The following is a 144,179-nucleotide window of genomic DNA, read 5'->3' on the forward strand; positions in this document are numbered from 1 at the left end:
ATGGATCAATTGCTAGTGTTGTCAAATTTTTTATCAGTCTTTACATAACTTTAGTGAGTTGAATGGTTTCTTTAGACCAAAATTTGAATGCTTTATGATTGAGCTTGGTTGGTAGAGGTAATTTGATGATAGGAGCTAACTTTACAGCTACTTCCATACTCATATCTCCTATGTTTTCAGTTGGATTTCAGATTGTTACTATTGTCTTTTCATTTCCATGTTGGTTATGATAACATCTTTTTATGAGAAGTTTGTTATTAAGCCTTGGTAGGCTTTCAACCAACTAGTAATGAGAGTTTTTTCAGACGCAGTTCATTTTTTCATTGTTTCCACTTGGATGTGTGATAATTGTTGTAGATACTAAATGAAGATGACATGCTTAATTCAAATCATGCCTTATTAACTATAGTAGTTTGGGTATTTAGATATGTTCAGAATCATTCCTTTGACACTCAAAGGTCTAAGCGTTGATGTTATGATTTAAGGCAACATAACTAGAGGCAATCTCTAGTTGGCATATTGCAAAGTAAGATAGTGATTAATTTCCTTCAATTTTGGGATGTCGGAAGAGGATGTACTGAGCTTGGTTCCTTATAAAATAGAGATTTATTTTCTCTATTTTCTAGGATCATTATTGACAATGTGATTGTAGATGCGTTAATCTTTGAGATACCTTGGTGGGATATATTTAAGGATTTAGAGTTTAATCCTTTTAGATATTTTAGTTTTTTTTTTTATGATGGTTACATTTTGGGGTTCTAGGAGAGGGGAGTGTTGTGGCATGATGGTTATGTAGTTTTTATTGGTGGAATAATGTCACTGTGGTGGTTCCTTTTTAGAGATTGACTTATAACCCAAAGATCATTTCAATTTGTAGTTTCATAGTTATTACATCTAAGAGCTAGCCTTGACTTACTAGAGTTTAGTCCTGTTGTTGATTGGAATTTCTTGAAAAGAAATTCATTAAGGGGTTGACCAAGTCTTGCAATATTTGTTGTCTATTCTCATAGTGGGTTCATAAGAGGTCAATAATCTTAGTACACTTTGGGATAGTTCTTTCACTAGATGGTGTTATAGATCTCCTAGGTTGAGTTGGGATCATGAGATAATTCTTAGTTTTAGTTTAGATCAATTAGATAATTGTTGAATTATTTTGGAATTGCTTGAGAACAAGCAATCTTTGGAAAGGGTAGACTAAAATTTCTCAAATTTTGGATTCCCTTGCAATGTAGTAGAATCTAGATTTCAAGGTTTGTGCCAACTAGTTTAAAGTATTTTGACATCAGCATACAATTTTTTGGAGATGTTTGACACTTTGGAAGGGTTTTTAGACAATTTGTCCATACACAATATTCAAAGTAAATGTTAGTTTAGGTCATAGACATTGGTATTTTGAGTTATTATTTTTAAATAATGCTAAAATATAAAGTTAAATCTAATGTTTTTAATTAAGAAACATTATTAATATAATAAAGTAACTTTATTGGCAACACAAGGTGATTTTTAATCTTAAAATTAAAAGGTTGCACAACTTTAATTAGAGTTGAGCTTGAAGTTATAAAAAGATGTTTGGAAGCTCATTTGAGGTGTGTCAAAAGATTATTGTTCCTCATATTTAGCCGATAGGCTATTATATGTTGAAGTGTCACTAGAATGATCATGTTAGACACAAGGGGAAAACTTGTGAGAGATTTATGAGCAAAAAGTTGGCTAGACACATCTCATTGCATTGAATAATTGTATTCATGCAAAATAGAACTTTTATTACTATTGAAGCAAGACAAAGAATCCATGATACATTTGGTGGTGTGTTCCTTTGATAATGGTGATTGTATGTTGATACACTCTATCATATCATGACATGTAGCAAATAGATTTACATCAAAATTTATTACATAATCTACCATCTAATATTTTGCCAAGTTGGGAATCAATGAATGATGAAATCACAATGTACTTAATCTTGTTTGTGGTTGTAATCCTCATAGTCTTGAGCACATCCATAGAAGCCATGTTTAGTTGAGGTCATGAGCTCCAACCTTAAAGCACACTTTCATGCCACAAGTCATACTAGATTACCACAGTAACGTGAAGCTACATAATATTCATAAAGACACCATTCTTTTGACCTTTCTCTTCCAGGCATCGACAACTAAAAAATGAAAGAACAACTTCATCAATATTACCGACATGAATATCATCATAGGGTTTTGAGTGATTGCAGATGGCCATACTTTGAACCTTGAGCACCACACAAGTTGTAGGGTGAAACATGATCATGTTGTGTATTTTTCTTTATTTTCACAAAATGTTCCACTTAGGGTTTGGTAATGAAAAACTATTAACCTTGGCCCAAACATGTAAATGGAATTTTTTTGTACTTATAAATATTTTTTACGTCACTACAACACTTTTATATGTGCTATGGCTAAAAATTTATAAGGTTTTAACTTTATAATTCAATGCTTGTGCAATTTTTAAGCACACCTTGTCTCATCTCATCTTATCACAATTCCTCTTTGGCAAATAATCAAGTTGTAGCTCTATTTTCCATGTTGCACTTATTTTTTTGAAATTTCATAATAGGTAAAGGAGCTCATCTTTGGTAAGTAATCAAGCTATAGCTTCAATTTTCATGTACTTTCACTTTTGAAAATTTTCAAACAAGTAAGATACCTCATTATTAATGTGCAATCTTTGTTTCGTACTCATTATTTTCTAAGATATCACAACATATTAGAAATCAATTAATTCATTGTCAAATAATTAATCAAGGCTAGGTAAGTTAAAATAGTGGTGGCATTAATTGTGTATGTTTTATCCAGTGATCTATAGTTTTTTTTTTTTTTTGGGAGCATAGGTAAGTGAATTTGTGTTAATATTAAGGTGGCCATAGTGAATGAATTCCATTGTTTTTCTTTCTCCATGTTTGGGAAGATTTAAATTTTACCTTTAGAGATAGGGAATTGGGTAGAGGCACCAAAAATGAAAGAAAAGAAAATCCGTAGTAAGGCAAAGTTGTCTAGAAAGATATTATTGTAGAAATCCTCTATGTGGTGTTAGATTCTTTAGAACTTTTTTTTCTCATATAAATTTTAATTTTTTTGGTGTGAGTTAAAGAGTTTCAAGTTGTCTAGCTACAAACTTCTTAGCATTGATTCAAGAACAAGACATGCATACATTATTTGATTCTACCCTAGCTATCTACTCCATGAGTCTTTGAGCTAGAATTAGAGATAATAATCCAATGAGTACTGTATATTTTATTAGGGAGTGTGCAATATTAAAGAGATGGATCCATTATGTCCATCACATTATTGTGAATCAAAAGGAGGAAAAAGAAATCCATGGATTACATATATTAAAAAGCTCATCTATTGGCACTTGTTTATGGGATCTCACTATTTCTTAGTGAGTATTTTGAATGTGAAATGCTTGTGCTTTGCATAGATTACTGAAATTCTCAACCATTTTTTCTTGTAAGATCAATTCTTGTGTCATGGCTTGACATCATTATTCTTTGAGATGTTCTTTATGGATGTATTCTCCAGGTATATAATAAAAGTGGTTCTCATTTTGCAGTGTGTTGATGTTTAATCAAGTATAATTTAGCCAAGTCAACATAATTATTTTAGATTAAATGTAGTATTAATTATGGGAGTACTTATTTAATAATTAAATATATTAAGAAATGAAATAAATTTGAAGGCATAAGGGTATTTGAATGTGATTTGATTCTCATATAAAGACATATGTATGCAAATTTAATCTAGGATAAAGGTATAATTTGAAAGACATAAAGGTATTTGATTTAAGGATATTGAATTTAGGGACAAAGGTAAATTATTTGAAGGCATAAAGGTATTCAGTTTAAGGATTTTTAATTTTTGGACAAAGATATATAACTGAAAGGCATAAGGGTATTTGGTTTAGAATAAAGGTACTCAATTTGAAGGTAAAAGGGTATTTGATTCTTGAAAAAATAGGTATTTAATTTTGGTTACAAGGATACTTAGTTCTAGGATAAAGTTATAAGCTATTTTATTTGAAGGTGAAAGGATGTTTAATTCTAGGATAGAGGTGTTTAAGTTGAAGGTTAAGGATGTCCAATACCAGGATAATACGAATAGAATAACTTCATTGTATTATTGAATTTCAATATCTTTGAGATAAGAAATAGTTGTGTTTTATATATATTTGGTATTAAAATCAATATGGTCCAATTTTTTAGAGGCTAGAATTTGCATTTGGTTTCATTACAAAGTGCACTTGTCTTTCCTATCCACTCAACACTCCACCTTTGGTTGGATGTTGAATGTTGGAAACATTGGAACACTAGAACAATAGAGAAGGAATTATTATTTTATATGTGTTTGATATTAAATCAAAATGACCCAACTTTTTAGAGGGTGTAATTCATATTTGATTTTGGTGCAAAGTGCACTTGTCTTTCCTATCTACTCAGCAATCCACCTTTGGTTGGATGTCAAAGGGTGTTAGCATTACAAACACTAGGAAAATGGAGAAGAAATAATTATTTTATATGTATTTGGAATTACAATCAAAGTGGTCCAACTTTTTATAGGGTGAAACTCACAATTGGTTTTGGTACAAAGTGCACTTGTCTTTCTTATCCACTTAACACTCCACCCTTTGTTGGTGTTGAAGGTTGGTAGCATTGGGAAGAGTAGAACGATGGAGAAGGAATAACTTTATTTTCTTGTTGAATTTCACATATTGAAATAAAAAATAGTTTTGTGTTTATATATACTTGGCATGAAAATCAAAATAGTCCATTTGCTTGGAGGGTGGAATTTGCAATTGGTTTGAGTACCAAGTGCACTTGTCTTTCCTATCCACTCGATTCTATAGGTTTGGTTGGATGACAAAGGTTGTTGACATTTAAAAGCACCTAGAGAGATTTTTGAAATACAAGGGTTGTGCTCTCCTAGGTAGACCTCCTTAATTCAACAAAATCAATATTTAGACATATAAGTGGGCTAGATTCTTGAAAGATTATGCAAATTCAAGTTCCTTTTATTGTAGCAATTTAGGTATTTCTAATGTATTTAATTAATGATCAATCAAATATTGTTTGGGTGATAAAATGAATGTGCAATTAATGCTTTTTAATTATAAGCATGTGCCAATAAGTCATATCAAACTTGTACCGAGTTGGCTCCCAGCAAGAAAGATATGAGTTGAAGTTGACCAAGATTTTGGATTTTTAGGGGTCAAATTTGTTGTTGTGGGATTATTCTCATGCCCAAAAGGTTGACTCAAAACATGGAAATGGTAATATCTAGATAGAGAATAATGTGTGGATATTGGTGGCAATAATTGCCACAATAAATGGCAAATAAATGAAAAAAAATATGTTAAGCATGAGTAAGGTGGTGTCAAGTGTAGGATAATGTATAAATGGGAATTAGTAATGATATAGGCCATGTATCCAACTTTGTATAAGAGTGCTTTGTTGACATACACAGTGGATGATAACATTCCATCAAAATGTGCCCAAATCTAAATTGTAATTAATATGTATAACTCTCTTAACATAAGCAAATGAATATTAATGAGATGAGCTTCAATTATTAGGAACATCCATATAAGTATATAGGTCTAATAAAAATGGGCGTTCGCTATCCTCCCTATAAAACAAACCAAAAGTCAAACTTTTTTTTCTTGATATCGTTGAAAATATAGTGATCTTTTCCTAATTTTTTGCTATTTTCAATTAAAAAAATGTAGATCATGAAGAACAAAAGCAGAAAATTTCAAAAAAATCCATTATGTTTTCAATTTTTGCTCAAAGGTGCATTTTGTAGGGAGAACACCCGTATCCTTAAAAATATATATTTTAGAATGTAAAATAAATTACAATGTATCAAAACTCTTATATTAATAGACTTTTGATGCTAAGAATGTATATTTTTACTTTAATTAAGAAAGATCAAAAGACAAATGAAATATCTATAGTAATTTGTCTGAAAAAGATGTATTTCTTATATTCATTTTTAATTCACCACACTAAATAAAATTTCAATTTTCTTTCAATCTAATTTTAAGTCAATAGATTTTTCCTCCTATTCCTTTCACAATAAGTCACAATCTTCATATCCATATTCCCTCATTTAGCTTGTCCCATAGCTTTAGTTCCCCTTAAAAATTCTAAACATACCCATTTCCCAATTAATTTCATCATCCTTCAATCCAATATGACAATTAAGTTCCTTTGACTTTTTTGAAAATGTAAAAAGAAATTTACAATAAAGAACTAGAATAAGGTTTTCATTATTGCATCTAAGATTAAAATGTAAATTTAATAAATTTCTCCTGAAGGACTTTTATATTTTCTAAAAAATGTAGATAAGAAAACATATTAATGAACCAAAATAATATTTTCATTGTTACATTTAAAATTAAATGCAATTTAATGAGTTTATCTAGAAGCATTATATTGTAAAATCATAGTTATACTTGCATTTAAAGTAGGAGATAGATATAAATTTAAGAAAATGAGTTCTAAACTGATATCAATGCTTTCCTACCACAAGGTTGATTAGGTTGGTTTCTCTAGGTGTGATTTTAGGAAGCATATGAATTTTTTATTATTATAAGAAATTCTAATTTTAATTTAGTCACCATTCTAAATTTGATGGTCTATTATTGCTCACTTTTTTCTCTTAAAGATTAGAAAATTAGATAATCTCTTACTATGAATATAATGAGATTTTTGGTATATTGCAATTTGGGCCAATATCATCTTCCTTTACTTGAAAAGAAAATTGTTGAAGGTAAGATGGTCTATTATTGCTCACTTTTTTCTCTTAAAGATTAGAAAATTAGATAATCTCTTACTATGAATATAATGAGATTTTTGGTATATTGCAATTTGGGCCAATATCATCTTCCTTTACAAAAGAAAATTGTTGAAGATAAGATGTGTGTGAATGGTTTATGTCTTCCTATTCTATATATGCAATTTAAAATCTAATCAAGTGTCACAATATTATATTTTATAATCACTTTTTTCTTAATTTATGTATAACTACTTTTTGATAGTTTTAATATAAACTTGGAACCAAAAATTTAAATAAATAAAAAGAGTTAATTTCTATTTTCTATGCTATATGTGTTAGGTTACTAGGAATATTTTAAACCCACATATGTTATTAATATTTGTAGGTAGGTTAAGTAGTATTGTGATACATTTTGAATTTTATGCTTTATCTATGATTTAGACTTAATTAATTTTAAATTCTCTTATCCAACTAATACGTTATGCAAATTTTTTAACTTTACAATTTTTAGAAAATATTTTTCGAAAATTTGATTGGGTGAATTCATTTACCAAATTTGATAATTGTAAAACTAATACTTTTTTGAGATTTTTTTAATAATTTAATGTATTAATGTTTAATATTTTTTAATACATTTTTATATCTTAATTTTATATTTTTTTACAATATAATTTTTGTCATTCAATTAAAATATTAAAAAATGATATTACTTGTATTATATTATCATTTAAGAAATATTATTATATATTATTATTATAACAATATTATTATTTTTATATTATAATTTATGTATAATATAATAGTATCGTATGATATATATACGATAGAACATATACATCGATAATTATATTTATAAATAAAACTTAAATTTAAATTTAAATTAATGAGACTATAACTATATAACATTTTTATTAATTAAAATATTTTATATACTACAATAAATTTATTACATTAAAATTAGATTTATATTAAAACTAAAGGCAAATACTAAATCATTATGTGGCACATGTCTTCACTTCAATTGTAAGTTACAGACTTATTATAGAAATAATTAGAGTAATGAAGTTGAATGAGATATAGTCTAAATTACAAATATAGAGAAGCAAGACACAATTATATATCACATAGAAATGGCGGTTTGCATTGTGCCTTTGAACAAACAACTCCACAGCGACGCTAAATCCATAACTTTTTTGTCCATGTCAATATATGAATAGGTCCGTGTGCTTAGAAATTCCTTTCCTTTTTGGCATATACAACTTGGCTGGATTTGTTTTTGAGGCATCTTATTATTATTTGGGTATGTTTTAAAGTCACCAGATTTATATTGTAGAAAATTACCCTGGTAATTGGTATATTTAATGTTGCCAGATTTGTTCTTAGAGTAACCTCTGGCCAGGTTTTAGAATGTTGGGACTAAGAAGGAAGGGAATTCGTTGCTATAAAGAGTGTCATAGACGAGTACTGTGAAGCAGAAAAGGTTTCAATTAGTGTGCTTCATGAACTTACCAAATACGATCGAAATGGCACAAGGTAACCATCTGCTATTGGGATAACTCATTAAGTTTTTATTGACGTAAATGTAAATTCTTTGTTCTAGGTGTGTTAAGATGCTGCTATTTCTAGCACTTTTCCAAATTTGTCATGTCTTATGATGTTAGCGTAAATTCTTCGTTGTAGGGGTGTTAAGATGTTGAACGGTTTTGACTATCACAATCACACCTGCATTAGATAGTGGAATCTGTTTAAGTATTTAGAGAAGATGGTCTAACTCTTAGTTGATTTCCGAACCTGTAATTGTAAAAGGACATATGAGCGACTTATTGAATATTGGAATCTATTATTAATGATAGAGAAGCTGACGCTATAGTTCAGTCAAATTGGGAATTGTATTTTATGAAGTAGTGAAGGTGGATTTATTTTTGACAAAAACTTGGATTATGTTTCCAGCAACTGTGCGGGTGGTTGAATCTTGGCCAATGTTGGATAGTATTTCAGATTAGTGGAAATAGTTTGTTATTGGCCATAATAGCGAACCTCTTGCTAACAGCTATTTGAGACTGTGCTGATGGGCAAAGATGTGAATCTAATGCTAACAAGTGCAAGGATGCATTCTTCTTTGTCAAATTTGGGAACTTGTCCTCAACAAATCATTCCCTATTAACAACATAGGAGGAACCTGTTCTAACAAGGATGAGGAATGCAATTATTCTTACCACTTTGATGCATCATGTGTTCATTTATCTAATCTTATGGGAATTGTTTATGACAAAAGTTATTATTTTAGTCAGAGTGGGAACTGATTAATATAGTTTATTTAATTTCTCGTTGATTTTGCTGGGAAAAGCTCTGTTTCAGAGACATAAAAATCTTGAACACCTTGCCATGATGGAAAGGGTACTAGGGCCTTTTCCCCAAAATATGTTGTGTTGAACAGATTGAGCCTCCTACTTGAAAGTTATGGTTCCTTTTAGTTATACCAAGTTTTCATTGAAAAGCTTTTAGTTAAATTCTTGTAGTCAACTTTTCCTGTCATCAGAGTGAGATCTGCATTAGGATTTTGCTCCCTCAGAAATGCAGGACTTTCCTGAGAACATGGAGGAGGAACCTAATTCTGAGATTTTGAGGGAGCAACCAGAAGAAAACCCTAATGAAAACTATAGTAGTCCTGAGATTCAGAGGGAGCAAAATCCTAATGTTAACAAAAGTAAAACCACTTTGGGCTAGAAAGGTTGTTGAGGAAGCAGAAAACTTCGCAGCACTGAAAGGCACTTTTAGAGATATATTATCAAACTACGTGGCATCAATGAATGAGATTTCAAATTTAGAACCTACTAGTGTAACTGAAGCTCTTAAACACTAAGTATGGAAAGATGCCATGACTGAAGAGTATCAATCCATCCTTAAAAATGATGTGTGGGATATAGTACCTAGAGCTAAAGGGAAATCTATTGTTTCCTCTAAATGGCTCTTCAAAATTAAGCATGCTACAGACAGCAGTATAGAGAAACATAAGGCACGTTTTGTTGCAAGAGGTTTCTCACAGAAGGAGAGATTTGATTACAAGGAGACATTTGCAACAGTTGCCATATGTAAATCTGTTAGACCAGTTATAGCCATTGTTGCAGGAAAGGGCTGGAAGATACACTAGATGGATGTAAAGACGACATTCCTGAATGGGACTATCGAAGAGGAAGTCTATCTAGAACAACTTGACGGGTTTGGGAATCATGATGCAGCATCCCATGTATGCAAATTGAAGAAAGCCTTGTATGAACTTAAACAGGTTTCTAGAGCTTGGTATGAGGTAATGGATAGGTACCTTACATGACTAGGTTTCTCTAAGAATGAAGCTGATCCAAATCTCTACTTTTAAGTTATTAAAAGTGACATGTTAATATTAATTCTATATGTTGATGGTCAATTGATTACCGGAGAAGATCACGTAATTGCTCAGTGCAAGAAGGATTTGTTGCCAGAATTTGATATGAAGGATTTGGGTCTACTACACTACTTTCTTGGATTGGAAGTCTGACAGAATGATGCAATGAAGCCTAGTGGGTTTGATCAAACGATGATCGACTGGTCCAAAAACCCTCTTCACTAAAGTCCTTCAACCAAATGTCTTGGTATCATGATCAAAAGTGCAAGCACCAATCACAAGTGCTTCAAGGATGATATGAGGTTATCACGACGACTCACCCAAACTAGGAAAACCCTAATCACAAGGGAACCCTACAAACAAGTCAACTTATCACAAGTTGCTCATAATGCACAATTTGACCAAATTTGGTAAAACAACCCTAAACTTCATGAAATGACCAGGGGAGATTCATACTCAAGGAAATGGTCTATTTAGGTCATAAATGGAATTAATCAATGGTTAAAAACCAACTATGCAACCTCTAGCATATAGTTGCTTTGTTAAGCCACTCAAAAAAGGCTAGTAGTCCTTTTTGATGAAAATATGACTTAAAAGAGTATATCTCCACACAACCCAAGGAACAAGTCACATTTTTGGATACCCTTTTGTGACTTACAAAACATGTTGAAGCACCAAGGTTTGATGATACAAACAAATAGGGCTTTGTTCAATTTCTCGTCTAGGCAATTAGGCCTATTAGGTCTCCATTTAGAAAGGAGGAACATGTTCTAAGACTCCATCCTGCAAACCAATGATGAGAACATGTGAGGGAAACCCTAGACAAGTCACAAACCTGATTTCAAGCCTTGATGCCAAGTTTGGTGCAAGTTGTGAGAGATGCTGCATTCTTTTCCTAGCATGCACATGGGTCTTGCATGCCTAGGGCATCAAATAACTCATGGGTCCCTGGAAGTACCATCCTAAAACCACTTGCTTCTTATCATACATGTTAAACACTAGGATTTCATAAAAGACCATTAGATTCCCATGGTGAAATCCCAGGTTATACCTAAAAATGCTTGAAAACCCTAGTTAGCAACTTTCTAAACCAACTTGTGCAAAAATATGGATAAATTGAGTTAGGAGATAGATGGAGACTTCAAACTAGATGCATTGTAAAGCTACTTCATCCACCTATCCATAAATGTGGGTCTCAACCCCAGATGTGTCCGATAGATCTGTACAACGTGAGAAAATAGGCAGATTGTAGTAAAAATAGGGTATTTTATTGATTTGAAAAGTGTGAGTACATCATTATTGCCTATCACCCACCTGAAAGGGCTTATTATACGCCTTCCAACGGTCATAACAACATTTTGAACTTGTTTGAGCCGTTGGGGAAGTTTTTGCACTATTTTGCAAAAAGTTGCTAAAGTTGCTTGACAACTTTTTAAGCAATTTTTGCATTTTTAGCAATTTTTGCAAACTACTAGTAAAAACTAATGAAACTTAGTCTAAATGACCCAAATAGGTCCTAAACATGGTAAAACATGAAATAAAGCAAAATCCTAAGATTTCAGGCCCTTTGACCATCTTTGACCATAGTTGACCAAGGGCTTATAACTGTGCCAATCTTGGAACTAGGTCTTATAGTTTGGTCTAGATGCCTAATTGATGAATCTAACCTATTGTAGGTGTTCTTAGGACTTTGATGAGTCGCCATTTATTGTGGGTGCTCCTGCACCACAGAAACCTGATGGTATCTTTCTAAATCAAGGAAAATATATTGTTGACATTCTGAAAAGGCTTGGAATGCTAAACTGTAGGCCTATGTCCACACCCATGGAAACAAACTTACACAAGTTAAAAGAAGCAGCAACTGAATCCAAATTTGCAAATCCTACAGTCTATAGACAAATCGTCGAATCCCTAATGTACTTGGTTAACACACGACCTGGTATTTACTATGAAGTGAATGCCTTGAGTCAACGTATGTGTCAACCGCATGAAATACACCTTGTTATTGCTAAACACATTTTGAGGTACCTACAGGTTACTATTGGATATGGACTCAAATATAAGAATGTTGATCTAGATTTATATGGATACTTAGATTCAGATTGGGCCGGAAGTGTATCTAATCAAAAGAGCACTTCTGGATGTTATTTTAGTTTGGGATCAACCATGATCTTTTGGATAAGTAGGAAGCAATCTTCTATAGAACAAAGTTTTGGTGAAGCCAAATACATTGCAGCTGCCATGGGAGCTAGAGAAGTAATATGGCTTCAAAAATTCATTGTTGGACTGTTCGGAAAGTTTTTGAAATTTACTACTATTCATTGTGACAATCAAAGTTGCATCAAGCTCTCAGTTAATCCTGTTTTCCATGATCGATCCAAGCACATAGAGATTCCTTATCACTCTATGAGGGATATGGTAAAGGAAAACAATTCAGTTGGAATATATTTGTACAAATGATCAAACAGCAAATATCCTTACTAAGCCTCTCTCTAGAGTTAAAGTGGAGCACCTCAGAAAGAAACTTGGTATGGTTGAAATGTAATTCATTGGGACTAAATCTCAAAATTTTCTCTTTTGTACTAATATACATTTTAAAGATGTTTAATGTGTAAACACTTTTGTCATATGTGTGACTCTATGACTTTATGGGTCTTACCTCTGTATATTACTGAAAGATGACAATCTTCCTGATAATGTACAGTTGTATTCAACATTGTAAGGTGACAACTTTACAATGTCTACAATCATGCTGACTTGATAGTTAATATCTCTTACACTAATTGATTGATATCATGCTGACTTGATATCTATTGCAGATCAATTTGGTCTTGATGAGATAATCATGGTGGACATCATGTGACATATTGTTCGTGGACATGCCATGACATGTTATGGTAGACATCATGTGACATGGTGTCAGTGCACATACCATAACTAGGATATACAAGTGTCATGCTGACTTGATATTTTGTAGACTCCTTGATATCATGTGCTAGGTGATATTTAAATCCATTCATACCTTGTTGTCTTCCCTAGCTAAGAGTGAGTGTTAAACATGGTAGTGCTAGTCAGTAAGGAAGGATATAAATCTGATGACTGAGTATGCATACATGTATTTGTGAACTGGTATACATGCATACTTACAAAATTATATATATATAAAATTCTTTCCATCAGCGATCTGACTGTCTCTTTAAATCGATCAAGCATTGTTATTAATATACATTGCCATTTATGTAGATCGATCTCCATTAGTTATTCAAACTAAACACTAATTGTGATAGGTGTAAATCAGTTTGTTTGCCAAACTCCCAATTAGGATTGGGGTTGAGACACCATGCCTCCTCTTTCTCAATGGTCATAACTGCCCTTTCAAAGGGCTATATGTGTGGATATAGTTGCAAGAGATAGAACCATTGAAAACATAAATAGTTCTATATCTGCAATTGGATATCAGAAGCAACAAAAGCATTAACTCTAGATTTAACTCCTCAAGTCTGAATATTATCTTTGGCACAGTGATTGCCTATACCTGCAAGAGAAGACAATAAGATCAGTTTTCTGTAAGTGAATAATTTACAGTCTGTCACTAAGTTTACCAATACATTTACATCCAGAATATTTTAGGCATGGAAAGAGATTAAATTTTCCTGAAGGAGCATCTTTAAAAGAGAGTATTAGAGTTGTCAAAAAGTTCCCTTGGCTTGATGTATACATTATTATCTTATACCATATTTGATTTGTAGAATATTCTCTGATTGATTTGTGCTTTACATATTTTTTGCTATTTTTGTAAAATTTGGAAATGAAACATGCCGATCACTCCAATTGCTCATATACTTGCTAGAGGGATTTCTTAATTTGATCCATTACAGTGCCTGAAAGCTGAAGTGGCACACGATCATCTGTTGTTTGTACAAGAATATAGGAGATTTTGAATGTCGTTCTATTCGCAATGAAACAATCATAAACTTGTACTGTACCAAATCATCAGGAGTTATCAATACATAAGATTTAAATTAATTGCCCTCTTACATAGGATTTAAATTACTTAAGTTTTTCTTCCCATCCTTAAATATGTTACCTGGGTATATCTTCCTATTGGCATAACCATTGCATCCTGTTGAGGTGCAATTGCTAGTTCTCTAGGAAACCTGCATGGTTCTCAGCCTTCTCAGGACGAAAACTCATTTGAAGATGAATAGCTCTGGGATGGAAAGATTTAACATGGCTATTTGGTTGGAGATATCAACATTATATATCACTAAGTTTTCAAAACATGAGGTTTTAGGGAGATATTTGAGGTTTCAGAAAATATATCAGAGTATAAGTTTAGTATCGTGTACCTGTTTGCTTCAGTGAAAATCTTTTAAAATGTATAAATATGTTTGCAAGTGCAGCTTCATTTGTTGTTTTTGACTTGCTTGATGATAGTAAGAGGGACAAATAGAATAACAAATCAATTAAAAGGATTTTGAGCGAGTACAAATTATATTAGTCTTTAGTGCCACCCTTTAGAAAATCACGGGTAAGATTATTTCATCGTTTGTGCCAATTGATCTCTTGGCTGCCTATTGCATTATATTTCCTTGATGTAGTCACTCAGATGCTTGCATTTCTTCTATTATGGTGTGAGTATTAATGAAGGTTTGAAGCTTCTGCCTGGCAGCTACATCTTTAACTTGAATGATTGGTATTTCGGGGTGTGTTCCATTTATCATTCTTACCTTGTGCTGGTTGACTAATGATTGGAGTAAAATAACAATTTATTGGTGTGTGTGGGAGTTTTGAGTCACTCTTCAGGCACATAGGAACTAAGTCTGTGATTGAGCAAGTGTGAGGTGGCATACTGCTGATGGAATTGAGACAGCACTAGAACTCCTTGGATAGACACTGCCGGTAATCTATAATAACAGGAAACTCCTTTCTTAGCCAGGGGTAGAGTTATTCATGAAATTAATGTTGCTATCATTATATACAGCTGTGCATGGAATACTTAGGGAGTGACAATATCCCTCAATTGTGTAATTGCTGATGTATGTAAAGATTAGAACTTTGATGCCTATTAAATTCTGATTTTTGCTCATAACAGAGTTTAATTAGAGATCTTGATTTTCTGGGGCAATCAATGCTTCATATCTGTAATAATTGCATAAATATCAAGAATGATGAAAATCACATTGAAACGCCACTAACCAATAACAAGGAAGAGATAAACAGGAAGCTCAATTGGCCTATAAGCAAATTGTATGGTAAAATGAACAATACATCTGTTTTGAGCATCAAACTGTGAATTGTTTGGTGTAGTTTCTGTTTATCCTTTGAGTGAGCATACGTATTAAGATTAGCAACAAGTACCGTGCAAACAATTCTGTCCCAAGGATAGCAAAAGAAATTACGGTTGAAATTCTTTTTCATAAGACATCATAGACCAAATGTTTGACATAATGTATAGACATTAAGTAATTGGAAGGTGGACAAAACATTTGGTAAGCAAATTAGGGCGGTTCTTACTTCTTAGACAAGCTATATGAATGGCTTCATGACTATCTCTTCTTTTCTTTGTTCCTATAGTACCCTGCCCTCTAGAAGGCCATTCAACATCATATACGTTTATCATGATTACTATTGTTTTAACTTTGAAGATTCTTTCTACTTTGTAGGTTGTCCCCTGTATATGAAAATTGTCCTCTGTGCATTGCTTCATTCTTACATGGACTGCTATTTCATGTTTTTTTTACTGTAATAATTGTCTTTATTTATTTGATATCTTTATTGCCATTATTTGCTATACCTTCTGCATCTTTTTATATTGTCATCAACTAATTTGATGTAATTGCTGTCCTTTACAACACTTGTAATTTGTAAATACTAACCACAAAGAATTGTGCCAAGGATTGCTACACGCTCAAATCTTTCACAAACTTAGCTAAGAACTGCTACTTAAAAGGAGCTATCATGATTAATAGAGGACTATCTGATTCTTCAACCCGTTCAAGCCTTCCAACAGTCACATGACTGTGACATGCCTCCATGACACTGTGTTGGCTCATTGGTTTTCTTCTTTCCCTGCATATTGTGTCTTATGATTTGACTATCGGTACCTCTTACCCTTTTATGTAAGGCTTTCAGCACCATATGCTTACTTTGTTCTCCTGTGAACTTCAAGCTTGATGACTGTCACTTTGAAGACTGTAGGATATCATTTTATCTCTGTTACATGAAAGTCTTCCCCTTTAATCCAATGCACTATCATATAGCAATATACTGCATTCTCGTTAACACTGTCACTGTCATGCACGGTGTTTTCTTTCAGTAACTTCTAGACTATGTTTTGCATTGCATCTCTCACTTCTCCATGGTAATAACCAAAATCTTCACAAGGGTTTCATGACTTTGTTTTCTTGTTGCTACTGTGCATGTTATTTGATATGAGTTTGTTCTGTCTTACCTCTGCATCTTATCTCTGCTCTTTAAGTTATCTTCAACCTACACCTTGTTCTTTACTTCTTTTCTCTCCAGTATGACTTTTGTATTGAACTATCTATCCTTTCTCATTTTGAGGGCCTGCATACTATGTTTTGTGCCTCTTTCCATGTGATCTTTGAATTTCTTGTTATGAGTTTTAAATTTGACCTTAAGAGAAACCCTCTCTCTAGAACATTGTCCTATCCCTTGTTATTGCAATGGTTCTTGACAAGTTCCTGTAGGCCCCCTTAGCATCATTTTGGCACCACTGAAATTATATCCAGGGCTTTTCTTTTACATAATTTCATGGTCTGTCCTTATTCCTCTCATATTATACTGTGCTTATCCTCTTAAGCATTTCAGCACTTACTCCTATCCTTCTACAAGTATCAAAGACAGGTCACTCTTAACCTGTCTGTGGACAGACCTCAGCTTTATTATGCACCATTTTAAATAGCCTTCTTTCATTTGTTTTGTCATTGTGTCTATATGACTCCTTTTTCACTGTACATGATATCACATGTTGACTGTCAATCTGCCATTAGCCGTCTTTCAAACCACTGTCATTCTGTTGGTTATTTATTACATTATGACCAATGGCCTCCATAGTTATGCCTTTTAACAACAGACTGTTATACAAAAGTTTACCAATTTCAACAATAATATCACATAAGACTGACAATAGAATGCTAGGGTGTCTTTAAGAAGCAATCACATCCAACTGCCTTATACTTGGATAACATTCCTTCATAACTAATACTTGAATCTCATGGAGCTACTTGTAGAGCTTCATGATAAAAGTATATTGTTGGTTATTGTATGACTGTAGAATTTTTAATACCCTCTTGATTGTCATCAATTGTTTGAACTGTTATGCATCACTGTCACACTATTTGAATTGCTTTTTATCTTTACAGGGCATTGCTTCTTGTTATGACTGGAACTTTCTTATCGCAAAGCCTCTGTCATCTGCCAAAGCTCTTTTAATGAAATATTATTTAGATTTAATGGTAGCTACCTACCCTTTTGTGGAACACTTGATTGAACTGATCTATTTCCACTGTGAACGTATGTTTTCTCCTTCCAATCTGTCTTAGGATAGGTCTATAAACGAATCCTATCATTTCATGACTTTTTGAGCTTCTTGAATAAGGTGTTCCTTACTATCACTGTATGAATCCTGATACCACTATCAAAGTTCTCATGTTCCCCAAACCTTCACTGCTTATCATCATAGTGTATCTTGAGTTCATAAGGTCAACTCATTAATCATAAAATTCTCCAAAGCCTATGCGGTATTTCACAACATGTCACCATTCAATGGGCAAGTATTGTTTTTGTATCTTCAATGTTTTCAAGCATTCTTCATAGATTTTGATTTTTTCACTGCTCTGTGCAATCTTCATTGTCATATCTCCTCGTATACCTAATTTTTACCCAAAGTAACAATTCCACAACAAAATTTGTTTACAAATAGTATGCTATAAGTAAACATATGATAGATATTGAAAGTTAAAGTAAAGAAACAATCAAATTAAATAATATGTTATATGTAGATCTAATTCATATTTTTATTTACAAAAACCAACCATAGTGGGGTGAAGCTGAGAGCATGATAAGTTGACATGGAACATTTGCCACAATTATGTGAAAGGGCATGATACAACAATCCTTGGCTCACAAGTTGTACGAACACATCCATCCAACATAGGGTGGTCTACTTAGAAGGGGAACCTGTCCCTGCCCCCCCATGCATGTCTCCCTTTTTATATATCATGGTTGAGGGAGTCACACCTTTTCTTTTTATATCTTTTGACCATTCATAAATAAATTTTGGTTATGATCTTTTTAATTTTTGTAAGTTATTAATTTAAACTTTGTTTTATTCGTTATATTGTAATTATTGTTAAATTCTATTTCAAAAAAGGTACACCCACCCCCCTTGTAACATCCCGATTTACTGGGTCTAAATTAACATCCATCATACTTAAAGAATATAGTTATTACTTTGTTTCATAGGAAGACATTTATATCATTTCATGTTCATGTGAATAAGACTTACCGTTAAAATCAGTCAGACAAAATTTCTTAACTTAAAAACTTGAAGTACCATCAAATGAAATTATTACAGAAGTTGAAAACTACATACCTCGAAAAAACTGAGATTGAAATCAACTAGGGATGCTTCTGCATCCACCCGGGTTAGTCCACAAATACACTAACAATTTCACATGACTAACATTTAAAAACTGTTATCTCAAAATCAAATAATAATTACAATTAAATACCACTATATTTTAAATTAGGGCATCACATAGCACTGTATCAATTAGGGCATCATTTACCATCGGTTCATTTAGGGCTTCTGATACCGCTATATCACTCAGGGCTTCCACTACCATAGATTCAATTTAGGGCTTCTGCGACCATGGATTCCATTTAGGGCTTCCGCGATGACGGATTCAATTAGGGCTTCAAATTTCTTTCCTTCTGATTGCTTAACTGTGACAGTAACTCAAGGTTAGAAATATACTTATATTTGATATCCATATAAATGAAAAACAATCCACGATTCTATAACGGTAACAATAAATTAACTCAATTTAATCTTACCTCCTCATAACTAAAAATGATAATACCTGTTTTTGATAAACAATTGAATGCATAGCTTATATTTGTCTGATGCAAGTCCGACATCTTTAGAAAGGTGAAACATTGTCAGGGGCTTAACCACCCAACCTCGGACCACAACATATCCCCACACGATCTCTAACGAGAAAGGCCCTCCTTACCCAAAATAGGCAGGGGTCATCATGCCATCCTCTGGGCTTCCTAGTAATTAACTCACTATACGACTTGGCAACAAGAGATTACAATAATAGGAATATACATGAGCTATTAACTAATTCATATTAAATGATAAATATTGAAAAGTCATAACTGATACTGATTCATATTATTTATGATTCCTTTCTCTCACCTCATCGCCCATCTTCTTGGCTACACAGTCGGGTGAGTCCCAGGTATTCGGAATTCTCAGAGTAGACAACTCTATCAATTATTTGAGAAGATTACATACATTTAGCATTTCACACTTTGTGATTACCTAATTATGTTCTTTAAAGATTTCAAAATCGAATGTTTAATAAATTGAATTCTATTCCACGTTCTTGCAAAGTAACTCCACCTCTTCACCATTTCATTGGCCTCTTTGCCAGGTGAAATCCTCGGTGTCAATATATTCTAATTACATGCTTGGTAATATGTTTAAGTTTTGCAATCATTTGGAGTCATTCCAATAAACAAGATCATCTCAGTTTCAGTGGATTGTACAATTGGTGTAAGCTCAGGATCATTTTAATGATTGGATTCATAAATGCTTCGGATACCAACATATAGCATAATGGATTATCTCTACTAATCAATCTTAACCAGCTGAGAAGAATATGTCGAACCTGATGGAGAAAGAGTAATAAAATAAAGGATGGAAAATACATATGCAAAGAAATTGATTTATAATATATGCTACTAAATTAATTCCTGTATCCGTCAAATCCAGAATCTAAGCATTCTCATGGTTAATCAATGTAAATCAAGAACAAGACTTTGGACTGTTTTTGTAAACATTAATTGTGGTTGGGAGTTACATATCCATCTATACTTTCTATTCATTTCTCTGCTCAAAATAATCACCTAATCAAAGTTACTTATCAGCATATATGTTTCATCAGGCCAAAGTCTCATAATGTCTATGTAACGCATACACTGTTTTCTCTTAATTTATATCTCTTCACCTTTAGTGGCATCCTTGCCGACGAGTTCCTAGGTGTTTGATCATTATGACATCTTTTTTATTTTTTTAAATGCAAGGAAAGAAATATAATATGATGGACAGGATCTTTGGTTCATGGATTTTAATACAGTTTTACATCCTTTGTATAACGAAGACATTCTCATGATTATTGGTAGTATACAAGTAGCATGATCACGAATTCTTGAAAAGCTATGGCTGAGGATCTATGTCTTATTACATTTCTTCTAGAATTCTGATCCGACGACAGTATTAACTCTATCAAGGATAAATGAAATAAATAAAAATACAGAGTTCGGACTTGGTATGACATTCAGTATAAAAGACAAAACAGCAAGTAATAGAAAGTATTTAATCGTAACCTGTAGCAAGGGATTTCTTCTTTGGGCTTGAATGTCCAAGTCCAATATCTCAAAACTCTTACAAATAGCCAAACTCAGAAATGACAAAAATGTCTTGAGGTTGTGTGATAGGGGTACCACCTAGGCCACTCACAACATTCTTTCTTGATGATGGGTTTAGGTATTGCTAAATTACGAATGCACCCTTTTGCTCTAAACTGGTTGACGATGAATAAGAGAATAATCAAATTCAACTTGAAAAGGTATGATATAAAATCGACTGATGACTAAGGTTCTCTTGACTTACTAGCTTTGGCTAGCCATCATGTAAAAGGAAAAATGCAAAGTAAATATATAGGTTGCCTTCCAAAAAATGATCCAAGATATTCTATTAAATTTGGCTTGGCCTTAGCTCTTCATCTACCTTCAGTTATAAAGATGGCCATTCGAATGCCTCTCAAATCGAATTTGAAAAGAAAAGATAGGAAGTTTTAAAAGTTATTATAATTATTAAAATATAAAAAGTACAAGCAACATTACTTTATTAATTATTAAATTATAATGGTGCTAAATCATATATATATAGATATATATGAATGTTTATAAATATTAATTAAAACAATATGAAGAAATATATATTAAAATCCTTTGAGATATGTTGATATATTTTAACCCAGTTATTTTGATTAAATTATTTATTAAATAACTCATGCGGTTCCTGCAGATGTATTCCGTTCTAAGTCGTTAGGTCCTCTACCCATCTGCTTAGTGATGGTGATGCTCTTGTGCCTAATTCCTTTCTGACAATGTTTCCCCCTTTCGACATGTTTCCTGCAAGGAAGTTCTCCATGATTAAATTACAAATTATTTAATCATAAATAATCATAACGATTAACCTTCATCTCAATTCCATGAATTCGTGATTAACGATCAACTAACATGTCATCTTCACTTGAAATCATAACAACTAACCATCTTACCATTTGCCAGATTATAACAAATTAAATTGCCAATTGACTTCATGCGAACCTCAACGGCCATATTTCAACCTAGGTCAAAAATTGGGATGTAACATACCATTCCCCTTGTGGTTCATCATCCTCGATGAACTTGAAATCATTATAAACGGGTATTTTAAAATTGGAATGTAATGTACCATTCCCCTTGTGGCTCATCATCCTCGATGATTTCTGCAATTTAGACACTAAAAGAGTATTCCAAATACAAGACATATATATAGCATCATGATGTCATCAAAAGCATAATCGAAACTCAAGATTTACTTCAAAGTTTCCAGAAAGATACTTGCATGGTAACATAAATCTAAACATGTGCTTACTTGAGTTCTCTTACCTTGTGGTTTTCTCAGCATCATTTGTGTTGATTCTATTCCGTATTCCATTTGGCATAAGGCACTTATTAATGGGTAGATTGTCCTGGTAAACTTACAGATCACCTGAAAAAGATTATTAGATCCATGTTTTTCCATTTATGTAATCTCGGCCTCTTTGTCCATCTTATCACAATAGCATTTCATTATAATAATCATTTCATGATCAAATATACACTTCATCTCCAAGCAATGTACAATAGCTCAATATATAGGGTCAATATTGCATGTGTATTATACAGGTATAACAATGTGTCAAAAGATAGAAACATGATATACTATGCAAGATCATCAAATCAAATTCATAGCATCTGAAACAATTCATAAGGTTCTTATTGAGTGGCTCATCATTCATCTGTAAATACTTGGAAAGTCATCTTTTCCATTTCTGTGATTTAGGCTTCCATGCCCATCTTGTCAAAGTTTACATCTGTAAACAAGCATTGATAGTTCCAATTATGCAAGTGTGTTTACTCCTTACTGGAGCACATAATGATCTTGTCATTTAACCAACATTAGAAATGGTCATGGTTCACAGTTTTGTTTTCATTCAATTCAAGTTCAAATAAGTAACAATTTATTTCTGTCGTTAATTTGGGTCGACGAACCCAATCATGATGGATTTAGATAACATTTTATCAAAATTATATAAATTGTGTTTGGATTGCGCAAGCCTTGGCATCTGGACCCATTTTAACCTTTTCATTGGGCTAGCCCAATTAAATAGTTGGTTGGGAGGTTATTGCCTGCCTTATAATAGAGGCTTAGATAAGGTTATTGTCGGAAGGTTCTCAGAGATGTGCTCGTCAATGCAACTAGAACTTAGTTAGGGAGGGGGGGTCAAGGGGCTAAGCAACACAAGACAGGTTTCATTTAGCTTTGGAACTTGTACTGCTGGGGTCCCAGGGGGGAAGAATGGGAGAAGAAGCTAGTCGATGTCGCCCCTCAAATATATTATTGCTTTGGGCTCAGGAATTTAGGAAAGATAGGATTATTCGGGCGGCCTTGATAGTAGAAATTAGGAGGACTTCACCGGCTCTACCTTAGCAACCGGGGTGTTAGGCAAGCTTCACCCCCAGTGGGAGGAGATAGGATTAGGGAAACTAAACTAATCGCCTCCAGGAGGTGGGGGATGGACACTTGGCTTGCTTCTTTATGTGATTGCCTAACGTTTCCAACTCCTGAACCTGTAGGGGGTGGGGCCTCTTCTGGCATAATGAACAAAGGGACTAAACTAGAATACAATAATCTAGAAGGGGGGGCAACCGGAAGGAAGGATCGAGAAGATAAGGTCTTCTGCATGCACAGGGCCCGCCTACACACACCCCTGATTGCCCATAGAATTTTAAGGGCCCTACAATTCTATGGGGCTAGCTCAGGGTCTTCTTGCCCTTCCTGCTTGAAGGAAGAGGAAACAAGCAGGTGAGATGAAGGCGAGGTTCTTTCTATGTCAACATCAATCCGCTTCGCTTACTCACGTGTCGAGTGGGAAGGGAGGCCCCATCAAATAGATTATTGCGTGCGGTGGGTTTGACTATAGAATGGTAGGGCGGCCCCTACCATTCTATAGTCGGCAGGCAATGAGAATGGTGAGTGGTATGATCTAGCCACCAGTTGCATGAAGGTTGGGTGGGGGCGAACCAACAGGAAAGGAAGGGGTTCGACCACGCGCGTGGCTCCCATATAGATAGATTGTGCACCAGAACGCTAGCCAATTATGGCCAAATGCCTATTATTCATGGGGAGGGGCAGCAACACCCACTCCTTGCCTAATACTCCTGTTCAACCGCCTATCCATCGCATACTTCTGTTCAACTGCCTATCCGTTGTTTCATGGACCAGTCAACCGCCTATCCATCATTTCATTCACCAGCAGCCATAAAATTCTAGGGCATTAGCTCTTGATCCCGACCTACTATCTATAGGCAGGTCCATAAAATTCTAGTGTGTTAGCTCTTGATCCCGACCTACTATCTATAGGCAGGTTGCCATTAGAATTGTAGGGCCAATTGTTGACCCCGAAAGAATTGTAGGTGATTCACAGACTATTCTTTTCTGATTCACCTAGCCATCATGGAATGAACCAGCAACACCAATTCACCAACAAGTGGAAGCCAATGAATATAAGGGGCTCCGCAATACCATGCTAAGCAGGAGCCCCTACTATTCATTAGTGAGGTGGAAGCAAAGGAAGTGGGAAACACAGAAGCAGAGGGGAGGTAGGAGCCAAATTCGGCTGTTCTGATGACCTAGAAACCCTCCCACTCAATTAATCAGCTTGCTAGAATAAGCTGGAATAGCTCCTACTATTCGCCCTTTATTTATATAGTTTAGGTAGTGTGCTAGTGTGGAATGCCAAAGTTTCGACCCGGGCCCCGTCACAACTATATATAGGCTAGGCAATTATTGCCCCCAAACAGATTATTGGTTGGGGACCTAAAGATTCTATACTACACAGGACCCCGCCCCCCTCGTAGGGCGGCTAGGCTATCACGATTGCCTATTATTATATTATTCCCCTCCATGGTCTATTATATTATTTATTGTTGCGATTCAAACTTTCTCCTAATAATGAAAATGAGAACCTTCAATTCTATGGTCTAGAAGCCGAAAGTTAAGTGTTGTTTTAATGAAAGGAGAAGGCCCCCAACCCAATAATAAAGCTATAGAATTGTAGGAGGGGTGCCTGCCTATAGAATGGTAGGGCCTTCGGGTTGTTCTGGGTGAAACACCATAAATGGAATGCGGGCGGGCTATTCGGACTCTCTTATCCAACATCTAGTTCTTGTCGGCAAATGCCTAGGACTAAATCTAAACCCGGCTCGCCTGTCTATAGCTATTGCAAGGGGGTGGTGGTTGGGTCTCCAATGCACTGACGTTTGAGAGAAATGGGTTAGGAAGCTCGCTCGCATCGATCTTCAACCCCATAATTCTCAGGAGGGTAGAAAGAAGGTTGTGGAAAAGAGGTGGATAGGCGCACTCTCCCTCTTCCCTTAGCAAGTGAGGCTTGGGAGGTTATAAAAGCTAGCCATTCCCCCTCTACCCATCCCACCAAGACTCTTTCTTATGTGCTAGCCGGATTATATATGCTGGTAAACCGGCCAATCGGAACTCGGTGGCCCATAGGGCGGTTGGGCGTTGAAGTTTCCACCAATCGCTTTTCTGTCTCCACACATACTAGTTATCTGTTTGGGTCGCCGCGGTGACCAAAATCTATAGTAGGGGATGGGGGGGGTGTGCTATAGTCCGATAAATGGTGGCCAATCCGATTCCCTCTAGAATCTCTTTTCTGTTCCACTCCACCCCCCCCCGCTCGCCATTATAGAGTAGGGCCTAGGGATCTGATTGATCCCTCCTTCGTTGATCTGATCGATAATCCCATGACTGAGGATCCTCTACATGCATGTTGATTCGATCGAGAATCCCTTGTCGGGTGCTATATCTATGACCCCATAGAATAGTAGGCCTACAGCGCACTCCAAAAGCTTTCTTTTGTCCGTCTAGGGGCTTACTATTCTATGGGGCCCTGGCTGTTATAAACCAATGAGACAGACTCCCCTGAAACTAACCAAGCCCCCTACTATCTATAGGCGATCTGCTGACCTACTGATTTCATGGCCCCTCTGCACATGAAGACTCAACCGGTTGGACCCCTTACCCTCCATGGTCCGCCTCCCTACTTCCGTTGATTTCTTAAAAAATGATTAGTGGTTTTTTTCTATCTATTTTGGAGTGCCAATTACATACACAGGATAGCCTGCGGCTCGTACTTCCTGCACCACCATGGCCAAATGGTGGTGTAGTCCTCGACCCTTTTTGTTTTGTCAATACCTTCTACCCTACCCGCAAGGCACGACGCTCTTTCCAGACTAAATGTCATGTGGCGTCGGCTTCTTCGGGCGGGTCCTAAAATGTCAGTCTTCACAAAACAAACTTAAAATATCTGCTTTGCAGAATTGTTCTGTTCTATCCATCTCAAAAGACGAAAAATAAGTCTTCTGCTTTTAGGGGACGCCTCGCTTTCGGCAGCCAGGCGATCAACCGGTAAGCCCACTCCGACATGACGTTAATCATTCCATTATGCTCCTCGCTTATGTGGTCGGCCACCCAAGCTAGCATGGGGCGTAGAGCCGAGAGACTGGGTTCTTGGCCTTCTCGCCATACTTTGACGGCTGGATTGAGCCACACAACATGAACCACAGTTGGATCTGGATCATTGACCCTAGAGGTAGAGGCGACGGGTTTTGGAGCAGAGCAGAGGTCATTAGATAAAGAAAGAGGCAGTGGGTTGCTTGTGGTGGATCAAATCACTTGTCTCGCTGGTAAGTGGTGATTGGAGGATGCTATATTGGGGATGGGGGACTAGTTGTTTGTAGCCCCCACCTTCCATATATATAAAGTGGTCCAAACGACAAACTCTAGATAGAAAGTGCACTAGAACATTCATAGGGGTGGAGGGAGACTTTCTAATTCTACCAGCTAGGTAGATGCTAACTAAATCAACATTGGGTGGTTCAGCTGGTCCGGTTCAATGCCTACTTCATCAGTTTGAAAGAAAGAATCATACTCGAGCATCAGCTATTCATCTTTTATCTCTTGTTCCTCTAGCCCCCCCTGCTTGTGCATGTAGAGGTCTATTTTGTTTTGGGTGGGCCCCTATCGTAGCCCTAGCCCCCTAGCCCCTAGCCTAAAATTTTATGGCCTATCCCCAAGAAATTTTTAGGTTAGGTATGATCTCTCTTCTCTTATAATCTTATAAAGAAATGCTGTTTGAAAAAGCATTCAGTTGCCATTCTATGTCGGTGGTTAACTTACCTTCTTGCATAATTTCGTGTAGCAATTCAGGTTGTTGATCTATACTGTTCAAAATAGTTTTTTCATATTTGGAGATTTTGTGAAGTGGCATTCGATCACAGAACCCTCTCACAGCAGCATGGGGTAGCCCATAGCCCCACTATTTTAAGGTAAGGCGTGGCAATAGCAGTGATGGTTTAGCGAGGGAGAGATTGGTTGTTTGATTGCTAGCAATAGTGGGTGTAGGATGGAAAGAGGTAGAAGCGCGCCGTGGATGGGGCTAGTGTGATTCTGGGTGATAGCTCTCGAGAGACCCACCTCCGAGTGCTTTCGATAGCGTGCATAGGAAAGATCTGTTTACAGTGAACCATATAATAGTAGACCTTACCTGCCTGAATTGAACTTTCTTTCCCACTCCCTATATTGAGTGGGAGGGTAGCCCTTTATTGAAACTATAGAGGGCCAATCAAAAGAAAGGTGCCCGACTTATCTATAGGCGAACCAAACCACCAATCTTCCCCACCCCCTTCGCCTATTATTGTAGGGGTAGGGGCCATTGCCATAGTAGGGGGAAGGCTATCCAAATCACCAACCTTCGCCTTCGATCAATTGGCTCACCATCTTAAATGCCCTACTATCTATGGGCCCTAAAATTTTATACGACCCCACATTATATAGGGAATCTTCATGCCCTACCGGAGCCTTCACCTGATCCAAAGTTTCTATTTGGTTACCTCTCTCCTGATCCCTTGCCCATTTCTTTATTTAGGGCCTACTCTCCATAATTATAGGGATATGGCCTGCCCATTTATTTAGGCTGGAGAGATTGGGGGTATACTTCCAATGTTGCCACTGGTGACTCTCCCTGTTGTCCCTCCGCCAACACCAGGGAGTGCCTATAGAATGGTAGGGCCCATGAAGATTTATGAGCTTAGGTTTGAGTTCATGATGAAGTTGCTTCAACAAACTATAGTGGAGAAATTGCATCATCTATATGTGATACACCTCAATGGAATGTGCCACCCTTTAGAACCATAAAATTATAGGGGGGGCCCTTAGAATAATAGGGGCCCACCCCCCATTTGGCACCCTCACCATAGCATTTTAATATAGTAGGGTGGGCCCCTACCAATTAAGTTGTTAACCTGCTTGATGGGTGGGAGTGTTCACCAGTTTGCCTTATGTATTGAAGGGTTAACGAGGAAGAGTTCAATGAAGGCAAGATCGGAGAAGGCCCGCCCAGTAGTTCAATTCAAGTTGTTTGTTGTATCTCCCTATAAGTTTATGGGCTGTCTCACTCTAGGTAACAAGAATAGATGCTCCAGTAGACATGAGGCTCCTAATCTATGAGAAATGGAATCCTGATTTTCATGCGATTAAAAGTACCTATGTTTGCATGCACCAGCAGGAATTTGCTAGTGCTCCCCCTACTCTATAATGGGCGTTGTTTGCATCGACAATAGCTTAGTCCCTAGAGACCGGTGTTCCTATGCAAGAGCGCCCATTATAGAGTAGGGCAATAGATAGCTTAGTTTCGGCGTCGAGGCGAAGTGATGGAAGCACCGAGCAAGCAGTTTACGACCTTGCTTAATCCAAAAAAGAACCAGTCCCCAGAATCCATTCTAGGGCCATAGCCCGCTGTTTAAGATCCAGATCCACGAGTCACCTATAGATCCTATAAAATGGTGGGGGGGCACTTAAGACTTTGTCAACTGCCCTTTAGAATAGTAGGGGAGACAAAGATAAAGGTAGATAGAGCCAAGGTAGGAGAAGCAGAGGGGGAGGAAGAGGAGTAGCAAGCAGAGGGCAAGGCACCAATTATAGGCTGAGGCAGGTGCAGATGCCTAGAGAAACTATAGGGCGTGGTCGAGATTATGACCTTAGTGATTGATCTCATTGAATTGGAATTGGGATCCCCTAGCTGTATAGAGTAGAGATAGGGATACCATCACCTATTTGAGTAAGGGCCCGAACCCTAGATACAACTATAGTAGTTGAGCCCTAAACTGCCCCTTCTTTCATATTATTCGATAGGTGATAGCCATATAGATGTCTAGAGTAGAGATAGGCTGCTCTCATATCTCTATACAACCTCCTATATCTAGGCTAGGGCCCTATATCCTATATCCATCAACGGCCCCTGCCGACCATCTATAGTATAGTTCTTTCTCTACAACGGGAGGCCGAGCCATATATGGAGAGGGGTTTATATGCAGGGGTGCCCCATATATATAGAGTAGAGGGGGTCGAGCTACACACGGATGCATCCACCCATCCATATGTAGTTGATGATGCCATGCCATGCATGCTATACTTGGTAGTGATGTAGTCCATGCTCTACTCTAGAGAGGGAGAGGTTGGCTTTCAAGGAGAGGGCAAGAGATAGGCTCTCCTCGATAACTCGCCCCCCCACCCCACAGTAGAGTGAGATTCTCCTCGATAACTCAAGCTATACGCCCTAATACTAATTGCATAGATTGAGACGAACGAGTATATAGATAGGCTGCTACCACTATGCCAGGAGAACCCCTCCCCCTCTACATTCTTTATGCTGAGCTGAGGACCAACTACTCTAAGGAGCTTTATGCTGATGCAGGACCAACTATTTCATGGTTTTCATGTGATTATAGGGACTCTTTTCCCAATCATATGTGGTATTCGCCAATATTCGGGTCATTTGACCAAGGAGTATCACGTTGGCTTTGAAGCAGCTGCTGGTACTAGCATTTTGTAGATGTGGTTCGGTTATTCCCATTTGTCTCTATCCATTGGTGGGGAGGTCTACGAAGGGATGCATTCTAGATAGGGGTGGATTGGGAAATGATAGCTTATTGGCAGAGAGGGGATGCAAGGTTGGATTGGGATATGAACTCTTTTCGAGGACAGAGATTACCCGAGATAGAAAAAGAATCCTTTTGTTTGCCGCTTCCCTACTTCCTCTGATGATCATATCGGACGAAGTTTATCTCACTTTGCTACTGGATATTTATTCATTCCGGCATATTCATGCTGGGATCGAACAGATTATGGCAGATCATATTCACTAGGGAATAACCTAGAATTGGATTTCCATCCTTCTGGGATCGTTCTCTTTCATCGTAATTAAAGATGTTTTCCCATTTCCATCCCCCCTATAGAAGAGTAGGGCACCACTAATGGAATAACCCAATGGTCGACCGTGAGGTTATGCTCTCGACCTCCCCCACCCCATCCCCAATATAACCCCCCCACATTGACCTCCCGGTCCTCCCTTACCTTCAGGCACGCTCAAGTGATTGACCATGTCGTTACTTGCATCAATTGATCCAGAAAGCCATGATGATGTCGCTGTTATATATGTAATATGACTTAAGTAAGCCCTACAATTCTAAGGGGCCCCTACTATTCTATGAGCAAGAAGGAAGGGCAAGTGAGTATGGATGGGTCAATTATAGTAGTAGGGCAGTAGAAAAAGCAACAGATAAATGCCCCCGGCCTGCCAATATAGAGATAGGGCAATATAGGGCCATAGAATTGTAGGGGCCTCAATTATATAGAGGGGGGGCGGTCCCCCACCCTGCCCTGTTTGCCAGGGCAGTTCTAGTTTAAGGTAGATTAATTGGCACAACTTTCGGAGTAAAGTGACCCTATGGATTACTAGTATAAGTGGTTAAATGTTACATCCCAATTTTTGACCTAGCTTGAAATATAGACGTTGAGGTTTACATGAAGTCAGTTGGCAGTTTAATTTGATATAATTTGGCGAAATGGTAAGATAGTCCTTATGATTTCAAGTGAAGATGAAATGCTAGTTATTCGTTAATCGTGAATTCATGGAATTAAGATGAAAGGTTAACTGATATGATTATTTATACTTTATAATTTAATTACAAAGAAATTCCTTGCAGGGAGCTTGTCAAAGGGGTGGAAGCATTGTCAGAAAAGAATTAGACAGGGCATCACCATCATTGGCAGATGGGTAAAGGACCTAGCGATTTGAAACAAGATTCATCTGTGGAATTGCATGAGTTATTTAAATAAATAATTGAAATAAAATAATTGAGTTAAAATATAAAATGTATCTGAAGGACTTAAATTTTTAAAAGGATTTTAATTTATCTTTCGTTATATTGTTTTTAATAAATATTTATAAACGTATATTTAAATATAAAATCATTTAGCACCATTATAATTTAATAATCAATTAAGTGATGTTTATAAGTGCATGTAAGATTTTAATAGTATTCGAATTATAATAACTTTAGAATTATTATAACTTATTCCCTTTCAATTTAATACTCTTTGCTCTTAAATGGTAACACTTGGCTTAGCAAATCAATTTAACATTTGGTGATTTGAATTTTATAATCGTTCAACTTTTCCAATCTTTTAATTATTTCCCTTCTTTTTATAAATTGATTGATTGGTATTCGGATGGTTTTCTTGTAACCGATGGAAGCTGTATAGACAAGCTCACGTCTATATTATTAGAATTTCAAACATAACCCGGCACCTTGTCCTTTTCCAAGCCTTGGCATTCATTATTGTTTTCAGCCCTGCGAACCATATTTTTGTTTTGAAACCTTCAACCAAGCATCCAGAATCAGTCGCAGAGGAAGCAGCAAGTAAATAAGGAGCATACGGCTAGGATATTGCTGCCGGATGAAGAGTTATCTCAAGAACCCGTGCCACATCATCACAGAATTGAGTCACGTAAGACAGCATTAGGATTCCACAAAAGAAACGATTACTTTTTCTTTTCTTATTGAATTAAAATATGCAGTTATCTCTGTAGGTAGATGTACAGGATTTCATATACGTCTTGGCAATTATTTTTGTCTTTTTGCATTATCAAACTGTACATAAACCCATCGTATTTCATTACCAGTTAGTCTTTTCATTTCCAGCTTGTCCTTTCAATGCTAGATTGACTTGTTTTCTTGCTGTAAAACCAGAATGATGATGTCCATATTAAATCTTTCAAAAATCATTATAAACTGATGAAGATCAGTCAAACACTTTAGTCTTAATTGCTAATCAGATCAGATAATTGGATTGATAACCAAATGGACAATCACCCTGAATTTTTCTTAAGGAGTTAATTTCTTGATAGCATTTACTATGAAATATGGAATTAATGATCAGAGAGATGAGATATTGTTTAAATCAGTAAATAGAGCCATACGTAATTCTTTCAGTCTGCCTTTATAGTTTATACTTATAATTGATGCATGATTGTTGGATGAAGCCGACTGTAGTCTTTCAAGATTATCTTAATCTTTCAAGTTTAATCAATTGCCATAATATTGTTTAGATATAAGACTGTTATCATCATAATAACAGAACATGTAATAATCAGTAAGTCTTTGAATGACCACCTTCTATGATAAAAGTTATAATACAGTATGGAATATTGTTTAAATCTGAATTGAATATCAAAAACGGAGTACCAAGGAAATTCACCAGGCTGAGAGCCAAAATAAGGTGAATAAGGTACAAGACATAACAGTAAGGATAATTGTTCAGGCACCAAGGAGTCACCGGCCTAATGGCCTGATTATGGTGAGGATGTGTAGATGAACCTGTTAAAAAGAATTACAAGAATGTTGACATTTTGAGAACTCTTAAGAACATAATCATAGAATATGAAATGATGGATGAATAAATGAAGGAGCCGTTCGCTCTGAGAATTCCGGATACCTGGGACTCACCCGACTGTGTAGCTGAGAAGATGAGTGATGAAGTGTGAGAAAGGAATCCGTAATAGTATGAATCAATATCAGTTATGACATTTCAATAATTACCATTTAAAATGAATTTAATTAATAGCGCATGCATATTCCTGTTATGGTGATCTCCTACTACCAAGTCGTATGGCGTGTTAAATATCATGATGCCTAGTGGATAGAATGATGTTCCCTATCAATTTCGGGTAGGGAGGTCCTTTCTCGTTAGAGATCGTGTGGGGATATATTGTGGTCCAAGGTTGGGTGGTTAAGCTCCTAACAATGCTCTACCTCTCTCAGGATGTCGGATATGCGTTAGACAGAGATAAGCCAAGCAATCAATTGTTTATCAGAAATAGGTAATATCATTTTTATTTATGAAGAGGTAAGATTAAATTGAAGAATTTCATTGTTATCATCATTTTACTTTTATATATATGAATAACGAATATGGGTATACTTTCTAATCCTGAGATACTGTCATAGTTAAGTAATCAGAGGAAAAGGAATCTAAAGCCCTAAATGATTTGAGAGATGATTGGAACTCTAAATGATTTAGTGGTATCAGAACCCTAATTGAATCCGTGGTATTGGAAGCCCTATTTGAATCAATGGTATTGGAAGCCCTAATTGAATCCATGGTATCAAAAGCCCTAGATGAATTTGTGGTAGCGGAAGCCTCGAGTGAGATAGTGGTATTAGAAACCCTAAATGAACTGAAGGTAAAAGATGCCCTAATTTAAAATATGGTGGTATTTATTTAAAATTTATTATTTGAGTTTTAAGATAGCAGTTTGTAGATGATAATCATCCTACGAAATTGTTATAGTGTATTTGTGGACTAACCTGGGTGGTTGCAAAAACATCCCTAGTTTAATTCTAATTCAGTATTCAAAGATATGAGGTTTTCAATTTCTGTAGTAATTTCATTTGATGGTGATTCAAATTTTTAGTTTTGAAATTTTGTATAATTGTTTTTAACAGTAAATCTTATTCACATGAACCTAAATGATATAACTATCTTCCTATGAAATGAAGTAGTAACTGTATTTCCTTGAGTATGGTATTTGTTCAATTAAACCCGGAAAACCGGATGTTACATTAAACTGCCTCTGCCACCGGCACCTGTGCTTCTGCTTCTGTTAGTGCTGTTGCTTTCACCGTTACCTATGCGACTATACCCCCCACCCACCCTACTGAGTTGTGTTGCTTGCTCTACTTTTACTGCCGTTGGGTCCCCATAGAATAGTAGGGAACGGACTCGAGCTGGTTCAATCCAATCAACTTTGGCAATTGCTTTTGGCTCTACAACCGAATCTGGATCTGAGACTGGGACTCGAAACCAAACTGATTCGTTTTGGCACAGGTTCTCGAACTGGCCTGGGGGCCTTGCAACCAGAACATCAACAGCTGGATCAACGAATGGTTGGTCCTTTATTCCCACTCGGGCATTCAATTAGTCGAAAGCATGAAACACATGAAACAAGAATGAATGATGAAATGATGGAAGTGCACACAACTGTGGATTGTGCGTGTCCCTTAGATTAGTAGGGCACGACTTTGACATCTCATCTCTCTCAGAACCAACTGAATGAACGTCAAGTTGTCCCGCCAGATATCACCCGAATCCCTGCATTTTGATTGGAGAATTGGCCTTCCGGTGCCATTATAGATAGGGGGGGCAGCCAATTTATGGAAGTATCCAATTTCATCAAATAGCCCATAGACCCTACTATCTTAGGGGTGCCCAGGGCCCTACTATTCTAAAGGGCCCTACCATTCTATAGGGTGCTACAGCATGGCCATCAAAACCCGCCCTTTCGTAACTAAGTAACTAAGTAAGCTACGGCCTGGTCTCATGAACGTATGGAGATACCAGAGCCTATAGTTTGGAAGGGGGTTTGGTACTAACATGCATAATCACCAATTCTGACTCAACCCCCGTAAACTGCGTTCGAAGATTACGTGCCTATAATTTATATGGCTTGGGATTTCTTCAAAATGGTGACAATGTAGATTGTTATGGTCGAGTATGATGAATGTGGGGTTGGAACTATAGTTTCCCTCCCACCCATAGGTGGAGGGAGGAAGATTTCTATATATATAGATGTCATCGGGCGGGTTCTGAAATGCTATGCCAACATGGCCCCTTAGAATAGTAGGGCGCTTCTTGGTATTGCCCCATAGAATAGTAGGGCGCTTCTTGACATCCTCTAGGCCATAGAATAGTAGGGCCCTCTCTGCTAGATGAGTTAAGTGAAGGAGAAGAATGGAAGCACGATGAAGCATCTCCCTCTGAACAGGGTTACGCATTAATGGATGGAAGCATGGGGCTCATATACGTTATATCATCTATCCAGGCCCCAACCTTCTATGAAACCAAGCATTGCTCGCCCCTACTATCAACTGGACTTGGTTTATAATGGTGCCCCTCTTATCATTGGGATTTTTTTTCATGAAGTTTGGGAGCGGGCATATATCCTTGCTCCTATCGAGAATTGTGGGCCTATTACAAGGACTGGGGGTTGTCCAGCTGACTGAAACAAACATTGCCGTGATCAAAGTTGCCCAACAACTCGCCGCAGGAGAGCAATTGGCGCCACCCCTCAATTCTTCAATCATATTAGTGGGGGGGTAGTTCTGCTAGTGATAGTGGCAGTTGCCGCTCTAAGTTATTCGAACAACTAGCCCTCGTGTTTTGGTGTATCTATAATTGAGCAAAAGCACCCCTACCCCCTACTATTATAAGGTAAGGTGCCAGACTCGTCAGTTTCTCTATAATTGTTCAATCGGTGGTGGTTGGGAGGTGGACCAGGGAGGGATTGGGGTCCGGCCGATTGATTGATGAAATGAAGAGTCTTCATGCATGGTTTGCCATTCAATTAGTAGGTTAGCAGGTCAAGTTGCTTGCTTGTAGGTTAGCTTCGGGAGAGTCTAATTGGAAAAGACCAACATTAGCATCCCACCCACATCTTCCCCATAGAATAATAGGGCATTTAGATGTGGGCCCTACTATTCTATGGGTTTATGGAGGTTCCTAGAGTCTCGCCCATAAAATTATAGGGGATGGAGCTAGATTAGTTGATGGAACTAGATAGATTGGCTGTTCCCGAGCCCCGGCTAGGGTTGAGTTCAGAAGGAGCCGGGGGTGAGGATAGGGGTGTTCACCCATCAGCCCCTACTATTTTATAGGCAGTTTAGGCTGTCAAGCCCTACTATTATATAGGTAGTTCAGGCTGAGTGCGTCGAAAGCATTTGTTTAGCTTCCTTTCGGTTGCCCGCCCTCTATAGCAGTTGGGGGTAGGGACTAATATCCTTCCTTCCAGCCAGCTTGAATAATTACCTTGTAGGGCGGGCACCTACTGATTGAACCAAGCAAATCCCTTATAGATAGTAGGGCCATGGAATCATAAAATAGTAGGGGGGGCTATATTTGAAAGGCCCTATTATTCTTTTATTGCCCCCCATAAAATTCTAGGTTCCCCTATACCTTAAAATATGGGGGGTTGCCCTATTATTCTATTATTCGGTAGGGCAGGCACCTTCTTCATGCACAAGCATCGTTTCGGTGCAGAGTTGCTTATAGGGGTATATTACGTAGATGAGCGATCACACATTAACCCTCTAGAATTGTAGGAATATAATTGTAGGGCCGGTTGTGCTTCAACAACGAGTAGGAGCCCAACCGAGGGTGAAGGGATAATTGGAGCCCAAGGAAGATAGCCTCAAACTGAGCTAAAGTAGTTAGGTCCAGCGACCCTATCTATATAGCTGTTTCATTTTGAAAATGCATGGCATCATCTCGGTGAACCCTACGACCGGATATAAATGAAGGATGGGACGGCAAGGGCACAGTATGATGGCTCGGGCCCCTCCCCTTACCCCCCCAATTCCCCCAATCTAAAAAGCCTATAAAAAGAATGGGGCCCTTAGAATAGTAGGGGGCTATGGAAGGATGGTTTGTTGATTCCTAAACCGGGAGTGTAGGCCCATCCACCATGAACCCCCTAAGAGGAATTCTAGATAGTGCTACCAGAGATGGAGGATATAGGGTCCCACATGGAGGAAGATAAAGGACAAGTAGGCCAGTGCCATCTAATCACTCCCCACAATAAAATAATAGGCGAGTAGAGAAGCCAACTTTCCTTGATTCCCCCCCCCGCCCCAAATAGATTATCAACTTTCCTTTAGGGCACGCACCAACCAGTGGCTATAGTTGGGTGGGGTAGTTCCTAACCTTCCATCTATTTGAGTGAACTTGAGTTAGGCCAATGTTGCAAGAACTCCTTTCCCCCATCCCACACCACCGATTGCGCTGTCTCCTCCCACACACTCAAATATAGGGCCTATTGCCAAATGGAATAGTAGGTATGAAGTGAATTGCTCGATTTTTTCGAATTGGTCCAACTCTGTATTTCTCCAGCATGAACTGTATATCTAAGAGTGTTTGCCCAATTATAGAAGCTGCTCGTTGGTAATAATGGAATGTGATCATTATCTGGGATGAGGGACATTTCCCACTAAGGGATCAATCCAATAATACTGCTCACTAGGGGATAGCGCAATATCTTTTCATGAATCTCTGCTATTTAAATATTCAACATCATGACCACGGGTAAGGATAAAACGACAATAGCTCTTATATGAACCATCGGGGAGATCTTGGCGGGGAAGTCAGAACCTAACAAAATGGGTGAACCCGAGGTGTTGCGAAACACTAGGATGGAGGACAGAACGAGATGTACTGGATTCTTGGCGCATACAACCATTGAACTGAAGACCGAAGCAGGGCTCGGCAAAACGGAAAGTATCGTAGTACGTTGTCCTTCCCTAGAATGGAACTTTCATGCCGCAACATTCAAGTTGATCCATTACGCCCTACTTATCTATAGGCATTCACATCTCATTATTGTAACTATAATAAGGGGTGGCACTCACCACTATATAGGTGGCGCTAAGCCCCAAAAATTTTATGGCCCTAAAATTTTAGGGCCATCGCCCCTACCTATAGAACCCCTACCTTTATAACTCTCAGTGCGGGACCGGTCGATTATATATGATAGTCTGCATGCACGATTACGACTAGTGAACGAACTTGGTAGACAAACGGGGTTTATGTGCCGCTAATGCAGCAGCTTGTTGAGCATCTGACAAACTCACGCCATCCATTTCAGATGAGATTTGTCCTGTAGAAGCACAAGCAATCCAACCCATAGGATTCCCTTTCCCTTTTCCCATTCTCACTTCTATGGGTTTACTGGTAATGGGGAGATCCGCGAATACTCTCACCCATATTCTCCCATTTCTTTGGAATTGTTTGCTTATAGCACGACGTGCTGCTTCAATGGCTCGGTATGAGATATGACCGGCTCCACAACTTTTGATGCCATATCTTCCAAAACCAAGTTGTTTACTGCCCATTTCGCAACTACTACATAATACGCCTTTTTGGTATTTACGATATCTCGTACGTTTTGGATATAGCACCTTCTATCCTCTTGGGAATGGGATCCACACTTTTACACCTAAGATTGCATAACGAGTAGAGACTTTCGCATAAGCGTAATCAATTTGATGGCGAAATGTATTACATAAGGTTTTCCCATACTCCCTGCATTCGGTTCTAGCAAATTCTGCACCTTTCAATCAACCCGGACGACAAATATGGATCCCCCCCACCCCCTTCCTTAATTTGGGCATGACTAATGAAATACTCTCCCTCCAGGGATAAGGCATATGTATCATTTTGGTCCTGCCATCTGAGTATTCAGGTGGGTTGAAGTCCCAACAGTTATTTGACAAAATAATTGAACCATCTAGACAATCAACAAAGATCAATTGTTTCGACAAATCATTCTAATTGAAGTCTCAATAGTTATTCGACAAAATAACTGAAGCGTCTGGACAATCAACAAAGATCACTTGTTCGGCAAATCAGCTTAATTCCAACCTAGCCAAGGATTTCAAAATGTGGGTCATCAAACCCGATCTCCAACACTCAACTTGCCAATCCTTTTTATCTTTTTAATTAGGTATTGTCTTTATGATATCATACTTTATACATTTGTCCACTTAATATCATTTCAGCCTTCTTGGCTATTCTGAATGATTTTCCAGTGTGATTTTCTAGTTTGATTGCAATATTCAGATATGCAAAAATAAATCCTTTTTCAATATTGCATTTTCCAGTTTTTCTCAAGACAGTGTTGAACCCAGCGCTCTGATACCATATGTAACATCTCGATTTCCTGGGTCTAAATTAACATCCATCATACTCAAAGAATACAGTTATTACTTCATTTCATAGGAAGATAGTTATATTATTTCATGTTCATGTGAATAAGATTTATCGTTAAAATCAGTCAGACAAAATTTCTTAACTTAAAAACTTGAAGTACCATCAAATGAAATTATTATAGAAATTGAAAACTACATACCTCGGAAAAACTGAGATTGAAATCAACTAGGGATGCTTCTGCATCCACCCGAGTTAGTCCAGAAATACACTATAACAATTTCACATGACTAACATCTAAAAACCGCTATCTCAAAATCAAATAATAATTACAATTAAATACCACTATGTTTTAAATTAGGGTATCACATACCACTGTATCAATTAGGGCATCATTTACCATCAGTTCATTTAGGGCTTCTGATACCGCTATATCACTTAAGGCTTCTGCTACCATAGATTCAATTTAGGGCTTCTGCGACCACGGATTCCATTTAGGGCTTCCACGATGAGGGATTCAATTAGGGCTTCAGATTCCTTTCCTTCTGATTGCTTAACTGTGACAGTAACTCAAGGTTAGAAATATACTTATATTTGATATCCATATAAATGAAAAACAATCCACGATTCTATAATGGTAGCAATAAATTAACTCAATTCAATCTTACCTCCTCATAACTAAAAATGATAATACCTGTTTTCGATAAACAATTGAATGTATAGCTTATATCTGTCTGACACAAGTTCGACATCTTGAGAGAGGTGAAACATGATTAGGGGCTTAACCACCCAACCTCGGACCGCAACATATTCCCACACAATCTCTAACGAGAAAGGCCCTCCCTACCCAGAATAGGTAGGGGTCATCATGCCATCCTCTTGGCTTCCTAGTAATTAACTCACTATATGACTTGGCAACAGGAGATCACAATAATAGGAATATACATGACCTATTAATTAATTCATATTAAATGATAAATATTGAAAAGTCATAACTAATACTGATTCATATTATTGATGATTCCTTTCTCTCATCTCATCACCCATCTTCTTGGCTATACAGTCGGGTGAGTCCCAGGTATTCAGAATTCTCAGAGCAGACGGCTCTATCAATTATTCGAGAAGATTACATACATTTAGCATTTCACACTTTGCGATTACCTAATTATGTTCTTTAAAGATTTCAAAATCGAATGTTTAATAAATTGAATTCTATTCCGCGTTCTTGTAGAATATCTCCACCTCTTCACCATTTCATTGGCCTCTTTGCTAGGTGAAATCCTTGGTGTCAATATATTCTAATTACATGCTTGGTAATATGTTTAAGTTTTGGAATCATATGGAGTCATTCCAATAATCAAGATCATCTCAGTTTCAGTGAACTGTACGATTGGTGTAAGCTCAGGATCATTTAAATGATTGGATTCATAAAATGCTTCGGATATCAATAGATAGCATAATGGATTATCTTTACTAATCAATCTTAACCGGCTGAGAAGAATATGTCAAACCAGATGGAGAAAGAGTAATAAAATAAAGGATAGAAAATACATATGCAAAGAAATTGATTTATAATATATGCTACTCAATTAATTCCTCTATCCTTCAAATCCAAAATCTAAGTATTCTCATGGTTAGTCAATGTAAATCAAGAACAAGACTTTTGGACTGTTTTTGTAAACATTAATTGTGGTTGGGAGTTACATATCCATCTATACTTTCTATTCATTTCTCTGCTCAAAATAATCACTAGATCAAATTTACTTATCTGCATATATGTTTCATTAGGCCAAAGTCTCATAATGTCTATGTAACGCATACACTATTTTCTCTTAATTTATACCTCTTCACCTTTAGTGGCATTCTTGCCGGCGAGTTCCTAGGTGTTTGATCATTATGACATCTTGTATATTTTTTTAAATGCAAGGAAAGAAATATAATATGATGGACTGGATCTTTGGTTCACGGATTTTAATACAGTTTTACATCCTTTGTATAACGAAGACATTCTCATGATTATTGGTCATATACAAGTAGCATGATCATGAATTCTTGAAAAGCTATGGCTAAGGATCTATGTCTTATTACATTTCGTCTAGAATTCTGATCCGATGACAGTATTAACTCTATCAAGGATAAATGAAATAAATAAAAATACAGAGTTCAGACCTGGTATGGCCTTCAGTATAAAAGACAAAACAGCAAGTAATAGAAAGTATTTAATCGTAACTTGTCGCAAGGGATTTCTTCTTTGGGCTTGAATGTCCAAGTCCAATATCTCAAAACTCTTACAAATAGCCAAAATCAGAAACGACGGAAATGTCTTGAGGTTGTGTGACAGGGGTACGGCCTAGGCCTCTTGCATCATTCTTTCTTGATGATTGGTTTAGGTATTGCTAAATTATGAATGTACCCTTTTGCTCTAAACTGGTTGACGGTGAATAAGAGAATAATCGAATTCAACCTGAAAAGGTGTGATATAAAATTGATTGACGATTGATGTTCTCTCAACTTACTAGCTTCGGCCGGCCATCATGTAAAAGGAAAAATGCAAAGTAAATATATAGGTTGCCTTCCAAAAAACGATCCTAGATATTCTATTAAATTTGGCCTTGCCTTGGCTCTTCGGCTACCTTCAGTTATAAAGATGGCCATTCAAATGCCTCTCGAATCGAATTTGAAAAGAAAAGATAGGAAGTTTAAAAAGTTATTATAGTTATTAAAATCTAAAAAGTACAAGCAACATTACTTTATTAATTATTAAATTATAATGGTGCTAAATCATATATATATGAACGTTTATAAATATTAATTTAAACAATATGAAGAAATATGTATTAAAATCCTTTGAGATATGTTTATATATTTTAACCCAATTATTTTGATTAAATTATTTATTAAATAACTCATGCGGTTCTTGTAGATGTATTCTGTTCCAAGTTGTTAGGTCCTCTACCCATCTGCTTAGTGATGGTGATGCTCCTGTGCCTAATTCCTTTCTGACAATGTTTCCCCCTTTCGACATGTTTCCTGCAAGGAAGTTCTCTGTGATTAAATTACAAATTATTTAATCATAAATAATCATAACGATTAACCTTTATCTCAATTCCATGAATTCGTGATTAACGATCAACTAACATGTCATCTTCACTTGAAATCATAACAACTAACCATCTTACCATTTCCCAGATTATAACAAATTAAACTGCCAACTGACTTCATGCGAACCTCAACAGCTATATTTCAAGCTAGGTCAAAAATTGGGATGTAACACCCCCACACTATGTTGTCTCAAGGACTGTTCTCTACTGAGCCCTGTTATACCCTTATAGCTGACTGTGTGGACTTTTGACTTGGCTGCTGTCTTCTATGCTACCGAATATATTTAATGGTGGTAGGGTGAAGAAGATAGTAGACAAGGGTTTTATTAAGGAGAGAAGACTACAAAATAAATTTTTATGCCTATCTACCCCTTGCCCTTGTGAGAAATTGCCATACATACTAGAGGAACCTACCATTTGAACACTCATGCCAACTGTCCTTTATAACTGTCACTGATCTGTGCATGCTCTTTTAGGTCACTCTAAAAATCTATGTTATGAAATATCCTTTCATAAGATGGACTTTTGTGATTACTTTACGATGAAGGGATCTCTAACTTTCTTCTCTAGAACAAGCTCCCATATTATGTGGTGTTCTTTAGTATCGCTAGTGGAACTTTTATTGTCAAATCACTATTTTTTAGAAGTGCTCTTGCTTGTCATTGTAATCTTATCATGCTTTCTAGAACCACTAGCATTGCCATGTACTCTATACACGAATTCTTCATTTTTAACTCAATGGATTCATATAATACTTGGAGAACCTCTTCTGTTATGACTAACATGTAGTCATTGCTTCTTTGACATGACTACAAATTTGTTCCTTGTAAGCCCACTTTTCCATAACTATTGCCAATGTTTTTTCTTGTTCTTATTCATGCATTGGGAGCGACCCCTTTACTGCTTGTAGTTTATCCTTGGCCTGACCTTATGTACTGGCTTTCAACACTGGACTGTACATGCTCTTGATGGAAAATCGATGAGGTAATTTGCTTGCAAGGGTTTTACATTCGCGAATAAGCTTCACATTGTATATGAGCCATATAGCAATAATGTAAAACAAGGTTTCATACTTGCAAGAATGACAAGTGGGGATTCCATTTAGTACTGTAAGACTTAAATGAAACAAGAGAAGAGAACTTTGAAGATACAACATGTCTATACAAAAAGGCACTATATAGCTCAGAACCATCACAAATTAAGATGGCTATCGCAATACATTGATGGATTCTTATTAAATGCATATGGACAGTTAACATATCTCATCAAGCAGGGGTATGAATGTGACCTAATCTTCATAACAGCGAAAATGGTTTCAAAGAATGAGACCTCACAGACTTGGCTTTCTTTTGTCTTCCATGTACATGATGTTGTATAAGAGGGAATCACCACTTCAATAACTTTTCCACCTGTCATTACGACTTCAATTTTTTCATACCATCTCATCATTATTAGAATAATATCTCCGTAATATCCTTTTTATTATTATTTTAATGGTCAATATTGTAAATATTAGAATGTTTCTAATACTGCAGATATTCTTTCATTATTAGAATGTTTCTAATAACAATGATTGTTTTGTAAGAGAAAAAATGTCTTTGTAAACTATAAGTGAGCGTCTTTCTCATTTCTTAATCAATCTAATATTTTTACCAATTACTTGTGTAATATGGTATCAAAGCTAGATTATTTTTTCTCGGAAATTTATAATTTTTCATTGAAATTATTTGCTCTAAATTTTCAAAATAATTTTGGATTCTTTTGCAGAAATTTGATTTTGCAAAAACCGACAAGGCTTTTTGCATCACTGTTCACACCATTTCTGCATCTATTCTGGATAGTGGGCTGTGTCCTTGGCTGTTTCCGAACATCTTCTTCCCGTGTGCATTATTTACTGTCATATTCTTTCAGATTCTTGGCTTCATTTTTGTTCTTCATGGCCTGATTGTTACAAATCCACAAGCCTGAGTACAACAAATCCCAACATTGGTGACCATTCTTTTGGTTCTTTTCTCAGTTCCGATCTCTTTCTATGGTCTTCTCTCCAAAAAAACAAGGCACTCTTTTTCATCTTCTAGCTTTCACCCACTGATTTTCAACAGTTTGACCTTGCAATTTAATGCCTGTATCTATGAACGACACCTATATCTAGTAATGACACCATTTTTTGGCACTTTCTTTGCTGAAAATCACATTCCAACAAACGAGATTAGGTTGTTTGCAGATGCCATTGAAGCTTGAATTATTTCCTAAACCGCTTCTGATCTGGGAATATTCATTTTTTGTCTTCTTTTCAAGTACTTACAGTCAATCGACTAGGGTTTCTCTAAACCCTTTATTATTTTAGTTGGAAATGTACTTTGATTGCATATTCTTGGTGGGGTTTTCAAGGGGATTCCTAGGTATCTCTCAAAATTTTTAGGGTCTTCCAAAATATTTGCCTTGGGACCCATGCTTGAAAATTTGCTATCCAGTCTTGAAATTAGTTCTTGTTTTTTGCCTTAGTCTATTCAAAACATGCTTTTCACATGTTGAATGTATCTGCCTCGATATTCATTCCACCATTTGGTCAACCTTTTCTGATCTCAGTATTCTGCAATGGCATCTCTGATGAATATTCTCCTTTGAGAGGATTCAAAAATTCAACGACAAAAACTATAATACTTGGAAGCAACATATGATTACAATCTCTGAATACAGATGTCTTGACAAAATTGTTTTGGGCAAGAATGATCATCCTACAAATGAAGGCAAAGAGAAGGACAAATTTGATTAGCAAAATGTTACTACCAATATGGTAAGCCTATTCCCAATACAACACTAATGTACTATTCATATGAACATGAATTTCAATTATGGTCTACGACATTAGAATACTATTGCATTACAAGAAATGAACAAGACTCAGAATATGGGAAATTATATCTTTATTAATTAAACCAATCAAGTTACATACCGGTACTAGTGATATCCAATATTATCGTGCCATTCTATTCCAACTGAGTACTACAGATCCGAGAACCAAAAATCACGACAATTCACACAATTCGGTGATATGAAACATGCGGGGTGATTTTTGAAAAGCTGTTGAATTGAATCGTTGATTCTTGCCCGTGAATCACTATGAATCGCATGAATTGTTTACTGCACAAGGTAAACTTAGATTTATTGCATTCAAAGACTAGAATATGACACAACATAAAATAGTATTGTATTCATATAAGCAGAACATACAGTAATGATTACAATTGTAATGCCGATCTATAGTTCAATAGGATGATATACATATATATTTCGAAGGGGCGACTCAATTGTCGCGTAACCTTTCGAGTACTAACTAATCCTGTCGGCTTCGTTATACTTTTGCCGATAACACGAAGCGGCATGAATTGCCATGAATCGACTCAAAAAATCAGGCAACCGATTGGGCAACTTAAAAACATTAAAAAAAGAAAACTTTTTAAATAAATTTTTTGAACATTTCTCTTTCTTATAACCCTAAAGGTCTTCTATTTGTTGAGTATGAATAAAAGAGAGGAAAAGTGAGGAATAGACTTGAGCTAGAGATAGAGCAGATAGACTTGTTTTTTCATTTTTTATAAAGATAGACATACATTTCATGGATCTTCATCTTACATACATTTATGATTTGACAATATTTATAATTCTATATGTCTATGTTATATGATAATATATTTTCTATTACTTATGCTACAAATTACAATTTACATTTTATGTGTGTGTTGGATTTATCATTTATGGTCTTTGTTTATGTATGTTAGCTTCTATTTGATGATGTTATAGTGTTTTGAAGTTATATTCAATAAAGGGTGCATGAAATAAGTTTTAAATCGTTAATATCTCTAAATTTCAAGGGTTTTTCACTTTGTCGATTCGTAGCTAATTCCGATCTGATTCATGAGGTGAGTCAGCCTTGCTGATTCTGAGTTTTGATTTTTTCCTACATATAGTGCTTGGATTGGTCACCAATACCAATTGATGCAACCTTTGGTACAAGACTTCACCTAATAACTACTTAAATACCTTCTTACGAATATACCCTCTACATTATCCCCCTAAAAAAAAAAAGGTCATTTCTACACGACTAACGCACTCAGGAAGAAGGATGAGAGGACATCCCTAGATTTGAAACTAGAGTGGAGGCTGAAATTGGGGTGACTGAGGTGGAGAGACATGACAATTGTTGTTTGAGGAGTTGCACATCATCTTTTGTTGCAAGTTACTTGGTTCGTGCACCCTGTAGAAGTGTGAGAGCTTTCATCTTGTCCTTTTCCATTATTGCCAGTTGCCTGACATGTGTAGTCTGTTCTTCTCCAAGATGGAATTCCAACTTCTCCACCTATTTTGTCAAAATGATTCGATCTCCATCCGTTTTTGCCAAGTCCTAGTGGACTTTCTACAATTCTAGAAAAGTGGTCCGAAATGTTCCTTCCATCTCAGACAAAATGTGTGCAAAGGGCCCATATGATTGCACTGGGCGTGACATTTGCTATTGTACTTCCATCTCTTGGATAGGCCAACCTTGTTCAGTAAATGTGTTCTTGAAGTCTTTGTGGTACTATGTCTTCATGAAATGTAAGAGGGATTCAGATGCTACCACTATGGAAGCCATGACTACTTCCTTCGCTCTCCGCTTGATCTCTTGTATTGCTTTAGTAATGGTTTCCAATTCTGCTAATATACTTTGGGTGCTTTCATCAAAAGATGGAGTTACATGTTCTTTTGAATCCGATTGGCTTTCCATGGCTACTAGTTTTTCTTGAATGCCTTCCTTCCCCGTGTATGGCTCTAGGGGCGATTCCGCTTGCATAGGTGGTGCGGTCTCTCCCAGCAAGTGTGGAGAAGGTGGTGGTATATTTTCCACTCCAAGCTGCAATTGTTCCAACAAAGTATTCTCCTCTTTTCCCTATTGTTCCATGGTCCCATCATCTAGTTGTTTGTGCTCGTGATTTGTGGCCTATTCATCAACTGTTAGACTGTTGCAGTGGTGAGGGAAGGTGCTGCAGTGGATGCCGCTATTCCTTTATTTGTTGATGTGTTCCTTGATGATACCAATAATGTAATCAGTTACCCTATCTCGATCCCTTGAGGCTAGGAATCTTGATTGTATGACTTTTGACTTTGGTGCATCCTAAGTCCACTACTTTAGTGCCTGATATCGGATTTGGAGGAACAAGATGAGCCATTTGTGAAAGCTAAGAGGGTGTAAATTTATCTTCTTGGCAGCCCAATTTGCAAGAGCTGGTCCAATTGCTGCTCCCTCCTCTCCTAACCCTCCTACTTCTTTCCTGCTTGTTCCCTCCATGCCAGTATGCCCCTCTTGTTCTGTACGGATGGTGTCCATACAACGTGTGCAGTTGGTATCCATACGACTAGTACAATTGGTGTCCATCCGACTTGTACTTTCTTTGGAGGGCATACATGTACAAATGGTGTCCTTTTCCTTTTCCTTTTGCGTATCACTTGTAGCCTTGTAAGTGATCCTTTTGTGACCACCATTTCCGTATGTTCCAATGTGTCTACCACAATTATCTTTGAAGTTAGATCCTCTTCCTCTTTCTGCCAACTAGTTTCCTCTTCTAAGGATGTTTCTTCCTCCTCTTTGGTACTGCTTTCCATGCTTATGTTTTGTGTGTTGGTTGCATCCTGTCTTGCTTTTGTCTTGTGTGGCTCAATAGTCTTGGCACTTCCTTCCCCTGTTATAGTGTCCATATGCATCCAATATAGCAGAACGGGCTTATACGGTTCAACCCTGTTTGCAGGAACAAAACTTCCCCAATATTCAGGGGCAATCTATGTGCAAAACAATGCTATAACGTGATGAGGCATATAGAAAATCTTGTGTTTCAATAGAAAATATTCCTTTATCCTATCTGAAAGTAGTTGTGCCTAGTTATAAATCTTAACCTCATATACCCCCTTTATTTGTGGAAGTATGGAGATGGCAATTTCCGATGCCCAACTCCCTCTTGTGAATTCATTTTTCATCAAGTCCACTATACACCACCATTCTGCATTCTTGACAAAGGTCTCCTTGATACCGCCATTGCTGCTCCAAATGTCATCCCACTGTTTTTGTGTCAGATTGTCTTTGCATGCTAACTCTGCTGTGTCCTTTCTTCCACCATCATCTTTGGAGATTTGGCTGCTTGTTGCCCTTTGTTGGGTACTCCAAACACCTTTGTGAAATTTTGGGGTGCATATGAGACTGTCACATCTTGCTAGATGTATTTGATACTAGATTTATGGCCTTTCTTGTCATAGCCACGTACCAAGGTTCACAATATTGGTTCAAACTCCTTGAGATAAAAAATGGGCATAAACACAATCTTGGCTACCTCTGCTTTCCTCAAGGTAGCCTTTAATGGATGTTGATCGTTTGTCCCTTGCCACCAATTCTTGCATTCTGTTCCCCCAACCCCTTCAAAACTGATGTTTGCAATAGAGACTTCTTCCATTTTCCTTTTCTCTTGTGGATCTTACTTGTGGTGGCTATGTTGCCTCTTGGTTTGGTCTTCCTCTCTCCCCCTTCGCGTCTTTATACTTTCCCTCTTAAATGTTCTCTTTAGGGTTATAAAGTCATTGTGTGATTCTTTTATACCACCCTTTTAATGTAGTAAGTATGGGTGTAGCTAGAGATATCCACTTGTTCAACGTTCCGACTCTTTCCCTTGCCATGGTCATACTTCTTTTTTCGCGTACACGCCCTGCTTCTTGCGTAAAGAGTGTCTCCTCTCATTGTGTACAATTGCTTCCTTATTCTACCACATGCATATGGGCGTTTCCTTGTCGTGTATGCACTCTTTCTTGATTGGACCTCCGTGTATGCATCTCCATGTATGTCCTTCCACATATGGATGTGCGCACTTTGCCTTGGTCTGTCCTCCACTTGCGATCTTCTATGTGCGTGTGTGGGAGAGAAATCTTGACTACCCTTTGTACGTGTGTCACTTTTATGCCCCCTCTTTTATCCATACGTTCGTATGGGCCTTGTTTCTCCATGGTGCAGTTCATACGTTTGATGTTCCTTCTGTTTACGTTTCTTTTCCTTCGAAGATATATGTTGTGTTGTTTCCTATAAGGTTTTGGGGTTGCCTTTTATATTGATAGTACTTTTATGTTTGGTTTTCTTATGCTTTTATTTTCTTTATTATGTTTTTTAAAGAAAATTCTATCTTCTTACGCCAACCTCGTACCTTTTTACGTCTCATTGACTCCATTGGTATTGTCTTACTCAATTTCCTTGAACACCCTTCCTTGTGTTCGCATTTTCTTTTTGTTCCCTTTTCCTCTTGGTTTCAGACTTCTACTTTGGAAGCGTATTGCTAAATATAGGAGCTTGGAATGTCCCATTCGAAAGGTTCTTCTATGATGACCGGGTCATCCTCCATCTCTTTATCTATCGTAGTGTCCATCCTCCTTTGGGTGACATGCTCCAGCATATTGATTTCCTCTAGATGTCGCTCTTGATAAAACTTTCAACTTAGTCCCATTTTCTGGTTCCTTAATTTGCCTTTCATCAAGTGTTGCCAACTTCATTGCCCTATTGTTGCTGATTTCCCTAACATCTATACGGTCCCAACCACTGCACTTTGAATTTCCCAGGTTTGATTTTGTTACTTTTGTTGTACTTCAAAACCAATTGCCCTAGCCGGAAATTCATTTTCCAAAGGTGTTTATCGTGCCAAAATTTTCTCCAGCGATTGTGTCGTCATTTGCCTTTCCTCTAGTTTGATGAGATTGTTGAGTCGTTCCCTTTGTTTTCTACTGCCACTCCGAGTCTTGGTATCATGAATTCTGCGGGTACTATGACTTCTTGCTTGTACATTATGTGGAAGGGCGTGCATCCTGTAGTTAACTTATATGTGTAGACACCTAAAATCCCTTAGAAAATAAAGTATTTTTATTTTCTAAAAAAGTCCTTGATGACATCATCATTTATTAATTAATTATTTATTTAATTAATTAATTTATTTTTATGCCATTAAATCCCTTTATCTTAATTAAAAATATTTAATTAAGAAATCCCTCCCAAAAATGTTTAAATCTTATTTAAACATTATTTTCCTTATTTATTAATTATTTAATTAATAAATTGACCAAAAATCCTAAAATAAATATTTAATTAATTTTTTGCCCAAAACTTGGCCAATTTCCTTAAGACCACTAACCTCTTCCAAAGTCTTCTAATCCTTCTTTAATTTCGATTAAAGGCTAATCCCATCATTTTCTACCCTTAATCCCAACTCAAAATATTTAATTAAGGTTAAATATTAATCCTCATGTTTATTAAAAATATTTTAATGAATATATCCTCAGCCCAAACCCATGAAATAAATAAAACTTTATTTATTTCCTAAAAAACCTTTTATCCTCATCCTAGGAAATTCTAGACTCTTCTAGAAGGTCTTCATCCTCACCCTAAGCCTATCCCTAAACCCCCTTTTTAGCCTAATCCACCCCATCCACCCATACTAACCAAACTTAGCTACTAACTCACCCACTCTCATTAAATGCCATCCACTTGCATATCTCTAACAAGCTTAGTCTAATCCTAAATCACCTCTAATCCCACCCGCCCCCCCCCCCCCCCCAAACCTTGTCACATTCCCTAAGCAAGCTTAAGACTTTCCTAAGCCAAGAAAAGTCAACAATCTCAACCCCCTCCAAAATATCCCAACCACTAAGCCTTCAATGCTCTTACAAGGCCATAAAGACTCTTACAAACCCATTCATTGCTCTTACAAGCCATTTATGAGGCCCTTTATGAAGATATTATCCCTTGAGCCTACTTTGTTGACTCATCCTTGCCCTTTCCTCCATCCTCTCACCCTGTGACATGTGTCACTCCCTGATTGGTTGTAAGGAAGCACAATCCATGTGCTTTCCTCTCATGCAATCTGAGCCCTCCATGAGCTTTTTCCCATCTTTGCATCTTAGCCCTCAAACCCTCAAGCCCTTTGCCTATAAATTGAATCCCCTTCCAAGCCATTTCATCACAAAACCTTTGAGCTAAAGTTATAATGTTAGTTTGAGAAACAAAGCCTTTAACCATACCCTTATAATGCCAAATTGAGAGCTCACAAAGCTACCAATTTTCCATTTTCCATTTCCATTGAAGCATAGTTTGAGTATCTTGAGCATACATCCCACATCGACATAATAAACTCATCCCTAAATCAAGTGACCATCCTCATCGGGAGAGCCATTACATGGCTCATATTCTCATTTGAAGGTTTTCACTTTGTCTATCTCATATGTTATGATTTTTATGCTAGTTAATGCTTTGGTCTTTTAATAGATTAGTGTTTCTTGCTAACATATTTCTCATATACAATATGAAGTTCGATAAACCTATAGCATGGTAGGTAGCCTTTCCTCCTAGTTGTCATCCTCCACTCCAAAGGTTTTATACACGATTAATACCAAGATCTTATTTGTAGATTCAGCTTGTCCATTGGCACATGGATAGTATGGGCTAGACAAGTTATGAAAAATGCGAAATTTTTGTGTCATATTTAGTATCACCTGATTTACATAATTCACGCCTCTATCGTTGGTAATGGAGATTGGATCCCGAATCTTGTGATAATTTGCTCATATAGGATTTTGGCCATACTCTTATTGTTTGAAAGAGCCCTTGCCTCCACCCATTTTGTAAGGTACTCAATAGCATCCACAATGTATTGATAGCATCTAGATGGTTTTGTTTTTAGCGGACCTACGAAGTCTAGTTTCCATCTCTCAAATAGTTCTTGTGGTTGCAAAGGGAATAAAGGCATGAAATCCCTTTTCATTGGCTTTCCGGTCCTTGACATGTGTCACATCTTGCCATCTACTCCTTAGCGTTTGTATAAAGTGTTGGCCACCATAGTCTGGCCAGAAGTACCTTCTTGGTTGTGGCATCTCACCCCATGCGTCCTCTTTCCAATCCGTCACGGGACTCTCGTAGTAGGCTGTGGATTTCTTCTTCCATCACACATCTATGCAGTCCCTGACAAGGGCCCATCTTCAATGCTATCTTTCTCCTTTTGCTCCTTGCCATATCTGGGGGAAATGACATTGTGGATAGGTATCTCCCAACTTGCTCATACCATCTTGGAAGTACTGCAATTCAGAAAAGGTGGATGTCTAGAAAATCTTCGTTTACTCCTACTGCTTCCCTCGACTTTATTCTGGATTAGATGATCTTCCATGACATGACTTTTGCTAGGTCGTACTACAATTTTGAACATATATCCTTGGAGTACTGTCATGTCCCCAATTTCTGCCCTTCCTTAGTGACAACATTTCTAGCAGGGTTGGTCTATTATCTAGTTCCCATAGGCCAGCAGAGCGTAGATGGAACCAACTCAGGGACTTTGAGAGTCATGCATGAGATTCCCAAGTAGTTTGGAGCAGTAGACAACATTTTCCTACAATTTAGGAGGGATTCCTAATTTGTAGGGATTGACTAGGAGTGGTCTAGGAGGCATTTGGAGACCTTGGCGAACATTTTGGAGACTTAGAGTGCATCTCCTGTTTTTTAGGAGGCATTCCTATTTTTTAGGAGGAACTCCCAGTTCAGTGATAGTTCTCTCAGAAGTGCACACAGCAGGGGAGTCATTGGGACTCAATTTTGGTTGATTGGGGCTGTCTCCTACTTTTTAGGAGCATCCCTAGATTTTAGGAATGGACTACCAGTTGACACATCTTGTCCGGCATCAGTCACAGATAGGTGACAAGGTCAGATTCATGTTTGATTGGTCATTTTGGGCCTTTTGAGACCATTTGGGAAATATTTTAATATATTTAAATATTTCCTAAGTTGGTGATTAAATAAATTAAAATAAGGTTAATAATATAACCATTTTGGAGTAATAAGGGGATTTTGGCTTCAGTTGATCAGGTACACCTATGTGTTATAGCTCGTTGGAAAGGTCTTGAATTATTATACATTATTTTTACTATCTGTAGACTTTTTGGTGCCTTCAGCTATGGAATTTTAATAAAGTAATGTTTTTCCTATAGCATGGACGACTTTAATTGGGAAAATGTTATTTTATTATATTTTATTTAAAGGGCAAAGTGTAATTTCCCTTTAGGGTTCGATTTACAATTGGAAGGGGATATAAGGAGATAGAGACCTAATTTTTTATTATCTTTTGCATATTGAAAAACTTGTTTTTGTGAATTGGCTGTGAGAGAGCAATTCTTCATCTGGGACGCAAACCCCAGGTTCTGGATTGGCTGGGATGTAGCCCTCAGCAGTTATTGGCATTGGATTCTTCAGACAGTGTGCGTTGCTATCAGGGATAGAGTACACCATTCTTTATTGTGGATTCAGGTTGTAGATTTATGGTTTCAGCGTTACAGATTGATTCTTTCAGCTGGGACGTGATTCCTTGCAGTCTTACGGCTGCCATTTGCAGCAGTTTGGCATCATTGTTGGATGTAAGCTCCTTGGAACTGCATTGGATTTATTATTTGGCTTTATAAATCAGAAATCTGCCTGGTACAATTTATAGCAATTCTAATTTGGCTCTATGTTCTTATTTATTTTCAGTCTCCTCTCATGTTTATTGTTCATTGTTCATTACTATTGTGAAAACTATAAAAAAACACAGAACAAAAACAAAAACTTCTGCAACTTCTGTCTATTCTCAAAGACTATCAAAGAAATCACAGGAAAATATAGTTTATTAATTTAAAAACTACAACAGATCAGCAAGGGCATCTATCAGGGATCTTTCATAGGAGAAGCTATCTACTCACACTTGTATTATCGGTTTGTTCACGAGACAGAGGAGGGCCTAATGATCTACATAGAAGGTGAATAGTGCGGCAAGGAGGTAGTGGCCGATCTTCTGGACTGAGTACACTATGCTAAATGCCTCTCTTTTAGTCGTACTATAATTCCTTTACACCTTTTAGAGCAACCTACTAGCAAAGTAGACCAGGTGTTCTAGACCTTCCGCTCTTGCCTGGGCTAAGGTTGCCCCAATGGGAAATTTGGATGCATCCACATGTACGTGGAATTCTTTGCTCCAATTGGAAGAGACCAGTATTGGTGCTCCGACCAACCTGACCTTGAGTTGCTTCAATACACTAGTTTGCTCCGTCTCCCAAGTAAACAATTTCCCTTTCCTTGTGAGCTTCTCAAGTGGCAGTGATATTTTGGCAAACCCTTTGATGAATCGTTTGTAGTAGCCCACATGGCCCAGAAATGATTTTACTCCTGTTACATCTTGAGGATTCTCCATCTCCACTATTACTTTGATTTTATTTGGATCAGGCTTTAGACCCTCTTCACATACAATATCCCCAACAGTTTACCTTGGGTTACCACGAATCAACATTTTTTTGAACTCAGAGCCAATCATGCCCTCCTGCACCGCATCATACATTCTCATAGTATTGGCAGATGAGTTTCCTTCCCACTGAACATCGACCAATCATCTAGGAATGCTTTGAAATTGCTTGTTGCCATTATGTCAAATATGTGATGTATAATTCTTTGAAATGTGGCAAGAGCGTTACATAGTCCAAATGACATTCTATGATATGCTTATACCTCATCTTCTACTACAAATGTAGTTTTCAATTTATCTTCGTTTGCTATGCTAATTTGGTTATAGCTAGAGAACCCATCCATGACCGAGTACATTTTATGTCTAAATAGCTCCTCCACTATCATGTATGCGAAGGGTATAGGAAAGGGATCTTTTATTGTCACAACATTCAAGCATCGAAAATCTATGCATACTCAGATCTGATTTGCTTCTTTTCTCAGCGAGATGACTATTGGGGACACCCATTCACTGTTTTGTAACTTGAAAATGATCCCTGCTTCTACCATTTTTGCAATCTCTTCTTACACTTTGTCTACGTAATTCTTGTTCATATGATATGGCCTCTTTTGTACTAGTTGGGCATTAAGTATTAGTGGTATCCTATGTACACATAGTTCTGGCGGAACTCCTTTGAGATCCTTGTATTTCCATGCAAAAACATCTTTATGTTCTAGGAATTTTTTGAGTGCCACCCCCTTAAGGGTTGGGTCCCAATCATCCCCCACTATTATAGGTTTTGGTTCTTTTTGATCTCCTAAGTTGAGTCCGCTACCTTTGTTTCCTCGTTCCTTATTTTCTCATGTTCTTTGAACTAGTGTGCAAGTGCGTCATCTACCAATACCATTCCTTCCTTGTACTCCTTGTATTCCTCCGGGTATGTGTCCTCTTCTTCCTCCACTTTGGCAATTTTGAGCATATTTCATCTTGGTTGGAACCTCATATTCCTCCATCTTCCAATGAAACAATCCAATGACGGAGTTTGTCTCGTCCTCTGAGTAGTTTCCAAGTATTAGGATGCCTTCCTCGCCTAATTCTATTTCCCCATTTCCATCACATTCCCTACCTTCTGACTTAGAGTTGGATGTCAATTCTTGACTTACAATCTGAGTTTGTAAGTCAATTGTGTAATTTTTCCTTCACTTTCAATAGATGATGTGTTACACTTCCAATTATGGCTGGCTTTGGCTAACACTATCCATTCCCTTCCTAATAAGGTGTTGTAGCCCTTTTTTCCCAGCGTAGTAAGTACAAAGTCCAAAACAAATTGCTGTTCCTACAATTACCTTTTGGCCCATTAGTGTTCCTAGAGGTTTGGTGCCATATTGATCCGCTCCTACTAGGTGGAAGGTGGGTGGCTAGAGTGTGGGTTTACCTAGTGCTCTCCAAATCTCCTCAGAAAGAACTTTCACTCCCAATCCTCCATCCACTATGGTGTTTGTCAACTTGTGTCCCATGATTTCGATTTCCATCGCCATAGGAGTTCTTCCCATTCCTACTGCAAATAGTTTTGGTTCGGGGATCCTTGGATTGTCTGGGAGGTCCTCTTTTTTATTATTATCCTTCTTTGTTCTCCTTTAGTCATGTTTAGTGTTGTCTCCATCATTTTTGGAGATTGCTACCCTCAGTTGCGGGAAAGTTTCCAGTAAGTTGGCCACCCTCACTGGTACCATAGTTTGCAACATCTATTTTATTATGTTGGTTTCAGATGTGGAGCATACAAAAGGATTTATTATCTCCTAGTAATGGTGTTGCTATTCTTCTACTACCACCCATGCTTCCTTCAGTTCCTTTTCTTTTTGTGGATCTGGGTATGAAACTTTCTTTTCTTGCAAGTGAGTGACCACCATTACTTGTTCTTTTGAGTTTGTAACTTCCAACATATTCACAACCTTCCTTTTGGGACAATCCATATCTTCATGGTTTCTTGGTCCACAACACTTGCATATCTTGCTTACACCATTTTGACAATCCTATGCGAAATGACCCCATTCGTTACATCTTCGGTACTGGATCATTGGATGACCTTTTTCATCGTACAAAATACGACTACATGGTGTGTTGCTGTTATTATTGCCTCCTCTTCTATTGTCCGATATCCTCCTGGGGAAGCATCATAATATGTGTTTCTTGGTGGAGTTGTAGGAGGTGTAGATTGTTCTCTAGTCAAGAGTACTCGAGCACTTCTTGTATTCAAGTTGTACGAAGATTCTTTGATGGAATGTCCCACTACCTGATAGATGTCACAAAACAAATTTTTTGGAGAATTTCGTTTTGTGTGTCCCTCAGTATGAAACTCTATACACCATGCTTCTTTGCCTACTTTAGTTTCTTTTTCTACTTTCATCTCTCTCATCATTTGCATCATGTCTTTGTAGAGTGCTTGGATTGTTTTTCATTCTTCCTTACTTTCTTCCTCGCTGCTCGCATTGCTAGTTATCTTCTTATTCTTCGTTGTTTTGTCTTTGCTCTCAATGTCCATAGCCCTATCACACGCCTTTTTATAGGTTGATGGAGGTACCCCCTTCATTTTCCTTTGGATGGAGGGGTTTAACCCTTCTATGAACCATCTTTTCTGTAGTTCATTTACTAGTTTATTTTCAAGTTTCCCTATTAGTTCCGTCAACCTTTGGTGGTATATCCGAACACTTTCATTCTTCCCTTGTCGAGTATTATATATTTCCACTACCACCTCGTCATCATCTCTCAATAGCTTGAATTTTGCCTCAAAGGCTTTCCTCAAGGTGGGCCATGTTGCCTTCTCATTTACTAGGCCTATGTACTAGTCAATTGCTATTCCATTAAGGGTGGTAGGAAAAGCTTTTAACCAGTAATCCTCATCGTCTTGTCCTTCCACCTCCATATAGTCACATGTCTTATAGTTCCTTATGCAGTCCTCAGATCCCTCGCCTTTAAATTTTGGAAGTTTTTGTTTATCGAGTGTATTCAACATCTTTCTTTTGATTGGTTTGTTTCGAATTCTCTCCTTCTTGTCCTCTTGGTATGCTTCTGTTGGGTTGCGATGCTTCCCTTTTCTCACGCTCTTTGCCTCCGTCACTTTGGTGCTAATGGGATTCCCACCTCCTGGGAGTTTTTGGTTTGATCTACTCTATGGTTGGTTTGTCCAAGATGGCTAGTCTTTCTATTCCCCTTATCGTACTTTCCAGTAGCTCTACCACTTCTCTGTCTAGACTTCTTTCTTTGTCTCCGCTGAGTGCTTTCACACACCGTTCTTATCGTTTGTGCACTTGTTGGGTGAAATTGTGTAGTCTTCACCTCCTTTCCACTTGTGCCAATAACACTCGCCTCACTTCCTCCTCTGTGTCTTCCAATTGGGTTTCCTATCGGTGTCTCCTGTCCTTATTAGGAAGGAAGGGCATTAATTAGTGGTCCTATTATCTAATTCTTGTGTTTCTCGATTCCTCCATCGAGGGTTTGTTCAGCGTTTGCTTGTATCCCTAGGTTGCTCTTCTCATTGAGTCATTTGATTGAATCGCTGCAATGTCTATTGCCTTCTTTGTTCCCTCAATTCGGCTTCTCTATGTTCCTCTGCTGCTACTAGCCTCCATGCGAGTAGCCTTGGAAAAATTCCAAGGAGATCTTACATAGCCTGATTCACTGTGAGTTTGGCACATACCTTTTTGGTGGGGAGAGCACTCTGCTCTTCCTCCTGCTAGATGTACTTGTCAACCGCTATGTCCCACGCTTGTATAAGGTCCTGTGTCAATTGATTCTCCCTCGTTACTTCCTCTTCCTCAATGTTGCTATCAATTATCACTATTTGCTAGTTGAAGGGTCGGCCCATTTTGCTTCCATCTATCTCCCACCTTCCCAACCCTAGCTTCATACTTAGGCAATGGTGCCAGAAATGTTACTGCCAATATGGAAAGCCTATTCCTAGTACACCACTAATGTACTATTAATATGAACATGTATATCAATTATGGTCTACGACATTACAATACTACATTACAAGAAATGAACAGTACTCAGAATATGAGAAATTATATCTTTATTAATTGCACCAATCAAGTTACATACCAGTACCAATGATATCTAATATTACCATACCATTCTATTCCAATTGAGTACTACATATCTTTTTCCTCAACAAAAAACTGAATATCACGGCACAATCGAAGTATAGGTTGAGGTAGTTTGGTTTCAAAGAATGCTTTTTGACATTCATGTCTCAGGTAGGACCCACAACCCTCTTCTATGAAAATCAAGGGATCCTCAAACTTGCCAAAATTGCTGTCTTCCATATGCAAACCAAGCACATTGACATTCATTGTCATTTCATCCATAGTTTAAAAATTCGGTTTCAGCAATATCTCGGCTGGCCCAAATTTTTTGAAAGTCTCAGAATTTGCAAAAACTCGGCGAAAAATTCAGCAATAAATCGACACTTTTATCTAACATTTGAAAATATACTATTTCCTAATATATTCTAAAAAATCCAAACATACACACCAAATTTGAGATATCCACCATATATCAATTAAAGTTTTGACTCTTGAGTTAAACAAAAGCATTACAGTAAATTTACTAAATAGTGTTTACATAAATTCAAAAAAAACTGTAAATTTAAGTAATGCTATTTTATTTAACTATTATAATTTATATAACAGTATTAAGTATATCTTATAAAAGATTTGTAATTTAGTATTCAAAATTTTAAATATATTATAATTTATTTATAATTTATGTAATTGTTACTTAAATTGCAAAAAATAGTAATATAGTAAAATTTAAATAATAAATATTAAATACGGTCTATTTAATAATTTACTGTGTTGTAAGTTTTAATTTTTTTTATCAAAACAAAATAATAAATTGTTTTATATATTTTAATTTTTAGTTTTATATAAAATAAATTAAGTTTTAAACATTTTTAAAATCAAATTATAAATATATTAACATTTACACATTTGGAAGTGACTTGTAGCCAAATATAGAGTCTACTGTCAAATACAGACAAACGAAATACTTGGATGCAGACTGCAAATTTGTCACTGACGCTTGAGAGTCTGAGACAAGTAAGGAGCCAATGCAGTCACTGATGGGGAACCCGTAAAAAAATTTACATATTGAAAAATATTGCCAGTAACCTAATTGACTTGTCAATGTTTTTTCCTACAATATTTTGGTTTTAGCTTGATAAAATCAATTAAAATCGCTGTGCTTTTTTGTGAAATTTCGGTGCCAATTGTTTTGCCCGAAATAATCGGCTGACATTTGGATGGCTGAAATACCGCGATATTGGTGATATTTTGCTGTTATTTTGAACTATGAATTCATCCATTAGCTGGTTGAAGATGGATCTATAGATTTGGAAGATATTCTTGCAGCAGAACAGATTCCCAATATTCTCACCAAGTCCCTACTTCTAGAGAAGCTATTTAAGTTCAAGTGGCTCCTTGGTGTTGTAGACAGATTGACCATTAAAGGAGGGTATTAGACTAATATCTCCTTAATATCCTTTTTATAATTATTTTAATGGTCAATATTGTAAATATTAGAATGTTCGTAATATTGTAGATGTTCTTTCGTTATTAGATGCTTCTAATAACAATGATTGTTTCATAACAGAAACATTGTCTTTGTAAACTATAAATGAGCATCCTGCATCAATTAATCTAATATTTTTACCAATTACCTGTGTAATACTCATCAGTACTTTGGTGGCAATTGTAGCCATTTGGGACTGCAAGAATATAGAAACCAAAGGCAAAACCCTACAATAGTAAACTTGGTCAAGGCAACTTGAGTTTTCCTTGCTAAGTGTTTTTCCATCTCTTGGCATCAAGTCTTTTTCAGCCTTTTGAATCTTTTTGACGATGCTGAATTGAATATTTAACAACTCATGAAAGCTAAATGTTTACAAGGTGAGAAAAGAACTCAACAACTTGTGTTATAGACAAACTTATTGAACCTTTTTGAAAACATGTTGAACCTTTATCAAAGCCTAGAAAAAATTGGACAACCTTATTATTCATATTGACAAAACAAAGCAAAGGCGGAAACCTACATATTAAGAAAATGGGTAATAATACCTGCAAGTACATAGGCACTAGGTCCCAAAGCAAGTGAACCAGCAGTATAATATATCTGTTTTTGTTATTTATTTACTCATGATAAATTTATTGTAGTGGTTGTCCAAAAATTAGGCACCCGATCTAAATTTTAAATATATATTTTAAACTATTATTTATTATTTTATTTATATATTGCTTTTAAATATTTAATATTTATAATACACTCATTATGGTGTTCAGAAATGCCTTTAATTTTATTGCTGGGCTGACCTCACAAAAGGGGACATGATAACAAGTGCTATTCAGATTATACTCTTTTTGAGAACAAAAGGTGGATTGCTGCATATTATCTCGAAACCAAAATATAGTAATAATAGGTGGAGCCGAGTATTTGGGTTGCTTGGCATTGAAATAGGGACACCCTTATCTACTAAAGACTATCTCTAAGATCATAAAAATGCTGGATACAATTATATATCTTCAAACAGTAGTGTGTAGAAAAATCAAAACTTATAAGACATGTAGGATTTTTTTTGTCTGTAACCAATAAGATGAGGTTGTCTTTGACATTTTGCATAAGGAAAAGATTAGGTGTATGTATTGGTAAGTCTGAGCTTGTATGAGGACCATGGGTACCTTTGTAAGGTTGACAAGATCTAGAATAATTGAGTGATGATACCTAGGGGTGACATTAGAAGAGACACAATAGGGATAGTTTCATAAAAAGACCACTACAACTATTAATTCTCCTAAGAGGACTCAATTATCAAGTTCTCCTGTTGCTTCTAGATGTTATGCAAGCTGGCATAAACTATTTGATGGGTGGGAACATGATTGTCTCATTGGTTAACTATGTAGTTGTCTTCTCTACATTGGATAACCATTGTTCAAATTGTAAATCATCAAATTAGATGACCTTGTCTAACACCTACAACTATAATTGTAGATGTAATACATAATAAAAATTAATGAATGCTTTGACAGCTACCTTCTTATATTACCAAAGTTTTAAATTATTGTTAAGTGGTAAAATGGAAGCACTTTAAATAAGATGTAGACTTCCAATTTACATGGGTCACTAAGCCATTCAAATATGTGTATAAGGGAAAGAGGGTAATTTCCAAGTATGATTCCACTTATGATTCAATTTAGATTAGCTAGGAACCAAAGGAATAAGGGAGCTAATGCTGAATTTGAATAAAATAGAGGAATACAATATAGGGAAATGTACTCTCTTAGGCCCTTAATAGGATAATGTGATTGTGAAAGTGAACTAATTGCTTAAATAATGTAAATTTAGATGCTATGTGAAGAAAATTAGCCCAATTAAGATATAAATCTAGGGTGAAGATATGAAAGGAAATAAAATATAAATGATTCACCTCGAAATGTGTAGAGGAAGATGTGATTTCACTCCAAAACTTGTGGGTCTGAACTATATCTAAATATCCATTTGCAGATCTTAGAATGAAACGACGAAAGGAACAAAATTCATTAAATCTCCCCAAAATTTGAAATAGAAGGACTAGGTAGACTTGGGAATATGTCCTACAACTAGGTTGACGTAGTTCGACGATCTGCAACTGACGACTCTAGGAAGCTTGTGAACTGTAGGTTCCAGATCTATAATCCTTTTTCCTTCCAACCTACAAATCAACATAGAAAAGAAAGGTTTGGGGGTTGGGGTTTGATGAGGGCTTGCCTTGGTCAAGCCTTAGGTTGAGGAATTAACCGTAATTGAGAAATGTAAATGTAAATGATTGAAATTCAAGATAAATGTTAGGATTCACCTTGCTTGTATGTATGTAAATGTAGTGTAGATCTTGAATTAGGAATGTAGGGTATCTCCACTCTTTGCAATGGACCTACCATAATTCCATCATGGTGCCATGGATATAAAAGTGCATCAATGAAGAAGATGATGAATGCTTTAATGTAGATCTCCTCCCTTGATGACCAACAATAAGCTAGATCTTGAAGAGGAATTGCTTAGAAAGGAGTTTTCAATGCTAGATAGAAATCTCCTTGTTTAAATGCTTAGAAAACTTGAATACTTGAACTCCTTGATTGCAAAAGGTAGAAATCTTTAGTTAAGAGCAAGAGTTTGAGTGCATGAACAATAATTAAGATGAGATATATGAAAATGAAGCCTCCAAGTCTCCTTATATATGAGTTTTTCGAGTGGGAAAACAATACAGGCCGATTGGATAGTGGTCAAAAACTAATTAAACCCCTGAGGCTTTTCGGGCTTTGAGCTCTAGAACTACTGTGGACTAGGTTGACCTTGGTCAACTTGGTCCAGGGCTAGGTCGAGCTAAGTTGACCAGGTCAGTCCCAGGTGCCACAAAAAGCAAAGGTAGGTGCCAGAAAGATAGGGTGGAAAGAGGAAGAAGATAGGAGAAAAAGGAGATCGATCACAGGTGTAACTTTCGTCTAAAGAGGGAATTATGAAGAGGGAGCTAAAAGGTCTTATAAGGAATGTGTGTCCATTTTAAGACACTACATTTAGCCCCCACTTTAGCAGGAGTATGACTTTCCTCAAACTCTCGGTAAAGTAAATCAAGAGAAAAAGAGCAAATCTTATCATGATTTAAGAGGAAAAGAAATCATCAAGCCCCCAACAGACTTGAGCCTTTGTTACATCTATAATCATAAAAAGAGAGATAAGCACTACAAAAAGGGGTGTAGTTTCTTGCCCAATAAGGTTTTTGTTTCTTATTGTGAATCACACAAGAAAAACAAAAAAAGAAAGGGGGAAAGGTCTCTGCAAAAGAAAAGGGGATGACGTTGAATAGTCTAGCAAGTGTGTGTGGCTTGCTAGTTAGTCCATTGAGGGATTCAACTTCAAGGGAACTCCATGTCTGAAAAAAGAAGAATCGAAAACAACCAAGGCATAAGAATGTGTGTGTCCTTAAGGGATCGGAACAAAACCGGGCTTCCCAGACTGTAAGTAGTCAAAAGAAGGGTCAAAACAAGGATTGGGCTTCCCAATTTGTCAATAGTTTAGAGAGAGATCCAAAAGAAAAGAGACAAAGCCCCTAGGAATAAATTCTGGAAACTAGAAGAAAAAGCGAGAGAGGGATAAACATGAAATAACAATGCATAGATTTGGGTATACCTTAGAAATCATATTAAGCACTAAAGGCTAAAGTACCCCAATTTATATACGGAATCCGTATTTGTATTCCATGGACAAAGGATGAGCGGAGAGTATGCTTCCATGTTAAAGTGATTACAAACATCTTAATGGGAGCAATGGCTTTAACGGAAGTATACATGCATCCACTGAATAATGTTTCCACTATGGCATGCCCCCAAGAAGAAACATATCAAAGGAAATGAGCACATGACAAAGAGAAAGAGCACAAAAAGGATCTACTAACTTTGGGGCTAGTAAGATCATATGATAATATGTAATATTATATCAAGTATGAAAATATCATCATTCTGTAGAGGAGGTAGAACTATATTACAATGGAGGAAAAGACACAAGAGAGATACAAAGAAGAGTCTTTTTGGGCCAATAACGTAGAGACCAAAAAGAATCAGTGCCACCATATCATAAGCAACCAAGAAGACTACACAAGGTCATTGGTACAAACCTAAGTCACAGGATTCGCCGAATTTCATCCTTTTGATTCGAATTTCAGCGAATTTTAACTCTTTCCGAATGTCATCCGAATTTTATGAATTTTAACATAATACTGTAATTTAATATAATATTATTTAATTTTAAACTGATATTGAGTTATTTAGTTAAACTATTTAACAATGTTCAACTATTTTAACAACTCTGTGGATATATTAGTAATATTTAAAAATATATAAATATATATAACTAAATTTTAATGTCGAATTTTTTTCCGAACTTTTACCCTTGCCGGATTTCATTCGAATTTTATGATCGACGAACTCGAATTCGAATTCGAACCTTGTGACTTAGGTACAAACTATAGCACAACCATGACAAAACATATAGAAGAAAAGAGATACAAGTAGAAGACTGTGTACAACAGGGCAATTACTTTATCCTCTTGTGCTCAACAAAGCAACAAGGATCGTCTAAAACAATCAAAAGAAAAAGAAAATAACACACGTCATGGAGGAAAATACAACACAAAAACACAAAGACTACTATGATGAATAAAGTCCACATAGCATTCCACGTGCCCACCCATCTTGGTCCGAAATGCTAGGGGAAGGATGATGACTCATGAGAAGAACAATATCCATTGTAGTAGGAATCACAACGGGTTCTAAGAAAGGACTTTGAGAGTCACTACACTCATTACTACGAGTGATTGTAAGTTGCGTAGAAAACATTTAGGCAAATCACTATCCATATCAATTAATTCTTCATCACTACTATCATCTAAAGTATCTTCCATATCTAGATTAACAAAATCTAAAATACGAACAGAATTATCATGTTTATCCAAATGCATAATGTTACCTTGTTTAACTTCCTCCAAAGATGCATGCAAAGCTTGTTCAAGGGAAGGTAGAGGTTGAGAAGAAGATGCAGGTTGAGAAACAAGAGAACAAGTTGTAGCCTTAGCTTGAGCTTGATGATTCTTGCAATGGTGACGAGCATGTTGATTACAAAGAGTCTTATGAGACACAGTAGAAGGATTAAGATCAACTACCATAGGTTCCGAAGAAGGAACATCAACGGGTTGAGTAGACGTAGAGGGTAAAACAGGTTCAGAAAAAGTAGTAGGCAAGATAGGTGCCAATAAACAACCCTTAGGAAGAATCAATTCCATGATCAAGCTATTTTACAGGATGAGATGGCCAATAAAAATCAATCTCAACACAATCTCTAGGATGCGATGCTTTATAAAGAGAATGATTAATAGTAATAATGTTTCCATCACGAGGAAATTTAAGACAAAGATGAATAGGAGAAGCTATGACTTGCATGGAAGAAAGCCATGGAATACCAAGCTTGACTTGAAATTGATCACAAGTAGGAATAACAACAAAGTTAGTAAAAAAAGATTTTTTTTGATAAGGTAATCTCCAAAGTAATAGAACTTTGAAGATGATGAAGGAAACCATTACAAGCTTGAATCCATACAAGAGTAGAATCATAAGTATCTCTATGCAGTTGTTTGTTAAAAAGGTGTTCTTCGGTGATAACATTCACAACAGAGGAAGGATCAACCAACATACTACGAGAAGGAATATGGACAACTCTAGTAATGATGTAAAGAGGATCATTAGGTGCCTTAAACATATCAGACTAACTAAAGCTAATAATAGGTGTCTGTTCAAGTGGAGAAGAAATTGAAGGTTGAGGTGCTAACTCAACATGATTAACCACATGATTCTCTTCTTGTATCTTCTCATCATAATCAATATGATGATTAGAAGAAGGTTGATTAATAACATTCGCTCAATGAGAAGGCAAAGGATTAGTGTAAATCTGCAAATTCTGATTAGGTGGCACAATAGATTTATTTGTATTATTAACTTGAGCATCAGCAAATATAGCCTTAGAATCAATAAGGTCTTGAATAGCATTCTTCAAACCATAACACTTTTGAGTATCATGACCTGGTTGATAGTGATATTGACAAAAAGCATTGGAATCAAAAGACTTAGGCAACGATTTACTAAGATTAATAGGACGAATAGGAGGAAGATTAAGAAAATGAGCATGAATCAACTTAGTCATCACCTTAGACAAAAGTCTCAGATAGTTTAGTATACTGACGATTAGGATGAACTACAGAGGAAAAAGTAGTCGTACCTCAGAATGTAGTAGCTACTGATCATCAACTGTATTTGTAGACTTGATTTTGATGAAATTGTTAGGTTTAGAGAACTTGTTTGAATTTCTGACTGCATCACTCTTATCGCTAGAAATAGGAGCCATTGGAGTAGAGCTCTCATGTTGACTCATTTGTAACTGGTATGGTGAAGCACTGCACATAGGTGTGAAATGGAGGTATGCTCAATAAGGAGAATCTTATCACTAATGTCTTTTTGTAAATTAGAAATAAAGATACATTGAATATCATGATTGGGCACATGATAAGGAATCTGAGCATACAAATGTTTAAATTGACCAATAAATTCACTAACTTTCACTTTAACATTGTGCTTATAATGCATTAAATTAGTTAAAGAAATTTGAGGACCAATATTATTCTAAAACTGTTGAATGAAAGCGTTAGCACGAGTTTGAAAAGAATCAATAAAATAAGGAGGTAGAGAGCAATACCATTGCAAGGCTCTATCGCTAAAAGTACGCGGGAACAACTTAGCCATAACCCTATGGTCGTGAGCAAAATCATTGCATATAGTCTAGAAAGTTTTAACTTGAATTATAGGATCTCCCTTACCATTATAAGTCTTAAGATGAGATACCTCAACATGTTGCGGAATAACAATACAAATGATATCTAAGGAAAGGGGATTAACAACGTCACATGTAGAAATATTGTACTTAGATTGAGTTAATTGAGCAAGTTGTTGTAAAGTAGTGACGGTTTGCACCAATGTACTAACGGTAGGATCAGAAGAAACTCTAGTAGGCATAGGTATGCTAGATGGATTAGGAAAGTTATAAGAAGCAGAAGGAATATGTCAAGATGTTGGCGAAGGATGAGAAGGAATGGGTAAAGGGTTCGAATAAGTAAAAGGAACCACATTATATAAAGGTAATGAAGAAGGAATGGAAGTAAGAGGAACACTCATGGGAGGTGAAAGGCTAGGAAGACTGATACTTAAAGGAGTGGACACTTGGGAAAAAGTAGTCGTAAGAAGTGGAGCATATGCAAGTATGCTGGAAAGAGTGGTGGAAATCGGGATGGAAGGTTCAATGGTTGTGGAAGGAGGAGGATATCCCATCTCTTGAGAACATTTTGTCAAAGACTTATCATGAGTATTAATAAGGTGAGATATACCATGCAAGATAGAAAGATTATTGTCATTGTTATTAACAAGCTTTTTAAGAGCTTCAAAACAACGACGCTATCAAGATTTTGATTTTCTTGATCAAGACAAGTTTCCAATTTATCAAATTCACTAGAAAGCTTATCAATTTGCAAAGGAGGAACTCTTAAAGCATCATCATCATCATGGGATGAGTGAGAAGAGTTATGCTCCAATATAGGATTAAGGTCATGATTAAAAATGTGAGTGTCATCACGAGTCGTAGGAAGAAAAGGGAAATCATGATCAGAAGAGCCCATGAGTCTATGGCTTCACCTAACGGGAATGCTAAAGGTTGGACTTCGTATGATTAAGCTCATAAAAGAGATGATCAAAGAAGGGAACCCTAATGAGATCTAACCATACAAATGTAAAGAGCATAAAAGAAAGATCTAACAACAAGATAGCCAAATCTAACTCTAACAAGAGAAGGGCACAAATCGACTTCACCAAAAGAAGGTAAACACCTAGAATAATCTAACACCAAAAGAAGGTGGGACTTGTCGGGTGCACCAAAAGAAGGCGAACACCTAGAATAACGAATCTAACTCCAAAAAGTAAGGGGCACAAGTCCGGTTCACCAAAATGTTTAATGGAAAAATGGAAGCACTTTAAATGAGATGTAGACTTCCATTTTACGGGGTCACTAAGCCATTCAAATATGTATGTATGGGAAAGAGGGGAATTTCCAAGAATGGTTCCACTTATGATCCAAATTAGATTAGCTAGGATTCAAAGGAATGAGGGAGCTAACATTGAATTTGAACAAAAAAGAGGAATGCAATACAAGGAAATGTGCTTTCTTAGTCCCTTAATAGGATAATGTGAATATGAAATTGAACTAATTGCTTAAATAATGTAAATTTAGATGCTATGTGAAGAAAATTAGCCCAATTAAGATATAAATCTAGCATAAAGATATGAAAGGAAATAAAATATAAATGAAACCTCAAAATCTATAGAGGAAGAGGCGATTTTGTTCCAAAACTTGTAGATCTAAACTATATCCAAATACCTGTCTACAGATCTCATAATGAAATGACGAAGGGAACGAAACCCATGAATCTCCCTAGAATATGAGACTGAAGGACTAGGTCGACTTGGGAAGACGTCCTACAATCAGGTTGACATAGTTTGACAATCTGCAACTGACGACTCCAAAAGATTACAAACAGTAGGTTCTAGATCTGTAGTCCTTTTCGCTCCCAACTTGCAAATCAACATAGAAAAAAAAGGTTTGGGGGTTGGGGTTTAATGAGGGCTTGCCTTGGTCAAGCCCTAAGATAATGAATTAATTGTAATTGAGAAATGTAAATGTAAATGGCTGAAAGACAAGATAAATGTTAGGATTCATCTTGCTTGTATGTATGTAAATGTAGTGTAGATCTTGAATTAGCAATGTAGGTATCTCCACTCTTCGTGACAGATCTACCATAATTCCATCACGGTGCCTTGGATATAAAATTGTATCAATGAAGAAATTGATGAATGCTTCATTATAGATATTCTCCCTTGATGGCCAACAATAAGCTAGATCTTGAAGAGGAAATGCTGACAAATTATTCTTTGATGCTAGATAGAAATCTCCTTGCTTAAATACTTGAAAAACTTGAATACTTGAACTCCTTGAATGCAAAAGGCAGAAATATTCAATTAAGAGCAAGAGCTTGAGTGCATGAACATTATTTAAGATGAGATATATGAAAATGAACCCTCCAAGTCTCCTTATATGAGTTTTCGGGTAGGAAAACAATACAAGCTGACTGGATAACTATCAAAAATAATTAAACCCTCGAGCCCTTTCAAGCCTTGAGCTCCGTAACTACTGGGGACTAGGTTGACTTGTTCCAGGACGACCTGGGAGGACTAGGTCGACCTGAGCCGAATTAGTCTTGGAGGTCTAGTCCTAGGTGCCACAGAAAGCAGAGGTAGGTGCCAGAAAGATAGGGTGGATAGAGGAAGAATATAGGAGTAAAAGGAGATTGATCACAGGCATATCCATGGTCCAAAGAGGGAATTATGAAGAGGGAGCTAAAAGGTCTTAAAAGGCAAGTGTGTCCATTTTAAGATAGTACAATTATAATACCTTGTTTTAACTAATAATTGCTTGGACAGTCGACTTCTTATATTGCCAATGCTTTAAATTATAATACCATGTTTTAAGTAATAATTACCCAAATCACCATACAAACAATGTTGCTGCCTCATTGTTAAATCAAGCAAATGGAAATGAAAATTACAAATTGTTTTGTTTCATAAATTTTGCTTTAACAAGTTGTAACAAACGAATTTTCATAAATAAATCAAAGACATCTTAAGATCTAATAACTTCTAATGTTTATAAAAGTAACTGATTCCATTTCACATGACAATGACTTCTTTTAACAATAACAAAAAGTAACTGTAATAATATTCTGTAAAACGACTATTAACAAATCTCACTGTTATCATGTTCAATTGAAAATAGAGCAATGACTATCTCTCTTAACTGTAATTATGCTTAACTGAAAATATACATATTCTTATTCAAATTTAGGTGACATTTAACTAAAAATGACTATCTAACATCCATGCTAAATGATTAACAAGTATCAAGAAGATTGGAAAACATATAGTATTATCGAAGGATCCTTTATTTGGTTGTGCAAGCTTTGGCATTGGTGAGAGGAGAAGCATTCACATAGGCTTAACCTCCCAACCTCGGACCATACTTATCCCCACACATCCTAACATATTAGAATGGCCCTCCCTACCTCGGGATCGGGCTTGGGAAGTTCTTCAGTCCAGCCATCCGAGCTACCGAGTGGTTTGAGTGCTCAATCAGTTATACCTATATAACTGATGTTACGGACATCAAGTGATCATAGAATGAAACATATGCCTATAAACTACCTTGGCTAAGGATTTTCGATGGGTGCATGGACTCGATCACCACCACTTGACTTGTCAACAGATTCCAATATAGGGGTGTGCATGAGCTATTAAGCATTTCAATATTAAGATATTTATATTTGATTTCCTTCTTGTTTCTTTGCAGGTTCACTACACCTCTTCACCATTTCATGGCTTCCTTGCCGGTGTATCCTAGGTGCCTGAAAGATTATGAACATTATGTTTTATTTGCACCTCTTCACCATTTCATGGCTTCATCACCGGTGAATCCTAGGTGCCTGAAAGATTATGATCATTCTGTTTTATTTACACCTCTTTACCATTTCATGGCTTCATTGCCAGTGAAAGAGTATTCTATTCTTAATGTCGTGGATTATGACAACATGGTTATTGATGATGGTTCATACAATCATTAAAAGATCCTACAACTACCATTCGATTTGCTGGTGAATCCTAGGTGCTTGAAAGATTATGAACATTATGTTTTATTTGCACCTCTTCACCATTTCATGGCTTCATCGCCAGTGAATCTTAGGTGCCTGAAAGATTATTATCATTCTGTTTTATTTACACCTCTTCACCATTTCATAGCTTCATTTCCGGTGAAAGAGTATTCTGTTCTTTATGTCATGTATTATGACAACATGGTTATTGATGATGGTTCATACAATCATTAAAAGATCCTACAGCTACCATTAATTGGTGTTCCAAATTACAATGATATTACAAAAAGATCTTAATGAGACTCTATGCAAACTGCAAGAGGCCAGCAACAAGGCAACGTGTAGTAATCTCAGTCCTAACGTTGTATAGCCGGCTGCAGTCAGACTTATATTCAGAAAAGAAGAAGTATGAATTTGGAAGGCAAGCATTTATAACCTGAGATGTATGTGCTTGAGGATCCGACTGGAGATGTATGTGCTTGAGGATCCGACTGGAATGTGGCTCCTCCTGTCCTTTGGTCTGAACTCCTATTTGGCTTATTTGTATTGCCTACTTGATTATGGCTAGATTCAGAGGTTGCAAGTATTGGCGGAAATTAGGGAAGAACAGTATGAAATCAACATGAATAGACGAAATGTATGGATTCGACTTGGAATGTATGGATTTGGCTTGGAAGAATGAAAACGTAGCAGAAAATAGGATGAGAGTTGCCGTCTTGGTTGATTCACGACTTCTCTTAAAAGACTACCCATGGCTTCTCGACTCCCATTGGTTTCAAGAAGTCCATTTGAATTCCAATCATTGATTCAATTTTGAAAAAGAAAGAAAATGAAGAAGGAAAAGAAATAAAGAAAAAATTGTAAAAAGGAGTTGAAGAGATTATAATTTCATTTATTATAATATATTCTTATATACATTCACATAAGTATATCGATGAGGTGACATCATTAGATTATGTTACTATAATTTATTGGTGCCATTTCATTTTTATATTTATGTGTTCGTATGTAAATATTTATTATAATGATATGATGAAAATTAATAAACAAATCTCTTGAGGTATGTATTATATTTGAAATTAGATTATTTTATGTTTTTCCTATATTGTTTTCTTAATAGCTCATGTGGGTCCCATAATGTAACCTATGGTCAAGTCATCGTATCCCTTCCAAGGAAGTCTATGGTCATACCTGCCGATCCTGATGATTGAACCAAGCGAACATCCCATTCTGATGATCTCGTTTAGCAATGCTTCCCCTCTCTTCAATCTTCTCCTGCAATCACCCATGAAAACACTTTTGCCATAAGAATAATTCCATAGTAATTCATAATAAAACATATTAATCGTTATTTTAAATCAAACAACTGCTAATCATCTAATAACAGTTATAGGTTATTGACCATTTGATCAACAGTTAGTACAATGCATATAAATAACTAACTTATTTCACATAATCATGAAGAAGAAAAAAAAATATAATTCGTTAAATCCAACAGTTATGAACAATTTTAAAATTAGGGAAAAATTTGGGATGTAACACAAGTTAACATACAACCATTAGGAAAACTATGTAAATTGGCAACTCCCTAAAATTGAGCTTGGCTATTTGCTAAGAGAACCATTTATTTTCATCTCCCACCCACCTCATAGGGAATAGCTGCCGAGCTGTTTGAGATACTTACGCAAAACTCTTGCTGTTTTGGCTAGCATTAGTTTCTCCTTATGGCAAGTGTTAACACTCCATTACACTTTTTGATGCTGAGTGCACAATGTGACATCTTTAATGGTTTCTCCTGCATGATTGTTCATATGATCCTCTCGTGCTACATTTTTCTTTAATCTTCTTTTCTTGCTTCTGCTTTTACTTGTGATTCATTATTACCAATAGTAGTACACATGCTAATGGAAAGGCTGTTTTCAAACCTTGGTAGTACATGTGGTAACAACTTAGAGGTTTGTGCTACATAACACAAGGACCAACGAGCCATCTCCAGTGTTGCGCATGCTGTAGTAGTGACACAAAGCATAGGATCAAATGCTTATGTGTTACCCATACCTCATCCAAATACTCTCTGGTTTCTACCATGACTTTAACAGGGTCCAATACACCTCTAGGCAGAATGACAAAGTTCAGACCTCAATGCTACTCACTGCATTCCTTCGAGTGTCACTTTGTAGAGTTCGGATAGTGTGGTTAGGTGGCATTCCTGAGAAGAATGCTATGCCATGTTGTCTTCTAGCTTACTAGCAAATAGTTACCTCACCATTGTTAGGAGATAAAGAGTCAAAAGAAAATGCTTCCACTTCCCATGGAGATGGTTGAACTTCCTACTGATTCTTGGCCTCCATGGCATGACCATACATAATCTATATTGTAAATTACTGTAATGTTAGAGATGTAATATAGATATGCAGTAGATAGGTAGACATCAGTCCTACTTGCATGTTCTATTGAATTTAATCAGAATATTTTAGCCTTGACATTGTGCCCAAAGATCCACTAGACTATCTATTCATCCGTTTCAATATGGCCAAACCAACAGAGGAGGAGATACACATGATGCTCAATAGCAAAATCAAGGACACATGGGTAAGCAGGAATTCCTATTCATCTGTTTCAATATGGCCAAACCAACACAAGAGGAGATACACATGATGATCAAGAGTAAAATTGAAGTTATAAGTGGAAGTTCTTGTTCCATTAGACTACCTATTGATCTCTTTCAATATGGCCATACCAACACAAGAGGAAATACACATGATAATGAAGAGCAATATTGAAGAACACATAGATAAGAGGAAATTCCTATTCAATTAGTTATTGGAGGTCATTGAATGGGTGATCTTTCCGCTCACAACTGTATGTGAAAGGGAGCCCTTGAACTTCATGATTGATGGTAGTAGCATGAAGAACCTATTTTATAAGAAAGCATAGAGAGATTGGAGTTCCCTGCTATGCCCTATTTACATCCTTACCAAGGTTGCATGGGTACTCGTACCCACACCCCTGGTACTCGTACCCACGTACCCAAGTACCGGGTACACGTATCCCACGTACCGGGTACTCGGTGGAGAGCATCATAGCTAAGGACCTTGATTAAGATTCTGATCTTTTTTTTTGGTTTTTTGCTTTTGTATTAGCTTGTTGTTTATCAAACTTAATTCAATACCAAATCAGTTTGAAACTTTGATACTCATTAACAATAAACTTTATCACTGTTCAAGTTAAAAGTTTATCATTTGCAATATGTCATTGTCATATGGTTTAGGATCTTCTTGTTCATGTTTAAAGTCTGCCTTCTTTGTTATGCATCTAAGCATTTATCATGTATTATTATTTCAAACATATAGCAAATCTGAAACTGAAAACAGTACATTACATTTGCAAACTTTATCACTGTTCTTGTTTTGAAAAACCATTGTCATGACTCATAAAATCAGATTTTTTATAAATATAAAAGTGTAATTTTTAAGTAAGTTTGACATACCCAAGTACCTCCGTCCCCAATTATGAAAAATACTTTAAACATTCAGCAATAGCATATATATATATTTGACTTATGGCTTATATTTTCAAATTTCTTGTTTTGAATGCTCAATGTCATGACTCATGACAGATATTTTGATTTTTATATTTTCTATAAAATATTAATTATATAGAAAAAATTAGGCTTACACACGTACCCCCGTCCCCTATTTTGAAAAATATGCGTACCCGTACCCGTTCCCGCTCCCGTACCCATGTACCCATGCAACCTTGATCCTTACATATTGAGATGTTTTCATGCATGCAATGCACAAGTTATGTAAGTCATTTTCCAATGTTTCTTTTCATATTCCTTTCATACCATTTAGGAGAAGATAGTTTGTGATGTAGGGCCAACAAAGGTATCTATCATATTTCTTGGACATCCTTGCATAGTTAAAAGATTTCATGTAGTGCCAATCTTCACAATGTAGTTGTAACACTGGTTAGCAAGAGATATCAGATTCTTAAAGTGACTTTTTGCCACATCCACTCTAGAGAAGATTGTGTTGTGGACTATACATAAGTTGTCTGCAGTTATCCTTACTCCAACTGAAGAACAACTTGTTGCAGCAAAGATGGATTAGATTCTGGAAACCATGTTTACATGTGCATGATAATTACAAAGGGTCATCTCACACAAAAAACCAAATGTTTCATCAAGTAATAGGCAAAAGCAAAAGCTTTGCACTTGCTTCCCAAACTCAAATGCAATTGAGACTATTGCTTTACAAAGAGGGGATCTAATGCAAGAGGATTCACCAACGACAAATGTGGAAATGTCAACACTGTTATAATAGCTTGTAGTACATGTGGTAACACCTCATTGGTGTGTGATATAGGAAAGCACCCCTTAGATGCTTTTGGTAACACGCACAAACCAAGAAATCATTTCCAGCAAGTGTTGTACACACTCTAGTAGTGGCACATAACAGTCTACATGGGAACATACAATTATGTGGTAACCATACTTGACCAAAATTCTCAGCAGTTTCTGACACCACTTCAGCAGGTTCCAATACACCTCTTAACCACACCCTAAAGTCTGCTTCTCATCACAACTCATTGTGCTGCTTTGGGCATCAGTCTGTAGACTTTAGATAGTGGGGTTGATGTTGCAGTCCAGGTGGCACTTTTGAGGGTTATGCTATGCTACGTCATTTGGTAGAAAGAACCCACCAACAAATGGTTACATCCCTCAATTGTTAGGAGATAAGGAGTTAGATGAGGAAATAGTTACATTCCATAAGAAATGGTTCAACTTCCTATTGACTCTTGGCCTCAACAGCAGGAAACTATGTAATCCATATATGTGCATATATATAACATTAGAGCAGATGCTCTAGCGTTTTCACACAACACTCTTTATAGGATCAAACACTTGTGCAACAACCATACATCACCCAAATATGCAATGTGCCTTTTTTAGGACATTAAGAATTCTAAAGTCAAAGACATGGAATATTTAATTTGGCTTATGAGAGCTTAATGGAGATTTTTAAAAGGGGCAATTTAATATTAAAGGGGTATAAATAAAGAGATGGAATGACAAGATGACAAGGAGGTAGGGTGGAGGAAGCTGAAGAGTCATAGCATTGGACAAGGAGGAGAGATGGTTTCATTTGGGTATGTTGGGATATTGATTTGAGTTTGAGATTTCTCTTGGAGAAATTTAGGAAGCTTCAACTTCTATTCAAGATCTGAGGACGGAAACCCTTCGGTTCTTCTTGGTGTATTGGACGTAGCACTGATTCATCATTTGTGGTGAATTCGTGACATAGTTCACAATTGCATTTCAGGTTCTTTTCTGGTTATCCAATCTGACTGTTATCACTGTTTTTATGATTAGATTGTTATTGTATTGCTGGTTTATAATGCAATAATGAATTTTGGAGTATTGGCTAGTTATTCAGTGGTTAATGTTCCTGGTTATCATTGTGTAAATTCTTGTATATGATTCTGAAAATTATTTGAGAAAAGCTGGAAAGGAATATCTGGGTAGGATGTTATAGTGTTACCAGAGCTGGTTTTTTTGCTAGCCCATGAGGTTTTATCTAAGGCACATTTTCAAAGTTCTTTTTCAAAGGGAAGTCTGCAATCAACAGGGGTTTTGTTTCCAGAAAATGTAAACAAGTCTGAATAGGAAACATTGATATTGGCTGCCATATATAATTCCATCCATTTTTCACTGGACTTGTCCAATTTTTTTTTATTGAAAATCTTGAGGGAGAGAAGTGACTATGAGTTGTGTTGACAGAATGAACGAAAATTTCTGGGCGTCCATTTAATTGCAGGTTTTAGTCATTGCTCAGTTTTTTGGAGCCGCCAAATAATGTGAAAGAATAGAGATATCTGCTGGCTGAACAAGAGACAATTCATCTTCTAGTCGGATGACAGTTTTTTATGAAGAAATAAGAATCAAATGATTAGTATATGGTTCAAAAATAAAACTTTGGACATCGTCCAAATTTGGGTGTATTAAAATGTGACAGTCACATTCACTAAGTGGGTCCTGGCTAATATCATAGTATTTTGTAATTTTCTGGAATATAAAATAAAGTTGAGCACCAATGATTATATTTGGTCATTCAAAATAATATTGTTGAAGGTTTAAACTGAGCCAAATTAATTTCCATAGGCCAAAGTTTTAGAGAAGCGCACAATTTTCATTTGTTTTGGGTTAAACTTTATCATGGTTTCCATTATATTCAATGGAGAAATGAAAGCTTGACTATAGTATTTGTTCGAATATATTAGCATATGCGGTCCAAATTCCTTGCGACAGCTAATAATAAGCCAGAGAGATATTTGGGTTAACAACTCTTCATATGCCCATTGGGGTTCACAGGAATTCTGAACAGAATTGCTTGAAAATTTCAAATTGGGCATAGAGATCACCAATTTCGGTGCATTAATATATCTAGCAGTTATTGTGGAGAACTACAGAGATTATTATATGCTGTCAATTTTCAAGAAGTGCAATTTTATACCTCAGCGATGAATTTGTTTGGACTCTATTATTTATCTAATTCATAAGTTAGAACCTAAAGCATTGAGTCTGAGTATTCAACCGAAGCAGATTTGAAGGAGCTGTGGAGAAATATCCAGATAGGAGAATAAGACAATCGTTCTCAATATGAATGCATGGTGCTAGCTGAAGTTCACAGAAATAAAATTTCAGAATTTTGAAGAAGTTTAATCCGTGGGGCTGACTCTTCATATGGCAAGTTCTTAAAGAGTGTTGTTTCCACTTCCAAAAACAGAGAACTTGCCTCTGTCGAGAAGTGAGTCCAAAATTTGCTGTCTTTAAAGACAAGAACTTTATTTCTAAAGGCTGAATATCTGTTTTTTTAAAGGATTGAAAAATTCCTAAAGGAAATTGATTTCATGAAGGAATTCTCAATTTTGTATTTGGCAACAACATAAATCATGATTGAAGCCTTGGAATAAGTTCGCATAATTCTTTCCTTGCCATGATACCATTCTTTGGTGCTGGAGCATAAAGATTTGTGAAACAGTGATGCTCATATCGAAGGAGTACAAATACTTCATTGGATATGCACAAAGAAGGGAGCCGTTACTTACAATTGACTCTTGAAATGCTAGGAATTGTCAGGTTGTCCAAGCTGGCATGAAAGACAAAGAATTTAGAACCACAGGAGAATAATCGTGAGTTGCGAACTAACATTTCTTGGTGTGAGTGCTGGCAAAACATTGAGAACAGACTCTCTTATGAGCTCATATTCTTTTGGACAATTGCACAGAGATTTAATATTATTAAGTAGAGTTATCAATCCTTTGGGAAGTATAATCTGATGAAACATTGTCGGAAGTTATTTAATCTTCTGAAGTTTATAACTGTCTTGTCGTGTTTTTGGGCCACTTGTTTACTGGGAGTCCGCACAAGGATATTCACAATCCATTCTGTTGTTGCATAGCAATTAATCTTAAGACAGTTCTAGTTGAGACGAGACCCATAGCCAGGGAGGCATTCACAAGCAGTTATTAACAAGAAAGCTGTGAATGATACATAGAGACATGGAATTTTTGATATTTCAATCTGCATGAGCTGTGAGGTGGTGTTATGGAATGAAGAATGACATGTGACATGTCCTTTAGCAGGAGATACAAAAGTGGATATTTTATGGTTTCAATTCCATGAACTCTATTGTAGAAGCTTGCTATCGATACCGTTCTGTGTTATGTATAATTGATATTGCAATGCCTTGCAAACTAAATCTAAGACCTTGCAGAGATAGTATGGTGTTGAATGTTTGCTAAGTATTGACAAGGTAAATTATTACTTCAGAGTCATCATATGATTCATGCATGCTTCATGCACAAAGGAATTATTTAGATTTTATATGTTGTCTCTAATGATTGCTGAGATTGATTTGAATTGGTCCCAGAATTCATTTATGCCTTGGCTTGAATGTTAGAAAAACCTAAAATTGCAGGGAGTCTTCTAGGACTATCTAGTTTGGACATCAACCAAATTCCATACAGACAACCTTAAACCACAAAATCGGGGAACCAAGTTCCTCAGGCAGCGCAAACTGTTTGGCATAATAACTCTGCGTGTTGTGGATAGGAACTCAGATTGTCTTGGCAGTGAGGTGAGTGACAATAGAACAAAATTGTTGTGACAATTTATACAATGAAAAATCTAAAAAACGAGGTCTTTTCCAAGGAATTTAATGGCACTTTTAATAGTGAACAGCTAAGGGATTTGCAAAAGGAAAGGGAAATAGGGAACATGTTATACATTATGGGATGGCAAATGGAGTCCATGCAAGATATGGATGCACTTGTTCCTAAGTTGGAAGAGCTGGAAAAATGTTTGTCTGAGGTAAACCAAACAGATTGGAGGCTTCTTAATTGGGCCTGACAACCTTCAATGATTGCATTGGTTCAGCACAGGTTTATGAAACATCTTTATGAAACATCCGGATAAAAATGTTAGACTTGCGATAGCTTCATGTCTCAGTGATATCACACGGATAACAACACCTATGGCACCCTATAATGATGATGTATTGAAGAAAGTTTTACAGCTTATTGTGGACAACGTACAAGTGTTACACGACAAACACCATACTTATGGAAAGAAGGTAAAGATTCTAGAACTTTTGGAAGAAACCAGATTTTTCATTCTCATGTTGGACTTTGGTTGTGAGGAGATGACTCAGCAATTGTTTCAAATTTTCTTAAAAGAATTTAGGAAACATCATCCCAACAATGTGAGAGCTTGCATAAAAACCATCATGTCATTAATCCTTTACAAGAAAGATGACATATGCAAGCAATTAAAATCTGATTTGTTGGCTATGTTGAGGGGGATGAACATTATCTCACCTATGGCTTATGAGCTTGTGGAGAAATTAATTGAACATAAATTTGAAATGTTCAAGGATTTTATTACTGAAAAAGAGTTAAGATCAGTAGGAAAACAAGTTGTAGGATCTCCAAAAATGAGCAAAAACCAAATGAGAAGAGAACATATTTGTTTCATATGCCAGTAAACTTGGACCCCAAATCACATGTGTGAAGATCATAATGAAGCTAAGGAAAACATAGAAAATCAGACCAGCAAAGAAGAAGATAAAAATCTCACAGCTTTGCTCCTACAAAACAACACAAGTATGGTTTATGAAACTCTCTACATTGGTGACTTGGAGTTGGTTATAGACAAACATCTTGAAGATGATTGTCTAATTGGAGGGAAGAGTCTGTCAGAGACTTCAGATGATGAGAATCTGCCTGAAAATGATAACATGACACTCAACTTGTCATTGCACACAACTTGATCAAACAAGGAGCTTGAAGCATACAATGACATTAATAACATCCTTGTGAGGAGTGATGAATCATGTATTTTTTATGACTCCAATCAATAGAGAGCTTAAGAATGCTCAGGAGGCATTGAATAATAGATGAATTGCTCTTAATGAAGCAGAAAATCAGATTGTTCTCACCAAACAATCTAGGGAGTAGGAGGATAAAAGAAGGCTTAAGTTTTTCCAGGAAGTGACTAAGGAACTTGATACCATTCAACAGACTTATGACTTGGATAGCTACCCCAATAGATCAAGAAACGAAGCTTTGGATAGTTTTCAGCTAATAGACACTTCCTTGTTTGAGGCGGATGCTGATTGGACATTTGATAATCGACTTTTTGAGCTGAATACTGAAGATCTTTCCAATTTCTGTGATGAGGATATCTTGACTGGAGGATGCGGGATCCAGTTGCAGTTCCTAGCTGTGAGTTTGGTTAATGGGATTGGTGTGGTGATCCGATTTTCAGATTTATCACTGATTCTCGTTCTTCGATTAGCTTACACATAGTTTCAGTTTCTTACTTACATATGAGTTGGACAGACTCCTTACTTCACCAGCTAAGTAGATCTCAGTTGAGGATTGATGGGAGTTATAATTTGATCATAGGGGATAGATTCTTAGTCCTTTATTTACTCATGACAGCGTCATACCCAGGTGTATTTCAGATTGATGACAAAATGTATAGCTTCTTTGCACAATTGGTACTGATTTCAACTATAGAGCAGTTTGATTCCTCCATTAGTAGTTCAAGATGGATAGTTATGATGGAGATTTGTAGGCATTCCCATGGGAGATCACTCATAGTTGGAGAGTTATCCAATATTAATAGCTCCTTGAGACATTTGTATCTTCTCATATTTGATGGTTGTGATAGTATAAAGTGTGGGATCCTGGTATTAGTATGATTGATGCATTACTCAAGCAACGTATTGATGAGTGGCTACACATTTTTGGGCCTGAAACAGTTTAATCAGAGTAGCGCAGTAGATGGGTGTAGCAGTAGTTTTTCAGATTGGGCTGCAGGCCTACTTGTAGATTTATATTGCTTGAGGACAAACAATCTCAAAGAGGGAGGACTTGTAATGTCTCCTTTTTGGGACATTATGAATTCTAAAGTCAAAGTCATGGAATATTTAATTTGGCTTATGAGAGCTTAATGCAGATTTTTAAAAGGGGCAGTTTAATATTGAAGGGATATTAATAAAGGGACATAATGGTAAGATGGCAAGCAGATAGGGTAGAGGAAGCTAAAGAGTCATAGCCTTGGACAAGGAGGAGAGATGGTTTCATTTGGGGATGCTGGGATATTGATTTGAGTTTGAGATTTCTCTTGGAGAAATTAGGGAAGCTCCAACTTCTATTCAAGATTTGAGGATGCAAACTTTCGGTTCTTCTTGGTGTACTGGACGTAGCTCCAATTCATCATTTGTGGTGAATTCGTGACAGAGTTCACAATTGCATTTCAGGTTCTTTTCTGGTTATCCAATCTGACTGTTATCACTATTTTTGTGATTGGATTTTTATTGTATTGCTGGTGTATAATGCTATAATGAATTTTGAAGTATTTGCTAGGTATTCAATGGTTAATGTTGCTGGTTATTTACTGGTTATTTGCTGGTTATCATTGTGTAAATTCTTGTTAATAATTCTTAAAATTATTTGAGAAAAGTTGGAAAGGAATATTTGGGTAGGATTTTATAGTGGTTTTTGAGCTGATTTTTTTGCTAGCTTGTGAGGTTTTAGCTAAGGCACAATAAAAGGAGAAGAGATGATTTCATTTCGGCTTGCTGGGATATTGATTTGAGTTTGAGATTTCTTTTGGAGAAATTAAGGAAGCTTTAGCTTCTATTCAGGATTTGAGGATGCAAACCCTCCAGTTCTTCTTGGTGGATTGGACATAGCCCCGATTCATCATCTTTGGTGAATTTGTGACGGAGTTCACAATTGTATTTCAAGTTCTTTTTTGGATATCCAATATGGTTGTTATCACTCTTTTTACGATTGGATTGTTATTGTATTGCTGGTTTTTAATGCAATAACAAATTCTGGAGTATTTGTTAGTTATTCAGTGGTTAATGTTGTTGGTTATTTGCTGGTTATCATTCTGTAAATTCTTGTTTATGATTCTAAAAATTATTTGAGGAAAGTTGGAAAGGGATATCCGGGTAGGATATTATAAAATAATCTGCAGTTTTTGCCATGGTTTTAGAAGGGTCCAATACACCTAACCAAACCACAAAGTTCAGTTCTCATCACAATGCATTGTGCTACCTTGAGTGTCACTTTGCACTGTTTAGATAGTGTGGTCAGTCCAGCTATCCTGGTGGCACTTTTGAGGCTCATGCTGTGCCATGCCATTCACCAGAAATCACCTACCAACAGATGGTTACAACCATAATTTATTGGAAGGTAATGAGTCATAGAAGGAGATAGTTCCATTTCCATATGAAATGATTCAGCTTCTTGGCGAGTCTTGGCTTCTAGAACATGAATCTATGTAATCTATATATGAGCATATCTGTAATGTTAGTTAGACATGTAACAGTTATAGGAAGGAGATTGGTAGGTTCCATTCATACATCCTTCTTAGGAGCATATCGTCAACAGAATGAACAATTGAATAGATTTGCACTTACTATATTAGTCCTATTTATCTCTCACTTTGCACTTGTTTGTGCCTAAAGTTTCGATACACACCTATAATTGGTAGTGTTCCAGTTACTTTTCTTTAAATATTTCAAACTCTAGTACACAATAACATTAATTTGGCAAAACTATTAATTAAAAATATAAACTCCATTTTCCTTGAAGGTTAAGAAATTACTATTAATGTTTTTTAATATATTTAGATACTTAATGTAAAGCTTAGAAAATGACTGGATTAATTACAGTCTTAGTTTCTGTCTGATATCAAAGGCTGCAGCAATCTATTTTAGCTGAGTGCCTTTGAAATGTTGTGTAAGCTGCCTGAATCAAGGGTTCGTATCCTATAATTCATTAATGGAGATTAGGAACTTTCAACCTCTAATTTTAAATAGAGTAGCCAAAAACTCCTTTGTCCCTCCTTGGGCGCAAGTATCCCCATATTGAATTTGGATACATATCTAATATGGCCTGAAAACACGTCAAATAGTACACCCATGTGTGACCAAAAAACCTTGATTTTCCAACTTTGCCAAATATTATATGATTTGGTTTTTCAGAATTTTTCCGTAAATCTTCCAAAATTGAACTTGGGAAAACTTCAGTCATGCAATTTTTTGGGTACAAACAAATCCTACATCAAATGATAAACACAAATGAAATGTATACTTATTTCAATGACTCATTTCTTTCACTTATCTTCTAGTACAACTCTACTATTTTTGCATATTGTTTAGTTTTTTAATTAACTTATTATTATTTATGTAGCATTTATGTGTCTATATTGCTTTTGAAGTAATGAGAATGTTGTCTAATAACTTGGAAAATTGTGTTAGTTATATGTGTATGCATTTTAGTTTTGTCGCATCCATTTGTATCCATATTGGTGGTCTTAAAAAATGGTCGTATCCATATTTGTATCCGATACAACACTCTATGCTCCACAAGTAGTAATAATTAGATATAAAATGTATTCAAAGATGATCCTTCTCCTTTTCTGGATTTCTTTACATACCTATTTTCTCAAATATTCATAACCTTTCATATGCTCTTTGACTTTTTATTGGGACTATAGATTAATTTTAGTTAATTATAGTTTAATCCCTTTCTAAAGAAATCACACAAGTTTTTGTAATGCACTTTTGACGATATCCCTGATTTTTCTCCAAAAATAACAATTGCAACATCACAACTTAATTACAAAGTGTACTATATAAATAAATTACATAATGGTGAGTAACTTTGGAGAAAATTATGATTAATTAATTAACATCAAGCATTACGATCATAAATAATCCCTATTGTAAAAAGGAATCCTAAGTGCATTGGGTAGCATATTCCCAACAACCAACTGTATTAGAAATTTCATGGGAAAGTATGATTGGGCACTGGGGCACTGTGCTCCTCCATCAAGTGGTCCCTCAGCCCACAAGCAAGCCAACTTGGGGTGGTCTACTTGACGAGAAAACTGGTACTGTTGCATCTTCCTCTTACATGTTTCACGTTGATTCTGGATTATGATTGCTGATGGAAATTAGATATATAATTACTATTCTTATAATTCTTGTTGGGACTTTTGGAGACTATCTTCGTCAACCAACTCTAAGGGTATAAAATGAGGCTCCAAGTCATTCAACCCCTTAACTCATAAGCAAATCAACTTGTTGTGGGGTACTTGATGAGGGAAGATCAGTACTGCCATAGATGGACTTCCAATAGAGTAATCTCAGAGTTGTAAAAATTCTCCAAGTTTTCTAGCTTGGTGAGTTTTTATGGCTTTTACTAGCACCAAAAACTTGCAGATTTTTTGGCAAGAACATGTCGAGTACTCTCAATCGTAATTTTATAAGAGTAGTTAAAGGCAAAAAATGACCCAAATCAGTTTCATTTATCATTTCTTCACTTGTATTTTCCTAAGAGGGGAAAAATGTTCCAAACACTTGCAAATTGATTTCAGTCGATATGAAGTGGACTTGAGGCAGGTTTGAAGCACATTTGCAGTGGGTTTGGAGCGAAGTTTTCGAAGAGGATGACATCAATGATTTGAAGAGGCAGGATACGAAGGAAGGCGTGGATTTGGTTTCACGCTGGATGACATTGAGTTGAATGAGTAGTCACTACTTGTGCTAGGGGAAGCTAGAGGCAAAGCTATATCTAGGATAGAGGACAAGCCACAAACTGAGTTAGACATATCGAGCAGGAAGGCAATCATGGCCAATGCAGACTTCTAAGATTCGACCCTCTAGATCTGCCTCTCCCTTTGTTTTTATTAGAACTGAGAAGAGGAAGATGTAATTGGAATGATGTATTTACTCTTAGTTTTAATGAAATTATTTACTATTTTGCTTCTAGCCATGAGTCTTCCTCAAGAGAATGTGATTTTGTACCCACGTTGTGTTTAAATATATCTAGATTAAGCTTGTTAATATTGTCTTCTCATTTATTGACTCATTGAATTTTGCAAAAAAATGGATTTATAATTAAATTTAAGCAATTTTTTAAGTTGCCGAGTTTTTGCCAAAAAATGGCCAAGTTTTTCCCGATTTTATTTTTCAGACCTTGGCAATTTTTTGGCTTTGGCGAGTTTTCCAACTATGAGTACTGCTGCATAGTCTTAACATAATTAGAAATAAATAAATAGTAAATACGATAATATTGCATGCCAATCACTTTTCTTAATAGTTGAGATTGTTTTACTTTTTCGGAGTCCTATTCAAATCAAAGTTGACTATTCTATTGTTGTTGAATGATTGATATATGTATGAATCATTGTGTTGGTTTCCAAAACCATAGATTGGAAATCCAAGAACTTGCCAATTCTCTAACAGGATTCCGCAATCAGTTCTGGCCAACGAATAGGAATAACCTTAATTCCCTTGCACTTTAGGCTCCACTACACCTAGGCGGGTAAACCTTCACCTAAAATGTTGTTTGCTTGGTTCAAGGCATTTTTTTTAGTGAATTTAAGCTTCAGTGAGTTTTGTTGGTTCCCAAAACCGTAGATTGGAATCCTACGAGCCTTGCTTGCTCGATGTTGGGATATCTAATCGGTTGTGGCCAACTTGATAGGATCAATCAATTAGATTTAGATCCTCAGCGCTTTTGGCTCTGCAAAACCAAGGCCTGTACACCTCATCTTGGACAACAAACTTCGATCCAAGACGTTTATAGTAGATAAATTCAATGCAAAGACAATTTCCCTAAATGGCAAGATTTTAAGGAAACTTCTGGATTGCCAATGGTGAGTATTAATCTTCGAAATACGATTACTTTAATAAACTTGTGAATGCTGAAATAAGATTAAAAGTGAATTACTAAGACAAATAGATATCAAACTCTTAAAAGAAAAAGAATATTACCAGCATATGGATTGAGAAATATGAGCAAGTTAATGATCAGTGCTGAAATTTAAAAGGGCGATAGAGTCAAAACTATATGTTTTCACATACAACTTTATGATATTATGTATATTAAATCTATAAACAATTCAATTATTAGGATGCGTTAAATTATTTAGTTTTATGCGTATTTAAACTAGTCTATGATGTTTTAACCCTTATATGGACAAGATAGATACAAATAAGGAAAACAATACCAATATTTCACAATATTTGTATTTGTAGGGTTTAAATAGCAATGAACAATTTGATCCACTTATCCTAATAACAGATTATTAATAGAAAATAAAAATGATCACAAAGGACAAACTATTAATTTAACTCTAAAGTAAATAAAAATCTTATAAATTATAATGTGGAGAAATTCGTGTTGAAGACACTCAAATGTTGATGCTCCACTCAACACAATTTTAAATCACACAATATCAAAATATACGCCCAATAGTTTCACTATCCAATAGTTTAGTTCAACTTCAATCTCTTCCAAAAAAGGAATTTTAATAACATATATGCTTCAGGAATGCAAAGAGTTTTCTTTTGAAAAATAATGAATGGTGTCTTGTTTGATTTTTTATCGCATATTTATAGAGAATGAAAAGGTATCAAGCATATTTTCAAACCTTGCACCTCTTCATTAAAAACTAATCAATATTTAATTTTTAATATGATTTGAATTATAACCGGCGGTTATATCTTTCCCGTGTCTTATAATATTTGATGCGATTTCCATCCACCGAATAGCGATTCGTAGCTCATATTCTGCAATATCCCCTCACATCATTTGCATGGATCTCTCCTTCATCACACATCCATTAAAACTCTTGATTACTATATTCCTTCTACATCCTTGTCTAGGCACTTTGCATTTGTTTTGATACTTATATTTCTCCAGATACTCTTGTGCGTGATGGTTCCGACATCTGAACATACACCTACCAAAACATATACAGAGTGCTGTAAGTAAGTATTTAGGTAATAATTTTATAGGAAACACTACCAGAAGGCCCTGTGGAAGTCGTTGACACTGAGAAGAACAAATTCGATTCAATGGATTGCATATATCTGCTTTTGACGTAAAGTCTCTTTGTGCTCGACTTTCATGTCATCATTTGTCTTTTGACCTATGACTTGGAGAATAATTGCAAATCTATTGGGGACACATGCATCTTTGTGGTTTGATATAGTCTCCTGTATCAGAAGCTCGTCAATCTTTATGCTCCAGATTTTTTAACTGCTCAGAAAAACTCCTCCATGAATGATATTCCTGTGTAGTGCACGTCTTCTACCAATATCAAACACCTGCAAAATATTTTGAATTCGAATTGCCATATGATGTCCGCAAATACCTAATATGATTTGCTTGAAGTTTTTAATGTGGGGTGAAAGCGCCTTTTGGCAATATGCTTGTTGCTACTTTATCAGATATGATCATCATAACAATCTTCTACATGTAGTTGCTAAAAATCGGATACTTACAGGATGGTGCTGTATGATTTGTGTATGTCAATGTTGGTTGAGTGAAATTTCAGGCTTCATCTCAAGGAAAACACTCTACATCAATCAAAACACAGACCAACTCCAATGCAGAGAATGTTGGATGGGTATCGTTCATTTGAATTGCAACCTTTACTGGAAACTATCTCCAGTCCACATTAGGTCCAGAACGTTTTTGACAGAGGCAATTATTTCTTGAAAAGAAATCGAGCACAAAGTTAATTGTTGTTTCAAACAGAGAGTCTTTCTTTCTGTAAAATTATCTCTAGGATACAACACATAACAAATTAGTAAACTATGCCCTGTTTGCTTCCAACAATTAGATAATCTCCTTAAAGATGGATAGCTACGAATGAAACTGATGCAGATTGGGGGTCAAAACTTTGGGCACCATCAAGTTCTCCTGTTGCCAAGGTCTTTGAACTTGATTAAATTTGGAGTTATGTGTTAGTTTGAAATGCATGTTTTGTATAAGGTTTTAAAAATGGAATTGAGGTTTGTAAGAAGGAAGTTACAGATTTTCTAACTTCAAATATAAATCCAATACTTAAATGATAAAAAGACAATTGCTTTAGCTTATTCAGGCAACGGAGTCAACTACAACGAAGATTATGATATACAACTTTATAACATTCAATGCACATAAACTATAAACAATTAAATAATCAAGACATAACAGATCAAATATTTATACACAATTCTAAACTAGTCCAGATTGCGCTTTAACTTGTAAGGTTGGGGAGACAGATTGGACACAGATTTGGAAACAATTAAATATTTCACAATATCTGCGATGATCGAGTTTAAAATGTCATAAATGACCCAGTCCACTTATCTGACACTTAAATTGCTTATAGAATTTAAAACTGATAATAAAAGACAAATCAACTGCAGTTTAAATCTCTATACCTTTAATAAAAGTAAACAAAGGACATTTTATTTTATTATCAAAATAAAGTAAATGAATTTATATTACAGTGTCATATTTAAGCTCCTTATTCCTCCATACAAAATATATTTCTTTCTAAATGCTTATGTGGAATATCTAATATGTGTCTTGTTGCTTCTTTCTATATTTATATAATAATTCGGACGCAACTATCCTCCATCCAAACTGTATAGTGGACCAATTTTAAAAAAATCGAAAACATCATAGATTTTTTCTGAAAATTTCAGCATTTGATCTTCATGATATGCATAGTTTGTAGTCGAAAACAACAAAAAAATTGGAAAAAAATCAGTACGTCTTCATGAATTTGGAAAAAAAAATGTTTGACTTTGTTTTGCCTTTAGTGCATTTTGGATGGAGATTAGCTTGTCCCCTGTGGCACATTCTTAACATCTCATAATCATATATTCTAATAACTATTTCCTAACTATGCTAAATGAAGGTTGCTGCTTGATTTGCTTTGTAATAATAATAATTAATCAGGCATGCACGAGGTCTTCTAACATTGTATTTTGATTTTGTCGAATGCTAAATAACTCTATATATTGACTTGGTTTCGATTCAAGTGATAGTCTATGGATGTAACAAACTATTTTTCATATAAAAAACAAAGATAGTTTATAAAGAGATTTTCCAAACAATCATTGAACAGATAACTGAATTCCTTACATGTGACATTAACTGTTTTAACCATCAACTTAACTAAAACAACCATGTTCAACTGAGATAACTATATCAATGATCAACTAAAATAACTAGATTAACGATTAATTGAAAATAACTGTATTTAACAATAACTAAAATAACGATTAACTATCTTTTTCTACTTACAAGTAAAGTAAATGCTTATCATGGAAAGAAAAAAAGAAACATACAAGTATTATCTGATGGGTCTTTAGCTGGTTGTGCAAGCCTCGACTTTCGATAAGAGGAGAAACATTGATTTAGGCTTAACCTCCCAATCTCGGACCATACTTATCCACACACAATCTATTGAATTAGAAAGGCCCTCCCTATCACAGGATCGTGCTTGGGATACTTTCAATCCAACCACCTAAGCATTCTGGTGTTTAGAATGTCTGCACAGTTATGGACAGACATGTTTGCATAATTGACACCACTAACATCAAGTGATCAATAGATGGAAAACATGCTTTTAAACGACCTTGGCCAAACTTTTTCTAATGGGTTCAATGACCCGATCACCACTGCTCGACTTGACAACAGGGAAACAACAATACAGACATGCATGAGCTATTTGAGTAAAATTATTTGGATTTAATTGTATCATATCTGATTTCACGTCCATGTCATTGCAGATTTCATCTCACCTCTTCACCTTTCCATGGCTATACAGTCGGTGAGTCCTAGGTGTTCAGAATCTTAGAGCAATCGGCTCTATCTATTAATTTATGAAAATTAGATGCTTCCAACATTTCACAATCTGTGATTTTGAGAGATTATATTCTTTAAGACTTGCAAAAATAAAAGTCATTTGATTCTGATTTCCAATGGCAAAAATAATTCATGATTCCATGTCATGGATACTTTGCTATGATTTATAGTAAACAACTCCCTAAAGTTATTTAAGTGTGAATGAGTATAATCTGCAACTTACTGCTATGGAAATCGAAATTCAATACTAGTTGTTAATGGAATTATAGCAATATTTGGAAAATGATCAACCACATGACCTAGTATCAATTCTAGAAATGTCTGTTGTTTTGTTAGACGCTTTTGTATTAGCTCTTCTTCAAATTGATTACTAGGCGTAACCACAGTGTGTAAATGAAACCTCAATTTCAGCAAGGAAGAACAATATATGGCAGACTTGTAACAAGAAATGCGCTGCTATAAATTGCAAAGATTTCGAATGTAATTTGCAGAGATTCGAATGGTAAGTGGAAGCCGGAAAGTGAGCAAGGAAGAGCAGATTAAGAAAGGAATTCGGAAATAATATTATGTCCTCCATCTCTCCTGACTCATTATATATATATTAAAGGTTATGGACTCTTTGGCTTCCAAGAAGCCGTAACATAAAGAATATCTTGGCTCTTGAACGCTAAAAAAAGAAAATGCCGAGTGTTACATTCGGTTTCAAAATTCAAAAAAAAAGAAAAAAGAAAAGAATAAAAGTTGTGGAAGAAGATTTGAAGGTTAAAATCGAAAATATTATAGTTTATATCTATCTACGTACACGTAGAAATATTTGTGAGGTGGCATCGTTATATTATGAGAAAATAATATTATGGTGTCACTTTTTATATATGTCTATGTGTACGTACATATGTATACATTAAAATAATATGGTGAAAGATCATTCAAAATCCTTTGAGGTACATATTATATTTTTAATTAAATTATTTTATGTTTTAAATTGTTTATTTAATAGCTCATGTGGGTCCTTCAGTTGTATCTCGAAGTTCAAATCGCTAGGTCCTTACCAAGGCAATTTAAGGTCATACCTGTCAATCCTAATGAATGGACTAAGCTAGTATCCCATTCCATTGATCCCGTTTAGCAATGCTTCCCCCCTTCATCTTCTCCTACAGTCACCCATGCAATACTTCCACTATAATAACAAGTTCCATAATAATTTTCATATAAACATCTAAAAGAATTTAATTATTAACCATAATTCCAAAACCAAACAATTGCTAAACATCACATGACAAATAATGGATAACGACCATCTTCATTAACAGTTGATACAACAAATATAAATAACTACCTACTTCACATGATTATGAAAGAAAAATCCGTTCAATCTAACGGCTATGAGCAAATTTAAAATTAGGTAAAAAATTGGGATGTAACAATGGATAACATAATATCATTTGTTGTATGCACCACATCAATGCCAAAACATTCCTTTTGTATATTTGACTTCCTCTGTTTAATATTGAAGACTTTCAGACAATCATTGTATTTATCACCACCTTCACAAAAACTGATTTCTTGACCATGATGGCATCATTCCTTGTTCATCAGAGATCGCTCGGTGCATAGATTCACTTATAATGTGGAGTCTCATGATTTTTTATTTCTTTGCTCTGTGTTGTTTGGGTATCTATGTCTTTGGTGCTTCTTTTCACTTGTGATTGGTCCCAGGCTTTCCTTATGCATTTGATAGTTTGTAGACGATCTTAGACAAATTCTTCTCATTCTTTATGGATGTTCATTTTAACACTAGCAACATATCTGAGTTTCCATCGCTTAATATTGCTGTGGGTATGTTGCTTGTTTTGACGTATATTCTTCATATCACTGGCTGTCCAGGATGGCACTTATCATACTATCTATTTGTTTCAATAAATTTGTTGCTCTCTTTCTATACATATGCTGGCTGTAGGTATCATTTCATAATTTTTATTGGTTGTATATTTATTTTACATGAATGTCTTTGTGATATCATTCATAGTTTGCTGAATGTAGTTTGCTTGCTTAGAGAAGAGTACCAAATACTGATGTGACTTCTCATTGACTAGTCTCTGGAAGTCTCATCCTTATGCAAAGTGCCAAGTGTGTGTGTGTGTGTGTGTATATATATAGCCATGTCCCCAAACACGTTTCCTACCAATCATTGTTTAATCACTTCCTTAGCAATTGCTGTATGACTCCATATATGATGGAAGTTGGAAGTCAATGAGTTCAATAGTATAAAGTGGATGCTTTTTGCACTTTTCATAAAATGTTTATTGTATTCTCCAAAGCTGTTGATCAGTCATTTTGATATTTGCGTCTATAAGCAATAACTTTTCCTGAGTTCACAACTCTAGAGAATAGTAGCATGTAGATAGGAATGACAAGACCAATTCGAACTGCTCCTAGTGTTCCAACAAGTATGAGAAGACAATCAAAACCATCTGCAAAAAAGTAAATAATGTACAGTGTGATACTGTATAATTTCACACCACTCATATCTCACAATCCATTCCTTAAATGTAACACCTGCAACTTCTAGTGACTGTTACTCTTATAAGAACATTCACCCTCTTGTTCTAATAATTACTTTCTTTGACATCCATAGTTGAACTGCAGTAAAAAATGCTTGCCCTTCTGATTCAGCTTTTGCAACCATATGTGACAAGTATAATTTATCTCTCTGAGCCCATGGTTCTATCTTCTGAGGCTTTAATCTAGGTTCAAGTGCATATAAACAAAGTCTAAATTCAGTATATGCATCAAGCTTTCTCTCTAATGGATGCCCATATTTTTGTAAAAGTAAGGGCTCCATCAGATTGATCGATCGAATGGATTCCTTTGATTGTATGATTTGAGGTTGTTGATTAGACGATTGTTGAGTGATGATGTAATGAATCCTGCTTTGATGTATTGGTGAATGATGGTTGAAAGAATGCTGATACAGATTGGTTTTCTGATTCATTGTTTGCTTGATTTGATAAATGATGATTGTTTTGGGGGATTTATGAGAGGTTATTGATAGATGATCCTCGAATGCTTGGAATGATTTCTCCTTTATTGGTGAAAGGGGTCACCAACTTTCATAAGAATAGAGTAACCACCCTTGGTTGCTAGCTTTTGAAAATAATAAATAATTTTTCAAATTGATCTCCCCTTGATGTCTTCTTCAAATGAAATCTTCTTTCCTTTGTATCTTCCAATGTGAGGTAGAGGCCGCACCTCTTCATCATGTCTTCCCTTTGAAATAGTACAATCTTTCATAATTTATGCCCTCTAAAAGGATCACAACTTTTCACAATTACCGATCTTTGAAAGAGCTCAACTCTTCATATTTTATGCCCTCTGAAGGAATCACTTCCTTATTTACTTCCCACTCCTTTCTTCTTTCATTAGTCCTTCCTTGATTCACATGCTCTATTTTTACAAAGGCCTCCATATTCCCTTTCAAGTGAACTCTTCTCCCTTACATTTCATGTTTGAGAGAATCATAACTCTTCATTTTGTGCCTTTTGACCCTTCATTAAACTGAAATTAATTTTAATAGTATCATATTAATATATTTTAAATAGTTTTGTTTTATTTTATTTTTTGATACATTAGTTTTATTTTTATTGTTCATTATTAAATCCTATTTCAAAAAGGGGAAATTGCAGTATGAGCAAATCCTATAACCTTACTGGCATTCCCCATACTACAAATAGTAGTAATTGAATTATGAATCGTTACATCAAGCTAAACTCCAAATATTGAATCAGCTAATTTTGAAAGGATTTGCTACCAATTAGCATCTACTTGCATTTTATGATCAGTTTCCATCAATCTTTCAGGACCCACGGGAATGAATGGGCACAAGTTTCAATGTCGAGTTAAAATATTTATGCAGGGGCATGCATTATTTCATCTAAGAGTTGTCTGCTGGGTTTCAACCTGACCCCTGGATCTATTAGGTACACTGGAAGGTCATTGTGCTTTCTGAAAACAGAGTTTTGTCTAAACATTCCATATTTTTCTTTTCAGAGGTACGTCTAGATTTCCCACCGTTATCAGGTTGCAATTTTCAAAACCATGAAAAAACAGGTTTCCTCAAATAATATGCAGATGTAAAACAGTTCTTTTTGTCTTTCTTGAATTTTTTATTATTCTTATTTGTCCCAAATACATTAATTTCAAACTCAAGAATTAAAATTGCTTCAGGAGATGAGACATCTTAGTACTATGTACTTTATTAATTATAATACTTTTTCTTGAAATATCTTGAATTTTTTTATGTTAATGCCTGTGATTGTTGTATTTGTCCCATTCTGTGATGTTATGTTAGATAAAGAAGTGGCATCATTTAAATTTCTTTGGAGATGCTACATTATCAATCATTGAAAAATACAAGTATTTTCCAATGTGTTTGACCATAGGCATATTAGTACACAGATTACTAATTGTTGAAGCATATCTTTTGTCGATACTGCTGCTTACAAATTTACTCAGTTAAATTCTCCAACATTGTCAAATGATAACACAAGCCTGTATCTGATGAACAAACTTGTTTGCTTGATTTTCTTAATTAATTGGATTGAATGCCCATTCAGTTCATTCAATATACTATACCCAATCTGATGGCAAGAAATCTTTGTAATTCCTCACTATCTAACTTTCCTATCACAGTATGCAAGTGGAGGACATTGAGTTCTAGAAGCGTTACTTGTAGAATCAAAACTGGCAAACTAAATGGTTAGCACTGTATTTATAGGCGTGTTTTACATTCATGCTACTTAAAAATTTTGTGTGACTAAATTGTTGAAAAATAAAGGTTAAATTTGATGAATGCACACAGATAACTTATTTTATTGTTCTTTTTAAAACTGAAACACACCATAAATAGTTATTATGAAATGAGCATTGAGTTGCAGGATGATTTTTTGGCTTGACATCTTGATATAAGATTCAGCATGAGCAAAACTCAAAGAGTGTGAAATAGAAGACATGTATCCTGTGGGTTAGAAAATGCTAGTGATATTTCCAACTATTAGCTTGATTCGTAGCTAACAATGATCTGTGGTCCTCTCTTTCTATATGTGATTTCTACTGTTGAATTCTGTTATTTCTTTTTATTGCTCAAGTTCAAGCTAAAAGTGAAGCTCGTGTCCTTATCAACAGTCCCAATTTGGTCAGTTGTGCTAAACTCTAACCTTCCTTTTAAACCATATCATCATGGTCATTCACAACCTTCAATTGTGGGGTTTTCCCTCACAACATGCAAATAATCATTAAATAAACTTGGAGACCTTTGCAGATCGGCTTCCCCCACCCCCCCCCCCCCCCCACCCCAACCTCCCCACACACACATATATGGAAATCTGAAATTTCAAATATATTCATCAATAATATGACATTTGTATCATTCATCATAGCAGGAAGTCTGAAATTTCAAATAAATTCATCAAGAATATGGCATTGTAACATTCATCATAGCAATAGGCAAGAGCCTACGATGCATTGGTAAATTGTGAACCTCTCACCGGGGAGGTCTTGGGTTCGAATTTACTCCAAATTAACACATAAAATAATTAATCTTAACAATAATAATAAATGAATAATAAATAATCTAGGCTTCCACAAATTACCTATTAAAAAAAAAACATTCATCATAGCAACATAATAACGTTTATAAATCTAAAATCAATGATCATTCATTGAATCATCATAGAACATAGCAAAGAATGAATCAAATGAGCTAAAATCTCATTTTCATACATTCATAGATAATTCATTGAAACATCATAGAATAAGAGGTAGAGATAATTCATTGAAACAAGGAAAAGTTTCATATCATATATCAAAATGCACAAAGACTTTCAACAAAATGAAAAGTTAAAGACTTCAAGTATCATAGGAATATCATATTTCAAGATTCAGTTATAATTGCATCAATGTATCATATAATGTCAGAAGACACAAAGTCAACATGAAAACAAAGATAGTATGTTGCTGCCTTAAATTTTGATCCATATTAGCATCGCTGCCACTCTCAGCCTGAGCCTCAAAGGTTGCATCATCCAATGCAATGCCAAGAAATCCCTCTAGTGAGTCATCCTCATCAAGTCCATTGATACCTTGGAGTCTGGCAATCTGTAAGTTGCAGAGCATTATGCACACCCACTAACTTTTTGGCTTGTTTAGAGGTAAGCCTATTCCTCTTTGTGGAGTGGATAAAACCATATATAGACCATTTCTCTCTGCAGCAAAGGAACTAGCAACCTATGAGAGGAGACAAATGGTAAGTGTCCTCAATTCTAGTGCATCTGACCCATGCCATTGCCACCATCCAATGGGGCTTTCTATGCCATTATTGCTTTATCTATTTGCGGCTCTAGTGTGCCAAAGTTTGGACCAATAAAGGTTTGTAAAGGCAACTCAGGGATCACGAAGTCTGCCAGAACCAATCAAGTTTCTAAAATAGGGGGACACGAGGATGGGGAAACAAGTTTCGGGGATGGATTTTTTTCTTCTTCCGGGAAGCTATATAAAAAATAGGGAAAACTTAATTATATAGAGAAATTTTAAATATTTTAATGAGAACTTGGATAAAGCATGCTTTTATACATTATAGAATCTTAACATATATCTTGTGTTAAATAATTTAAATTGACATAGACACAAATACAGGTACGGTACTAGAGACAGCTACAACCATTTTCTAAGACCCCGAATATGGATACGGCTGGATATGACATTAATAATAAACACATACACAAATATTTAACACCCTTTTGTTAGTAATTAGGAGAGATTTTCATTACTTCAAAAGCATTATAGACACAAAAATGCTACATATATAATTATAAATTAGTTTAAGACTTTACAATATGCAAAATAGTAGAGTTGCATTGGAAGATAACCTTAAAAATGGGTCACTAAAATAGAAAAAAAATTCATTTGTCTTTCTTATTTGGTGTAGGATTTGATACCCAAATAAATTTAAATGGTAGCATATATGAAGTTTTTAAATTAAATTTGGGAAGATTTATTTTATTTAAAAAAAAATAAAAAATCAAATCACATGGTGTTCAGCACAGTGGAAAATAAAGGCTTTTTGGGAACACATGGGTATAGTATCCCATGTGTATCTGGGTGCAGGACACGTATCCAAATCTGATTTTGTGATACACACACTCGAGGTGGAACAAAGGAGTTTCTGGCTACTATGGTCAACGAACATATCTGCAATAAGAATAAGAACAAAATCAGAATTTTTAAGTGACTGACTAAAATCAGACATTTAAAAATCTGGAAAATTAAAGAAATTTCTAATTTTTAATTAAATATGAGAATCAATGTCTTACGGTCTTACCTCATAGTGGGTCACCAATTGTCATCACGGATCTTCTGATGGCTTTTCCTTCAAGTGTGTTTGTAGTAGGCCATCTATTCCACTTTCAATGCACTACCATCATTCATAAAGCATCCTGCAGCTCAAATATCCTCTTTAACAAAATGTAGTAACTGGCATTTCTTGTCTGTACAAGTTTGAAAATTTCCTTCTTTGAAAACATCTTGAAGAGAGCAAGTGATGTGTGGTGGTTGCAAATGAACATTTGAATATCTCTACCTTGTGTCACCTCTTCTTTTAGCCAATTCAAATTTTTCACCTTCAATGCATGAACACAATGTTGAGTTCAAAAGATGTGCCTATAAGCACCCTTCACCATCAAACCAGACAATTCTCAAACATGCTGAATCACTGATAACTTGAACAACATTTGAGGGCATGATCTCCTCCATGGTCTTTCTCAGAATGCTAAGCTGAAAATGTGAAGTTTCAGAGATTATTCCACTCCTCTGTATAATTTGAAGTTTTAAACTCAGGGCATTGGAGCCATGCATCCCCCCCCCCCGCTTTTGCCCCACATCTCGGAGATGTGGACATCCCCAACAGTGCCACTAGATTCCGCCAACTCCACCGAGGATTGGGGGATGTCCCAATGTTCCCTATTTGCTGATTTGACTATTTATGTTCAATGTTCGATGTTCCAATTCAATGTAATATTCAAGTATTTACTCTTTTATATCTTTATATCTTATATTGCAATACATATTTTCATAACTAGGATTTTAAGTACCATATGTATAGTATATACAACCTCCACTATCCCCCACTGCCATCCCCAAATTAAGGCCCCTTTGTCCCCCCATCCCGGAAACTTTCCCCCCATTCTGCCGTCCCCCAGGGCGCTGTAACTATGGTTGTGAGTGTATTTCTTGAGAACAATCTGAACATCTATCAGATGAGCTACTTTCTTGCAGTTAAGTTTGGAGTTTGGGCCTATGAATGATTTGGTTACATCATCTTGCATATATTTTCACAATTATAATCTCTATGATTATGTTGTTTACTTAAAATTGTGATTATTCATGAAGTTTGGGCATATGAATGATTTGATTGCATAATCTTGTAGATATTTTCACAAAATAATCTACATACTTCATGTTGTTTACTTAAAATTTGTGATTTTTCATGATTATGGACTGCATCTCACAATACTGCTTTCAGATTAGATTCACCCGTTGTTTCCTTACATATGATGTCTCTTTGCTTGCTATTCATGTTTTTCTGTATGAAGTATTTTCTGAAGAATATCATCTACTCTATTTTTATCTTCTGCATATTGCATTATGTTATGTCATATCTGCATGCCATCCATATGCTTGATCAGCAGGAATGGTATTCTTAGTGTTGGGATGTGTAATCCAGCATGACATCAAAATATCAGTAAATCAATCCTTGATCCTATAACGAATGATTTTCACAATCTTTTGTTCGTAGAAGATGGCACACATGACTTATTTTGCATGCCTGCTGCATCATTACCCATGCTAATCCAGAAGTTAAAATTTGTTTGCAGAAAATCTTATTATGGATATGGAAATGAAAGCAAGTGATATAGAAACCAAGGAACCAGACAAATGCACTCAGGAACTGAAGAAAAACATGAAAGTGAAAGTACTGTTCTTTGCAAGGGCCCGTGATCTTGCTGGTGTATCTGATAAGGTTTTGGATATAGAAGAAGGTTCAACTACTTTGGACTGTGTTAATAAGCTTATATTGCAATTACCAAGTTTAAAAGCAATACAGGGCTGCATGGCAGTAGCTTTAAATGAAGTGTACACTTCTGATTCTGCTGTTGTCAAAGGTGGAGATGAACTCGCACTTATTCCTCCAATCAGTGGAGGTTGAAATTGGCTTAAGCCACCAATTCAAGTAGATTGTTGTTTGAATATTCAGAAGTGGCATATAATTTTGTATTTTAAGATGCTTTTGCTTTTCTATTGTTGCCTTCTAGCGTGAAGTGTAATGTTGGTGTTTGCAAGGAGCTAAATAAAATTGTTGCTCGGAAGCCACTGCAATAATTGTAAACTATCTTTAAATAAATGAAATAAAATAGATTGTTATATGTACCTCTTTCATGTTCAAAATTGCTACTGCTTCAGAATTTACAATTGAGTATTTGTGATCATTTGTTTGGACTCTGTAATTAAGGTTGAACATGGTCTTCATTGTCTGAATTTTTATTAACTTCATGACTTTCTGAAGTGTTTTTCTTACTTATATTGAGAATACATATATCTCAAATTATTTTGAACAATATATTGATGTTGGGAATCTGGGTTATAAACATATAGGACATACATTTATATTGAGAATATATATATCTCAAATTATTTTGAACAATATATTGATGAAGGGAGTTTAGGTCATAAACATATAGGACATACATATACTAGCTCATGAAATTAACGAAAAAAATATAAATTATTTTATATAATACTAAACCATGCATTACTAAAATTCGTTCAAAATCTATAAACAATTTTTAAATTATATAATAAAATTAAAAGATTGAAATTGAAAATGAAGCCCAAATCTGAACTTTACTACAAACAGAATTAAAACCATATTCTGCTTTCATGGGTAATTCTGCTTTCATGGGTAATGATATGAGAGGCACACGAAAGCAATGATATGCTTAGAAATGACACATGAGAACAATAAGCTGATGAGTTTATAAAATTTTCAACAGCAACTGGCTTGTTTAACTCATATGACATGAAGGGAAGACTGGAATTTTCAATCTATATAATGATATAAAAAGGTCATATATGTAGATGTATATGTATTTGCATGTGTATCTATATATGTATGAATGTATGAATGAAATTCAAAAATGTTGAATAATAAAATATTTTGATTGATTTCGATAGAAAAAACAATTTTGAAATGTGTAATTGATGAATTTGCGTATTATTTTTCATGTGATTTCTAGACTGGGTTGCGATGTCCGAAAGAGTCACAGTATGATACCATGTTTAATTATTTGATGTAGTATACTTAGGAGACCAAGACTCCGACTAAAAATAGTTACAACCTAAACTAAAATGACTAAGAACAACTAGGAAATGCTAAAAATAACAGACAAAAGAAAACTAAATTAGAAAATAATCTATAGATAATATATATAAACTTTGTAATTAGCTTTATAATTTAGTGTGCATTTGAAAATAAATGTTGCCTTGTTGGAATACATTTGATAGGGGTACCATAAAACAACATTTTCAAATTTACGTGCAGCACACTTTGATTGCCTCTTTAAAAAAGAAGTATGTGCCCTTTTTCGTTTTGCCATGGATGAGAACTTTAATATCCAAAATATCATCTGGAAGAATCTTGAGCACTAAAATATTTGTAATAAATTCTGGTATGTTCTTTCAATTGAGATATTGTGGCTTCTGTGGACCAATTTTTTTTTCTGGTGTATCTAGAAATCTTATCGAGTCTCTAAGGAGACTCATTTACTATAACGTTTCTGCAGGTCACTCTAATCTTGAAGATTGAGAAGGAAATGTTTAAAGATCTGCTACAAAATGGTGCTTCTACTATGCTTAAAAAGAAGTCAAATATGGATACATGGAGGTGAAGAACGCAGAACCATCCTCCTTTGGGAGGGCATTGGTGGAAACTAGGAAGGTCATCCAGGAGAACAGGAGGCCTGCTGTAATTGCCACTCCAGTGTCTATGCTACCACCAGTTATTGTTACTGTGGTTCATCCAGGCCCTCAGGGGTGGACTGCAGTCATATCTAGAGACACCATACTGGATTAGATATTTTGATGTAAAATTTTGTATTGAAAACACAATGGATTTTTCTGAAATTTTCAACATTTGATCTTCATGATCTGCATATTTTGTCGTAAAAAACAGCTAAAAGCTTCAGAAAAAATCAATGTGTTTTTGTGAATTTGGGAAAAAAAAGGTTGACTATTTTTTCTTTTGGTGTTCTTTTGGTGCATTTTGTTTGCAGCCAATGCTTTTTAAATTTATCCATCTCTACTTATGAGATACCATACTATCACATTTGATATGATTTTAATTTAAGAGATGGTTAGTGATGCATTACAATGAAAAGCACATGACCTTTCTTTGTTCACATATGATTTGAGGGGTGCTAGCCAATGTTATAGTGGATTGTTCCTTTATAAAAGATAAACTAAAAAAATTAATGTCTTTATAAAAAATTAAATATACAAATAATCTTTCAAATAATATAAGCTAGAGATGCCTGCCCTTTTATTAAAGAAAACATATCATTATCTAGTGTTATTCAAAAGAATTGCATTGTCTTTTGTTGAATGGTGTCTCTCTTATAAAATAAAACATATTTGTAAGGTTTCTTATCAGATTTCAATATAAGGCTGACTGGTGCATGATTTTGTTTGCAGGTTTAAACACAGATGCCAATGAATTAGATTTACTTTAGAATTTGTATATAGCACTACATAAATAACAGAGATGTTCTTGTCTATGTGATGCTTATGTTCCTTTGATATGCTTGCATTAATAGATTTCAATCATTGCAATATTGGGCAGATCGAGTATATATATAACAAGGAGGGGTGTGAGAGTGAATGGGCATGTCTCCGAATGGAGACATGACCATTCACTATCACACCTATTGGGTGTTTGATTATCATACCCATTCTGAGTTAGTTAGACTTAACACAGGTCTAAACATATATTACTGATCATAATGAACTCGATTCATATCCAGCCTGATAATGATATTTACATAGATTGATAATGATCTTAAATCAAAGGGATCGGAATATGTTATGATCATGACTGAGATATGATCTCTATATATATATATATATGCTCATTGGTTTCAACTGTAGCGATCATTTGTAGAATGACATACAACAGGATTTTATATGTGTGTGTGTGTGTGTGTGTGTCTTTGATCACAGTCATTGTTCAACCAAAGCTACATGCTTCAACACTCCCTCTTAGCTAGGGAATATATATATATATATATATATATATATATATATATATATATATATCAGTTCTCCTTATTTGAAAAGTGATATCACCTAGTTAGTGAAAAGTGATATCACCTAGTTAGTGATATGTTTAAGAAAATCAAGTCTCATGATATTCTTTCCAGTTATGGTGTGTACACAGATATCAAATCTCATGATATCTACAATAAGAGATTATGGTATATACATAGATATTATGTCACATAATACCCACCATGATAAAATGAACATATTGATCTTCTACAGATATCATGTCACATGATATCTATCAATATGCCGTTTTAACTATCATGACTTGTCTATGAATATCAAGTTACATGATATTCATCATGGTAGTAATCTAATCATTGTAAAATGGTCATCTTATAATGTTATAGTCAACATTTCATTATAAAAGATTGTTACCTTTTAATAATGTACATAGGGTAGGCCCATAAGTCATAGAGTCACACATATGACAAAAGAGTTTACACTTTAAACATCTTTATTAAAATTAATACAAATTCACAAAGTTGAGACTCAATCTCATAAACTTATAGTTCAACCATACCAAGTTTCTTTCTGAAATGATCAACCTTCACTTTAGGAGGAGACTTGGTGAGAATGTTAGTTGTTTGATCACCTATATTAATATATTTCAACTGAATAACTCTTCTTTCCACCATGTCTCTTACGTAGTGGTAAGGGATTTCTATATGCTTGGATCTATCATGATATATCGGATTCACAGACAACTTGAAATAACTTTGGTTATCATAGTGAATAGTGGTAGGTTTCAAAGGCTCAAAGAATAAACTAGAAAGCAATTTTCGAAGCCATATTGCTTCTCTTGCTCCCATTGCTGCTGCAATGTACTCTGCCTCAGTAGAACTCTGAGTGATTGAAGCTTACTTCTTGCAAATCCATGAGATCATAGTTGATCCTAAACTGAAACAACATCCTAATGTGTTTTTTTGATCTTTTACAATTTTGACCCAATCAGAATCAATATATCCATGTGACTCCAAAATGGTATTCTTATATTTAAGTTCATACCCTATAGTGCCTTGAAGGTACCTTAATATATGTTTCAAAGAAACAAGGTGTATTTCTTGAGGTTCACACATGAACTAACTTAATGCATTCACAACATAGCAAATATCTGGTCAAGTATTCACAAGATACATCAAAGACCCAATTATTTGTCTGTATAAAGTGAGATCAATAAGTTTGGATTCAATACTTGCTTCCTTTAGATTGTGTAAGTTGGTTTCCATTAGTGTTGACAAAGGTCAATAGTTCCACATTCCAAATCTTTTCAGAATATCAATAGTATACTTCTTTTGCTGTAGGAAGATGTTTCCAAACTTCTGATGAACTTCCAATCCAAGGAAGTAATGAAGAATCCCTAAGTCCTTCATGTCAAATTTAGAAGTCAATTCTTTCTTACACTAATTAATAAGATGGTCTACCCTTGTAATCAGAAGGTCACCAACATAAAGAATTAGAATCAACATATCACTTTTAGTTACTTGAAAGTAAAGATTTGGATCAACATCATTCTTGGTGAATCCAAGATTTAGAAGATATTTATCAATCCTTTCATACCGGGCTTAGGGAGCCTATTTGAGTCCATACAGAGCCCTTTTCAATTTACATACATGAGAGGCAACATCATGAGTCACAGATTCTTCTAGTTGTTCCAAGTATACTTCTTCCTCAATCTTTCCATTTAGAAAAGCAGTTTTCACATCCATTTGATGAATTTTCCAACCTTTAGCTATTGTGATGGCTATTACCATTCGAACTAAGGTATACCTATCAACTAGTGCAAAAATTTCTTCAAATTCTATTCCTTCCTTTTGAGAGAATCCTCTAGCCACAAAACAAGCTTTATGTTTTTCAATGTTACCATCTGCAACATACTTAACTTTGAAGAGCCATTTGGATGAAACAACAAATTTTCCTTTAGGTCTAAGAACTATATCCCAAACATCATTTTTTAGTATAGACTGATATTCTTCTACAATTGCATCTTTCCAAACTTGATTATTAAGAGCTTTAGAAGCATTAGAAGGTTCAGAGTTTGGAATCTCACACATGAATGCATTATATGTAATTTTCGAGGTCATTTGCTTTCTTTGAATGTCCTTGAAGGTGCTACAAATTCATCTCCTTCCTCTATAATTTTTCTTTCCCAAAGTGGCCTCTTAGAATTATTGTCAAGGCTCTCTTCTTGAGTCTCAAGAAGTATCTCATTTTCATTTGAAGTCTCTTTAGGGTACTCCCTCTGAATCTCAAGAGCGGGAGCCTTTTCTAGGGAATAGGATAAGTCATCCGTATCTAGTTCATTTGAACTTTTGGCTCTTTTGAATATCTTCTTCGAAGATGACATCTCTGCTAAGTTTTATTTGTTTCTATCTAGGTATGTAGATTCCATAAACCTTTACTGTTTCACTGAAACCAATAAAAATTCCTTTCCTTCCAGTAGGTTCTAACTTTTTCCTTTTCTCCTTAGGTACATGAACATACACATGACATCCAAATATCCTCAAATGGATAATTTCAAGTTTCATATGTGAAAAGGCTCCTTCAAAAGTTTTGTTGTCCAGATGTGAGTGAGGACACCTATTTTGAATATACACTGTTGTATTAGATGCTTCAGCCCAAACTGACATGCTCAAGTTTTGATCATATATCATAGCCCTAATAGCTTCTACAATTCTTCTATTTTTCCTTTCAGCAACTCCATTTTGTTGAGGGTTATAGGGAATTGTAAACTCCCTCTTAATCCCAACAAGTTTGCAAAATTCTTAAATGTTTCAGAAGTGTATTCTTTCTCATTATCTTTTCTTAGAATTTTAGTTTTCTTTTTTGAGGAGTTTTAAGTGATAGTTTTGAATTCTTTAAATTTAGGAAAAAACTCTTCAAATTCTTTCCACTTAAGGAAGTATATCCATGTCTTCCTTGAAAAATCATCAACATATATCGCATAGTACAAGAACCATCCTATGGATGGTGTAGACATGATTCCACAAAGGTCAGAGTGCACTAGTTCTAACACATCTTTAGTTTTTCTCAAACTACGAGGAAATGATTTTTTTGTGCTTTTCATCAAGGCATAACCTTTGCAAGATTCATTTTGAATTTGACTTAATTTGGGAATTCTAGTTACCAACTTCCCCATAGACGTTAGGGCACGCAAGTTGATATGACCTAATCTTCTATGCCAGATTTCATTTGAATGTGGAGTCTCATGAACAAGTGCATGATTTGTCTTAGTGCAAATCTCATATAGTCGTCCTTGTCTTATTATGTTTGAGACTTCTTTATAGTTGAATTCTTTGCCCATGCTAGTACTTTTCCTTCCATGAATGTAATTCTATAAACATCATCTTCAAGTGTTGTTATAGATATTAAATTCCTTTTAATTTACCTGGTACATATAGAATTCCAAAAAGATGAATAGATTTTCCTAATTTTAATTTGATGGTGTAGGTCCTAATTCCTTTTATGGAAATTGCAGAGTCATCCCCAATTGTATCTTCTTCATCTGTTTCTATTTGCATGCTTTCTAGGTTATCTTGATATCCACTGATGTGTCTTGAAGATCCACTGTCCATTATCAAAGTGTTGGACTTGGTTGATATTTGATTAGACAAGGTTGAGTAGAAGACTATATATTTCTCAAAATCTTGACCTTCAATTGATTTATCAGTTTTGGAAAATGATGCTTGAAGTTTTGATCGACCAGGACAATTTAGTGCATAATGTCTATATTGATCACATCTAAAACATTGAATTTTAGACAAGTCTTTCTTCTATTTTGACTATCCTTTTCCATGAAACTTTATTTTCCTTTTGATGTTCTTCTTCTTACCCTTCTTATGAGAGTTGTTGTTAAGAACATGAATGTCTTCATCTAAGGTTTTATATTTTCCTTTAGTCATTAGTCTCAACTCTTCTTGAAGACAATCAGATCTTAATCGATCTAGTTTTGGAATTTTAGATCTTGCACTTATACCTTATACAAATGACTTGCAAGAATTTGGTAGTCCTCCTAATGCTATCAGGGATAACTCTTGGTTGTCAATCTCATAACTAACTGAAGATAATTGATCTCTCAATTCTATGATTCTCATGAAAAAGGCATTTACTGATTCTCCTTTATTCATGCTAATAACATTCATTTGTCTTTTAAGAGAAAGTTTTCTACTAGTGTTATTTACTATGAATGCATTTTCAAGAGTTTTAAACATGCGCTATGTTGTTGCATGTTTTGCCACAATAGGCACTATGTGATCTCGAACAACATCTACTATTATTTTCATGGCCTTCTCATTATTCTTGATCCATAGAGTTTTCTCTAGATCATCTTTAGGTTCTTCTTTTTCTTCTTTTATAAAGGATTCTAATTTGTTCTCTTTTCATAACATCATTATACGAATTTTCCATGATTTGAAGTTGTCAGCACTTGTGAGGTTGTGTTCAAATCTTAACATGTTTGTCATCTTGAAGAATAATGAGAGACTACAACTTAATGTGTTCAAATATGATCTCTTAAACTTAATGAGATCTTTCCTTAACAAGGCCCTAATACCATGTAAAGTTTCTAACTAGATTTCAATACAAGGCTGACTGGTGCACGATTTTGCTTGTAGGTTCAAACATAGATGCCAATGAATTAGATTTACTTTAGAATATGTATATAACACTATAGAAATAACATAGATGTTCTTGTATATGTGATGCTTATGTTCCTTTGATATGCTTGCATTAATAGATTTTAATACTTGCAATATCGAGTAGATCGAGTATATATATAACAAGGAGGGGTGTGAGAGTGGATGGGCATGTCTCTGAATGGAGACATGACCATTCACTATCACACCTATTTGGTGTTTGATTATCATACTCGTTCTAAGTTAGTTAGACTTAACACAGGTCTAAACATATATTACTGATCATAATGAACTGAATATGCAACCCGATAATGATATTTACACAGATCGATAATGATCTTAAATCAAAGGGATCAAAATATGTTGTGATCATGACTGAGATATGATCTCAAATACATACATACATACATACATACATACATAAATACATACATATATATATATATATATATATATATATATATATATATATATATATATATATATATATATATATATATATATATATATATATATATATATATATATATATATATATATATATATATACATGTATAAATGTATATACATATACATATACATATATATACATATACATATACATATATATATACATACATATATATATGTTCATCGGTTTCAACTGCAATGATCATTTGCATAATGACATACAATGGAATTATATATATGTATGTATATATACTAATATGTAAATCATGCTGGTGTGTGTCTATATATATATATATATATATATCTTTGATCATAGCCATTGTCCGATGGAAGGTACATGCTTTAACAATATTGTTATCTACTAATTTTATTTTCTAATATTTGATTAATACAAATAGGTGGGATGTACACTATTGTAAAAATTAATATGACCAAAATATATTATACAAGTATGAGAGTCCACCCCATCTCGTCATCTCATATTCTATTAATCTTTGTTCATTTTCAAAATATCTAAAAGGTGAATAGGGGAGAGGACCCAATAGTTGAGTACCCTAACTTTGTGCTTCTCTAAACCTTATGTGGAAATTTCAAATCACTCCCATTTTTTGATAGTAGTTTACTTGGTAAGTTCCCTGCTTATAACTAAGGTTTCAAAGCCACACCATCAAATATGATGCGACATTAGCATGCTTTTTTCCAAGGTGTCCAAAACAACAACAAAAAAAAGTGAGACCAATCATATTGCATTAGAGACTCCCATACTTGTGCTATTGATGTGACATTACATTATTGGTTTTTTTTTGAGAAAAGGGACACATTTCATTCAATTATGGGTAGTCATCATTAGTAAGAACAACTTTAAAGTCACAACTATTGCTACAATTTTGTAAAAGATGTTGGGTATCAACAAGTGTGAGAGTTAAAATGGATAACTTTGAAGAAGAATCTAGATAACTTTCAAGTCTTCAAGATTTCAATGTTATTAAAATTGATAAATGAGATCTACAAGCTCGAAAATTTGGGTTTTTGAGCTTTTCTTGATGGGTTGTTTTTTTTTCTTTAGTCTTAGTTTTTTACTTTTTTATTTTTTGTTATATATTTTTATGGTGGCTTCATTATTCTTTTAGTTAAAACTTTTTATTTCAAAGTCTATGTCTTTTATATTTTTTTCTCCAAATTTTTTTTTTAGCTTTTACACTATATAACTTCATCTTAATCAACATGATGTTTGCAAAATACTTCTTCTAAGATAACATTAATAATTCTTTGTAAAAAAGTTGTAAATATTCAACATTTTTATATTTTGAATTGAAAATTTAGTTAAATAAAGATCAATCAATAGAAACAAATTTTTTTTTCCCCCTAAATAACCTTTAGTTGAAAATAATAGAAACAAATGTGTAATTGTAATAGGAAGATATGTTTTAAATAAATATAAAAAAATTATAGTATACAAGAATAAATTTAGAAATAAATTTTAAGAAAAAATATTGAAAGAATATGATTGAAATATAAAATTATATCTTTCAATATACTAAGATGGAATATATTCAAAATTAAAATAATTATCATTACAAATATAATACATATCCTTCCTAAAATATTCTCAATGAAAGGAAGAGGGGAGAAAAGAGTTCAATATATTGTGATATTGTGATTTTAAGTATAGGAGTTGGTAAGTCTCTTAGATATATTATATTTTAAGTTATTATTTTTCAATATTGTAGTGTTATAAAAAAAAATGTGATGGATATAGTACATAGATTTAAATAAATAAAAAATGTCTTTTCTCATATTTTATTTCAAAAAACAAAAAAATATCAAAACTCATTTAAAAAAAAATCTAAAGCATCAATCAATATTCTTTTATTTTATTTTAGAAAATGGTAAGAAATATTTGACTTATTTATAGAGTTTGAGGTATTTTATGACTAGAATACACTTTTGATTAGAACGGTTATTATGCACTCAACAACTTTAATTGCATATAAGGGTAGTGGCTAAACAACAAACTAAAATTTAAAAATATATAAGGGAAGTTAAAAGAAAAAGTGTCCCTCTAGGATAAGATATAGTTTAGTTTGTTGCTTAGACATTGCCACATATAAGTGAGTAAGCATGACTCAAATTTGACAAGACGTATGACTTGGCCAACTAGATGTTAAGGGAATTACTTTCTTCACATCTAAAATGATTATACTTATGAAGTTCTTGGATGAAACATGATCATTTGTGAATTTGATTTGTAGGTGGTGGTGTATATGCTGACTTAGTTATCTATCATCTAAATTTGGTTGTTAACTAGATTCTTAATTCGTGTGCGTCTTTAGATTATGCTACTTTCACTCATATCTCTAGGGAGTGGAATGGTGTAGCAGATTGCCTAGTGAAATGAGCTTGACAACATTGGAATATTGTAGATAAGAGTTAATTAACTCCGTGTTTATCTCACCAATTTGACCGCTTGATACTCTTGATAGGGTTGTACCCTTATCTCTTCGAATTTCAATAAATTACAACCTCTTTTTTTAAAAACCTCAAGTTAAAAATAATAGACTCAATTTTTAAATGTAATAGAAAGATATTCACTACTAAAATAAAATAAATTATAATATAAAAAGTAATTTTGAAAATAAAATTCGAACTTGTAAAAAAAGAACTATTTGAAATACTAAAGTACATCATCTTTCAATAATACTTAGATGGAATATATATAAAATTAAACTAATTATCATTACATATACGTAAAATATATTGGAGAAAATAAATATTTAGAAAGGTCTTTATATCCTTCTTCAAATATTCTCAATGAGAGAGAATATAGAGAGGAGTTAGACGTATTGTGATTTTAAGCATACGAATTAGTAACTCTCTTAGATATAGTATATCTCTAGTTTTTTTTTGGAAAGATGTAATTGAGATAGTAAACAAATTGAGATAATTTTTGCTTACATTTTATCCTAAAGATACAATATAATATCATGATTTATTTCAAAAAAAAAAAATCTAATATAATATCATGACATATTTAAAAAAAACTCTACAGAATAAATGGACTTTCTTCTCTTGTGAGATGAAATGGTGTGAAATATTTTCAACTTATTTATAAAATTTGAGATTTTTTTGATTGAATATACTTTTGAATAAAATAGTTATTCTTCAAGAAACTCCTTTAATTACATATAAGTGAGTCACATGGGGTATGACTTGGTCTACCACATGCTAAAGGCTTCACTTTCATCACATTGGTAAAGGTTTAAGAAAAAGTAATATACAACATTAAAATGGAGATTCAAAAATGAATATCTATTTATAAATGTAAAATTCATATTCTACTTACATCTTTTAGGTCATATAATTATGTTAGGAAAATCATGATTGGTTGATTTTAGTTGGTATGTCATTAATCCATATGAAAATGTAGTTACTTGAATAAACAATCAAATTAATTAAAAATATCTCTTAAAATGAACAAGAATAACCACACTATTTTTAAGACAAATTAACTTATGAAAAATGTTTGATTGTTCTTTCAATCTTCAAGAAAATCACTATTAAGACTTGGATATGGTTATTTGAGCTAAAGCAAACTAAATTATACGAGTGGAAATGGATGTGATTGTTTTAAATTGATAAATTTTAGTTTTCTTAATATTTGTAAATAGCTGAGACAATAGTCTACACCACAATGGTAAATTGCAAACAGCGCTTAATAAATAATAGTAATAATTAATCACAGCGCTACCATAAATAATAAATATTAAATTATCTGTAACATTTTATATTTAAACCTTACATGACGTAACAACATATCTGCATAAACTAGATGATTAAATCATAAAATCAAATTTGGGTATAGATCCAGATGGCAAAGGCAAAATTAAGATGCATGGGAGTATTTGTGGAAGAAAGTGATTCTGAATGCTGAAGACATTGAATCTTGAATGTGGCACAGAGCAATAAATGATCAGAGTCATAAATTATTACCCTGCAATTTGTTCTGTGTTTCAACCTTTTCCTTTGTCGATTGAACCATTTCAGAACTTCATTTATCTGCTCTGCATACGTACACAAAATTTGTAAATTAATTCTGTGCATGGTACACAAAAAAGAGGTGATTGTTTTTGTATTTTCAAACCAGGCAAATGGCAGTGATTGTTTTTTTCACTTGTTTTTGGCTCCGATCTAAATATAAGAGTCATTAATGGTGACGGCAGGAAACATTACTGAAGACTTCGGAATTGATTTGAAAACTAAAGACAATGTACTTGACTGATGCATATTGGACAATAAATGGTCTTTGTCCTCAGAATCATTGAGGATTCTAAATTAAATTTGATATAAGAGATGGAAATGTCTAAATAGCAAATTAAAAAAAGAGAGAGTTTAGAACATTATAAGGTATAAGTTCTAATATATTGAAAACTATTTAGTAGAATGAATATCTTCCAATTTCTAACTTTCAGTTAAAAGAATACTATATTAAATGGTAAAACAAATTTGTAAATCATATAAATCTGTCAAACCAAAATATAATATATTTATTTATCTAAATTAACACGTTCTCTTTTAAAGCTAAAATATTATGTTTTCTCTTCAATGTATGTCTATATTTAATCTTCTACATTTCCTTATTTTAATCATATTTTATATAATTTTAGAAGTATATGATGACTTAAAAAATTATTTCACTGCAATAATTTTCATTTTTTTAAATACTAGAATGATAGCAATCCAAGATCTAATGGAAAGCACAAGATACTTAGAAAATCAATATGAGAAAAGTTAATCTTTCTCGTATAAAAGAATGTAAATAGATCAAATCAAGATGATAAAGAGAAATCCTTGATTATATAAAGTGATAATTGTCACATGTGTTTCATAAGTAAACTTAAGTCATAAGGTATGAAAATGATCTAATAAAAGAACTAAATAGGTATTACCTTTTTTCATCCTAGAAAACCTTTAGTTCAGGTTTTAAATTTTATGTTAGTTTTGAATAAATAAATAAATAAAATGTATTTTTAAAACCAAGTCTTAGTGTAAAAGAGATTTTAATGAAGAGAGTACAATGGGTGAACACTTTAATTTCACACCTTTGAAAATTATATATATATAATTTAAGTGACTCTTGCTTTTAAAAGCTCATTTATTGATGAGGTCTCTTCTTATAACTAAGATTTCAAGTGCACAACATCAAATATCATTCCCAAAAAAATGCGATTTATTTGTTTGGGGTGCATAATCAGATGATTCGATATTTTTTAGAATATAAAATTTATTTAATCTATTTATAATTACTTATGATCGACACTAATGATGGTAAAGTCAAAGTTACTAGTGTTAAAGTAAAAAAACATTGGCTATTTAAATTAACAAACAATATCATACCTAGTGGATTATCTCCCCTAATACATGATAAGTAAAAGTGTACTTGAACTAATAAGATTAAGGTATTTATACCTTTCAAGGAGATGATAAGTAGATCTAATCTGATATGTTCAAACTAAAACAAAAATAAGACAAAAATCCACAATACTATGATAAAGTACCCATAACAAAAGTCAATAATAATAATAAGTCTCATCCTCAACATATTACCCATAATAAAAGGCAAATAAAAACAATAAAAAAATTGAAATCTTATGTGTTCGATGGGGTGACATTGTTGGAAATTTCTCTAAGTGCTAAGAAAATGAAAAACACACTACTGGCCTTCTTAGGTTTTTTGGTTTGTTTGGGCAACTATTCCACTATTTTTGGCATTGGAAATGGCCCAAACCTATGGGCTATCGAAACATATTATGTTTTTCATAGCCCATACATGTTGTGAGAAAATGTTTGTTTTTAAAAATATGTTTTGCTAGGCTTGGTCAAACATATTTTTGAATTTTAAGGAACCTTCTTTGGATACAAATATTTTTGTGTGTATATGGCCACTCCTTTTTCCACCATGTAATGCCTACTCCTAGTTTACTTTTCTTGTAGTTTTGCCAAATTCTTTTAGGCTAGTTTTATGATTTAGTCATACTCGGTTACTTGATTTCATTAGATGTTATTTCATACTCAATTGATAAATATGATGAGCTACTTGATACTTAGTTATTTCATGTGTTCATGATTTCTCTCTTGACGATGATACATGTATGTTCATATAGAGATTTCAGTTATTTCATGATGATAGATGGATGATTTATATGTAGTTTCTATGGTTACTTACACAATACTTGCATGTGTATGGTGTACTTGTATGTTTTACTTTATGTTTGACGTTTCTGATGTAGATAAGGGAGGGAATCATAGTCACCTGCTAGTCGAGATTTACACGATGCACCACTTCTTGCCATTTCCTATTTAGTTTAGATTTATATGTATATGTACATGGTCATATTTTATGTAGATTGCAGGTACCAAGCATCAACTTTCCTGAATTTTCAGGATGAGTGTGCCCTATCAAAGTATCTCAATGGTAAAGAGAGGAGATAATTCTTGAGTCCAAATCCTAACCCTAAGTCAATTGTCCTAGAAAGTAGGACAAGTATCTAATTTATTCACCTTTTTGAATTTGTAAAGTGATGTGAATTCATGATTTTGACCCTTGAGTTTGATTTAGTATTCTATCTTTATTATGAGTTTTGGGATTTAGATTGTGGGTTTGTTATAATTTTTAGGTATAATTAAATCAAATAAAAAGATTATTAAATGATTTAATTTAACAAAAATTTTATAAAGAAAAATCAATTTTTAACTGTTTATAATTAATTGAGAAATTAATTAGATAAAAGAATTAAATTTAAAAGATTTAATTGAAGTTCCAAATTTTGGTGTAATTAAATTTATTTAATTTAATAATAACTTATTTAGAAATTTTTTCCTTTTGCATTGGTAAACGGGCAAAGCCTAGATTAATTATTGTTATTTATTGTAATTAATTATTTTTATGTGTTAAGCAAATTTGAACCCAAGACCTCCCACATAAGAGGCTTACAAGTTACCATTGTGTTGTGGGCTCTTACCTATTTATTTAGGAGTTTTATTTTAATAATAAACTCTAAATAATATTATTAGTTAAATTAATAAATATATTATTAAAGACGTCTTGTGATTTAATAAAAGAGAGAGAGAAAATAAAATTAATAAAGTTTATTTTTAAAAATGTAAAAAGTTTGCACATGAGATTAAAATAAATTAAAATAATAAAGAATTCTATTTTTTTGCATGATTGTAAAACTGAAACCCTAAAGGGAGAAAGCTCTTTATTAAGAAAGTAGAGCTCATTTCTCCATACACAAGTTTGGAGGAGAAAATTTTGAGAAAAGGGGTTTTTGAGGAAACATGAAATTCTTGCAATCTCAAAGTGTTCATTTGGTTAGCATCAAATTGAGGTAGGAATGCTGCTTGAATTTATCACAATAATTTCTCTTCGTATTTTTCCCTATCTTCTTCGTGCTTGTTTGAGAATCTTGTTTTGGAAATGGCTCTCTTTGAAATCCTTGTTTGTGAAATCATTGATCTTCATTTCAAAAATGTTTGTGGTTGAAATCAATAGGGAACCCTTGTATGAGAAATCTTCATTTTTGTTATCGAATACTCTTATTGTAAAATGGGTTTATTTTTAGAAAATTGTGAGTTCGGGATGGGGGGTGAAAAGACGACAGTTTAAATAATTAATTTTCGACTGTTTCAGATTCTTTACCCTATTAGTTCTATGGTGAAATTTTATCCAAAAAATATATTTTTATATAAAATTATCATAGTAAATAAATTACTGTGGTAATATTTATATTAAAAAGGAAAAAATTATTATTCTAGAAAATTGAATTTCGTGAGGGGGGCTAACATCTCACGTTTTGCATAATCTTTTTTTATTAAAAATTACAATTTAAAAAGAGGAATCAGGGGTCATTACCTCCCTCATCCCCGAGTTGTATTGTAGCTTGGCTGTGAAGGCAACTAATGTTACTAATAGACGTTGTAGTTGCTATGACAACAGAGGCTGCCTAAGTAGCCAAGGCTGCTACTGCAACGACTAACGAGCCTTAAACGTATAATATATGGCATTCATTTTTTTAATTATATAATTATTTAACTATATAATTTAATTATATATAGTTTTTAAATATTATTTAATATAATTAATAATAAATATTATTATTAATTATTGATAATTTTTATTATATTATTAAATTAATAATAATTATTATTAATTTTTAATACTTTTTATTATATTATCAAATTAATAATATATATATTTACCAGTAAATGGCCGAGGCCTTGATTACATTAAAATTAATAAAAATACAGCAGAGTATCTCTATTCAAATGGGCACTGGTAGGAAAGAATAGAGAAGAAAACCTCTAGTCTTGCCTGGACCATAGTTCTATATTATTACATTATTAAAAGGGGCATACCCCAACTGTCATCAAATTTTATTTTAAGTACAAAAAGATAGACTAGTATCCTCTTCTGAATTTTGTGTTCATTGATGTTCTCTATACTAATCATTCATAAGTCTTTATTTGAGATGCGAGTAGCAAATTTGACTAGATCTTTATGAATTTAGTAGGTACCTCTTTTGTAGCTATATTGGAAGAAATGATTACACCTTATGGGTATGTGTAGGATCATGGTGTACCAAATTATGGCCTTAAGTGGCAGTGAAAAATCAGCAAATCAGGTTTATGCCAACTTGACACATAATTTTGAAGTGGTTATGGACTTTATATAAAAAAGTTGTAAGAAAATAATCTGTAAGAAATTAAATGTAGTTTCTAAACTACTAGGCCTTATCAGGAGAAAAAAATAATTAATTGGTCAAAAGTTTGAATTTTAATGCAGTACTAAAAAAATTTCAGGGCAAAAATAAAAAGTAGGTGTATGTCTGACCACCTTAATCAATATCAAATCATAATATTTTTTTAATATAATTATAGATATGAAAAGTAGACTCATGCCTGGATGTGATGCATATTTTTTGGTATTTTTATTCCAAATAAATAATTAAATATGAATTTTCTACCAAAATTTTTTCGAAAAAAAAAAGTCCCGTGTCTGACCACCCTAACTAATAGAAAATTTTATCAAATTTAATTTAATTTTTTTTTTCTTATACTAGCCGAAGTATAGAATGTGACGCAACTTTTAGATTTAAAAAATGTTATACCATTTGAAAGTTATAGCTATTTTTCAATTAATATTTCAATCAACACTTTACAATTATCTTCATTGATAATTAACTAATAAATACTTATCGAACTCAGAATTTGACAGAAATTAAATTGATGAAATCTAGAGAGCGATATTAAAAACCTCTTTTTGTTTTATTCAATTTCGATCAAAATAACATTGTCAGACGGCTACCTGAAGTTTGAGTATCACTAAAACCCTCTTCAAACACGTCTTTTGGGTTGACCGGGTAGGCTTGGTAAATACCAAGCCTAATCGGATATCAGATTTATAATCGAATATCCAATTCCAAATTGGATATCCGATTATAAATCCGATATCCGATATGTTGTGATTGGGAAAATTAAAATCCCAACCCATTTTGGAGGGAAAATTGAGTTTAAACATCATAGCTTATTATTTATAAATTATTTCACTTATATTACTATGTAAAGACGTATTTTAATATATTATATATATATATTAACGTAATGTAAAGATATAAGATATAATCTAGCAATATATAATAATATATTATGTTAATCTTATTACAATCTATAAATATAATTTATATTATTATTATTTTTACAAAATATAATAACGTAATATATATATATATATATATATATATAAAATACGTATTATATATTATTATATTAATATGTATGTTATTAGTATATATATAATAACGTAATATTTTCATTAAATATAATATGTATTATATATTATTATATTAATATGTATAACAATATAATATATATATAACGTAATATATTAAATATAAATATATAATATGTATTATATATATATTAATATTTATGTTATTAATATATATATATATATATATATAGTATTTTCATTAAATATAATAAAGTAATACATATATATATGTTATTAATATATATAATAACGTAATATATACATATATATATATATATATAATTATATATTATTATATTAATATGTATGTTATTAATAGATATGTATATTATTAATATATGTCTTTACGGGTCCTAGAACCCGTAGAGACATATTTGAATTGTTCATATGGGTCAAAGGAGGTCATAGGATGACCTATGACCCCCTTTGACCTATTAAACGACGACATGTCTCTAGGGGTCCTATAATCCCTAGGGACATATTCGAATCATTCATATGGGTCAAAGGGCCCTATGACCCCCTTTGATCCATTAAATGACGACATATGTCCTTAGGGGTCCTAGGACCCCTAAGGACATATTTGAATCATTCATATGGTTCAAAGGGGGTCATACCTTATGACCCCCTTTGACCCATTAAACAACGACATATGTCTCTAGGGGTCCTAGAACCCCTAGGGACATATTCGAATTGTTCATATGGGTCAAAGGGGGTCATAAGGTGACCTATGACTCCCTTTGACCCATTAAATGACGACATATGTCCCTAGAGGTCATAAGACCCCTACGAACATATTCAAATTGTTCAAATTGGACAAAGGGGGTCATAGGGTGACTTATGACCCCCTTTGACCCATTAAACAATGACATATGTCCCTAGGGGTCATATTCGAATGGGCCATATGGGTCAAAGGGGGTCATAGGGTGACTATGACCCCTTTTGACCCATTAAACGATGACATATGTCCATAGGGGTTCTAGTACCCCTAAGGACATATTCGAATCGTTCATATGGGTCAAAGGTGGTCATAGGGTGACCTATGACCCCCTTTGACCCATTAAACGACGACATATGTCCCTAGGGGTCCTAAGAATCCTAAGGACATATTCGAATCGTTCCTATGGGTCAAAGGGGGTCATAGGGTGACCTATGACTCCCTTTGACCCATTAAATGACGACATATGTCCCTAGAGGTCATGGGACCCCTAAGGACATATTCAAATTGTTCATATGGGTCAAAGGGAGTCATAAGGTGACCTATGACCCCCTTTGACCCATTAAACGCATATTCGAATGGGCCATATGGGTCAAAGGGGGTCATAGGGTGACCTATGACTCCCTTTGACCCATTGAACGGCGACATATGTCCCTAGGGGTCCTAGGACCCCTAGGGACATATTCAAATCATTCATATAGGTCAAAGGGGGTCATAGGGTGACCTATGACACCCTTTGACCCATTAAACGATGACATATGTCCCTAGGGGTCCTAGGACCCCTAGGGACATATTCGAATCATTTATATGGGTCAAAGGGGGTCATAGGGGGTCATAGGGTGACCTATGACCCCCTTTGACTCATTAAACGATGACATATGTCTCTAGCGGTTCTAGGACCCCTAAGGACATATTCGAATCGTTCATATGGGTCAAACGGGGTCATAAGGTGCCCTATGGCCCCCTTTGACCCATTAAATGATGACATATGTCCCTAGGCATCTTAGGACCCCTAGGGACATTCAAATCATTCATATGGGTCAAATGGGGTCATAGGGTGCCTTATGACACCCTTTGACCCATTAAACGACAACATATGTCCCTAGGGGTCCTAGGACCCATAAGGACATATTCGAATCGTTCATATGGGTCAAAGGGAGTCATAGGGTGCCTATGACCTCCTTTGACCCATTAAACGATGACATATGTCCCTAGGGGTCCTAGGACCTATAGGGACATATTCGAATCGTTCATATGGGTCAAAGGGGGTCATAGGGCCCTTTGACACATTAAATGATGACATATGTCCCTAGGGATCCTAGGACCCCTAGGGACATATTTGAATCATTCATATGAGTCAAAGGGGGTCATAGGGTGACCTATGACCCCCTTTGACCCATTAAACAACGACATATGTCCCTAGGGGTCCTAGGACCCCTAGGGACATATTCGAATCATTCATATGGGTCAAAGGGTATCATAGGATCGTTCATATGAGTCAAAGGGGGTCATAGGGTGACCTATGACACCCTTTAACCCATATGAACGATTCGAATAAGTCCTTAGGGTTCTAGTACCCTTAAGGACATATCCGAATCGTTCATATGGGTCAAAGGGGGTCATAGGGTGACCTATGACCCCCTTTGACCCATTAAACAACGACATATGTCCCTAGGGGTCTTAGGACCCTTAGGGACATATTCGAATTGTTCCTATGGGTCAAAGGAGGTCATAGGGTGACCTATGACTCCCTTTGACCCATTAAACGACGACATATGTCCCTAGGGGTTATAGGACCCTTAAGGACATATTTGAATCGTTCATATGGGTCAAAGGGGGTCATAGGGTGACCTATGACCCCCTTTGACCCATTAAATGATAACATATGTCCCTAGGGGTCCCTAGAGACATATTCAAATCGTTCCTATAGGTCAAAGGGGGTCATAGGGTGACCTATGACTCCCTTTGACCCATTAAATGATGACATATGTCCCTAGGGGTCATAGGACCCCTAAGGACATATTCGAATCGTTCATATGGGTCAAAGGTCATAGGGTGACCTATGACCCCCTTTGACCCATTAAACGATGACATATGTCCCTAGGGGTCCTAGGACCCCTAAGGACATATTCGAATCGTTCTTATGGGTCAAACGAGGTCATAAGGTGACCTATGACTCCCTTTGACCCATTAAACGATGACATATGTCCCTAGGGGTCATAGGACCCCTAAGGACATATTTGAATTGTTCAAATTGGTCAAAAGGGGTCATAGGGTGACTTATGAGCCCTTTTGACCCATTAAATGACGACATATGTCCCTAAGAGTCCTAGGACCCCTAGGGACATATTTGAATCGTTCATATGGGTCAAAGGGGGTCATAGGGTGACCTATGACACCCTTTGACCCATTAAACAACGTCACATGTCCCTAAGACCCCTAGGGACATATTCAAATCGTCCATATGGGTCAAAGGGTGTCATAAGGTGACCTATGACCTCCTTTGACCCATTAAATGACGACATATGTCTCTAGGGGTCCTGGGACCCCTAAGGACATATTCAAATAGTTCATATGGGTCAAAGGGGGTGGTAGAGTGCCCTATGACCCCCTTTGACCCATTAAACGATGACATATGTCCCTAAGGGTCCTAAGACCCATAGGGACATATTCGAATCATTCATATGGGTCAAAGGGGGTCATAGGGTGACCTATGACCTGCTTTGACCCATTGAACGATGACATATGTCCCTAGGGGTCCTAGGACCCATAGAGACATATTCGAATCGTTCGTATGTATATGGGTTAAAAAATGAAAGGATATATATATACTATTTATACTATTTTATGATAATAATAATAATAATATAAATAAACTTTAAATAGTAATATTATTATATCTATAGTAATAATAATAATACTATTATAGCTATAATTATATATATATATATATATTAATACTATATTGTAGCATAATAATAATAATATAAATAAACACTAAATATTTACACTATTATATCTATAGTAATAATATTAATACTATTATGGGTATAATAATAATATTGATACTATAGCTATATTAATACTATATATTAATAATTCTATATATTAATACTATTATATATTAATAGTATTGATACTTTATATTAATACTATTATACTATTGATACTATTATATATTAATACTACTATACTATTAGCTTAGTAATAAACCAAAGTCAGTTTCCCTCCAATGATTTTCATAATATTAATATAATTATGGAAAAGGAGGGAAATTATAGCAAGTTTTCGTCCCAAAAATTCACTTTACATAATCGGATATCTGATTTCAAATCGGATATCCAATTTTACTGGCACCAATTCCCAATAATTTTCTGTCCCTGCAGACCCGACAACATCACTTTTTCACTTCTATTTTCATAGGTTTTGGAAAAAGTCACGTTTTGGGGCCCAACTAATCAAAAAAATTTCAAAAATATAACCTTAGGTGTTTGAATTTGTCATCTGAATGGGGAGCAACAGTCGTCGAAAGGATAAACGCAAAAGGAAGATATCCAATGAAGACATTGCAGCATATAGGGAAAGGGACAAAATGGAACACTGAAGAAAAAGACAAGGTATGCTAAATATCAATCAAGTTGACGATGAATTAATCGAAGGTGAAATCATACAGTCAGATAATGAATATGTACAGTTGGGGAATGAAAATGCACCTATTGAAAACGATAATACCGAAATTGAAAATTTGGAGAATGAAAATTTTGAAGAAGAAATGCCACCAAGTCATAATCCAAATTGCATAATTAACCATGTCAAAGATGACAATGCACAAGAACCTAATGCACAAGAACCTTACATATCTCCTAATTATAATTGACATGAAGGTTTTAAAACACCAAAATGGATAATTGAAATTGATGAAATGATTATTACTAGTTTGGAAGGAAAAAAATTAGAAAGAACCATTTGGTTATGGGCTTCAAGACTATATCAAATTTTTTTCGGCAACAAGACAATGGTAGAGCAATGTCAGCTTTTCATGCACTTATTAAAGATGCAAAAGATGAGACCTATGCTTTCCAAATTGAAGATTCGTGTCAATAAAAAGTTGGAAAGAAATGCCATTATCGTGAAAAATCTTTTTAGTGCTCTCAATAGCATTGGGAAAAATAGCAGAGAGAAGGATAATAGAGCTACTTGAAGGGTCATTACAACCTCTTTGGTAAGTCATCATTTGAGAAAGGGTAGATATATGAGACAAACTTGTATTGATTTGAATCTAAATCGTACTACTTTGAGAAGAGCACTTAGTCGACGAGAGAAAATTGATGATCCTCTTCAAAATGAAACATGGGCATTTGGTGGGAGACTTCCACATTCTGATAAGAAGCTATCCAACGATGTGAAGGAAGAAATTACACAATTTTGGTACTCTAACTCATGAGCATCACCCAATGCTAAAGACGTCTTAAAGTTGAGAATTGGCATCAGAGACCGCACGCCACATCCTAAACACCATTTAGAGGTAAGTAAAACTATGTTGTTCAAACAATTTAGAGAGAGTCATCCAAGTCTTCATATATCACAAAAGGATTTTGAATCTTTGAAGCCATTTTATTGTGTGCCACTCAAAATTCGAAATACATGTTGTTGCAAATATCATGTTGAGTTTTCTATGTACCATGAACTATTATGCTCCATCCATTCTACTTTGCATAGTAAAGAAATGTTGGAGGATTGTAGGGCTAGTGGGCTTCTAAAATCATCAAGAGACTTGCTAGATCAACTCTTATGTCGTAGAGTTGACGGTTGTTCCTTTTATAGAAATGCTTGCTTAAATGAGAAGTGTTCAGAATGTGGTGGCTTATCCTAGTTTGACACATGTGTCCATGAGGGGTGCGAACAAGATCTTGGAAAGACAATACTGAAAAAAAGGGTATATGAAACGGTGAAATACACATTGAAGAGTGGGAGTGAGAGCTCTAGATGTGAATTGGTTGGAAAAGATATCAGTGTGGCTAATTTTATTTCAGATTTCAAGGAAAATCTTTTTTTACAAGTATGCAAGACATAATCACATGTCTCAATGGTTGGATCAACAATTTAGAACGTGTAGGGAGACTTTTCCCATTGGCACTATTATATCAGTTGTTGATTTTGCTGAGAACTACACATTGCAACCTCAAAATGAGACACAATCTTAGTATTACAACTCCATTCAATTGCAATTTTTGTTTACATAACATATAGAAATGCCCCTGATAGTACGGAAGATAATTGAAAGATTATTAGAGAGTATCATTTTTTTATGAGTGATGATAGATCTCACTCTCACGAGTTTGTGCAACATTGTTTTGAGAATTTTTTTGATTTCTTACATGAGCATGCAATTGCTATGGATAGACATATCATTTGGTCAGATAACTGTACAGGTCAATTCAAGAATGCTCGCATGTTTTATTAGTTGTGTAGGATGCATGTAGAGAGAGGGGTGCCTCATATTTGGAGTTTTTTTGAGTCTGGCCATGGAAAAGGGGAACATGATGGAGTGGGGGCATGTGCGAAGAGAGCTCTAGTTAAGGAGCAACTGAAGATTTCAACAACAAAGCTTCTTGATGCTTGTAGCATTGTTGATTGGTGTAGTTTAGCATTATCACAGGGGGGGGACTCTTGATTCAGTGGTACGCAGGTTCTTTTGGTTGGTTAAGGAAGGGTCCATAGGTGATAGATCAGATTGTGCTATAGTGAGAGACTCATCAAAAATGCATTCATTTCGAAGCTCTGATTCTAGTACATGGACCATTTGGATATGACAACTAGCTTATTTTTGTCGTACTTATTTTCAGTGTGATTGGGATCACTGTGAGTCAAGTGAGTGTGTGAACACATGGGCTCCACATTATCTTACTCCATTGTCTATCATACCCTCTATAAAAAATGATGACATGAAAAGTTCACTTGAGCATAACCATCTATCAGATCTACTTTAGCCAGGACATGTCTTTGCATTGGTTGCACCACAGGGGAATGATGAGAAATTCAATTATTGGTTAGCACGTTGTGTAAGAGGCAAACAAAAACTTGCACAACCAATCACAGATGATGATGGATTCACATATCCTACTGGTTCAGTGGTTGTTGCTGGAACATGGCTACGGACATACATGCTAAGAAGGAACGAAATTCTTGCATTCGAAGACTATCAGAAGCACAAAGTAATTCTCATATATTCGCATCTTATTATAGCAACAAATGTAAAGTTATTAAAGCATCAAGGAAGACCAAAAGTAAAAGAACTTTTTACTATTGCTAATGCTGATCATGAAGCCCTGTTGGAGACCCTAAAACAAAGAGAGGACCCTATTGGAATACTCGACTAGGTATATATACTTCTTATGTTATTTTCTTCATAATGATTTAATGAATTTATGATTATCTTGTTTAATACAATAAGTTACTAATTTTTTTATGATATTGGAATGTAGGTACATCATGAAGAGTTGGAGGGGGGTGGTATTGGGGAGAATTTTTAAAATTTATGATGTATTATGATGTAAAATGTGTACTTTTTTTGTATATGGTTTTTGTATTTTGGTAGGTTCTTTGTAAGGAATTATAAGAGGAAGATATTGAACAAGTTCTTGCAAATCATATTTACATGTGATACAAGGCTATAAGGACAATTTTAAGAGCATTTATAACTATATGAAAGATAATTGCATGCAGATATCTTATTACAAATTTGGTTTTTTCCTTATTTGACATAAAGCTGACATTATGATTATTAAAACTATTTTTATCAAACTAATCAAATAAGAAAAATCTTGAAAGTATGGATGAACAATTAGAATACTCGATTTTTTCCATTTTGCAATTAATCATAGCATTTGAAAGCATAAAGAGTCATAATATTGTATACTGTTTTGAAAGACTTTCATATTGAAAAGTTGTATGAAACACATTTGGGATAAGCCATGAAATCCATGAAAGAAGATAGCATGTAGGATACACAATTAAATCCAATAAGAAAGATAGCACATGCATAATGACATGATATGAAGTTGGATATGAAGGCTATGAGTGAATGAGTAAGTAAAATAGGGAATCTCATGGATAAGATAATGGTTTTCACCAAGGCACATTTTTTATCTTCTTTTCTATTTTTTAAATTTTTTTTAGAAATAGGTCAACTATTTTCAAGTTAGATAGTGTTCCTAAAGGAAAGATAAGTTATGATAAGCCAAGACCATAGATAAGTATGCTCAATGATGTTGATAGGGTGAAGGAAGTGAGATGATAGTAGGATAAGAGTTCATTCCTTGGAAGGATTGTATGAGTATGGATAGTAGGTAAGTGTAGCTTTGAAAATATTGCATAAGGGTAGGTGACAAAGTGGGGAAGATCAACATTTACACACACCTTGGAGGGTTTCCGAATGATGGAGGAATCATGGAGGAAATGGATCAAGGTTTAGATGTATGAGATGGTAGGACAATGTTAGAAGAAGATTGAGTGGAATATTTGTAAGCTTTTGACAAAGATGTTTGGAAGAAAATGGAGTGGAAGCCTTTGGAATATTGAATGTCAACTTAGATTTATGTTCAATATTAAAGTCTTTCAAGAGAGACTTTGGAGAGCTAGAAGTAGAAAGTGTAGGAGAAAGTTTGAAGACTTTAGATTAGATGGATAAGGACCAAGGATAGAATTATGAAATCCAAAGGGATAGTGACTAGGGATTTCAACATCTTTAGAGTGAGTAGCATGACCAAAGTCATCAATAGACTCATGAGTACCTTTTATAGGAGAAAGACCTTTGATAGGAGTGTTTGAATCTTGAGAATAGTTTTGAAGTAGATATGGAGAAGTAGAACATGAGGGGTGTTAGATTATGGTGACTGATCAAAAAAGTACTGTACATACTTCATAAATAGCGGGGTTCAGGGCATCGCCCCAAAAATTTTTTCTCGGCCGTGGCCGACATATTATGGCCGACATATGGCCGACATGTTATAACCTTAAAGCAGTTTAATACTTGTATAAAAGGGTTTAGGGTTGGGTATTTTTCATTATGTTATGATACAAAATTGCTTCTTGCGGCAGTATTGAGCTGTAAGAGATTATAGATTGTAATCAGGTTGTAATCACTGGATTGTAATAAGATTAGACTTGCTATTTTGGTGGACGTAGCCCAAGGATTGGGTGAACCACGTTAAATATTGGTGCCTTGTGTTCATTTTTGTGTGATCTATTATTTTTTGTTATTGGTTATATTTGCATGTAGTTTTATTTCTGTCTGTGGTTTATCCTAACAAGTGGTATCAGAGTGAGATTGTCTTTCAGTTATCCTCTGTAGGAAACTCTCACGGTTAAGTGGGTGTCTCACGGTTGAGTGGGAGCAATGGAAGATGAGGGAAAGCTGAGGGTTGATAGGTTTAATGGGCAGAACTTCCAGTTATGGAAGATGCAAATGGAAGACTATCTATATCAGAAGGATTTATGGAAGCTGTTGGAAGGAAAAGCCAAGAATCAAGGAACTATGTCAGAGGCTGAATGGGATCTTTTGGACAGAAAGGCAGTCAGAAGCATTCAGTTATGCTTGGCACCATCAGTGGCATTTAATATTACAAAAGCAAAGACGACAAAAGATTTGATGAAAACCCTATCGACACTGTATGAAAAGCCCTCCACTTCAAACAAGGTATTTCTCATGAAGCGTTTATTTAATATGAAAATGGTAGAAGGTGGATCTATTGCAGATCATTTAAATGAGTTTAATACTATTACTAGTCAGTTATCTTCTATGGGTATCAATTTTGATGAAGAAATCAAGGCTCTCTTGATTTTGTGTTCTTTGCCTGAAAGTTGGAATGGCTTGGTAATGGCGGTGAGTAATTCTATTCCTAGATCTAGTACCCTAAAATATGATGATGTGATCGGTGTTGTTTTGAGTGAGGAAACTCATAGGAAGTCCTTAGGTGGATCTACATCAGGAAGTACTTTGAATGCACAAAGCAGGGGCAAAACGACTGAAAGAGGAAGTAACTTTGGAAATCGTGGGAAATCAAGAGGAAAGTCAAAGGGGAGGAGGTCTCAATTGAGAGGACCAAATGATTGCTGGTACTATGGGAAACCAGGGCACAAAAAGAAAGATTGTTGGAATCGAAAGAAAAATTGAGGAGATAAATCAGTAAGTAACAAATCCGAAGAGGATGCTTTGCTTCTGTCTTTATAGAGTGTTGATGATTCATGGGTTTTAGATTCTGGTGCTTCATTTCATGCTACACCTCATAGAGGTTATTTCATTGATTATGTCCAAGGGGATTTTGGGCTTGTTTATTTGGGGAATAATGAACCTTGTCAAATTGTTGGAAAGGGAAAAATTAAGATTAAGTTGTAGAATGGGAATCATTGGCTACTACATGAGGTAAGACATGTTCCAAAACTAAGTAGGAATTTAATTTCAGTAGGGCATCTCGGTGATGAGGGTTGTGTAGTTACTTTTAATGATAAAAATTGGAAGGTTTCAAAAGGTTCCCTTGTAGTAGCAAGAGGTGTGAAAGTAGGCACCTTATATCTTTGTATAGGTCATATTGTTCCTTCTACTTTGATTGTTTCAGAGAAAAATGAATATTCAGGAACAATTGCTATACTTGAGCAGGGAGAACAAATAGCCGCTATAGATTCTGATACAACACTGTGGCACAATAGACTTGGGCACATGAGTGAAAAAGGTATGAAAGTACTTCATTCAAAGAAATTTTACCAGGTCTGAAATGTGTGAATATGGATTTTTGTGAAAGTTGTGTATATGGAAAACAAAAGAGAGTGAGTTTTGTAAAGACTGGGAAGGAAAACAAAAAGGAGAAATTAGAGCTTGTGCATACAGATGTATGGGGACCAGCTCAGGTATCTTTCCTTGGTGGCTCTCATTATTATGTTACATTTATTGATGACACAACTAGAAAAGTATGGGTTTATTTCCTTAGACAGAAATTTGATGTATTTCAAACTTTTAAGAAATGGAAATGCTTGGTTGAAAATGAGATTAGTAAGAAATTAAAATGTCCCAGATCTGATAATGGTGGTGAGTATTGCAGTCATGAATTTGAAGATTATTTCTCCACTAATGGTATTCGTAGACAGAAAACTATTCCAAAGACTCCACAGAAAAATGGAGTGGCTAAACGCATGAACAGGACTATAATGGAGCACGCAAGGAGCATGAGGTTGCATGCTGGGTTGCCCTTACACATGTGGATGGAGGCTGTCAATACTGCAGTATATTTTATTAATAGAGGTCCCTCTACTCCTTTGGGCTATGATATTCCAGAGGAAGCATGGACTGGTAAGAAGGTGAGTTATTCTTTTCTCAAGACCTTTTGTTGTGAAGCTTTTGCTCATATAGACTATGAAAATAGAACCAAGCTAGAAGCTAAATCAAAGAAATGTGTCTTTTTTGGATATGGCATTAATGAATTTGGTTATAGGCTTTGGGATTTTGAAAATCTTAAAATTGTTAGAAGTCGGGATGTCATATTCAATGAGAAAATGTTGTACAAAGATCTGTTGCAACAACATGAGAAGAAAGAAGATGATAATGTAGTGCTGGATGATACTCCAAAAGCTGATGTTCCAGCCATTCGTCATGATGTGCAACAACTGCAACAAAAAATACCACACACACCAGTGAATGTTAGATGGTCAACGAGGCAAATTAGACCTCCACAAAGGTTTTCTCCCTCTTTGTATTCTATTTTACTTACTGATGCTGGTGAACCTGAAAGTTATGATGAAGCTTTGCAAGTGGATACTAAGATTCAGTGGGAGTCTGCAATGAAAGATGAAATGGACTCTTTGCTGCAAAATAAGACATGGGATTTGTGCAAGTTGCTTGCAGGTAAAAAGGCTTTACAGAATACGTGGGTTTATAGGTTGAAAGAAGAGGAAGGAGGTAAGAAAATATTTAAGGCCAGGTTAGTTGTAAAAGGATTTGCACAGAAAAAGGGAATTGATTTTGATGAGATATTTTCTCCTGTTGTTAAAATGACTTCTATTCGTACTGTTTTAAGTCTTGTGGCTACCAAAGATTTGCATTTAGAGCAGCTGGATGTTAAAACAACATTTCTTCATGGTGATTTGGATGAAGAGATATATATGGCTTGAGTAGCCACAGGGATTTGAGGTCAAAGGTAAGGAGAACTTAGTATGCAAATTGAAGAAAATTTTATATGGCTTGAAGCAAGCACCTCGGCAATGGTATCTGAAATTTGACAGGTTTATGCATGAGCATGGCTATAACAGGTGTCATTCAGATTATTGTGTTTATTTTAAGAGGTTGGATGATGATAGCTACATTATTTTATGTCTATATGTTGATGATATACTTGTAGCTGGGTCTAACATGGATCATATTAAGGGGCTGAAATGCCAGTTAGCACATGCATTTGCTATGAAAGATTTGGGGGCAGCAAAACAAATCCTTAGTATGAAGATTTGTAGAGATAGGAAGAATAGAACATTGATGCTATCTCAAGTTAATTATGTTGAGAAGGTGTTGCAACATTTCTCTATGGAGAATGCTAAAGCTGTCAGCACACCTTTACCTGGTCATTTGAAATTGACTAAGGAGATGTGTCCCAAGACACAGGAAGAGGAGGATAAGATGTCCAAGGTAACCTATGCTTTAGCTGTAGGAAGCTTGATATATGCTATGGTATGCACTAGGCCAGATATTGCACATGCAGTAGGAGTCATTAGCAAGTATATGAGTCATCCATGATTTGAGCATTGGAATGCTGTTAAGTGGATTCTTCGATATTTGAGAGGAACATCTAATAAGTGTTTACACTTTGGGGGCTCTACTACTGATTTGCAGGGCTATGTTGACTCAAATTTTTCAGGGGATATTGATACCAGGTGGAGTACTACAGGTTATGTCTTTACTGTTAGTGGGGCAGCTATGAGCTGGGTTTCTAGGTTACAAAAGATTAATGCTCTATCCACTATAGAGGCAGAGTATGTTGCTGCTACAGAGGCAGCCAAAGAGATGATACGGCTTCAGTTCTTCTTGGAAGAATTGGGACATCCTCAGAAGGATAATTATTTGTTCACAGATAGTCAGAGTGCCATTCATCTTGCTAAGAATTCAGCTCTGCATTCTAAGACCAAACACATATAGTTGCGATACCATTTCATTCAGTCAGTTTTGGAGGATGGATAGTTAAAGCTGGAGAAGATACATACCAATGACAATCCATCAGATATGTTGACAAAGGTTGTAACAAGGGAGAAGCTAAACTCCTCTTCAGCTTCGATTGGTCTTTTAGACTGAATATGAATAAAAGAACAGTAGAGTCTAGGGTGGTTTGGTCTAGTGGGAGCCCCATGTGGTATTGGTATTGGTATAGGATTAGTCTCCAAGTGGGAGATTTTTCTTTAGTGTGGAGCCTAATCAGTCTCGAAGTGGGAGATTGTTAGATTATGGTGACTGATCAGGAAAGTACTGTACATACTTCATAAATAGTGGGGTTCGGGGCATCACCCCAAAGAAATTTTTTTTTTGGTACTATTCGCCAATCATTTTGGTAGCCGACATATTAATGCTGTGGCCAACATGGTAGCCGACATATTATGGCCGACATATGGCTGACATGTTATAACCCTAAAGCGGTTTAATACTTGTATAAAAGGGTTTAGGGTTGGGTATTTTTCATTATGTTGTGATGCAAAATTGCTTCTTGCGGTGGTATTGAGCTGTAAGGGATTATGGATTGTAATCAGGTTGTAATCACTGGATTGTAATAAAATTGGACTTGCTATTTTGGTGGATGTAGCCCAGGGATTGGGTGAACCACATTAAATCTTGGTGCCTTGTGTTCATTTCTGTGTGATCTATTATTTTCTATTATTGGTTATATTTGCATGTAGTTTTATTTCTGTCCGTGGTTTATCCTAACAAGGGGACACTTTGATCTTGACATCTTTCTTTATATAGCATAGAAAGATCACTTTTCCCATAAGTTTCAGTAAGCTCAATGGAGGTAGTGGAAATGGTATCCTCATCATATGTAGGAGGTGGGTAACACACAGGATATAGAAAGGTGAAATTTTGATGAGATGAAAAGGTGTTTGATCTTGATCTTTATTTATATATTTTTCCTTTTGAGAGTCATCTTGATATGGAGCACCTTCTAAGGACAAGGGAAAATGTGAGGTGTGCATGATAGAATCTTAAAGCAATAATGCAGGATTAGCTAAAGTGGGCATAGTAATCATAGTATTGCATGAATGTTGAGGATCTTTAGTCTTAGTAGCATGGAAAAGGTTTGCAGACAAGTGAAGGTTAGCTTGATTTTCTTTTAGTTGTAGCCCTTGAGGGTACGCATGGTCTTTGTGGAAAGAATTAGGTTCTTTGTTTGGTGGAGGCATTTTCGAAAGCTTTGAAACTTTAGGAGGTTCATTAGTGTTATAGGAAGTGAAGGTGTCAATGAAATCATCACTTGACACAGGTTCATCAGCATGATCTTGTGACACATGAGATAGAGGTATCAACAATCCCATCATAAATGAGATCTTCGATTTTATGTTTCAACACTATGGAATCTTTAGTTTTATGAAATTTTCTTCCATGGAAGTGGCAATAATGATAATTTCTCCACCATGGAGGTTTGATTTTGGGTTCATAAGGTCTAGAGTTGTCTAGTAATGTGATGGATTCATTATCAAGAAGTGTTTGCAAGATGTTATCATGAGAATCTTCCAATGGAGTAAAAGTTCTCTCAAAAATTTCTCCATGATAATTTTTTTGTTTCTTAAGTGAATAGAATGCATCCATGTCTTCATCACTATCTTGGTCAAAGATAGGTCCATAATGAAAGTTTGGCATAGGCTCAAAGGAGGTATCACTTGCTTGTTCTCTAAAGAGGTCTTTAGATCTAGAAGATGAAGATATTTGATGTCTTGGCGTAGAATATGTAGACCTTGAAGAAGATGACCCATGTGTATGTAAAGGTATTAAGAGAGATTAATTTAAGAATGCAATATTCTCCTCTAACCTTTTCTCAAGTTTAGAATTGATTTCTATCATGTGCTTAGAGAGATGAAGGTAAGAAAGATTATTTGTCTCTTCTAGCTCTTTGTATTGAACATATAGATCTTGAAACTCTTTAGTGGCATGGAGGATATCATGATCATCTAGATTTGGTTGAGGTTTTGTAGCACAAGGTTTGAATACCATAGTGGTAGATAGATAATAAAGCATGAAGGAGACTAGAGGAAGCTAATAAGGTGACACAAGATAACTTGATGTCCAAACTAGAGAGGTAGAGTGTTCACATGTCAAAGAGAGGTAGAAATGAATGAGTGACCTGTCAAACAAATTGTCCAAGTAGGTTACAACACTAGTGACTGAAGTTAAGAGCTACGAAAAAATCCCAAATAGCAATGTAGATAAAGAAAGAGAGATGACAAGTGAACAAATTTAAGTGTAGTCAATAGATCAAGGAAACCATTTAGTGAAAGAAATTCTTAGTATGCATATCATAGACCATGAAGTTAGAAAATACCAATAGCTCTAAAACCAAAGAGCCATTTAAAGCATGTTCAAGCACTAGAGACATAGAAAATCAAAGTCAATTTATGAAACTCCCCTTAGCAAAAAATGCAAACAAATATTTGCACTTGACGTTTTGACTTGGTTGAAAAAGTTTGACAATAATTGATAATATTGCAAGCTTGATGTTCAAAAGCAATTTTTTTCTAAGAAAGATAGTGACACATGGAGTAGTCTTCAAACAATCAAGGAAGGCACAAAGCAACCTTTCATGATACAAGTCAAAGGGGTCAACCTTTCTTGAAAATTTTTCAAAATCTAACTCCTAACAGCTACAAGTCAGTGCCATTAGCTCTGAGTGGGTGGGTGAACCATAGTGACACCCTTGTTCCAACCACGAAGACCCTCTATTGTCTGTGGCCACCCTATACTGAGGATTCCCCAAGGTTCTCTAAGTGCATTTTGAGGTTGATCTTCTGAGGGTCATAACTCAGAGCTCGTGAGGGCTATTGATAAACTATCAAATACTACAGGATGCTGATTTTGAGGCCTAAAATAACCTATCTCATTTTTGAGAGATCACATTCTGTTTGGATTTGGCACAGTGATCTCGCTCGATGCCAATACTCATAGTGTGCCTCAGTTCATAGGTGCACCACAGCGTAACTTTGAAACCGCTGATCTTGGCATCGAATCGTCAGTGCCATTAGCTCTAGATGGGCGGGTGAACCCTAGTCACACCTTTGTTCCAACCACAGAGACCATCCATCATTTGCAGCCACCCTGTACCGAGGAGTCCCCAAGGTTCTCTAAGTGCATTTTGAGGTAGATCTTTTGAGGGTCATAACTCAAAGCTCATGAGGGCTATCGATGAACTATCAAATGCTACAAGACGATGATATTGAGGCCTAAAATAACCTATCTCATTTTTGAGAGATCACATTCCGTTTGGATTCAGCACAACGATCTCGCTCGATGCCAAAACTCACAGTGTGCCTCAATTCATAGGTGCACCACAACGTAACTTTGAAACCGCTGACCTTGGCATCAAATCGTTAGTGCCATTAGCTCTGAATGGGTGGGTGAACCCTAGTCACACCCTTGTTCTGGCCATGAAGACCATCCATCATTTGCGACCACCCTGTACCGAGGAGTCTCCAAGGTGCTCTAAGTGCATTTTGAGGTCGATCCTTCGAGGGTCATAACTCAGAGCTCGTGAGGGCTATCAATGAACCGTTAGAGGAGACAAGTTTGTAAGGATGGAGTGGCTTAGTGTTTTTGTTAAAATAAGTTAGTGGGAAGGCTTTATTAGAGGGTCTTGGCCAAACTAGTGGGGTGTTTGCCCACTCTCTAATTTTAGAGACAGTTAGGTTTTGGAGGGAGATTAGGGGAGCTCTACTACAACTATCCTTACCCAAGCTTGGACCAAGGTTGGTATCTCAAACTTGCTTCTTTTCCATTTCTTTCTTTTAGCATGGTTAAGAAAATATGCAAGTGTGGAGTTTATCAATGGAGTATGCATTGCATTGCATTGTGGAGTAGCATTCATGTGAGTGCTTGAATGGTGTTCATTCCATGTAGATTAGTGTGACACCATTGTGCATCTTGTTGTATTGTGTGGAGTATTGTGAGTATGAGGTTTGGATTTCATCTATTTCCTTGTTGTATTATGGGTGTTGATATTGTGTTGTGAAAATGTGATGTGCTCTTGAAAATTTCTTGTTTTATTTCTACTTGGTTTTGTTTTCTTGTTTTGTGCTTGAGTATTGTTATGGGTGTGGGACTTACGCTCACCCTTGTGGGAAGGGAAGAGAAGTCCAGGGTGAAGGGCTTAAGTTGGGTTCAAAAAATGTATTGAGAACCTTGGAGTATGGGCTCCATTGTATGCCATAACATTTCATATCTTGCTGGGGGTGATAAGGAAAGTATGGTGTAGAAAGGAAGTTTGAGGAGTTACAGCTGATGGTAGTGGGTTTGGAGGAGGAAATGTGGAGGCCCCGAGAGGGCAATAAATTGTTGATTTATGATAGCCCTGAGAGGGCATGAAATTTTCTGAATTATGATAGCCCCAAGAGGGCATGAAAATTGTTTATTGCAGATATGGTTTGGTATGGCAAGTCTCCATTTTAGAACACACCTTCACCCTATGTTTATGGTTCCATCTGTGAAGCCATTGTGAAATAGCCTTGGGGGGAAATTATTCAAGTTTGAAATGTAATGTTTATGCATTGAAAGATTGTATGTGTATCCTAGTTTGAGCCTTGTTCCCTAGCGCGGGGGTGGTCTCTTTGAGGCCTATGGTTGGGTGGAAAGCACCCATGGTCCTTGTTATTTTGTTGTGTTGCATATGCAGATTTGTGTCCAAGGGAGCAATGGAAATGGCTTGGAGTGATCATCTTGCAGATTGATGTTGGATGAGAAAACTTGACATTATGCCTTCATTTGTAAAGGAGGATTCACCAGCTTGTTCATGCTACTCATTGTCCATATCTTTCAATGTTCATGTTCCTTATGATTTTGAAAAGTCTGTTATGTTGCCCCATTGTGATGGAAGGAGATTGTATCATTGTTACCTAATGTACGTGTAGAGGAAATAATTGATAAGGTTGTATATGCATGTTTCATTTAGAGTTTATATTGTTATGAAAGCATTGGTATGAGTCACAGATTTTCTTTGACATCATTTTTATCATTTGAAAATGTGAAAGAAAGTTTTCTCCTTGTGGTATTGTAAATGACTAGTTGATAATAACAATCCATAGATATTATGTGATACCATTGATTGTATAAATTTAAAACTTAGTAGATTGCTTACAATCTTCTTGTGCACTCAATAATTTGGAAGGAAAATTTTATGTTCATATCACATGCATGGATAACATTGAATTTAATTACCAAGCTTAATGCAATTCTAAGAAAGGAAATCATCAAATTAATTTCATGATATAACAAAATGAAGTTTGTTGTACGAGAAGACATAATAAAATCTATGAGATACGTTGCTGTAGGCATGCATTTTCCTCTTTGGAAAATGTATGGTAAAGGCAAATAAATCCCTTCCTTAATACAGAGCAATAAAATATTAAAGAGTATTCCCAAATTATAGACTTCTATCCAATAAAAATAAAAATAAAAATAAAAATAATAATAGCATATAGAGACTAATGAGTGTCCTAGACTAGTATATTTCCTAAGTGACAGAATGGTACACATTACAATCTTGTGACCTCTAAGTCACATCCAACACTCAAATAATGAATTAGTAATTAAATAAATAAAGGCATATTAGTGTGCATGTTAGAGAATATGACAAATTTAAGTATTTAACTAAAAAATAAAATAAAAGCCAGGATTGATCTTGACCGCCCTTCTAGAGTAGCCCCCAACATTTCCTAAGCCATCATAATGCAAAAATGTTTCTCCACTCCCCAAGGCGTATTGTTAAATCTGACATTCATTCTGACATGTCATGTCAAAAATTTTATCCTTGAGCTTGCCTCCTTGAAAAGGGGTTTCATCCCCATTAATATAATTGGGTGCATAGGAGAAAGAGTTTATGTCACATCCTTGTCTTATGCACTAGTCGTCCCCTCCTTGTAGCAGTGGTCACGTGTTCCCAAGCATAGGTAGTCAACTTGAAATTTCTTGCAGAAGTGGTCACGTGTTCCCAAGCATAGGTAGTCAACTTGAAATTAAGAGGGAGTGGGATAGCAATCCCAAGGGATTTGTACTTAGGAGAATGTCAAGTTGACATTTAATATGACTTGTTCACATTAGGATTGTTGATTGGAGGAATGAGAAAAAGATGTCCTAAGGCTTGGATTAGTCAAAATTCTGCACATGACCCACTGGGACCTTGTGGGGACCACGTGTAGGAAGAAATGTGGCCTTGGTAAGAGTTAGGGAATGATGAAGATTTAAGATAGATAGGAGATTCACCCTTTAGATTTGTTTTTATTTTTATCAGATAATTATTTAATCATTTCAAGTCTTGAATAGAGGATAATGACACTTAGTGTATTTGAGTTTAGTTTAAGGGTAATGTTTATATCAAGGGGCTCATTTAGAAACATGTAACAATTAAACCATATGGTAATGGAAAAGCTCAATATAGGAAAATAAATTAAATGAAATAAATAAGTTTATGAGAATGCATATATAATTGAACATGATGTTAAGTATGGAGGGTTTAATTAAATTAGTGTTAAGACTGTAAATTAGGATAGTTGGATGTACATATAATAGGGTTAATATGAAGTAAGTTGTCGAAATGATGGGATTGGAGAATCAAGGATAAGGATGGATGATGGATTAAAATAATAACTCAAATCTAGTTTTATCTAGTCAATAAAGCACATTGATAGATAAGAGTTACTAGATAGAATTGAATGCATGACAAACCTGTGTAGATGTTGGATTTAATGTCAAGTGAATTTTATATTTGGCTTGAGGGAATGTTAGTTAGATAATGAATGTTGTCGATTCGATTGAAGATATTAGTAGAATATCAAAGTCGATAGAATATAAATACCAATTTGAAAATGTAGTGTAGGAATAAAGCATTAGTTAGCTAGTATGTAATAAGGGTCAATAGGCATGTCATTAGAGGTAGCTTGTCAGCTCATGTACCCTATGTATAATTAATGATAATATGATTCATGTACACCACATTTTACTATGTTAGTTGCATGAAATGATGAATACGTATATGTTAGAATGACAAGCTATGTTATATACAAACCTTATTTATACGCTTGCACCTAATCCTTGCATAAACAATTCATCTAACAAATTTAAATTGACACACTCAATACGATGGTGTAGTAGGATGTGTTTAAATATAGATCATAAATTATTATTGAGTTAAGTACTTTGAATTGGCCCTTAGAATTACTAAGAGTTCCTCATTTTATGTGCTTACTAATTCGTACTATGAAACTACTTTGAATCTTAACATGCTTTGATAATAATAATATTGATAGTGAGAAAGTGAGCTTATGGTGAATAATTAGATGTAATAATGTAAAAAGTAAATGAAATAGTATAGTAATTATAGTAATTAAAATAGTAAATGTAAAAGCATGGCAATGTAGCTAGATTAGTTAGTAGTTGATGAGCTAGATAGTTAGTAATTGTGTTTTGTTAGAGCGAGTTTAATTTATGTATTGAAATAGTAATTTTGTGTTTAGGAAACTGTAGTGAGTGCTAGTTTGGTGAGGAAGAAATGTTGATAGAATGCACAAGGATGACTAAATAGAGTAAAGAGGGAGAAAATGACTCAGTATTAGTCCAATCTTTGAGAGGACCTGTAACCAGTATGATATGGATGCAAGCACATGATACACGGTTGGCACATAAAACAAATTGTTTATTCCATAAGTTGTGTAACTAATGTGTTGAATGATGGATACTATCAATGCAAGTGGCCCCTTCTCCATCATGTAGACTTCAAAGCTACCTTTGGGGCATATCCTTTCTAATTTCCAATGGTTAGATCCGATATAGTGTGGTAGATAAGTGCACATTTTCTTATTTGACTAAGGGTGCTCATGTGATGAGTACTAAATCTAAATTCTCTAGATACGTTTGTTTAATCGATTAAGATATACTAAACTTCCAAAACATATAGTAATTGTCACATTAATATATATTGTAATGATTAATGAATGTGTGTACATTGGTAATGAGGATAATAAGTAATTCTGATCCCCTTCCCTTACATGCTAGAATCGCGACCTAGTCCATATGATACAACCGACAGACCCTAATAGAATATTAGTATCAGAGGCTTGTTAGGATATGAATTACCTCACTAATTTATGAGTGTTGTATCTTGAACTTGCTCATTTGATTCGTGATGCTAACTTGAACTAGACTGTCATCCAATCTATTTGAAAACCACCTATGACTAAAATGTTACAACCGGATGACACTATCCACATGAGTCTTGAACTCTTATTCAATGATAACTTTGTTTTACAATATGTAATTTCTTATGCGACTTCATAAGCTACAAAAAAAAAAAAAATTGTTGTGTTTTTACTAGTAAAATTTAGGGCATGACACATGATCCATGATAAATTGAACAATACTAGATACTAAATTAATATGTATATCATTGTGCACATAAATCACAAAAATATATATCAAAATACATGTATCCATAGAAATTTATTTACACAAATATATATCAAAGATCATGTATCCATAGACAAAGTACTCAAATATATATCAAAATACATAGATCCATATACAAAATGTGGCTGATCATGCCATCAGAATGTGTATAATATCAATGTTTCTATATACAATGTGGCATCTGCCATCTCAAAATGTCTCATGATGCATCCTACGAAAACTATACTATCCTAGGGTGCTGGTGGATGATCAAAATGCAGCCTCTTCGCTGCACTAGGTGGATCGGATGCCTCCTACATAAACAAAAAAGGAAAACCCAAAGTTAGACTACTAAATTTATATGATTCTATGTATCTAACATTGAATTACTCAAATGCATAATGATCTTTTTCATAATGGACATTAATACTATCAAAATTTCATAATAAATACCTCTCTCGTCGACCTCCTGCGCTAGTCAGGAGTCCTCTCATATGCCCTCGGCAATGCTGGTACCTCTCTGATTGTGGGCTGTATATGTTCAAATACCTTTGTCAGATGAATCTACAATTTAAACTATAACATTATAATTCATAGCATGCTAAATTTATAACATATTTAATCATGAATTCAAACTACAACTTACTATTGTAGGCTCCTCCTCAGGAGTGAGTGGCTGCATCATCAAATCTACATATCTGTCCTATCGGACCTCATGTGCACTAGGAGTCTCCTATGAGATACAAAATAGTAGTTGTTAATATCACAGAAATTAGTTTTGAATTTATTTATGAAGATAAGTGATGTAGGAGCATCCCATGCTCATCAGGGGAACATTGAAGATCCAAGGCATTATAGAGGTCATGGAGCATCTCTTGAAGTCAATTGGGCAATCCTTGCACCAATTATGGCTCATGGAAGCATACAAAGTTATAATGTTGGACTCATATGTGGAAAAAAGTTGTAATTGGGCATGAGATAGGATTTTAGGATTTCATATGGTAGATGAGTCATTTGATAGGTTAATGTAGGCTTTCATGATCATATCTTTTCATCAGACAAGTCAAAACATTCAATAAGCCCATTAAAAGCATAGTTTAATAGTTAGAAATTTGAATAGTAATGGTTATGTGTTTTTTGGAGGAAAACTCCATAATTTAAATTTTATGAAGAGTTAAAAAATGAAACTGATTGGAGGTGGTTGAGGGGGTTACTAACCATCCCTTGAAACTTATAAATTGTGATTGTACGGCCTGGAGGGTCAGATTTGTACGAACTATCTCAGAAAATTGAATGAAAGTGCTTAGTTTTCAAGAGCAACTTGAAGAATCCTTTGTTTTGTAAGTGCTTTCTGATATTGGAATGAGTGGTAATATCATCTTAGATATGTAAATTCATGGTGAATTCTGAAGGAGAAGTTCTAGATTTGAGTTTTGGGGTTTGAACAAGCAGGCCCTAGTTTTTAAGCCATTTTAAGGAGGGTTTTGAAGTTTGGGTGTTTAGGAGTGTGACCAAGACCTATAATCTTGAAAATCATTTGATTTAGATCATTAATAGAGACCATGAAAAAGGATTAAGTCAGATTGCAAGTTTGAAGGGTACTTGCTTTGTAAAAGTGGTCTAATTAGGCCTAATTCTGAGATAAACTGCCCTGTTCCGTACAATCTTTCCAAAGGAGTGGTATCTAATTTTTGGATATGTTATAAAAATAAAAAAAGGGTATCTAAAAAGCTAGTTTATTTTCTTGGTGTTTTGGAAAGTTTGGGAGAAAAATTAAGAAAATAGGGTCTACTGATCCAAAGAAGAGAATAGCCTAGTAAAGGGCAAAACTGGTCTCTTTTGTATCTACTAAAGATTTGTGGGTTTGGAAACCTTAGAAACATGTTGGTTGAAGTTTTTTAAGGTGTGTAGATTTGGAGGGAACACTTGGTGAATGTAAATCCAAATTTGGAGTCTTTGGTGGCATTGTGTGCATTTGGGAACACCATTGAAACATAGGGGTTGGGTCCATATTGTGCTTGAATTTTCAAGGTTTTGGTTAGATCCTCCATCCTCTACATCAAATGGTATCAGAGCATCAACAAGGTCTTTTGGGAGTAGATAAGTTGTAGGTTTTGTCATCATAGGAGTCTTTGTCATCCTTAGTTTGCTGGTCCCTTTGTTGAAGCCTTGGCATGTCTAATTCCTCCTTGTGTGTCCTAGAGTTGAAAGGTACATAAGTGGTGTCCAAAGATTTCTTGGTGAGGAAAGAAAGAGAATCAGTGAGTTGGCCCTTGGGAAGGAAGAAAACTTGTTGTGAAAATGCCTCCTAAAAATCAAATGGCTAGAGAACTTGAAGAATTGAGAGAAGAGTTGGCAAGAGAGAAAAGAGAGAGGAGAGAACTTGAAGCATCTAGAGTGAGGGAAGAAAGACAAATGAGAAGAGAGAGGCTAAAGCTTATTGCAAGGATAGAATCCTTAGAAAAGAAAAGGCAAGAACCTAGAGGAGAAGAGGTTAGAGGAAGAAATCATGGAGAGAACCATGAAGAAGAAGAGGTTGGTAATTCAAGGCAAGAGCATGAGACAATAGATGATCCTGAAGAAAGGAGATTTATGAGAATCATTAAGGAAATAAAAGGTAATGGTGGGAAGAACCATATTGATTTTCCAATATACCAGGGTAAAATGGATAGTGAAGGAGTGCTAGGGTGGATAGAGGTCCTTGAGAACTACTTTGATCTTGAAGACATAGAGGCAGATAAGAAGGTAAAAGTAGAAAAAGCAAGACTAAGAGGAACAACATTCACTTGGTGGACTAGTGTTCAGAATGAGAGAGAGGAAAGGTGGTGCAGGGCACCTAACCTATGTGGCAGGGGGGAACAAGTATCTATGTTGCTGAACACCTTGCCACTCCATGAAATCGAGGATTCAAGTAGATTAGGGAGTTGGAATAAAGGTTTGGTCCATATTTTACAAGTTGGTCTATGTTTTGTAATAAAGGCACATGTAAGGCCCACAAGCATTTTGGTGTGGTTATAAACCATGTGACTCCATGGGACCAAAAGGCCTTAGAATAGGGTATTTAGAGTCTAAACAGTATTAGCAAAAAGTGGTTGTTTGTTTTTTTTATGGTTGGGAACACCTATATGGTTGTTCCAACAGTTATGTAGACCTTTATATATGTCATATGTGATCTCAGTTGAAAGGGGGAGATCATAGTGTACGGTGGTTTGGAGAAAAAATAATAAAAATTTCAATTTTCTAGAAATTTACTGGTAATTGCTCGGCTGTTATGCTGGTATAGATCCGTACAAAACTTTTATGATTGCTAAGTGTATGTAATAGTTGCAGGGGTGAGTTAGGAAACTTTTGATTTTGGTTTGACTCGAAAAGGAGTTGGGGTTTAAAATTTATCTACATTTTAGTAGAAGGTGGTCTGAAAAGCCTTGTTTCCTAGACCCTTCCACAAATGCATCCCTAACTTGCATTCCCATCGGTGGCACCCTCTAAAACTAAGGACTATGCAAGTTAGGAGACTAGGCAACATAATGCTAGAGGTTGGAGGCCTGGAGAGAAGGGCAACTATTTTTCCAAGTCGGCCCTAGGTCAAGCAAGTCCATGTGCTTGACCCATTTTTTAAAGGTAATTGGTGATAGTCATGGTTGCAGGCACTTCTGATTAGTTTGAGTGCGTGAGTTGGATGAATTGACTATGTTGGAGATTTCCTTAAGTGTTTTGGGTCTTGGGAACCCACCTTGCCCATTATTCCTTGAAGCCCTAGCCTAACTTGATCAACTCAGCCTAGGTACCAAGAAGCAGTTTGGAGGGTGCTGGAGCAAGATCAGGCCAAAAGCTTTTGGATTCTTAGTAGCTTCCAAGAAGGGTGTTTGGAACTATGGAGAAGTCCCTATGCTATTAAGGGATACTGGGAGAAAAGTGCAAAGAAGCTAATTGGAAGGCTACAAGGTTTGTAGGCCTAGAAGTGCAAAGGTGTGTTGAGAGTTTGGTGGAACCAAACAAATTGACGATTTTGGGTTGGAACAGTATGTCCATGATTGTCTCCATTTTTGGTGACAGTTGGTGAGGCTTTTGAAGTGGGATTGCCTTGTTTGGCTTGGAGGTTGAGTATACCCAGAGTGGGTAAGAGGACTTGTGAGAAGTCCTAGAATCCTAAGTTGGATTGTGATAGCCATTTATTGGCTTGTGGAAGGTAGTTGCTGCAGACTCTACATCAAAAGGGGATTGAATAAGATTTCAGATTGGGAGAGAATGAACACCATGGTGAGAAATCAATTCTTTCCATATGATTTAGCAATCCATATAAAGATAAGAACGAACAATTTGAAATAGAGGGATATGGATGTCATGTCCTATACTGAGCAATTCCATACCCTGAGTATTAGGGGGGGACTAGAAGATGAAGATGAGAAGGTGGCTAGATACATTAATGGCCTCAAGTACAATACTCAAGATGAAATAGGATTGAATGTACCAAGGACACTTGGAGAATGTTTTCAGTTGGCAATCCGAGCAGAGGAGAAGTTGAAAAGAAAGAATGAGAGGCAAGAAAATCATAGAGGAGATGGAACAATGAGAGGAAGAGGTGTAAGAAGTCAGTTTGGCACTTCAAACAATCAAGACAAAGATAAAGGAAAAGAGATTACATTTGAGACAAGAGGAAGTTTCAGGGGAGGAAGATTTGAAAGTGGAAGAGGTAATAGTGTTTTCACAGGTAAATGCTTCACATGTGGAGGAGTAGGCAATCAATCCTACAAGTGCCCTAAGAAAGGTGTGGATTTCAGGAAGGAGGAGAGGAGAGTCACCTTGACCCAAGGAGAAGAGGAAGAAAAGAAGTACGATAATGCAAACCCTGAACTTGAAGGAGAATCTTTGATGGTGAGAAGAGGACCACAAATGCAGCAGCAAAAGGAGACCAGACCATCTATTTTAAGGACAAATTGCATGAGCCATGGTAATATTTGTAAGATGATAATAGACTCTAGTTCCTTTGATGATTTAGTGTCTTATGAAATGGTAAATAAACTACGATTGAAGAAGTATCCTATTGATAGACCATATAGGGCATCTTGGGTCAGTGATGCACAAAACATTGTTGTAATGGAGAAAGCAATAGTGGATTTCTCTATAGGAGAATATAAAGATCAAGTTATATGTGATGTCATTCTAATGACATGCTACTATGTAATCCTTGGAAGGCCTTGGCAAGCCTTGAGGAAAACTAGTCATTTTGGCTCATCAAATGTTTATATAGTACACAAAGATGGTGTGAAGTTTAAGCTAAATCCTTTCACTGGTCATGATGAGGAAAGAGTTATTTGTTTTGGCAAGAAAGAGTTTGTGGACTTGTAGGAGCAGAGGGAGAGTAAACATGATGCGAAAGATCTACCACTGAAACCATCTCTTTTGGTTATGAAGGATGAGATTGTTCAAGACAAAACTCAGAATTGACAGTGATAGCAAAAGGAGTGATGATAGGAATAGTATGGTGTCCTTTGGTGATGAGAGTGAACAAAG

The 144,179-nt window shown here is 35.3% G+C and overlaps 1 protein-coding gene across 3 annotated transcripts; it reads left to right on the plus strand.

Moving 5' to 3' along the window:
* Nucleotides 1–7,899: 7,899 nt before the first annotated feature.
* On the plus strand, nucleotides 7,900–99,423 carry CNX7 (co-factor for nitrate, reductase and xanthine dehydrogenase 7). 3 transcript variants are annotated; one of them, XM_089821438.1, is made up of 3 exons: nucleotides 7,900–8,020; nucleotides 8,175–8,336; nucleotides 98,871–99,423. In XM_089821438.1, exons 2-3 carry the CDS (start codon nucleotides 8,303–8,305, stop codon nucleotides 99,200–99,202), a joined length of 366 nt encoding a protein of 121 aa, XP_089677564.1. In that variant the 5' UTR covers nucleotides 7,900–8,020; nucleotides 8,175–8,302; the 3' UTR covers nucleotides 99,203–99,423. The 3 variants fall into 3 exon arrangements, with proteins under 3 accessions (XP_089677564.1, XP_089677566.1, XP_089677565.1); XM_089821440.1 differs by having other exon boundaries at nucleotides 7,954–8,103; nucleotides 8,203–8,336; XM_089821439.1 differs by having other exon boundaries at nucleotides 7,998–8,020; nucleotides 8,203–8,336.
* Nucleotides 99,424–144,179: the final 44,756 nt, after the last annotated feature.

Source organism: Cupressus sempervirens, chromosome 3 (assembly GCF_028749045.1).
Source record: "Cupressus sempervirens isolate cs-2001-9-10 chromosome 3, ASM2874904v1, whole genome shotgun sequence".
Lineage (NCBI taxonomy): Eukaryota > Viridiplantae > Streptophyta > Pinopsida > Cupressales > Cupressaceae > Cupressus > Cupressus sempervirens.

What these genes read in the sequence shown, in the direction of transcription:
- CNX7 (XM_089821438.1), top strand. Translation starts at nt 8,303, where the DNA reads ATGAACTTACCAAATACGATCGAAATGGCACAAG. An exon ending in TACGATCGAAATGGCACAAG is followed by an intron (nt 8,337 to 98,870) that starts GTAACCATCTGC and finishes ATTTGTTTGCAG; the next exon opens with AAAATCTTATTATGGATATG.